Raw genomic sequence first — 144,179 nt, forward strand, 5'->3', positions numbered from 1 at the left:
ATCAACATTTTTTCAACAACATTTAAAGTAGTGGGTGCTGCAGCACTACTTGGCTCCTGGTCAGAAAAGACTATACTGAACATTTTTACTTTTATTTTGACTGCAGAGGTCAACAGAGGTCGACGTCTACTGGGACAGGTGACAAGCTTCAAAAGAAGATTAAAGACCTCTTCAAAATCTTCAGTGTAAAGCAAAGTGTTTTTGTTATCTTTATCATCATTACCACCAGGTTCCACTGCCAATGCCATGTCTAGAATCAAACATACCATGATGCAGTGTTACACAGCCATGTAGCAACTGATCAGCCAACTGTCCAATCACTCTTAGTTCTCTAATATGGCTTTATGTAGTAATTCTTATAAATATAAATTGCATACCCTTGAACTAAAGTGTGTTGGAGTAAAAATGTTGCTGTTACATACTGTACTTTAATAGTGTCAAAGCAACCAATTACCAAAACATGGATAAAAGTTTTGGGCTCTAAACTCTTTTTTGAATCTGTGGCATCTAATGATTTCAGATTCACATAAAATTTTAGAATTTTGCATAAACCAGTTATGTAATTTGAATCAAATTAATATATTTTTCCATTCATTATTTTATCATATTTAATTAATTTTCTCTACATCTTTATGTTGTGTCTTAAGGAGATTGAGAGGGAAATAATGAGGCTTGTAAAGCGCGAGCTGGAAAATTATAAGACGCTTCTGAGAAAGGAAAGCACACAATATTATAGAAAAGTCAAGCAAAGGAAATGGGATTTGAGACAGGGAATTCTTAATATGACACTTTCCTACTTAGAGGACATGAAACATGAGGACCTCGCTGACGCGCTACAAAGTAAGAGATCAATCACATAACAGAATATGATATTTTCTAATTATATATGCAATAATTAGTTTGGGAATAGTTTTTATTTTTGCCACTTTGCTTTCCATAATTGATCAAATATTACTCAGATGAAAATACAGACTAGATACTGTACAATATGTCTGTACCACCAGTCTAGACACGATCTACACAGATCTGTACATCACTGAAGGTGGAGCTGGACAGTACAACAAAGGACATGAAGCAAGACTCATTGAAAAAAGTCACATGCAGCAAGAAGTACAAATCAGATGCAATAACATGTTTAAACCTCCACCTGGACTAGACAAACCCATCAGAACTGTTCTGACTCAGGGAGTTGCAGGTATCGGAAAATCAATCTGTGTGCATAAGTTTATTTTGGACTGGGCTGAAGGTAAAGAATATCAGGACATCCAGTTCATCTTCACACTTCCCTTCCGAGAACTGAACTTAATAAAGGGATGTCAGAGTTTGATGGACATCATCAATCTTTTTTCCCAGAGACACAAGGACTGAGATTAACTGATCAGAATAAAGTCCTGTTCATCTTTGATGGTCTGGATAAATATCAGCTTCCTTTAGCATTCCAGAAAAATGAAATTCTTAATAAAGTCTCAATATCAGCCCCATTGGATGCTGTGATAACGAATCTCATCAAGGGAAATCTGCTGCCCTCTGCTCTGATCTGGATAACCACTAGACCAGCAGCTGCCAGTATGATCCCTGCTGAGTGTATTGAGCGAGTCATGAGGTGCGCAGCTTCAATGATGAGCAGAAAGAGGAATATTTCAGAAGGAGAATCAGAGATCAGAACCTGGCCAACAAAATAATTGATCACATCAGAGAATCAAGAAGCCGCTACATCATGTGCCACATCCCCGTCTTCTGTTGGATCTCAGCCACTGTATTTCAGAGAATTTTGGAAGGATCAGAGAATAAGGAGACGCCAAAGACACTAACAGAAATATACGCCTGCTTTCTGATCTTTCAGGCTGTACAAGGGAATGTGAAGTATGCTGGAAAGAATACCTTGGACGTAACGTGAAATAAAGAGGGCATTATGTCACTGGGAAAGTTGGCTTTTCAGCACTTGGAAGAAAACAACCTGATCTTCCACACAGAAGATCTAGAAGCCTGTGGAATTGACCCCAGTAAGACCCCAATGTACTCAGGACTGTGCACTCAGGAAACAGTTTCACAATTTCAACACACAATTTTCAGTTTTTTCCATCCGAGCATTCAAGAGGTCCTTGCTGCTGTATTTGCATACATTTGTTTCAAAAATGACACCAAGAATGTTTTAGACCATCAGTCCACATCACAGGAGAGCAAAAAAACAGAAGTCATTGATTTGCTCAAGACTGCAGTAGACCAGGCTTTGAAGAGTGACCATGGACACCTGGACCTTTTCCTTCGCTTCCTTCTGGGTCTCTCTCTGGAATCTAATGAGAAGCTCAGCCGAGGTCTGCTGACCCAGAAAGGAAGCAGGTCTGACTGCCAGAAGGACATAGTTGAATACATCAAGTCAAAGTTTAAGGAAAATCCATCTCCAGAGAGATCAGTCAATCTGTTCTATTGTCTGAATGAGTTAAATGATGATTCTCTAGTGAAAGGGATCCAGAGTTACATGAGCTCAGGACGTCTTTCTGAAACTGAACTCTCACCTACACAGTGGTCAGCTCTGGTCTTTGTACTGCTGACATCAGAAGAGAAGCTGGATTTGTTAGAGTTAATGAAGTTCATCAGATCAGATGAGTGTCTTATCAGACTGCTGCTGGTGTTCAAGGAAGCCACATCAGCTCTGTAAGCAAAACCTGTTTCTCATATTAGTGTATTAGTGACTAAATTCAATTATTTGAATACTTCTTTTCTATGTCAAAGTGGTGTAATACTCTAAAACTTGTACCAAAAAACAGAGGTAACATTAAGACTGCCTTTATTCTGGAAAATCTTTATCAACAAGTTTGGCATAATTTTATAGTAGTATTGTTAAAAGTGAAGTCATTTTGCTTTTAAACTGTATTACTATTTAGAAAAAAAACTTTTTTTCACAAATTTGCTATCCTCAAATACAAGGAGATTCACTGGAATGAGGCCCCGAATATTCTGTAATAACTCTATCTAGGACAAATCAATCTGAACCAAACAGAATGCAATGAGCTCCTCAGTATATGGAGCTTCGAACAAGCAGGGATGCCCCTATGTTGGAGTGATGAGATAGGCGCCAGCCAGCTGTCGTGGCATTTGACCTCTGTTTGCAGCTTCTGGGTGCAGACCCCCATACCCCTTCATGTGTCTGGCAGGCAGAAAAGGGAGATCACTTCCAGCATTGCATGTAATGCAGTCAATTACAGATACGTCAAGATACTGTATCTTGTGCATTTTTTAGGTTCAGATTGCTTCATCCTAATGGGAGTTACAACAGAATATTCGGGGCTTCTTTCAAGTGAACCTCCCTGTATCTGTATGGTGTATTCAACATGCAGAGATCTGTATTGATAATACAATAAGAAAACAAATAAAGGAGTAGTGCATTATATCATTAAAGAGACCTCTGAGGATGCTCATTGTGGGTGTAATTCTGTGAGGTTTTTTTTTGGCAGGTTTGTTGAGATTTTTTTCAAATTAAAGGATTTTTTTGAAAATCTATTATATTTGTGAAAATTACAGTTTAATTTGAAAAAAAAAAATACTTGAAAACTTGAGTTTAAGGTCAAATTTTAAAATAGGTGTCCATGATAATGCCTGTCAATTTCAGGTGGTGTAATCAGTTATACTGTTCATTTCCAGTCATTCCAATTTTCATTGTAAAAAACCCGTTAAAAAAGGAAATATCTTTCAAACCATTATACTTTCATTATGATTTATGATAATGTGTTTGAGTGCTACTCTTGTCATTGTATTTTTAAACAAAATGGCTGACATTAGATATCTATAATATGTTTTATTAAAGGACAAGTTTACTGCTTTTCACTCTGACCTTATTAAAATTGTTATTTGCATTATTTATAATTGTTATTTGCAGAACTTTACTTTGGCTTTAGTGTTGAGAAAAGTGCTGGTCAGTGCATCAGTTCTTAAAGCTATATTTTTAATCAAGATGATTCAGATGTTAATATAAGTTAGTACAAAATTTTTTGTGATATGATTTTTGGATTCATGATATTTAAAAAAATGTAGGATAAAAGGATTTTGAGATAATTAACAACTCTCTGATATATTTTACTTTTAGGCTGAGTGACTGTAACCTGACAGAGAGAAGCTGTTCAGCTCTGATTAAAGTCCTCAGCTCAGAATCCTCTATGCTGACTTTTCTGGATCTGAGCAGGAATCCTATACAGGACAGAGGAGTGGTGCTGCTCTCTGAAGGACTGAAGTGTCCAATGTGTAAACTGCAGAAACTGAGGTGAGTTCATCTCTAATTAGTAGACTGTATCAGTCAGAGTGTCAGAGTATCTCAGGAAAACCACCATGCCAACATTGGAGAGAAGAGCAGAGAAAATCTTTATATATTTACACTGCCTTGGGTTGACTGACCAGAAAGGTTCTGATTGAGTTCCAAGTGGGATCAACCAGGGTTGGAGCTAAAGATTCAACTCAGAAGATGGTGATTGGAAATCAGAAGACCTCAGTTTGCAACTCAAAGGGAAACTTGAGGCGCTGCGACTTATAGGGTTTAGGTGTGGGGAATATCTCAGTCCTCTTCACATGTCATCCTTAGTGCTGATTGGTTCTCCTTCCACATAGTTGTTTGGGGTAATATTCCCCACTCCCACAAGCCTGTCTTGTGATAACTGGACAAAAAGTTCATATCATGTCCATATTATACAACTCATATGTAATTCAATGTTGAGGTCAAATATTACATGTTTTGTATATTTTGCATACAATTCAGAGTAAAGAAGGAATTATACATAAGAATTTAGACCTTTTGACTTGGCATCTACCTTCTTCAATGTCTTTACTTTTTAAAAAAGAACAAGGAATGCTGTCGCTGTTTATAATAAAAATGTTTATAGTGCATTAAAACACAAAACACTGACAGTGCCATTATCCATATCTGTATTTATATCTGTTTCATTTTGAAAATCTCTGCACCTGTATCCATATTTGAACAGTTCTGAACCTGGATTTGAATCCATTCCCATGTGTTTCATTGAAAACATGAGTAGTCTACTTATAACAAAACAATAAGTCAGGGCAACACTATATTTTGAGTGGTCTTTTTGTAGATTTAATAAACACTCAAATGACTCTCAGTAACATATCAATGATGTAGCGGCAGTGAATATATTCAATAGATTATCAAGATACTTTAATTGCATAAATAATATTTGTTTATGATTGGCAGAATTCAGTTGTTTTTCATTTTACTTGGAGTACCCATATCTGTAGATGTTAATCTGAGAGGAACTGAACCATAACAGGTTTAATACAGAGCATCAACACCCTCAACAAGCTGGTATAGACACACTGACACCATCCTGTAGCTGAAGTGTAACTGGACTAAGTTTTGGTTAAAGATAAGGTTATGTTTAGGGCCAGTGTGAGGGACAGGATTAGGTTTTAGATTGAGGCTAAGATTAGGATTAGGATTAGATTTAGGATAGGTTAGAGTTAAGGTTAGGGGTAGGGGTAGCGCCAGGTACAGAGTTAGGTTATGGGTAGGGTTGAGTAAGGTATTGCTTAATGAAAGTACCATATTGAGTCTACTTCAAGTAACATAATAACACATCTACTCAATGCATGTAAAATATGAACAGTACATCTTCAAGCTCTTTACCTCAATGTATTCAGATGCTGCACTACTGATACTTCATTGCTACTTCACTGATATGTTGTTGATGTGTTACTGATAACCTGTTAAGAGTTTATTAATCATCTACAAAGGACCACTCAAAGTGTTACCAATATATTAAAAAAATAAATAAATAAATAAATAAATAGGGCCAGAATGTGGAGGGGTGGTATTGGTCCTTTAGGCCAGATTATTAAAATGTAACTTTGTATATTGTGTATTATATACTCTGTGTGTGTTTATCATACATTTTTGTTCTCACCATAGTCTTCCATTCTGCAGTATAACAGAGGAAGGATATACTGTTCTGGCTTCAGCTCTGAAATTAAACCCCTCATCACTCCTGATAGAGCTGGATCTCAGAGGGAACGATCCTGGAGATACAGGAGTGAAGAAGCTCACTGATTTGCTAGAGGATCCAAACTGTAAGTTGAGGACAATAAGGTAAACAGTTTCTACGTTATAGCTTCCCAGTCAACCTAGCAAAAAACAAGTGTATATGATGAACATGTGCCCTGCGATGGACTGGCGACCTGTCCAGGGTGTATCCTGCCTTCCGCCCAATGACAGCTGGGATAGGCTCCAGCACCCACCGCGACCCAGTAGGATAAGCAGTTTCGATGATGTATGTATGTATGTATGATGAACATGTAAATGTTGATCTTTTTCAACCATTGCTTTCCTTTAATAAATAACATTTGGATTTTTATTTAGTATGTGTAGTTTTGTTAAAGGTGTAAGTTATTTTCAAAGCAAAAATCATATGTGATGCACATTTATAAAGAATTCAGAGTAGCAGAGAAGTGTGAGGTATAATCAATGTAAAATTGTGAATAATATGATTCTCTTTCTTCAGACTGTTGAAAAGTTCTACTGCAGAGGAAGTCTGTGATTCTCTGACTAAAGCTCTAGGAAAGAACCCCTTACTGCTGAGAGAGCTGGATCTGAGTGGGAAAATACAAGGAGATTCAGAACTGAAGAAGATCTCTGATCTACTGGAGGATTCACACTGCAGACCTAACAAACTGAAGTGTGTAATGTAATTTATTATTGCACTTGTCATTGTTATTATTTTATTAGGTACATGATAACTAAAGAAACTTATGTCTGTCACCTACACAAGGTGACAAGATTGAGATGACTTTTAGATACATTTTTAAAGGATAATGAATAAAGAAATTGTAAAAGCATGCTTTACTCATGTCTTTTAACATCTACACAGGTTTTTTTTCCACAAAAAGTAAAGATCTCATTCATCTTTTCTCCACAATTCCTCACTGTCTGCAGGCTGAATAAGTGCAGTATGACAGAGGAAGGCTGTGCTGCTCTATCATCAGCTCTTTGTTCAAATCCTTCACACCTGATAGAGCTGGATCTGAGTGAGAATAAACTAGGAAACTCTGGCGTGAAGCAGATCTGTTATCTACTGGACAATCAGTGCTGTAAACTACAGAAACTGAAGTGAGACCTAGTTGTTCCGCTTAAAATTTCTAAAAACTAAAACTTAATATATGAACACATTTGTAAAATGTGATAATATAGTGACGGGATCACATATGCAATAAAAAAGAAAAAAAAGAAAGAAAATATGCCTTTTAAACCATAACTTTCTTCCATCATGCCTTTTTAAATGCAGTTAACATCTTTTCTTTCCAGTCTCTCATTCTGTAGTATAACAGAGGAAGGATATTTGGCTTCAGCTCTGAAATCAAACCCCTCATCACCCCTGATAGAGCTGGATCTCAGAGGGAATGATCCTGGAAATACAAGATTGAAGACGCTCACTGATATACAAAATGATCCACGCCGTAAACAGAAGGTAAATCTGTTCATTTACCCAAAAGTAGCATCTGAAATTTATTCTGTAATGTATTACATTACAATACATGAAAAGAAACATATTCAGAAAGTAAAGCATAAACATTGAAATTCGTCGTTCTAAATACACTTGTATTAACTGGTTACTGTAGAATACTGCATACTTATGCACAGTAAAGTTTAATTCAATCTCACAATATTAAAATTGTTTTCCTTTTTTCCTTTCAGTGTGGATGGCTGCTTTAAAAAGTCTTTATATAAGGAATATTGGATGACAAGTCAGAAACAGCAGCAAAGGATCTGGATGGACAGTCACCATGTCAAACAGAGTTGGTCTCTGCTGTTTGGCTGGAGTCCACTTAAATGTGATGTGCTAAATGGATGAGAAACAGCTGTTCCAACATCAGGAATGAATAGCATGGTCATGCCATTTACTTTTACCACAGTACCAGTCAAAAGTCTATGTATATGTGTTTTTAAATCAGGCTTTGATCCTTGTCAGTTTAAACTTACATTTTGGGCACCCCAGTCAAATTCCATGTCATGTTGATTTTAGTAGAACAAGTCAAAGAATTTCTATAAAGAACAAACTTCGGCACATTTTAATCACAATTATTGTTTATTTACCGAATTAAAACACACACCACACAAATGATCTTTATGGCACAATGAAAGTTATGGCACATTTTCTTTTATAGTGTTTATTTTGTTGAAATTTATGTTGATTAAGTTGAAAATTCACATGGGCTGTATTTCAATTTATCCCTAGTTTAAGCTTGTGATAGCTCTTCCAAACACTTAATATCCATACTCAAATGTTGGCTACACAACTTTTGGATCATTTATGTCTGCTAATGCACAGATATATCAAATCTGAAGGTCAAAGATGTTTTACAATAGATAAAGTATGAAAACAGAATAATAACTGGTAAATGCTTTCTGCTTCTTCATTGTGCTGCTTGTGAGTGATGCTCAGTCTGAATGAAGAAGCATTGTGGAGTCATTCTGTCTGTGTCACCCCTGGTTTAAAACAGCTATTATACTTAAAAACAAAAAAGCATTAGTAGAATATTTGAAAAATCTCCCAAATACAAACATGAACAAAAATAGATTCATTGCAAAAGTCTTTGATTAACTATCTACTTAGACTGTGATTGATACTGTGTATTTTGATATTTAAAAAAAAAGATCCATGGGATTTTTTTTAAAGAACCCAAACTTGAACTCGAAGTAGTGCACACAGCCTTGAAATGCCTGGCATGTATTTCCAGTGGTATTTGCCAGCTTTTCATTTTTATATGCTGAATTCTTCTAGAAAGCTTTGTAAGCAGCCTTTTTCAACTTATTACCACTCCTAGCATATTGTTTTTCCCTTAGCACCACTGTGGATTTGTAGTATCATATCAAGGTAGTGATACTGTATATTTACAATTTATTGCAACTCTAATTTAAAGGTGGACATTTCAGTCTTATAACATTCAAGTGTCATTCTCTTACTTCTATACTCTGAATATCCAGAGATATTTTCAGTAAAGACTTGAACAGAAAGGCTGTATATGTGTATTGTTGGAGGAGCCTGTTAGCCTAGGGTGACCACCTGTCTCACATTTCACAGGAAAGTCCTAAAGTTCAGAGATTTGCAATGCATCTCACACAGAACACTTTACTGTCTTTCAAAGATCATGGGGAGAAACTTAAAATAGCTGACTGTTTTACATTGTTTTAATGAAATTGCTTCTTTGTTTAGTCTGTTTTTACCTGTTTCATGTCTGATCTCTTACTTTCTGACATGGAGTTCTCCTAAACAAGAGAAACTAAAGAATACTCTCAAGAAATGAGAAGAATAGCCTTTTTAATAAACGGCATAAAGGTTGAGAATGTTAGAAAAAGTATTATTGCAGTAACAATCTTTGTGGTTGCATCCTGATGCAAAGCTGTGGACATGCTTGTGTACATTTTCTGCTGTCTAAATAAATTTTTGTGAAATCACCACACAATTTGTTAGTATAGAAAAGATGATGGTCTTCAAAGGGACTAAACGAATATCTATGTTTTAGTATAAAGCCAAGCTTAAACAGACAAACCCATTTTTGTTTGTGTTGTCTTTGTGTTTGTTAACCATACATAGTTAATTCCTAGTTGTTTTACACATGACATTTTCCCTTGTTTGTCTTGATATTAATAAATCTACTAAATTTCCTCAATCTTCTGTCTTAAGAATTGAAATTTAGATAATTACAGCTATTTATAAATCCAACAGTATGATAACATTATTAATTACAACATTACAACAGTTTCTCATTAGGCTGACTCTAAATGTAGGTATTGTGATATAAACTGAGTCTGTTCTACAGTTTCTCATTAGGCTGAATGAATAACCGACTCTAAATGTAGGTATTGTGATATAAACTGAGTCTGTTCTACAGTTTCTCATTAGGTTGAATGAATAACCGACTCTAAATATAGGTATTGTGATATAAACTGAGTCTGTTCTTCAGTTTCTCATTAGGCTGAATGAATAACCGACTCTAAATGTAGGTATTGTGATATAAACTGAGTCTGTTCTACAGAGTCATGTTCTTTGACTTCACTACTTCCTTCAACACCATCCAGCCCCTCCTGCTGAGGGACAAGCTGAATTTGGCACAGGTGGACACTGCCCTGGTATCCTGGATCACCGACTGACTGTCTACTCTGCGTTTTCCATGATCATATTTTAAGTTCTGCTTATCAACCTATTGTTCGTCATTTCCTCCTGCCTCAAAAATAAAAGTGGTTTGATCCCCTGGTGAACACCTTTACTGTGTAACTTCTCCGTTGTTGGCTGTAGAGGGCAGATAGCGGCTCTTCACCATTTCATTTTAACCAGGTCAGAAAACTAAATCAGGATTTCACAACCTAAAACAGCAGAGAGAGACAGAGAGAATGCAAAAAGAGGACGGGTAAGACTTGCAGCAAGTAAGATTTTTTAAACAGTTAATGTAATGTGTTTCTGCCATTACAACCCAGTGAACTTGGCCTCAGCCCAGCAGCCATCCTGTACAACACACTCTGTTAGTTCCAGGAGCAGCCAGTGTTACAACATGCGGTTACTGAGGGAGACAGAGCAGCGTCTCTTGTTTTTCAGGCAAGGTGAGCTCACCTAAGTAGATAGCTAAGAGGTAACTATCAAGCAACCATTTATTGAGCAGTTTCAGAGAAAAAGAGTAAATATTTTGAAATATATTTTTGGATGTTTTTCTCTTTTGAATTTCCCTCTAATTACAATGACTGTTTTAAACAGAGACAAAGTTTAACTATTAAATGCATACCAACCAACTTAGTAAAGAAGTACACCATAATAAATATATTATTTTTTGCCTTTCCTTTAAGTTCTTTAGGGGGCTGTTTTTGCTCCCTGTCTTTTCACTTTTTACATCTCCAATTTCACGTACGTCTCTGAGATGTGTTACGTACAAACGTTTTTGAAGGACACTGTTACTGTAGGGTGTATTAAGGAGTGGAGGGAAGAAGAGTACAGGGACCTGGTGAAAAGCTTTGTGAAGTGGTGTCAGCACAGCTGTTGTGGGCTGGGGCAGAAGTATTACAGCAAAGGACACCAATAAACTGAACAAGATCATTCGAAAGGCCAGCTCAGTCCTGGGGGCTGAATTGGAGACCCTGGAGAGGTGGTGGAAAGGAGGATGATGGCAAAGGTGTCAGTGATCATGAAGAACATCCACACTCACTCCAGCTTCACTGCAGGAAGGAACACTTTCACAGGTGGACCCAACTGTAGAGAGGAAAACCCATGAGAAAGGGTCTTAATTGAACTAATGAGGTGATTGAGTGGAATGGAGTGATTCTGCACATAGGGGTGAGGTGGCTCAGAGCCACGCTCAAACCGGCAATGTACTGATTGGCAGTCAGAGGGCAAAAGGTTTTTACTAAATGAAGAAATGGCAGTAAAGGGCAGACAAAGGGACACTGAAAACAGCTCAAACAAAGGCTGAGATAGAAAAGTGAAGTAAAAGATAATCAGAAAACAAAAGACTCTGAGTCTGAGATTCTGAGAGGAAGGTCAGCTTTACATTTCACCTGTTTGCTCTTTGTGGAACAAACACTTTTGTATGGCTTGGAGCCATTTCCATGCCTTCCTTTTGGATTTTAAGTAGTTTTGGGACCATTTATTCTTTTTTTCCAGCCCTCTTTTCTTTTCTTTTTCCTTTCCTTTTTGTCTAAATACTCACCTGGTACCGTACTGGTCACCCCTCTACAAAAGTGTGACAAAGCACTGCTGTTTGCCATGGCCTTAAGTAGAGGAGCCCACAGGCATGCCAGGTTGCTCCTAATCAGCCTGAGGGCTTCTGGGAATTGGAGCTCCCTGAACTTGTGGCACATCACCACAGTTGCCCTCTGCTGGCGGCACAGGCTGGACCCTTACAGAAATGTCAAGTTTATTGTAAACAACATCCAGGTATTGTTCATGTGCTTTATATCATGTGCTTTATATTTAATTATATCTGTGGTAAGAAAACTCTTTATCCTCCACTTCCACAAAACATGACCTGGTCACTGGGTAGAAACGATTGCATGATTTCTCTATTTTTGGAAGGACTCTGAAACGTGTTCAGAACCTGACGCTAGAATGATGCTGATGCCCTGTCCCACCACCCAAGAGCTGCTGAGGAGTGCTGCTACTGTGCCCGCCTTAAAGAGAAAGTGGAGAGGAGCACCGCTGCAGCTGCCACCACTGGCACCAGTCTTGATGTGGTGAGCCCCGAGGAGTTCCTTCAGGCCCGAGAGGAAGATGCCTAACCCTCCTGGGCATGTGGTTGGCTCCACGCGGGGTGAAAACTGGACTGGACAGATGTGATGACATATAGTCCCACCACTAAGGCACGTGTGCCAGCTTGGACAGCCTTCAGACACATGACAAACTACTGTACTGTGTGTGGGAGGAACTGGTGCACAGGAAGTATGTGTGACTGTTGCTAGTGCTGCAGTTTGAAGACGGTGCTGAGTGTGGCACACGGCTGGTGTGGGACACTTGTGTATTTATTCATTTGTTTTTTTGTTTGTATGTTATGTTTTTAGGGACACCAAGACTGAACAAATGCAGTCAAGTTGCCATTCGTTGCATGGTTGGTATATCTCGAAGAAAAAGAAGAGGATCTTCTCAGAATTTGGTGAAAAAACCTAAATTGCAATGACTTTGCGATGTTTTATGTTACGCTTTATTTGTTGTGTTTACCTTTCCTTAAAATGCATGACAAATACAATGATATTGAAACTGAAATCTTGGGCCTGAAATTTTCTCTATTAAGATGCCGAAGCACAAAAGAGGAGGTTTTACAAGGGAAGTGATGAAGATCACAGTCAACAAAAGTGCCAGTGTGTCTGTGTCTCTGATATATGCTCTCAGTCTGAGATACCCAAGACAACTGTGATATATCTGTACAGTTTTTCCTTCAGAGTAGCTCCGTGACCTGGATGGACCGAAAGATAGTCCATAAGTAGCACAAACTTTTTTCCTAAATGATGTGAGAAGTACAGATGTACTGTGAAATGTCAGGATTTTATAGTGAATGTCAAAATTCATCATAATTCTTCATAATTAAAAGTAACAATGTTCAGAGAGAAAGTTGCTGAGTTTATTTTGTACTTTGCAGGTGCCTTTATTTTTTCTACAAAAATTTGCTGTACATACAACTAAACAGTAATTAATAAAAATTAATTAATAAAAATTTTAAGGCAGCAATTTGCATGGACATTTTTAAATGCAACACAAACAAAGTTATACCATATTAGTTTATTAGGTGGGTCCTGCTTGATTTTTATAATATTCACTAAAATCAAATTAGTGGAAATTAAAGCATTTGTGTTAGAACAAAACAATTAAATTGATATTAGGCAGGTTCAAATTATTTTGGCTTTCTAATGTTAAAGATTTTCATATTGATAATATGCACTTTTATGTATGTAATAGTAAGTATTAATAGTATTAATAATTATCTAGTGAAGTTAGTCTAGTTAATTCTAGTTGATATAACTTTAAAAGAATGCAAGCAAATTGTTACCTTTATTTTTTTAAGTAGATATTATTATATTAATTTTTATTTATATTATTTTTTTTCTTTTTATTCTGTTTATTATTGCTGCTCATTTTGTTCTATATAAAACCTAATTTTGCTCTGTGCTGTTGTGAGGTTGACCACCAACACCATGGCCATCTGGGTGTTCCTCTTCAGGACGAAGAAGAAGTATCCAGCGTCCACCTAGCACTGGCTGGGCAGCATCCTGTGAACACTGATGAAGGACTAGAGGATGACCAACACAAACTGTGCAGCAGCAGATGAGCTATCATCTCTGACTTTACATCTACAAGGTGGACTGACAAGGTAGGAGTGTCTAATAGAGTGGACAGTGAGTAGACACAGTGTTTAAAAACTCCAGTCTTTTAGTAAGTGTAATGTTTGCATGTGTAGCACTGATATATATCAGTGATGCTTCTATGGTTGCTTGGACGCAAATGCCACATAAGGATTGGATGTTAATCTTTATGGCATTGTAGCCAAAATGCCTCAGGGCAGCAGTAAACAAAACACACAATGTTCAAATCACAAGAGCTACAAGTTTAATTTTTACATTATTCAAAGTTGTCTTAACATTTGAGCAGAGAAATTAAACCTAATAGAGCTTGTGAACTGGCACTTTGGCACATTTAGCATTCAAGCCCAAAGAAATGAATGTGCTGGAGTTCTTGGCAGAACAAAATGCTTAATTCAAAGAAAATAATTGCATTTGCAATATTGGTTAGAAATATTGTATCAGTTGTAGCAAAAGATCTGATTTTAGAAACAATTCTGATTTGCCTGCCATCTGAATGCAGCATCTGACTGTTACGTAAATAAAAAAGATTCACAATTCATGTTGGTGCCCATTCAGCTGATGTAGCGATCCATATTGTTCACTAGAAATTGTGAGTGCATTGTGGGAGATTCTGGAATCACTCTGGAATTCTGTTTTATGATTCAAACACCAAGAGAAATTTTGCAGATGTACTCAACAGAGCCCTAAAACACAAAGAGAGATCCATTTCAGTCACACCCATCATGTATATATGTGAAAGTAATTTTTTTACCTCTTTATCTTCCTCATCATGTGGGTTCATTTGACTTGTTTGAATGTTTTTTTACCTTATTTATCTAGTCACAGCAAAGATGGACATATTTAAAAAATTACCAGTTGTATATGCAGCATTATGTATCCAGTTCCTTAAACATTTCTTGGCAAGATCCACTGATGCACAGTAGGTGGCAGTGATGTCCATATAGTGCAGTGTCAGCCTTTCACTGGAACTGCACCATATTTGGGTTCAAATTGTATTATGCTTGTTCATAACCCTTGTATGAAGTGTCATGGCAGAGATCTACATACAGAAACATTCATTTCTCCATGCTGTGGAGGTGTGTTTTTAAGAGAAAGAGAAAAGGAAAAAGAAAAGGGAACAGAAAGGTAGTCTGTATTAGAACTGAATTATTTTATGTTTCACTCTAAAACCTGTGAAAGTGTCACATTCTGTGTTATATTAAAGCCAGGCTGAAGGGAAAGAGGTGATTCGCAAAGTGCAGCAGTTATTTATTAATGTCTCAGTTCGACAGGCAGCTTCATTAATTTCCCCATAAAGTCTCAGCTCTGGAGTGCTGGACTTTGGTCAGTTTGTTTAGCTGAGATGAGAAAGTGTGTGGCTACTTTAAATACATCTCAAATGGCAGTTTGTATAACGATGTAGATGATAAATGTTGTACTTCATGATTTTTTTGGTGATCATGGTATTCGTTCAGACATAACACATTAATCCTCAAACTGCTCCACTCAAAAAAAGTGAAATAGTAAAATACATTATGATATGTTTTATTTAGATCATAATATATATTGACAATACTGAACTTTTTTGGACTGGACTGGGAAAGTCTACTACTATAATGGAAGTCTACTGAGAAACAAAATCTATTTAATTTCCAATGTATTTCATTTTGTCAGAATTGCTTTGTTCTAATATGTATTGTTAATGATGGAGCATTTATTCACAATCTGACATGAGGGGTGCATATGGGAGGAAAATAATCATTGTCTAGCTTAGTTTTGTGTCTAATAGGAGGAAAAATGTTAAAATCTAAGATCATTATTTTCATATCTTGTATATCAGAGTATTTATTTTGTGTTGTGCTTTTATTCAGGGAAAATTGATCTTCAGTTAATTATATTGATTGGAAATGGTTCACTGTTAGCTACTGAAAGGTACTGGTTAGCAAAGTTGATGCCTGAATATAACAGCACTTCCAGCACTGTTTGGTGATGCCCATTGGATGCCCCACATATTACTGGGTTAAAGCTGAAAAAGGGACAGTGGCACCTCCTCCAAATTTGGCAAAAGTGCAGATCTGAGTGATTAATGACATAAGAACTAGGCCACTCTGTGTCTGTTGTAAAACACTTAAAATGAGCCTTACAGTTTATGAATCTGCTTCATTATTTTTACAGTGTTATATTAATTCATGTTGTATATTTTATTATACTCAAATTTACACAATGTCAGGTTCATTGTTTTTGTGGGGCATGTGTATCCTACTGTGGAAAGCATAAAGAAAGGACAAAGGAAAAATGGGGTAGGAATAGATGTAAGGAAAAGAAAGAAAGAAATAATTTCCCAACTTGAAAATTGGGAATATTTCCACAAATATTTCCACAAAGCACACTCCTGTGTGTATATGTAGCACAGACACATACACTTTTAAGTTAAGACAAGAAATATTTTTCTACAGTGTATGACTATAAATATGCAAGAAGACATCTCATTGCACTTGTCGATACAGGCCCGTCAATATCGCTGCTCTGACCAGTTGTAACGAGACAAAAAGGGGCAGACGCTCACGGGAAAAACCAAAAGATGAGGCTTTAATATCCAAGGGTTTGACAAGAATCGTGGTCAGTAAACAGGCGTGGGTCAGATCCAAAACAGCAAAAAGGTACAAAATGGCAACCATAACCAGAGGGCAAAGACAAAAGGGAAAGAACAGAAATCTGGAAAAACCAGAAATCCAGAAAAACAGTCTAAACACAAAAAAGGCATCACAAAAACACAGGAGAAATGCACAGTAGCTCTACAGAAGTAGCAATACCTCGCAATCTGGCTAAGCTAAAGCCCAGGCTTTTAAAATGAACTAAACAAGTCATGTGTCATGGAACACAGGTGAACAGAGCTAGTATTCAGGAGACTGTGAGCGCTGATTGGAGTGCGAGGGAAGGTCAGGGGTCACATGAGTCAGGTGATCTCTCAGAGGATTCTGGGAGATGGAGTCCGAGTGTCCCTCAGAGCCGGAGGGATGTGTGACACCAGTCATGCTCACACACGCACCTAGAGAGGCACATCAAGTTATTGGAAGGTGACTAATGTCCAGCTTAGATCAGTCACCAATAGCAAAACCGAGGCAGAGAGTTGGAAGTCCAACACACATGAGCAGCACCCTTGCCAGCGTCGACATGGCAGAAATCAGGGAAAGCAGAGGGCGGCTGAGAGAAGTGCTGTTGCTGTTTCTGGTAGTGCTAGACTTGATGTGGTGACCTCTGAGGAGTCCTGCCGTGCTCAGAAGGAGTCGCAGTGGCATGGCTGTGGCCTTAATTGAGGTGCTTATGCTGGCCAGGTGCCTCGCGCCCCAGGAACTTGGCTTGGGCAGTGCTGAATCACTGGGATGGCTGACCTTTGAGCAGTGGGCAGCTGCTGGTTACTCTCCTTCACAGAAGGGGCTCTAGAACCATGCTATACAAAACTACGCTGCATACTTAGCCTCCCCCTCCTTGAAAGGATGTTAAATGTTGTCGTTTATGTCTATGTTGTTGGTAATTAGTTAATGGTGTGCATGTGTGTTTATTGTGTTACTTTGTGTTGGGCTGTGGGTGTGTAGTTAGTATGGGGTTGTGTTCTTAACTATAAAGCAGAACCATATGGCTAGGAGTGACCTGCCTGCTATTCCAGTGGCTCTGTATGCGCCTTTTCTGCTGGTGTAAATAAAGATCACTTCTAATAGCAGAAACCATGACCTCTCCCATTTCTCCTTCTTCACTAAAATGCTACAATATTTTATTCATCTGGAAATGATGTACATATGATATATGACTTTGTGTTGTACAATTGTATGCAAAAGTGTGAAAATCAAATTATGTTTTGTTGATTTTCTAAGTGAAAACGAGTTAACACATCCTCTACAGAGAACACTGAAGTTTTGGGGGAGGAACATGCCTAAGAGCCCTCCTTCTTTGAATCCTACAGCCTATAAATGGGCTATAGGCACGCAGAGTGCTGATTAAATTCCAGGAAAATCTCAGCCAGCTACAACATTCTGCTATTCGTACTGTTGCTGTGATTTTGGTTAAGTGGCGATAATGTCTCAGAAAATAGGTTTGAAGTTTCAACAAACCGACCGCATGCTACAGCTGAACATTGTTGTGTGCTTTTGTGTCAAGCCTCCAGTAAGTGCTTAGTTTTCATACGTTTCCCCCTAATGCAGAAACCAGGCGAAAATGGATTGTCAGTATCCGGAGGGAGAACTTTACCGTTAGTCCAGACACCGGCGTTTATAGCCGGGAATTTGAAAAAGAGGATGTTCTTGAGCCTGTGTCCGAGACAGGGCAGCGACTGTAAAGAAGGGAGCTGTTCTGACGTTGTTTGAGTGGAACAATTTCTCAGGTCCACATTCAAGAGTGGGAGGGTTGGGAGAGGAGAATGCTAATGGCGGAGGCTGACACACGGGGCGAGGAGGCTGATACAACCCAGGCCATTGCACACCTCAGGCTGCATGTCGAGCACCTACGCCGAGTGAAAGAACTCAAGTTCTTTGACGCTGAGATTCCACTCTGGCTTTTTGGTAATATTAATCAGCTCTACACTGCTGCAGGTCTCCTGACAAACTAGGAAAATGGGCCCCTTGTAAAGGTTTGGGCAAAGAAGCCAGAATAGCACTTACACATTACACTGGTTCCCAGCCCTTGTCCTGGAGGACACCCTGTACTGCACATACTATTAGTGTTTCCCCTGCTTTCAACACACATCATCCAACTAATCAGCTGATTAACAAGCCCTTCATCACTTGAAGTTGGTGTGTTTGGAACAGGGACAATACTAAAATTTGTAGGGCAGGGTCCTGAAGGACCAGTGTTGGGAACCTGTGATGTATTGCATTTAGATTTAGTCAGCTGATGTTATCCAAAGTGACATTGTCTGCTGGGCTTTTCTGAACATGGAAGAAGTGTTAGCCTCCCACTGCCTCCAACCCCAAAAAAGCCTATCAGAGGATGTATATTGTCTGGAAGACAAAATGTAAATCTTGTAAATAGCAATTATCTATTTATACTTACATTAAATCTGTTTTATATTGTTCATTATTGAAAACTGATTTATTGTAATAAATTCAATTTAATTATTACTCTACATTCCTCTAACAATCACCATAGTTTACACAAGACAACAAAAACACTCCAATGCTAGTCATGTTTCTTTATTACACTGTTAATCATTTCCTATATAAAATTGTTACATAAATATTCAAATGATATTTGTACAACAATAATAATAAAACAATGTTTAAATTGTATATGGATACACCTTTGATATTATGAAAACTCAAGGGATGTTTAAAATTATGAAATGCAATGCCTAACAGCAACATTTCATTGATGTAACAGCTGTAATTTACTGAGCTCTAATAAATGAATGAAATGATAAAATATTTTAATTACTACTATTTACGATAAACAGTGAATGGAATTTGTCACTTTTTACAATTAATCAAGCTTACTTTCAAGTAAGTTCTATTTCAATCTATTTATCAAGGGAAGTACAGAGATAACAATAAAAAAAGGAAAGGTCAGTTTTTGGGGGAACAGAGGTGGGCTTCAGGTCAGAATAATGTGCAGTCTGGCCTTCTAGCTACAGGCAGAAGCTGCCCAGAACTCCAGCCCAAGTTCTCAGAGTTCTCCCCCTCCCTCAATCAGTCTTCCCTCATACTACCACAAAATTTCAAAACTATTTCAAATACAGTTTAACATATTGGAAAAAAATTAAATGTGCCATAACTTTTGCAGAGGCCAAACAGTATGTCTTATTGTTTCCTCCGATACGCAGAAGTTGGTAAATAAACAATAATTGTGTATTAAAATGTGCAGAAGTATGTTCTCAGTAGAGGTGTTTTTACAGTATAAGTATTATTATGCTTAATATTAGTATTTATTAGTATGCATTAGTATTAATAGTATTAGGATTTACACTTTGAAAATCAACAAATACATGGAATTTGACCAGCGGTGCGCAAACCTTTGCATATGACTGTATAAGTGTAGTGTGGAGACACTGAAGACTGGAATTTGACCTCTGTTAACATTTTAAAGTAAAAGATCTTCTTCAATCTTTTAAATAATTAATCTTCAACTCCTCATTGGAACACTGAACAAGAACAAACCAGGAGTTCAGGATCATTAGAGGCCAGACTGAACTCTGTGGGGAATTTCTTAGGCCTGAGATGTTGTTTACAGCACAGAAACAAGGGCAGGAAGTGAGCATTGAACAGGAAGTATCTGTAATGTGAGGCTCGAGGGGAAGACCGAAAGTCAAATGAGTGAAGAAAAGCGCAGATATTCACCGCTATTCCACGTCCTTTACAATCTTATCTGTTACAGGAACCTACAGACAGACAGCCAACATTATTCTGCACTGATTTCAGCATCTGCAGCTCATTTTATCAACATCTGAAGAACCTTCAGACACGATGTGTTCCACACAGAACCGGAAGTCATGCTGAGACACAAAAAGAAAAGGTAAGACTGGCAATTTATCCTCAGCTGTAATCAGAGTGTCTAAATATTACCAACAAAATGAGACTAAGTGGATCGTAGCCATAAAGTCATGATTTCATGCATTCAACTTACATAAACAAACCAAAAGTGATAAGGAAGTTCAATCCCAGTGCAGTGAAGTTTTTCGCGGGAAAAACGTGGCTTTCTCAACACTCTCTTTTTTCTAATTTAAAATGGCAGCTCTAATAGAGGCGATTTGTTTTATAATGAAATGTGCAATATTAAATAGTAATATTATAATGAGCTTCGGGCCCAAACCTTTTTTGTTAAATCCTATCATACACCATCATCTGAATCAATTCCATATAATCATGTAAAACCAAGTAGAGCATAAGATGATACCAACTGATAACCGATTTAGTCTTAATGAGGTGAAACTCTACCTTCATGTTTCTTTAAGGAGAAAAAAACTGCATTTCATCTAAAGAACAAAGTGAAAGTAAAATGTGAGAAATTGTCTCACAATATTGTCAAGATTTCTGTAATCAGTTCATCTAAACAATCATATGCATTTTAGAACTGGCCAGAAATTCTGTGAACACAAAAATTACTTTTTTGGTAAGTTTTATGCAGGTTTGACATCAAGCAGTGCAACACAGTTTGCTGAGTTCCTTCCTCAAGCACACCAGCTAAACCCACTAACTAGCTGATGAGTTGAATTAGTGTCCGGTCTCCAGCCCTGGCTTAGATAAACTAGATGCAACTGTAAACACTAGACTTCCTCGAGGAGAGCGCAGAAAATACTAAACGAGCATTCACACAGAACAATTACAATGTATTGTCTGTGTTTAATCTAATGTAGTTTTTCATAAATATATTGCTTTATAGATCATTTTCCCAGATGTTCAGTCTTTTGCACAGTAATGTATGGCTTTCAGAGCATAAAGGAGTAATATTTGCCATAGTTAGTAATTTTAAAGGGGACCTCCACCAATTTTTCCAAATTTTTGCATGACTCCATCATTGCAATGTAAACAGAGTCATTCAGAGTGGTTTGGTGTGAAATGGTACCAGGAACCAGGGGTCGCCATGACTACAACACAAATTTTACATTTTATTTACTATCCAAAACCACCAGTGAACCTACACGAGTCTTCTGAGTTTATATGGAATGTTGATGATGGAAAATAGTGGACAATCTGAAATAATAAGTTTTCTTTGGGGACTATTTTGCCTCACAGCACCCTGCATGTATCCCTCCACCATGAATGGAGTTTAAGTTCTCAAAACTATCATAAAACAGTGTCTCAGTCATCAGGCAGTGAATTCATAACCATTTCATGTAGTAACTTTCTGTGAGGGAGCTTTTAGAGGTGGACGTCTGGTTCCTATCACCACCACTGTGAACAGTTCTGACTCGGTAAGTTTATCTAGAACAGAGCATTTCACACCAAACCACTCTGTTTACATCTTAACCATTCATGTAGAGTTTTTGAAAAGTCGGTTAAGTTTCCCTTTAAGATATCATACTGTGATTGTTGACACTGGCAGCGATGAGCATTTTTGCAATGAAAACAAAAAATTCTAAGTCAGTATTTTGTCTTAGTTATTTGCATTGCAAGCTTAGTGACCAGAGAAGTAGGAGTTTGCTTTAACTGCAGTCACAGAAATATTTTTCCACAAGCATCTATTTTAATGATCGGAATTACAATGTAAAAAAAGTTTCACCAAAATGATTTTAATGAAAAACACAATAGCTTTTGTTAATGAAAGCTGAATGTAATTGTAATTAATCAAAAAATTCTCTATAAAACTGTTCTTACTGGCAAAACCTCTCATGTACAAAGTGGCAGTTATGTTCATTTTGTCATCTTCACTCAGACACTAAACTACACATGTAATGTGCTCTCATCTCTCTTTGGAAAAGAACAAACTATGAAGATGCATTTTATCATTCCAAGCAGTAAATATTTACATACAGTGTATCCGTATGATGTGAAATGAATGTTTCCAAGCTGTGAGTATCAATAATGGACGGTTAACCTTGTGAATCGTAGTCTGTTGTCTGAGTTTTGGCCTCTAGATGGGTCAGATTAGGAGACTGACCAGTTCCTTTAATCAGGGACCTTCACCCATATTCAGTTTGTGACAGATTTCAAATTGAGTGATTTGTTTAGATCTGGTTTGTCAGATCAAGACCTTGAATCATATTTCACTAGACACATCTGAGAGGGACGTATTGTATGAAGGCACTAACTCTCTTCTGTCTATTCAAGTAGATCATTTTGGCAAATTTAGAGACAGCTCATGAATATTTTGCTGCAAATAAGCTACGAGCTAATACCTAGCTCAGAGATATGTAATATATTTATGAACCTAATTGTATTGCAAAACGTACAATCATACATCAAATAAAAGGACTGATCCTCAGGATTTTGAAAATACACATTATTCTGTAAATGCAATAAACTTGAGCAGTAAATTTACTGCATATACTGATTTCTTCTTGCTTTTTATGAAAATTAGAGTGTGGTGGTGACAGGAACCAGACGTCCACCTCTAAAAGCTCCCTCACAGAAAGTTACTACATGAAATGGTTATGAATTCACTGCCTGATGTCTGAGATGTTGTTTTATGATAGTTTTGAAAAGATTTCAGTCTAAAACAGTGGTTTTGGACAGTAAATAAAATGTCTATGTTTGTGTTGTAGTCATGGTGACATCTAGTTCCTATCACCACCACTGTAAAGAAATCTGAACCATTTCACACCAAACGACTCTGAATCACTCTGTTTACATCTCAAATGCTGAATAATGCTGAGATTTTGAAAAATGGGTGGACTTCCTCTTGCTGCAGAGCCCTAATGTAACTTACTGTGATATATTCAAAAAATCCCTGACCACCAAAAAAAGTTAGCCATATAAAGGCCCACGAAACATATGTGCCCAGGAGCCAATAACTTGATGACCCAGGGCTGACTGTTACTGTAGTGATAATAGTAATAGTATTCGTAATGGAAATTTTTTTCAAAACCTGAAAATATTTCTGAGCTGACTTGGCTACATCGTTGGGAATAATCTGTACAAACAACATTAAAGCCAACCATGAAAGCCAACCAAAAAAAATGTTTTGAGTGCTAAGACTGGCGCTGTGAGCACCGTCACTGTATGATATGTATGACTAAAGTGTATGATAACAAAAATAAAATAAATTAATAGCCATTTACAAATACCCACTTACGATTCCTGCTCTTATGTCTACACCCTTACCCCAAATTAAATGCCAGTTATCAGATAAGGATGTAAATAAAAAAGAAAAATTGATCCCCCCCTTTAAAGGTCAGGTAATAAACCTTTAAGGGGGTTGGAAAGTTTATATAGTCAAGGGCATTATCAGGATCACATCAGTGTGATTTTATTTATGTTAATTTTTTTCCCACTACCCAGATTGATAACACGTCTACCCATAAGATAATGAAATTCGAAATGAATTGTTTTATGTGAGCACTGTTACTGTTACTATGGCTAATCACATTATAACACTCTCTGCCAAGCTCTGCCTTATTTTCTCAATCCTCCAAACACTGCTTAACAACCATTGCTATCTGCTATTGCCTCAAGCTCAGTTTGTTATCAGCACACCCAGGGCCTCCAGAACAACAGGTGCGAGCGTGCATTTGACCTATCACTTTTTAAAGTGCTGGGGCGACAACCCACCGCTTTCTGACTGAGTTCAGGATGCTTACATAAAAATAAAAATCTCTGCTTGATCTGAACTACACAGGGCACTGACCAGCATGAACAGACAGAAAGTCAAATTCAGCAGCAGAACCAATCAGAATCCCCATTCAGCTCAGGGGTGGGACATTTATCAAACAATAAAGCCTTCATGAGTTGTTGTTTACTGAGAGAAGCTGTAGCTCACTGCTCTGTTAAACACTTTTACTGCAATGCACAAACTAAATCACTGGGTCACAGTTTGTGTAACTACACTTCGTGGATTTACTACATGTCAGTTTTATTATCTCTTACTAAACTAAGATCACTTTCAGACCTACCTTGGTTGGTGCAGATCTATTGAATGTTTTCTTTAGTTTAGCTCGTTTTAGCGTGAACACTCCACCCATATTCAGGTCCTGACCTGTCTTAATTCAGGAGGGAATAAATTATACCAAGTAAGCTTTTCTCAGTGCTCATCAGCATTGTACCGTCTGCTTTAACATTTTACTCTTTAAAGATGTTCATATCATTCCTACAGCTCAAGGCTGACAAGCAATAAAATAATAGCAAAGACATGTTTGATTTTGGCACATGGACTGCAGAGTGTATTTAAGCATCAGCAACCTAATTTGTCACATTCAAATTGGTAAACCAATCATAAAAAGCTGATATCAATTAAGGTCTATTACTACTGCTGATTGTGATACACATAGACAACAACCATCTCTATTTCTTCTATTTTTATGTTGGCAAACATGTGAGTTACAGAGCGCTTGCTTCCCTGCAAAATTTGTGTGTACTTTAGGAAATGAGCTGGGTTTGAAAACATTGTGATGTTCTTCAGAGTGAAAACCTGTTATACCTGCATATATTTTTAGAGATTATATATTTAATATATTTAGAGATTAGCATGATGTTAAAGGTAGTTTTAGTCAGTGGCCTAACTTCATTTTGCCACTTTTTTTGGAAAGAATAAGTTTTACCCCACCACTTTTGAAGGTGTGATGCAACCCCTGAGCATGCCAGTGTTTGAATCTGAAGTTCCAGTTGTGGTTAAAAGATGTAGGTTAACTGAGTATGTGTAAAGGTGAGAGTACATCAATGTCTACTGTCATCATCAGTTTCCTGTGAATTTGGTACTTACAATGCTCTTTTACTACAATGACTATAATGACTGAAATGGGCTTTGTGAAATGTCAAAACAAACATCTCTCAGAGAAAAGACCAGAATAAAGATTTTATTTATTTGCCATGGCCGTATGCTTTATCTATGATGAGTGAGTTTAGGTTTTTAAGTTTTAATTAGGCCACATCTTTTTATTTGGGTCTGTGTGTTTGGAAGCTGTGTCTACCAAGTGGGCCTACACACTTTTTGACAGGCCTAGCCGATTATTGATTTCTGCCTAGGCCACCAAATCAGACTACAGTGTGTAATGGACCTCAGTTGTTTTGCTGATATTGATGGTTTTAACTGTACCACGCACCACTGGAGAAGCATTCCCCGACAGATTGGCCAGAGCACAGCTAGCTGATGTTAGGAAATATGAGCTCAATTTGAAGTTCATCACAAGTTCAGTACAAATTTCAGACTTTGACCAACTGTGGCTTTTAGTGGTTTGGTCCTGGGTTTAAGTTTAGTAAGACTGAAACTAGCTCCCCATTCACCAGCTTCTTTTTTGAATTTTCAGTGACCGCTGTATCATTTAAGGTGGAATGGAAAATTCAAAAAAGAACCTGGTGGATAAGAAGCTAAAATCAAAAATTTGTGCAGTAATGAAGAGATTCTGAATGGCAGTGCTGGAAGTTGAAAAAAAGCAGATTTAGAGTTTTGGGACGCTGGGTGTATCTAGACCCATAGGGCCCACGACCACATCTAGCTCCAGGGCCCCCAAGCAGGTTAAAGCGCTCCTGATCATATTTGTTAGATTTTATGTCTTGGTTTTTTGTGTGTTTCTATATACTGATACTGTCAACCAACTGTAAGGCATCCCTGTATTATTATGTTTTTAGTAGTATTTAGTGGTAGTCATAGTTGGTATATTATTAGCCTATTATTTTGAAAGTAGTGGGAGTACAACAGAAACAAAAATGTGGTCATTAAAAACATCTAATTGTATTACATTCATAGCAAATATACTACATGGTGGATGTTTTTTCATTAGGCTAATTATGAAATCTTGTTCAGTAATGAATGAAGCATTAAATTGGATTTAATTGCATTAGATTAGAAAAAAAAAAAAACATCTCACGCAAAAAGCAGAATAAAGAATGTGTGTATCTCTACTCTGCTGATTCTTCCGTTTCTGCTGGTGAGACGTGATTTGGTGTCAGCACAGACAGACCGCATGAACTCACATAATGGGGCTGGAGAGGAAAGCTTATGTGAGTCACGTGACGCGCGTGACTAAACCGAAAGTGAAACTGAGCTGGTTTAGAGGAGCTGCTCGGTTTGCCCGCAGCGCTTATTAACATTTACTCGGACAGGAACTCAGATACAGGATTAATATAATCCCTAAGAGGCTGTGATGTGACCGACTCCGGGTAGATACAGTGTACTTTAGTCCACACAGGAGCGCGAGCTGCTCTGACGCACAAGATCAAAGGAAAGGTAAGAATGATACGATATGTGAAGAGATACGAGAGGCGAGGAGTTCCACAGCTCGGGGGCCGTAGCACTAAAGGTCCTGCCACCCTAAAAAGACAGTCTAACCGGGGAGTGGGGGGTGGGGGGATAGCCCAGAGCCAGATGGCCCGAGTTTAGACGAATGCATGTACGGACAGTTCTATAAACTATGAGAGAGGAGCTGGTTAGCATTAGCTAGCATTCTAACATCTCCAAGCAAAAGTTAGCTGAGGAGCTACAGACACAAAGAGAGCCCACAATACAGCTGCACAATACATCAACATGTAAATTAAAATTGATAGAAAATAAATAGCCTATATTAAATTTAAAAAGGCTAATGTCTGAGAACGCTCCTTCAGGTCGTGAAGGAAAATTAACTGTTACTTACACATAGAAACCACCAAAATCATGAGTGTAATCTGTAGCGTCCAATAACACACTGATTAAAATAGAGTACAAAATACAGTAGAGAACTAGCCTAGCCCCAAAATAAAATCCTCCCCGTTGAACCTAAAGACTTTATGCTTTATGAGGTATAACCTACACACCAAGATAAGTCACCAAAATAAATTTGATTTGAATCAGGCCTTGCACCCCAGAGATAAGGAGAGAGTATATTTTTGGCAGGTGTTTAAATACTTATTATGTAAAATCCGCTGACATTTCAACCAAAGTTAATACTAACAATTACTGCAACTTTTAATCACAATAGCTTCTTTTTATGCAGTACAGTGAATGCATGTTCATTAGGCACTCTAGATTAGTCCTAGCTAGATATCACTTAGCTGATTAATGATAATTAGGGTAAGTTTAGTTTGTTCAATATGACAGTTTCTAAAATCTCATTAAAAAAGAAATGAAAATTGCTATTTAATTAAATGTGAAATGGTGAAATGTTCCACCAGGTGTTTTTCTTGACATTACACAACTTTACTAATCTTTTTCTTGCCCCTTCAAAAGTATATAAACTGCAGTTTGTATACTTTTAGCAGCCGTTAATTACTAATAGCCCACTAAACTGCAAAAACAACTACTACAACTACTACTACTAATAATAATAATATACTACTACTACTACTACTACTAATAATAATAATAATAAATAAAATATACAGTTGTGGTATCTGTAGAAATGCATAATGCTCAATTAAACCACTGAACCGTCTCATAATAATCTGGACCATTTCATGTTTTTCTGTTATTTTTCCACTAGATGGAGCTGAATGGCTGTATGTGGGCAGTTTGTGCTGATCACTGAGGACTGAAATAATGGCAAGGGAGTCTGGGAAAATCATAACCTCTGAAATGAGTATCCCGGAAGAGCACTGTGATATTAAAAGGTAATCATATACAACACTGAGACCCTTTATTCTGATTTATCTCCTCGCTGACACCTTTTCATTCTGTGTTTGTTATAACATATTACTCCAGCATAAGACTTATAGTAGGAGATAATTTAGTGTAGTCACATAATGGGTCTTGAACTGTCAATGAGAAAGACAGAACTAAAGAACTACATGCAGTAAATGCAGCGTTTAACGAAAAGTGCTGAAACAACTTTCTTATGGTTAGTCTGATGTTTACCTAGCAAGTGTGCTAGCTAGCATAATACCTAATAAGTTTTAGTAAGTTTTAAAAGAATGTAATCTGTAACATACTAAACATCAGTTATGAATAAATGTCAAATTCTAACATGTTCAGAAAGTATATTCCAATGAGAATCAAAGTATATACAAGGGGCAAACATACCTTTCTTTCTGATTTCAGTGGAAATGAGGAAAGGTCAAACTGCCCTGTGTCGAGCTGTGTGCCCTTGAGGAGTGACCACTTAGTTATAGAACCTCTCAACTTCAAAGGAGGATCAGCCCCTCAGGAAAGGTATTCTTTTAACTTGTTCTGGCTCTTTCTAAACTCTATCTCAGATGCATGCTTAGACATAGCACTTCTACTAGGAATGCCCTACTGAATGATTTTCTTAGGCTGTATAAATGTTCTGTGGATGTCTGTGCTGTGGATGCCCATAGTTGCTATAGAGAGTTGATAAACTGGTAAGGTGCAAAGTGTCAATATTTTTAATATTTTTTGGTTAACCCTTTAGAAATATTTCTCAAGATAAAATATCTTTAAAGCATCAATGCTCTTCAGTATTGTGAGCCTGAGAGGTACGTTTTCCCCTTGAAACTAGAGAAACAGCACTAAAACACAAGCCTGAGTTTGTTGTTGTGGGTCGTTTTCTTCCTACATAAACCTACAGCGTACATTTATAGAATATAGGTGTACCTTTTCCATGCATGTGGCACAATGGTCAATTAATTTTGTTTACAGATTAGTTTCAATTCACCGTCTTTATTTGTGACATGTTGTGATGTGTAGTCCACATTCTGCATTTGATTGGCTTTGGTTAGACAGCCACAACTGCTTGGATTCAGAGAAAGTTGAGGTGGGAGTGTCTTTGGGCAGCTTTGAGAGAGAGGAAAGAGACAAGCAAGAAACACAAAAACAAAAAAACACAAAAATAAAAATATAGCTAAGAGGATATTTTCTACAGATGAGGCTCTAGAACTGCTGTTCCAGCACGGAACAATGCACAGTGTGAGAATTATTTCATACATAAGCAATATTCCATTAAAATGCAGGACACCGCCCAGAGGAAGGGATATAACTTTAAAACAAAAAGAAGTAAATACTTAAAAAAAAGAACTTGTAATTTAGGTCAAAATGTTTTGTGCAATTCTTATGTTCAAACTTTCTTCTGATGTAATGGTTTACATTTTTTTTTTCAACAAAAACACAACAAAATTAAGTTATTTTTTGTGCTACTGTGGTTTTATGGTCTAATTCACAAATGTAGTGTGAAAAAATATTTACTGACAGACATTTTCATTGCTGAGGCTCTGCTGAATCTGGTGATATAGGACAATTTATGTCAAAAAAAAAATTGTGGGCTTTAAAGGGTTTTGTGTGCCTTTGAAAAATGGGGTACACTGTTTCCTTCTAAATCAGTCTCAGTATTGCATTCAAGTTCTCAACTATGTTCAGAGGCAGCTAATTAAATACTATTCAGTACTGTTCATGATTAGGCAGGAAGAGAAGGACTGAGGAAGATGAAGAGTGGGAGTGTTAAGGAAGATAATTAACAGCATTGCTGAGGAAGATGAGGAGCAGCACTGTCAAGGAAGATGGGGAGCAAGAGTGCTAAGGAAGATAAAGAGCAGCACTGTTGATGAAGATGAGAGGCTGCATTGCTTAGGAAGATGACGAGCTGCGCTGCTCAATAAGATGATGTTGTAGTTTAAAATTCACATCCACAGCGGCAACAGATTAAATATTTAAACAATTGAATGAGTTCAGAAAGTTGCGATGAGAATCAGTGTATTTTATTAAATAAAATTGCTACCACAGCTTTCTTTTTCATTTTAACAGAACTGAAGAAAGGTCACACTCCCCTGTGTCCAGCTATGCGTCTTTGAAGAGTGACCAGTCAATGATGGAACCGCTCAAATTCAAAGACGCATCAGTCCTTCAGGGAAGGTATTCTTTTTTCTTCTTCATGTTCACTCCATCCATATTAGATCCACATGTTAATGTCATTATTTTCAGTCTATATGTGTTTTTTATTTTGGCTTTATTTGTGAGTCTTTTATAATGAAGTGGAGACCCTGCAGTGAAGTCAAGTTGAATGGGTTCAAGGGATTTATGAGAGTAATACATGTCTCTTTTTTTAAATACAATTTACTAACATGTCTTTCTTTCTGATTTTCAGTGGAGGCACAGTAGGGCCAGACTCCCCTGTGTCCAGCTGTGCGTCTTTGAAGAGTGACCAATCAATGATGGAACCTCTCAAATTCAAAGTAGCATCAGTCCCTCAGGAAAGGTATTCCTTTATCTTCTTGTTCATTCTTATCAATAAATACACTGACATGCCAAAAGTCATGGGATAGCAGTATGTCAATTAATTTCAAAGTTTTGATACCTCTGAGACTCTGACGGAGAGTTCTGACAAATGATGTGGCCTGTATGTTTGCCCCAATCAAGCATTTATGGGATGTGGTGGAGAGGTCCTTTCACACCAGAGATCCTGCACCTACAAATACCTGCACCTACAAATAATGTCTGGTGGCTATCCAGACAGCATGGCTCAACATCCCTCCAGACTTCTTCTATTCAGTGGTGGAATCGATGCCACTTCAAGTTGCTGCACTTTGCAGAGCTAGAGGGCGTCCTACACGATACGAGTTCCTGTCCCATGACTTTTGGCATGTCAGTCGATGTATCTTTTTGTTGTCTGCATTAACAAACTGAGAAATGAAACTGTTAAGCAAAAAAGAGAAAAGGAAAAAATTCATAATAATATGTGCTGAGTGCTGAGGAAGACGAGAAACAAGAATGTTGTGGAAGATGAGGAGCGAGAATGTCAAGGATGACCCTTCAAAGGTCAGCTGGTCCCTGGAGACCTACCAGCTTGAGCCAAGTTCTTGCGCACATGCACAGTCCCATCTGAACATACAGCACGGGGCACTTGCTCCTTGGCAGCGAGCACTCCTAGTCCTCTTCTGGGGCCACGCCCCACTGTCATGACTCCTGTGGCATATTGTGGAGCTCCCCGCATAGCTGGGGTGGGGCCAGCAACAGCAGCACTCATCCCGGCCCTTCTGCTCTGACTGCCACCCACTGCATCAGCGATGTTGTCCCAAACAATGCTTGTGTGTGCTGGGGTTCCAAATCCACTACTGCTGTCTGAACTGAGCTGGATGATGGTCACCTTCCACCTGTTTGATGTGCCCCTCTCAGTGCAAGAACACACTGATTGCTGTAGAGATATTAGCAAGCTCATGGGGCGAGCATGATGAGCCGTCTGTACTCCGTGCCACACTTGGCCTGCCGTTCGTTGCTACCGCTGAACCTCCTCAGCCAACATCTAACTACCCACTGGCCCAGGCCCGTGGTGCTGCGAGAAGTGCTCTTTATTGAACACACAGGAAAGGCACATACATAATGCTGAACTTGAGGGGAAGGGCATGGTTAGCCACGCACTTTATCCTGACATGTGACCCCACCTCACAGATCCAACACTAAATAACACACATAAATCATACATGTAATCTCAACTACAAGAAAGATGAGGGGCAGGAGTGCTGAGGAAGATGAGGAGCAGGAGTGCTGAGGAAGATGAGGAGCAGGAGGGTGAAAGAAGATGGGAGGCAGCAGGCTTGGAAAAATTAAATATATAATGTATATGTAGCTTGTAAAATGATGTGGTGTGAAATTATATCCACACTGGCAACAGATTAAATATTTAAATTATTGAATGGGTTCAAAAAGTTGCAATGAGGATCGGTGGATTTTATTAAATAAAATTGCTACCACAGCTTTTTTTCTGATTTTAGCGAAACTGAGGAAAGGTCAAACTCCCCTGTGTCCAGCTGTGTGTCCTTGAAGAGTAATCAGTCAATGATGGAACCTCTCAAATTCAAAGTAGCATCAGTCCCTCAGGAAAGGTATTCCTTTATTTTCATGATCATCTTATGTCATCCATATTAGATTCTACATGCAGTAGAGTGTCTGTTACTGTACAAATAAAATTCAACTGAAACATAGTCTTAAAGCAGGTGTTGACAAAGGTCATATCTAATACAGCAAAACAAAGACAAATATGTTACTATATGTCATATATTAATGTGATTATTTTCAGTCTTTTTATTTTGGCTTTATTTGTTACCTTTTTATAATGGATTGGAGACCGTACAATGAAGTCAAGTGGAATGGGTTCAAGGGATTTATGTGAGTAATATAAGTCACTGTATTTTATTAAATACAATTTGCTAACATGTCTTTCTTTCTGATTTTCAGTGGAACAACAGTAGGACCAGATTCCTTTGTGTCCAGTAGTGTGTCTTTGAAGAGTGACCAATCAATGATGGAACCTCTCAAATTCAAAGTAGAATCAGTCTCTCAAGAAAGGTGTTCCTTTACATTCTTTTTGTTCATTCTTAGCAGTAAATATCTATCTTTTTATTGTCAGCAACAACAAACCAGTTAGTCTGTAATGCAATATGTTGTTTTCTATTTTCATTTTTTCTTTAGACATAATTCAGACTCCGCTCAGCAGTCAAAACATCCTCTGTTCCGTGTCAGCAAGACAGAAACACCCACAACAGAAAGGTATAAAGAGACATATTAATAACCAGTTTCTGTATCTCAGTGTCTGATTTAAGAAGAAAAGACTGTAGTGGAAGGTTTTGAATTTTGACTACATTTATGTATTTTGCCTGCAGTGATGATACGGGGTCAGAGTTTGCTGTGACAAGTGACAAGCTTCAAAAGAAGATTAAAAGACTGCCGAACATCTTTAAAGTAAGAGTTAAAGTATATTTAGTAATGCTTCCTATGAATAGCTATTCATAAGTCGCCCATATTCATAAACACTGCATGAGATCTAACCTAAGCATTTGCGAACGTTTGTTCCTGTCGACATCAAGTAACAAAAAAAAAAATAGCATTGTGCTCAACAGTGTGTAAAAAAAATTAAATGTTAGTTGTACTATATAGTTTACTAGTACAAAACCAATATGATTGCTAATATAGTAATATAATGTTACACTATAAATGAAAATGAAAGAGAATAACAGAAACAGAAGTTCCTTTGCATCAAGAAATAGAAAAGCAGCAAATGAAACAATAGGATAGGAAAGGTAGTTTTAACAGTCTGTGTACCTTAATAAAATACAAAAAAGGTTCTGAAAGGTGGATTAATCTAAGGCCATGAAGTCTAGGGATTTGCCTGCCAAAAATTTGTGATATTCAGGTATCTGTTGTTGAATGGATAATTGGTTAATCACACAGGGAAAAGAAAAACAAAAAAAACAATGCAACAAAAAACAGACTTGTATTTAGAGCTGTAGGCTTACCTTTTTGGTACCACTGGTGTTGCACACCAGACTAGGTCATGAATAATACATGTGCACTTGGATGGTTTGACAGAATGTGTCTGCCAGGCTAGCACTTATTTTTAATTTTCTCTAGTTGTTGTCTTTACCACACACACACACACACACACACACACACACACACACACCACACACACACACACACACACACACACACATATTCTGTCTCTGGTTCCTAAACAGCCTCTTTATCCCTGTTACATACTAGCTGGGCTATTTACTACAGTATCAGTTTTATTTCATAATACAACTAATTTGCTTGTCAGAGGAAGACACTACTAATACATTTATACATGTTAATGTTCATACTTAGGTGGGGTGTAAGCATTTCAGCTCTAGCAGAGAAAGAGTCTGAATGGTTTACCTGGCTTTTATAGTCCCAGGGCAAGTTGAGGCATGCCCATATAAACTCATATGGACCATACAAATTGGTCCATGTTAGAGGGGGGGAAATAAAAACTTTTACTACTTCTTTCTTTTTCTACTTTCTTTCTTTTTTTATTTTGATGTTTAATGTTTGTGACCTGTTTGATGCCTTTTGTTTATTGTTTACAAATGAAAGATATCTATTGAAGGGCTGTGGCTGTGATGTTTATTTCCCCCTTTTTTTTCTCTTAAATGGTTTATTCCTGTTCAGCTTAACCACAAGGGGGGAAGACTACAAGCGGCTTGTCTTTCATTGCTCACAGACAGAAAGGGTGACAATGTGAACCACCCAGTGAAAATATTGTTTTGGTGAAGAGTAGGATTTAAAAAAAAACTCCTCTAAAAGTTATGTGCACTCTGCAAATAGTTCAAAAGTCACAGTTCAAAAGTCTGCATTCCTGATGGATTCAAGGCATGGGTGACCTGTACATCTGTGAAGGTACCATTAATGTTGAACGATATGTAAATGTTTTGCCAACACATGCTACCATCCAGACGATTCTTGTACATCTTCTGTCCAAATCTTGCATAATCTAGAATATATGTAATCGATGAATATCGATTACATATATTCTAGATTATGCAAGATTTGGATAGAAGATGTACAAGATGTCAGTCTATATGTGCAAGTATAGAGTTGCTAGATTAAATTTACAGTAAGATGAGAGTGAGTCCGTTGAGGTGTGGATGTGGTGTGGATTGTCTGTGGAGATCATCATGATGATGACTCAGAGGACAGGCTCATAGACCAATACACCAGCACTACTGGCTGTTCAGCAGCCTGATGGCCCAGGGGAAGAAACTGTCTCGGAACCGGCTGTTTCTTGACTTTATGCTTCTGTACCTCCTCCTGCTCGGCAGCTGTGAGAACAGAAAGTGGCTTGGGTGGGTGGAATCCATTAGAATCCTTCTGGTTTTCCTCAGGCAGCAGCTGATGTATAAATCCAGGAGGTTTGGGAGCTGGACCCCTGTGATGTGCTTGGCTGTCCACACCACCCTCTGCAGAGCTTTCCGCATGATGGCAGTGCAATTCCCATACCAGGTGGTGATGGACCCTGTTAAAATGCTCTCCACAGTACATGTGTAAAATGTTTTGAGTATGCGGGAGTTCATCCCAAACCTCCTCAGCCGCCTGAGGTGGAAAAGGCATTGACCCTCTTTACAGTGGCCCCATTGATGGTGATAGGGGTGTGCACTTGGTTTTGTCAACATTAAGATAGAGTTTTTTCTCCTGGCACCAGTGTGTCAGAAAGCTGACCTCCTCTCTGTAGGCCTCCTCGTTGTCATTGGAGATCAGGCCCACAATCTTTGTGTCATCTGCAAATTTGATGATGACATTGGAGCTGTGTCTGTCTGAACAGTCATGAGTGTACAGAGAGTACAACAGAGGGCTGAGCACACAGCCCTGAGGAGCTCTGGTGTTAAGGATCAGTGAGGAGGAGATGATGTTGCCCATCCTTACCACCTGATGTCGGCCTGTCAGGACGTTGTAGAGCGAACTGTTCACACCCAGATCCCGAAGCTTAATGTCGAGCCTTGCACGATGGTGTTGAATGCTGAGCTGTAGTCCACAAACAGCATTCTCACATATTTGTTCTTTCTGTCCAGATGGGAGAGGGCAGTGTGTAGAGTCAGCGCTATTGTGTCATCAGTGGATCTGTTTTGTCTGTAAGCAAACTGCAGTGGGTCCAGAGTGGCAGGTAGTGAAGAGCAGATAAAGTCTCTAACCAGCTTCTCAAAGCAGTTGCTTATGATGGAGGTCAGAGCAACTGGGCGCCAGTCATTTAGAGTATTAACCCTGGCTGACTTTGGAACTGGCACAATGGTGGCCAGTTTGAAGCACGCGGGAACAACATCTGCCAGTAGTATGCTGGGCGTGGGGGGTGGTTTGCACGTCATCTCAGCCTGAACAAAACGCTGTCTCTACTGCCCCTTTTCTGGTGTATGTGACATTTAACCCTTAAAAAGAAATAAACAATTTGTTTGAGGAATTAAAAGCTAAGACACAGAAAATCCATAAAAACAGAAAAAGTACAAAAGCCAAGAAATACACCAATACCAGTCTTGCATAGTCCAATCCTTTCCTCGGTTCAGGAACAGAGGTCATATATCGAAGCACCCAATCAGCTTGTGCATAATATGTACCCTATCCATCTTCCTCTTATCACAGCATATACCCATGTAAATTTCTGAAGATATTGCTGAACCCATCTACTTAGATTCCATCTAGGCTGTTCTGTAATCACCCCTAAGTTTATCTGCTGGTACCCTAAGCTTCTGCCCAAGCAGGGGTGCAAATTCAGTCTGATAAGTGAGGAGACGTATGTCTTGAGGCAAGAGCTAACACATAGCAATTCAAACTAAGTTTGTACTGCCAGATATTCTCTCAAAGACTTGTTGCAAACGGCACATACTGGTAGAAGAATCCACAGAATGGACAAAAAATTAATCTATGTACACTAGCAGTAATGTGGTGACTTGGCCCATTAAACAATGCTGCATCAGTCTCTGAAAAGGGTCTGCGACATTCCAAAGCCTATTTGTTGGAATTTGAATAAACCTAGAAAATAATCCTGCATGTTTATCCCATACCAAGACACATCTGTACAGCACAAGTACAAACACTTGTTCTGAAACATACGAACTAGTAGAAAAATGCCCAGAATGAACATTAAGTAAGACTCCATTGTTGTTGGGGACAAAAGATATAATCTCTACACACTACCCAGATCTGTACAGCCAAAATCCTACTTGTGCAAGTGTTCACAAATATCTTTACACTGCTTCAGTCAGATCTGGATGAGAGATAAACTGGCTCCCCTCAAAGCTTGAGAAGGGGTTGCTTCAAACACTGACCTCGAAAATACCTTTCTGCCTATGGTTAAGCAGAGGTCATGTTGTCCAGGGATATTGGCTCTCTGCACTTTCTCTACTTTCCAGGTCCAACTACTAGACTCTTCATATAAACACTTTGCAGGCATGCACATTTCACAATCAAATTCGATTCTTTCATGCCCTACACTGTTAAAAAAGATGGTTCTTCAAGGGTTCTTTTGTTAAGAAAATGGTTCTGTATAGAAACACGAACACTCAAAGTGCCCTCTGCATCATGGAATTGTTCTTTGGATTGATGGAGAATGTGCTGTACATGGTTCTATATAGAACCTATTTGAAAAGGGTTCTATATAGGACCAGAAAGTTTACTGCTGTAGTTACGATGTCAAGCTTGTAACAAAGAAAGAAACTTTTTTGGTACTATAAAAGTGTGACCACAGCCACAGTGCTCCCTGTACCAGCAGTACTATGTCCAAGGAGGGCTTCTACCAGGCCACAATAGTCTGATAATTACATGGACAGTCATCTGTTTCTGAAAAAGACATCCCGACACTTGGAGATAAATTTTTTTCCCACAATTAGGGGGTTAGTAGTCCCTTATCTTTTGCAAAGACCACACCTTGGTTGGATATCCAGACTCTGCAAATTCAAAGTTTAGCCCAGCATATGCATCATGTGTGATTTCATTGCCATTCACAGCTTTTAAAGTTAATACAGAGGATTTTTCTTTTTTAACAAATGGTACTGCATCAGAGTGGACTTGGGAGCCAGGGGACTTTGGTTATCCAGTTCATTTTATATTTTCTGTTAAAACATCCACCAGAGGGCAACTTCCAACAGGAGTATGTGTGGTCAAGCGTGATCCAAAGCTAATGGCCTGGACCTCTGCAGCAGGTCAAGCTAATTTAAAGTCAGCCTAGCTTCAACAGTTACCCCGTTGGTCAGTTTGCTCACTTGGCCACTCATGACTGGTCCAAGAGCCATTTATGGTTAAATTATCCCACAGAAGGTTAAGCATGCAACATAAATTGACCATGGGATGTGGCTTGGAAAAAAGTGATCCACTGTCATGTGACAGAAAATCCAGGGTTAAATGTTAATTATTAACTAACTAAAGTTAAGTCAGCTTGCAAAGTAAGAAATCCTGCTTTATAAGACAAGCCTCTAGTGAGTGAAATAATGACACATTCAAGGAAGAGAAAATAAAATTAAAGAAACATAATTTTTATTTTCTTTTAATTCATTTTCTTTATCTTTCTTATTTTATCCTCAGGAGCTTGAGAACAAAATATTTGTGTTCATAAAGCATGAGTTGGAAATGTACAAGAAACATCTAACAAAAAGAAACACAAAATATTATGGAAATGTGAAGGATGACATGTGGAATTTAAGGCAAGGAGTTCTAAATATGACACAATACTTTTTGAAGAAAATGAAACACGAGGACCTCTCTAATGTTCTGCAAGGTAAGAGTTGACAACATATCATGTTTCCTAACTGTATATGTAGCTTTGCAAAGAATGTAAATGAAAGTGGTCTTTTTGATTCTTTTTTTTTACCACACAGTTATTATTATTATTTTTATTATTATTATTATTATTCCAGTAAGGTTACAGATACATTTATTTTACACATTCTCCATATCATCAGGCAGAGATGTATGTTTACCTTCTGATTTCCTTTGTTGTCTTTTTGTTTTAACTGTTTAATTAGATGAACTGATTGGAATTCAACAGTATGCACTCAAAGCTAAACTGAGCAAAAAATGTCATCATGTATGTGAAGGAATTGCAAAGCAAGGAGAGGCCACTGTTCTGAATAAGATCTACACAGAGCTGTACATCACTGAAGGTGGAGCTGGACAGGTCAACAAAGAACATGAAGTGAGACTCATTGAAAAAAACAGCGTAACAAGAGACACAAATCAAATGGAACAAGAAGTGCAAATCATATGCAAGGACATGTTTGATCCTCTAACTGAAGAAGACAAACACATCAGAACTGTTCTGACCCGGGGGGTTGCGGGTATTGGAAAATCAATTTGTGTGCAGAAGTTTATTTTGGACTGGGCTGAAGGTAAAGAATATCAGGACATCCAGTTCATATTTCCACTTCCCTTCCGAGAACTGAACCTGAAGAAAGGAAGTCAGAGTTTGATGGACATCATCTATTTCTTCTTCCCGGAAACACAAGGATTGAGATTATCAGATAAGTACAAGGTCATGTTCATCTTTGATGGTCTGGATGAATGTCAACTTCCTTTGAGATTCCACACAAATGAGACCCTGAACAACATCTCAGAAGAAGCCCCACTGGACGCTGTGATGACGAACCTCATCAAGGGAAATCTGCTTCCCTCTGCTCTGATCTGGATAACCACTAGACCAGCAGCTGCTGCTAAAATCCCTGCAGAGTATGTTCACCGAATGACAGAGTTACGTGGCTTCAATGACTTACAGAAGGAGCAGTACTTCAGAAAGAGAATCAGTGATCAGGACCTGGCAGAGAAAATAATTGGTCATATTAAACAGTCAAGAAGCCTGTTCATCATGTGCCACATCCCTGTCTTCTGTTGGATTTCTGCCAATGTACTTCAGAAAATTTTGCAAGAAGGAAGGAGTGAGGATACGCCAAAGACACTCACAGAAATGTACACCTGCTTTCTGATCTTTCAGACCATACAGGGGAACCTGAAATACACTGGAAAGCATGATTCAGATGTACCCTGGGACAAAGAAAGCATTATGTCAATGGGAAAGTTGGCTTTTCATCACCTGGAAGAGAGCAATCTGATCTTCTATACAGAAGATCTAGGCGCATGTGGAATTGACCCTAATAAGATTTTGGTGTACTCAGGACTGTGCACTCAGGAGACAGTCAGATTTCTTGGCACAGTTTTCAGCTTTGTACATCTGAGCATTCAAGAGTTCCTTGCTGCTGTATTTGCATATGTATCTCTCAGAAATGACAACAATAATGTTTTTGACCATCAGTCCACACCACAGGAGAGCAAAAAAACAGAACTCATTGATTTTGTCAAGACTGCAGTAGACAAGGCTTTGAAGAGTGACCATGGACACCTGGACCTTTTCCTTCGCTTCCTTCTGGGTCTCTCTCTGGAATCTAATGAGAAGCTCATTCGAGGTCTGTTGACAAAGACAGGAAGCAGGTCTGACTGCCAGAAGGACATAGTTGAGTACATCAAGTTAAAGTTTAAGGAAAATCCATCTCCAGAGAGATCAGTCAATCTCTTTTACTGTCTGAATGAGTTAAATGATGATTCTCTAGTGAAAGAGATCCAGAGTTACATGAGCTCAGGACGTCTCTCTGAAGCTGAACTCTCTCCTGCACAGTGGTCAGCTCTGGTCTTTGTGCTGCTGACATCCAAAGAGAAGCTGGATGAGTTTGACTTAAAGAAGTTCATCAGATCAGATGAGTGTCTTATCAGACTGCTGCCGGTAGTCAAGGAAGCCACATCAGCTCTGTAAGTAGTTTCTTCACACAGAACTGCATCTACACACAGCTTAATAAAACATTCAAAAACATCCAAAAAAAAAAAACTTATTACAAACAAATAGTTACTGTAGTCTCCATCAAATTCAGTGGTTTAGTTACCAAATTTGATGTTAGTTTCAGCCTTGAAAAATGGATGGGAACTTTTCACAAAACAAAAACAAAAAACATAGTCATGGCCAAAATTGTTGGCACCCCTGAAATTTTTCCAGAAAATGAAGTATTTTTCCCAGAAAATTATTGCAATTACACATATTTTGTTATACATGTTTATTCCCTTTGTGTGTATTAGAACAACACAAAAAGCAGAGAAAAAAAGCCAAAAATGCTATAATTTCATGCAAAACTCCAAAAATGGGCCGGACAAAATTGTTGGCACCCTCAACTTAATATTTGTTTGCACACCCTTTGGAAAAAATAACTGAAATCAGTCGCTTCCTATAACCATCAACAAGCTTCTTACACCTCTCAACTGGAATTTTGGACCACTCTTCTTTTGCAAACTGCTCCAGGTCTCTCATATTTGAAGGGTGCCTTCTCCCAACAGCAATTTTAAGATCTCTCCACAGGTGTTCAATGGGATTTAGTTCCGGACTCATTGCTGGCCTCTTAAGAACTCTCCAGCACATTGTTTCCATCCATTTCTGGGTGCTTTTTGAAGTAAGTTTGGGGTCATTGTCCTGCTGGAAGCCCCATGACCTAGGACGCAAACCCAGCTTTCTGACTCTGGGCCCTACATTGCGACCCAAAATCCTTTGGTAATCTTCAGATTTCATGATGCCTTGCACACAGTCAAGGCACCCAGTGCCAGAGGCAGCAAAACAACCCCAAAACATCTTTGAACCTCCACCATATTTGACTGTTGGTACTGTGTTCTTTTCTTTGTAGGCCTCATTCCATTTTCGGTAAACAGTAGAATGATGTGCTTTACCAAAAAGCTCTATCTTGGTCTTGGATGTTTTCCCAGAAGGATTTTGGCTTACTCACGTACATTTTGGCAAACTACAGTCTAGCTTTTTTATGTCTCTGTGTCAGCAGTGGGGTCCTCCTGGGTCTCCTGCCATAGCGTTTCATTTCATTCAAATGTCGATGGATAGTTCGCGCTGACATTGATGCACCCTGAGCCTGCAGGACAGCTTGAATATCTTTGGAACTTGATTGGGGCTGCTTATCCACCATCCGGACTATCCTGCGTTGCAACCTTACATCAATTTTTCTCTTCTGTCCATGTCCAGGGAGATTAGCTACAGTGCCATGGGTTGTAAACTTCATGATTATGTTGCGCGCCGTGGACAAAGGAACATCAAGATCTCTGGAGGTGGACTTGTAACCTTGAGATTGTTGATATTTTTCCACAATTTTGGTTCTCAAGTCCTCAGACAGTTCTCCTCTCCTCTTTCTGTTCTCCATGCTTAGTGTGGCACACAAAGACACACAATGCAAAGATTGAGTCAACTTCTCTCCTTTTTATCTGGTTTCAGGTGTGATTTTTATATTGCCCACACCTGTTACTTGCCACAGGTGAGTTTGAATGAGCATCACATGCTTGAAACAAAGTTATTTGCCCACTATTTTGAAAAGGTGCCAATAATTTTGTCTGGCCCATTTTTGGAGTTTTGTGTGAAATTATGTCAAATTTGCCTTTTTTTCTCTGTTTTTTTTGTGTTGTTCTAATACACACAAAGAAAATAAACATGTATATAACAAAACATATGTAATTGCAGTAATTTTCTAGGAGAAATAAATACAAAAAGTGAGTTTTATTTGGTGAGCTACTGCAAAAAGAGTAAAGAGTTGTGAAAAAGTAAATTATTAATAAGTGCCATAAAGTTAATTCCAGCTCCTGGTGACCAGATGGATGGTGTTCCTCTAGCATGTCCTGTCTTCTTTTGAGGTCTTCAGAATTTTTAATGGCTTTGTTATGATTCCTCTGATTGTCTCCATCCATCTTGTTGCTGGCCTTTCTTCTCTTCTTTTATCTACAACTGATATAAGCAGAATTGTCTTTTCCATTGAATTTATTATTTTCATAATATTTGCAAAATAAGAGCTTCAGTTTGGTAATCTGGGCTTTAAGTGAAAGGTGAGGCTTGATCAACTATCCCATTTTTGAGGTGCTGTCAATAGTCTTTGCCAACATCAAAGTTCAATGGTATCAATATTTTCTCTGCAAAGGTATCAATATTTTTCCTGTCCTGCTTTTGTATTGTCCAGCTTTCCCAATCAAAAAGGACCACAGAAAAAAAAATGTATTCTGGACAATGTTAATCATTCTTTGTAGAGGCACATGATTACATTTGAAGATGTGTTCTGTCACACACAAATCGGTGTTGTTTCTTGACTGCTGGATCCTTTATTGTTAATAATTGATCCAAGTAAACAAAGATTGTTTAGCACTTCTATATCTTCACCATCAATGGTACAGTTAGACATCTGTCCAATTGTCATAACTTGTTTTTTTTTTCTTTATATTGAGCTACCATCTTTTCACTCTGTTCTCTAACTATCCTTACAAAAGCCTACACATCTTCCTGATTTTCCAATGTTTGTGTAGCATCATCTGCATGTATTATATCATCTTCCTCTAGTCTTGCTTTTCTTATTATACACTCATCAAAGCATTTTATTAACAACACCTTCATGTTTCTACACTTATTGTCCATTTCATCTGCCCCACTTATCATATAGTTTCAGTTTGTAGTTCTACAGTTACAGACTGTAGTCCATCTGTTTCTCTGCATACTTTGTTGACCTGTCAGGTCAGGACAGAGCAGGTACTGTTTGGGTGGTGGATCATTCCCAGCACTGCAGTAACACTGACATGGTGGTGGTGTGTTAGTGTGTGTTGTGCCGGTCTGAGTGGATCAGACACAGCAGTGCTGCTGGAGTTTTTAAACACTGTGTCTACTCACTGTCCTCTCTATTAGACACTCCTACTTTGTAGGTCCACCTTGTACAAGTAAAATCAGAGACGATAGCTCATCTGTTGCTGCACAGTTTTGTTGGTCATCCTCTAGACCTTCATCAGTGGTCACAGGACGCTGCCCACAGGATGCTGTTGGCTGGATGTTTTGGTTAAGGGACTATTCTGAGACTCAATGTAGTGCTGAGAATGATCTACCACCCAAATAGTACCTGCTCTGTGAGGGTCCATGGGGGTCCTGACCACTGAAGAACAGGGTAAAAGGGGGCTAACAAAGTATGCAGAGAAACAGATGGACTACAGTTTGTAATTGTAGAACTACAAAGTGCTCCTAAATGGTAAGTGGGGTATAAATATTCAGGTTGGTGTATAAACATATTTGATTCAAAAGCAATTTTATCATTCTCTGTCATCTCAGCTTGAACCTGGCAGGTCATGTCATAGATTACTATTGAAAAATCTTGGAAAACATTCCACCAGGCGTTACACCACTTTTTTGAGTATAACTGCTCAAAGAATGTCTGAAAAGAGCTGAAATAGTATGAATACATCACTTAGAATGAGTATCACTGTGTTTTCTGACATCCATGTCAAATCAAAAACCAAAGTCAGTGGGCCCAATTATGTTTTGAATGACTTACACATAAGCTGATCAAATGGACAACAAGTGTAGATGCAAAGAGGAGTTCTTAATAAAATGCTTGGTTGGTGTATATTCAGCATACAGGTTGGACAAAAATGGTGATAGTGGGCAACCTTGTCTGACTATTTTGTCAGTAGAATCAGTCAGTTTGTCCATTTTCTGTCATGATTGTGGCTCCTTGATCAGTTTAGAGGTTGCTTATTAGAACATTGAGATGCTGTGGTATACAAGTACTGGCAATGTGATTAACACAGTTAATGACTTTGCTGTACTCAGAGAAACACTTGCTGACTGTATACGTCAGCAGCTTAACTTGTTCTGCTTTTCATGAGTCCTGCTGGCATGTCTGTCAGTTTGTGTTCAGTGTGAATCTCTAGTCTGCGTTGAATAGTCTTGAGTGTAATATAAAAAGGGAAATTAATTGTGTGATGGTTTGCACACTTACACTTGGGCTGAATATGACCTCTTTATACTAGTATATTAGCATAAGCATATTCTAAATGCATTAATCAAATGTATTTGAAAATATATGAACAACGGTCAGAAATATTTATAAGGCCTTTTAGAAGTCTCTTCAAAATAATGTTTTCTGTTACTGTTGAGGGGTAGATCTGTCCAGTGTTTGGCAATACTTTCAGGTTTTAGCTCTGTGAAATACATCAACATCACTGTGACCTTCACTTTTTGGAGGTTTTCTCCATCTCGCTCTGTAAATATCTTTCATGGTTTACCTTTCCTGATTGTTGTCATTATGCTCTGTCATGTCGTGACTACTTTTTAAATATTTTAACAATCTGAATCTGGAACTGGGGTATGATAATACATTGATTGTGATCAATTAAATGATTATAAGGTTTTAATTTATTTGTCAGTCCAATTAAATAATGTTTTTCTATTGGGCAAAGCCAAGGCAACAACTGATACAACTTCTTTTTTGAGAATTATATAAAGTCTTACTTTTTACTTTTAGGCTCAATGAGTGTAACCTGACAGAGAAAGGTTGTTCAGCTCTGTGTAAAGTTCTCAGCTCAGAATCCTCCAACTTGATCAAGCTGGACCTCAGTAGTAATATTCTACAGGACACAGGAGTGAAGCTGCTCTCTGCTGGACTAAAGAGTCCACAATGTAAAGTGGAGGAACTGAGGTAAGTTCATCTATTTGTCTTAATAGGGAGTCAACTTGTTTCCTTAATCTGTTTAAGCTTCTAGTTGTAGAGCTGTCAATGAGTTTCCTATAAACAAACAACAGTGATGATCATTTCAGTAAAGAGATTGGCAGAAAGATTGTATATAGTTAATATTTTATACAAAAACGTGTTATAGAGCACATAGATTTGTAATAAAAAGGTTATACTAGTATAGCCACAATAGAACATTTGTATTTTACACACTTTTATTGGGATTAGATAAATGTTGACTTATAAACATAAGCAAAAACATATCACTAATACTTGTGGAGATCACTAAAATATTTTTAAAAAGTGATATCAATTATAGGTATTGGAATTTTTACTATCAAATTAACATTTGCACATTTCATTTTGTGGCAAACATATTTGATTCAAAAGCAATTTTGTCATTTTCTGCTATCTCAGCTTGGACCTGGCACATCAAGTCATGGATTACTATTAAAAAATCTTGGAAAACATTCCACCAGGCTTTACACCACTTTATTGAGTATAACTGTTTACAGAATGCATAGAAAGAGCTAAAATAATATGAATACATCGCTCAGAACAATACTCTGATTTTTACATGATAGGTGCATGATGTTTTCTGACATCAATATCAAATCAAAAAAGCAATGTTGCAAAGTGAGTGGGCCCAGTTATGTTTTAAATGACACTAACACAACAGGGGCATAATTGCTATTTTCAGTAGGACTTGTGCTCTATCAAAATAAATACTAAATGTTTCTTCTATAGTAATTTGTTCAGCAGAAAAAAATAAGTTCAATAAGTTCTTGGTGGTCTGTAAATTGTTTATTTTTTCTTCTTTGCTTTTTCTTGTTAAATTTGATAAAAGGAAGCCATTCTTGCATGAGTTACGCATGAGATGTACTGGTGAATTTTAGACACATCAAACTGACACATGATGCTGATTTTACCCATGGTAGAAATTTGCTGGATTCATTTAATAATGATAAACTTATGTCCTTTCTTTAGACTTTCATTCTGCAGTGTAACAGAGGAAGGATATGTTGCTCTGGCCTCAGCTCTGAATTCAAACCCCTCATCACACCTGATAGATCTGGATCTAAAAGGGAATAATCCTGGAGATACAGGAGTGAAGAAGCTCACTGATCTACTCACTGATCCAAACTGTAAACTCAAGACATTGAGGTAGATAGATATATTTAGACATTTGGGGAATATGAGCTTGTAAATATCAAGCACACACTCACTGTTAATAGTGTACTCTACTGCCACTGTTATACATTACTTCAAACCGGAACCAGATTTAGAATGTTTAAATATAGTTTATGACACATATTGTTGCTCCTCCCTTTGCCACATTTTTTCTATTGACTCATAATTAGTATTTAGCCTTTTTGAAATGTGAGGCTTTTCTTCTTTTTACAGACTGTTGAGCAGTTCTACTGCAGAGGAAGTCTGTGATTCTCTGACTAAAGTTCTAGGAATAAACCCCTTACTGCTGAGAGAGCTGGACCTGAGTGGGAAAATACAAGGAGATTCAGAACTGAAGAAGATCTCTGAGCTACTGAAGGATTCACACTGCAGACCAAATAATCTCAAGTTTGTAGTTTAATGTAGTTTATTTATTTTAGTTTTTGTTGTAGTGTAATGACTAAATCCATTCGCAGATACTAAAATATATAAAGTTTAACCTAGTTTTGAAATGTTCTATTTTTAAAGAACATTGAATTTGAAAGACAGGGTATCTTATAAATTATGTTTTGTCCACCATCTCTCTATGTCTGCAGGCTGCAAAAGAACAGTATTACAGAGGAAGCCTGTGCTGCTCTATCATCATCTCTTTGTTCAAATCCTTCACACCTGATAGAGCTGGATCTGAGTGAAAATAAACTAGGAAACTCTGGAGTGGGGAAGATTTCTGATGTGTTGAAGAATCCTGACTGTAAACTACAGAAACTGGAGTGAGATGATTTAAAATAATATCATCAAACATCAAAATAGGCTGGGGTTTATTTTGATCTACACCATTATACTAGATTTTCTGACATATTTTATGTTCTTTTTTGTTTTCTTTGTTTTAATTGTTTTTCTTTTTGAGGGAAGCTTTCATATAAGAACATGTTTGGTAATATCTTTACAAATGCAGTTAATGTTGTGACAAGGAAGGCATATCTCTTTACTGAGGACTGACTAAATAGTAAAATATTGTGTATTATTCAGTTTCAGTCTTTAATTTTTAATGCCAAAAAACAAACTGTTTCTTCTATACATAGACTTTCATTCTGCAGTATAACAGAGGAAGGATATGGTGATCTGTCTTCAGCTCTGAAATCAAACCCCTCATCACACCTGATAGAGCTGGATCTCAGAGGGAACGATCCTGGAGATACAGGAGTGAAGATGCTCACTGATCTACTAGAGGATCCAGACTGTAAACTGAAGACACTGAGGTAGACATTTTAAGAAATATATTTTAAAATGCTCAAAGTTTTCTATAGCTAATAGTTTATTTGTTTGATTACTAAAAAGTATGCTTTTTGAGGAGATGTCTATTTTAAGTACCGCCATTTTGTCCAAAGTATATTTACAAACATAGAGCTTTATTTGCTGATTAAATACAACCCCATTTCCAAAAAAGTTGGGATGCTGTGCAGAGTGTCAATAAAAATAGAATGCAATGATATGCAAATCATGTAAACCATATTTTTAAAGGAAAATACTACAAAGAAGACATATTAAATGTTGAACCTGAGAAATGTTAGTGTTTTCTGAAAAATATATGGCCAATTCAGCTGTTTAACAGTTCAGGGGATCATTTGTCATATTTTTCATTTCATAATGCGCCAAATGTTATCAGTGGTGACAGGTCTGGACTGCAGGCAGGTCAGTTTAGCACTCGGACTCTTTTAATACAGAGCAATGCTGCAGAATGTGATTTGACATTGTCTTGCTGAAATAATCAAGGCCTTCCCTGAAAAAGACGTCATCTTGATGGCAGCATATGTTGCCAGAACATGTATATATTGTTCAGCATTAATGGTGCCTTCACAGATGTGCATGTCCCCCATGCCATGTGCACTAATGCACTCCTATACCATCATGAATACTGGCTTTAGAACTGTGCACTGATAACAAGCTAAGTGGTCTTTAGCCTGGAGGACACAGGGTCCATGATTTCCAAAAGAAACTTCAAATGTTGATTTGTTGGAGCACAGGACACTTCCCCTAGTCATGTTACTCGTCTGTTGTCAATCAACCACCAGGTGTTTTTTTTTAGTATTACACAACTTTACCAACCTTTTGTTGCCCAAATTTTTGGAACGTATTGTTGGCATCAAGTTCAAAATGGGTATATATTTTTCAAAAAACCTCGAGTGGCTTAGTGCTTTTATAAAATGGCAGCCAACATAAAATATATCAAAATACACAATGTTTTAGATAATTATTTAAATTATTAATAATAATCAACGTAAGTATTCCACCAAGAAATATGGTTCCTAGAGTAAGGTATCATTGCTAAGCAACCAATGATTGCTGAATGAGAGAGAGAATGTTCAGTCGCCAATCTCTGTATACTGCAGACATTTCATGATTTTTATTTTTATTTTTTTTTGTATAAAGGTGAACATGTGATAATGCAGCACTATTTAATGCAAAAGCTTTCAGTTAATAAGTACTTTTTCATCACCAAATTACCACTGCGAGTCTTCTGCCAGTCTGACGATGGCACTTTTCTCATGCTGGGGCTGAATCTCAAACGGCTCCCTGCTCCCTACATAGTGCACTACGTAGGAATTTAAATGCTGACTCAGCCCAACAGAGCAAAATATTGCTAAAAATTGTCATTTAGGATTCATCCTCATTCATGCTTGACAGGCAGTCACTATTTGGCAGCAGAAGCTGGAATTTCTAAACTCAATGTTACACAGCACACTATTTGTTTAGGGAGTATGGAGCCATTTGGGATTCAGTCTGGGTTTGACATGACTTCAAACTGAACAGAGTTTTGAAGTGTGTAATCCATTCAGGTGACATTCTATAGACTTTTATATTTCCATTTTTCAGTGAGTCATATCGTGAGTGCTTTAATTTAAGCCTGTGATATTAATGTTGGAGTTGTGTAGCATGCTTGCTATCTTTTAGCCTGTTAGCTAGCTGACCAGCCTAGTTCTAGTAAATGACATAAGTTTTCAGCAGCTCAATTAAACAAAAATGGGTTATTACTTCAAGGTACACTGGGTGCTCCATGTGATCAGCATTGGCATCAAAGATGAATCCATTAACAGCAGAGGGGAATTTCGTGTCATGGTGCAGTGAAAAAGATTTTAGGACTAGACCTATCCATTTTAAGTACCAATAAATTCTCTATAAGCTTACAGTAAATGTTCCTCAGCATTCCTTGCAGTTTTCACAATTTCGTATTACAGCAAAACTTAATTTAGGAATTTTATCTTACAGCATCTTCTCAAGTTAGAGTTCAACTTAACTTACTTGATCAAAATTGACAATCAACTATTATGTCTGTTACCTGACAACAAATTTTCCACACACAGCTGAAATGTGTAATCAGAATAATTACGTTAGTTAGCTAGACAGCTAGCCACCATTACTGATGTAACAAAGGTCATACAAAACTAAAGCACAATAAACTTGAAGTTAAGAATATTGTGATGGTGCTTTGTGCTGTTTATTAGAGCATCGCCACTTTCCAGTTTCAGGATCCCAAATGCTTTAGCCGAGTGCGCTAATGTTATTCCTTCTAATAAACGACACACGTTCAGCTCTGTCTCCTCATTATTCACCAGCATCACTGTAATTTTTTTCATTAACATTAACACACAAAGGTAATAAGAGGGGAAATTGTGTCTGCAGCATCTGGGGGATTTAAAACACTGTTAGAAATAAAAAAAAAAAACATAAGTTAAAGCACCATTTTACAATATAAATAAATGTAAAATGTATTGTCATTATGCTAGTAGTGAACCATGCTACCTGTCACAGGTATAGAAACAGATGGTTAAACATAAGCTAAGACACTACTGGGGTTTGCTGAAAGTTAAAATAGTATTTGGTAAATTTTGTCTAAGTTTCTGTAATAACATTTTCTTATCAGCCATTAGGACAAGATTTTGAACTGTTGTAAGAATTGTTATAAGAACTGTTATTCTGTAATAGCTTCTGTCCTAAATTCAGCCCTAACTGAGGTCGTCATGATGACTAAACAGATATGATTTCAGATTTAAGAGGCTTCTGTAAAACGGCCCTAGGTCCATAACTCAGCTTTACTCAGGACTTGGCAGAGACAGCAAACTAAAGCTAGCTCTTGCTTGTACTGCTAGCACTACCCTATAAAGCTTACTTCAGCAACATACATAAAATCTAGCTCTGGCAAAAATAGATGAGAATAGATGTTCCTGACTGACTGAGCATACAAATGGACAAAATAACCATATATTTAACAACATTGAAAATAGACAGATAAAATAGAATGATTTTGAAGTGTCTATAAAATTATCATTAATGTGATCTCTCTCCAGGTTGTTGAACAGTTCTGCTGCAGAGGAAGTCTGTGGTTCTCTGACTAAAGTTCTAGGAATAAACCCCTTACTGCTGAAAGAGCTGGATCTGAGTGGGAAAATACAAGGAGATTCAGAACTGAAGAAGATCTCTGAGCTGCTGGAAGATTTGCACTGCAGAACTCAGAAACTGAAGTTTGTAGTTTAATGAATTTGGATTTTGTCATCATTTTCTAAAATACATTTTAGTGTTTCATTTGCTGTTGGTTGCACAGCATTAATAAATTTTGCACTATTGTAAGCACATTTAATATACATACAGTATTCAAAAACGTGAAAAATAAATATAAAAATTATAAATAAATAAATATACAAAATATTTAATATAAAAAAAATCTCTTCAGCCCTCATGTCTAAAAATGTTTTTTCTCCACCATTCCTCTCTGTCTGCAGGCTGAATAAGTGCAGTATTACAGATGAAGGCTGTGCTGCTCTATCATCAGCTCTTTGTTCAAATCCTTCACATCTGCTAGAGCTGGATCTGAGTGAGAATAAACTGGGAAGCTCTGGAGTGAAGCAGATCTGTTCTCTACTGAACAATCAGTGCTGTAAACTGCAGAAACTGAGGTGAGTTACACAGAAAAATGTCCTAAAGACAGTTGTAATAAAGGGATCATATGTGTGAGAACAGTGGAGTAAGCAGAGTAGTTGCATCTCCACTTTTTTAGGGGGGAGTCATACAGTTTTGCTCCCCACTTTCTATTTGAATGAAAAATTGGCTTTAAGTATAAATATCTGTATGACCACGAGTTTAACAAACCCTATTCTTCATGCTGTTTTATAAACGTCCCCTAATACAAAATTCACTAGAGAGCTGTGAAAATTTAAATATGCTGAATATTTAAAGGAAACAAGAAGTAGATTAGGTGCAAGATTCAGTTACAGTGTGTAGTTTGACTGTATAACAGACAAAAATACAAATATAGGTAAACTTTAATGTATATCATTTTGCTTTCTGGGTTGATGGTTTGCCATAAACAGTTTCAGTGTCTTACAATAGAAATCAAATTGGCAATAGCCATTTATCACCTAACTAACATTCACTTACTAAGTTACTTTTCTAGATACTCTAGTTATCTACATAATTCAATGAAGTTGCTAGCAAGTGTTGAGTTTAAGCTAGGATTTTTTTGCATTGTTTAAAAGTTTAATATCAGAAAATAGCAGGTAAACAGTAAATAATAGATTAACTCAACTTATCACAGCAAGCTTTGACCTCATTTTATCCCATAACCCCCCAATCTTTTTTGTGCTCAAAAAAGACATAATCACACATGAAATGCAAATCCAAGTATGCTATTAAAGAAAATGTATATCTATTTTTATTCACTTTGTATTCATTTTCACAATTACCTTTTAGCCATTGTATATAGTTATTGTATTTTACTGTTGACTGGCAAAGAAAAAATTATGTTGACCTTTTTTGTTATTAGATATTTGAGATATTTGAGATTATTTCTTCTCTCCAATTTGAGGCTAAATTTTTTTTCCTCCAGTTTCTTCTGTCTGATTTGAGTGATACTAAATGTTGCATATGATGTCACATAATGTCTACCAAAGTACCAATCAAAGTAAGCAGTATATTTACAGCAGCTACAGCAGGAGCGGGAGCTTTGTTAACCCTTTAGACCCAAACGGAAGTCTAGAATATTCTCATGGACTCCTGAGTGTTTTCAGAGATGGAGGCTTATTTTTATCTGTTTGAATAAAACAATTATTTAATAATAATGCATATAATATTAGATCATAAGAAATATCATGTCATACCCAGGTAATGGTAGGTAAATGTTGACGCATCCCCAACAATTTCACAATGTCCATATAAAAGCCTTATGGAAGATAAGTTAGTGAAAGATATTTCAATTGTAAACAACGTTTAAACCGAAAGAAACAAGCACATATACATTAATTATAAAATGTAAATAGTATAGGTTTTAAAGTTAGTATTTAGTTTTTTTATATTTAATATAAAAAAAATCTCTTCAGCCCTCATGTCTAAAAATGTTTTTTCTCCACCATTCCTCTCTGTCTGCAGGCTGAATAAGTGCAGTATTACAGAGGAAGGCTCTGCTGCTCTGTCATCAGCTCTTTGTTTAAATCCTTCACACCTGATAGAGCTGGATCTGAGTGAGAATCCAGTATTAAATGATGGAGTGATGAAGATCTGTGAAATGCTGGAGAATCCTAAATTTGTGCTACAGAAGCTACAGTGAGATCATTTATATTCCTAAGCTCAGTATCAGCATAGGCTGAAAGTTCATACTGACATTCATTATTGTTTATCAGATTTTTTTTATATTTTTATATATTTGTATTTATGAAGGTTTAGCTTTTGAGCTTTATGTGTGAAAGGCACTGTAGTAGGAAAGCGAACCCATAATCATAGATTATTAAATATAAAATAATTTTATCAGCATTTTCATTGATGGAAATACAGTATGAAGTTCTGAACAGCTCAGATCTAAAGCAGAAATTGGCTCTCATGATTTTTGACATGGTTGGTCATGTGATGCAGAGGCCTACTTGTGTTAAGGACTTCCTAACTCTAAATTAATTTAAATTATTATTCAGTAGGACTTTCTTTGCTTCAATGTTTTGCTTCATAAGTACTTCCTTTTAGTCTTGTTTTGATGCTAAAGTGCACATTTTCTCTGCTGTCTAGTCTTTCATTTTGCAGTATAACAGAGGAAGGATATGCTGCTCTGGCATCAGCTTTGAAGTCAAACCCCTCATCACACCTGATAGAGCTGGATCTCAGAGGGAACAATCCTGGAAATACAGGAGTGAAGAAGCTCACTGATCTACTCGATGATCCAAACAGTAACCTGAAGAAACTGAGGTAGATATTTTAAGAAATGTAGATATTGTGAGCTTGTAAATTTCAGTCACATATTTAGTTCACAGAACATTTGTAGTACATTTACTGATGTAGAAATCTTTTGTAGAACAATCAGGATTTTTGTAGTAAAATCACTCTGAGAAAAATATTTCTAAAGTTCTGATTTAGTGCTTATTGAACCATTGGTTTATATGTTAAATGCATGGCTTAGAGCTTTAAAGTTAGTTTTGTTTCATATGTTCTCATGTTTAGATCTGAGCTGTTGTCAGGAGGTCTGTCTGTAATGAAGGACCGACTGCTTGGTTCTGGATATTTTCTATCCCATTTAGTGTTTATTGTTTTGGAAAAATAAGCTATTTTGAAAGTTCAGAATGCTATTTTAAAATTTTAATTTATTTTTCAACCATCATTTTTTTCTAAAGTACTATAGGTTAGCATTTACTTCCACTTTTGGAAAATAATAGGTAAATGAATCATTATTATTAATAATAATCATTATTAGAAAAATGTATCTGAGTTGCTTTATCTACAGGTTGTTGAACAGTTCTACTGCAGTGGAAGCCTGTGATTCTCTGACTAAAATTCTAGGAATAAACCCCTTACTGCTGAGAGACCTGGATCTGAGTGGGAAAATACAAGGAGATTCAGAAATAAAGAAGATCTCTGATCTACTGAAGGATTCACACTGCAGAACTCACAAACTTCTGTATGTTGCTAATTGTGTTTGAATTTCAATTTATTCTTTCAAAAAAAAAAAGTGAAATGATTATTATGCTTTGATATTTTTGGCATGTGGGTTACACTGTGCTAATTTAAAAATAACTTTCCTTTTGTTGATTTTTATCAGTGATGTTTCTTGACAATAACTTTTATCCACCATCGCTCTCTGTCTGCAGGCTGAATAAGAGCAGCATTACAGAGGAAGGCTGTGCTGCTCTATCATCATCTCTTTGTTCAAATCCTTCACACCTGATAGAGCTGGATCTAAATGAGAATAAACTAGGAAACTCTGGAGTGAAGAAGATCTGTGAAATGTTGGAGAATCCTAAATCTGTGCTACAGAAGCTACAGTGAGACCATTTATATTCCTAAGCTCAGTATCAGCATAGGCTGAAAGTTCATACTGACATTCATTACTGTTTATTAGATTTTTTTGATATTTTTATATATTTGTAGTTATGAAGCCTTAACTATTGAGCTTTATGTGTGAAAGACACTGTAGAAGGAAAATGAACAATCAGATTATTAAATATAAAATAAATATATCAGCACTTTCAGTGATAGAAATACAGTATGAAGTTCTGAACAGCTCAGGAGATCTAAAGCAGAAATTGGCTCTCATAATTTTTGACATGGTTGGGCATGTGATGCAGAGGCCTACTTGTGTTAAGGACTTCCTAACTCTAAATTAATTTAAATTAGTATTCAGTAGGACTTTCTTTGCTTCAGTGTTTTGCTTCATATGTACTTCCTTTTAGTCTTGTTTTGATGCTAAAGTGCACATTTTCTCTGCTGTCTAGTCTTTCATTTTGCAGTATAACAGAGGAAGGATATGCTGCTCTGGCATCAGCTTTGAAGTCAAACCCCTCATCACACCTGATAGAGTTGGATCTCAGAGGGAACAATCCTGGAAATACAGGAGTGAAGAAGCTCACTGATCTACTAAATGATCCAAACAGTAACCTGAAGAAACTGAGGTAGATATTTTAAGAAATGTAGATATTGTGAGCTTGTAAATTTCAATCACATATTTAGTTCACAGAACAATTGTACATTTACTGATGTAGAAATCTTTTGTAGAACAATCAGGATTTTTGTAGTAAAATCACTCTGAGAAAAATATTTCTAAAGTTCTGATTTAGTGCTTATTGAACCATTGGTTTATATGTTAAATGCATGGCTTAGAGCTTTAAAGTTAGTTTTGTTTCATATATTCTCATGTTCAGATCTGAGCTGTTTTCAGGAGGTCTATAAGTAAGTAAATGAATTATTATTATTAATAATAATCATTATTAGAAAAATGTATCTGTGTTGCTTAATCTTCAGGTTGTTGAACAGTTCTACTGCAGTGGAAGCCTGCGATTCTCTGACTAAAATTCTAGGAATAAACCCCTTACTGCTGAGAGATCTGGATCTAAGTGGGACAATACAGGGAGATTCAGAAATAAAGAAGATCTCTGATCTACTGAAGGATTCACACTGCAGAACTCACAAACTTCTGTATGTTGCTAATTGTGTTTGAATTTATTCTTTCAAAAAAAAAAAGAAAAGTGAAATGATTATTATGCTTTGATATTTTTGGCATGTGGGTTACACTGTGCTAATTTAAAAATAACTTTCCTTTTGTTGATTTTTACCAGTGAAGTTTCTTGACAATAACTTTTATCCACCATCCCTCTCTGTCTGCAGCCTGAAGAAGTGCAGTATTACAGAGGAGGGCTGTGCTGCTCTATTATCATCTCTTTGTTCAAATCCTTCACACCTGATAGAGCTGGATCTGAGTGAGAATAAACTAGGAGACTCTGGAGTGAAGAAGATCTGTTCTCTACTGAAGGATTCAAACTGCAAACTGACAAAATTAAAGTTAGTTTTAATGGAGTCTTAACAAGGATCAACCTGAAACCTTGAATTTACACTTTAATTTTTTCATTCTAATTCTCTCTTTTCCCTAGTCTTTCATTCTGCAATGTAACAGAAGGAGGATATACTGATCTGTCTTCAGCTCTGAAATCAAACCCCTCATCACACCTGATAGAGCTGGATCTCAGAGGGAACGATCCTGGAGATACAGGAGTGAAGAAGCTCACTGATCTACTGGAGAATCCAAATTGTAAACTGAAGACAGTGAGGTAGATATTTTAGGATATTTTGCACTTTTAGCCAAAACTGACATCGAAATTAAGGACCCTCCATTTAACCATTTATCCTCGTTCCATGTAGCTAACTTTAAACTGGGCTAAAATTTGCATACACTGCTGTAAATGAATGGGTAAAAGAATATTTCTTCAAACGCATCAGTTTGAAATATAATGAATGTATGTGTTTTTCTCTCTCTCTGTAGATTGCTGAACAGTTCTACTGCAGAGGAAGTCTGTGATTCTCTGACTAAAGTTCTAGGAATGAACCCCTTACTGCTGAGAGAGCTGCATCTGAGTGGGAAAATACAAGGAGATTCGGAACTGAAGAAGATCTCTGATCTATTGGAGGATTCACACTGCAGGATTATGAAGATTTTGTATGTAGTTCCCTGCATTTGGATTTCTATGTATTGTTTTCAAAAGCAGATATGAAAAATTAGCATTATGCTTATTGCTTATTACATGGTATTTTGTCACATTTGGGTTACATAATATTATGTTTTGCCCTGCTGTTCAGAATTTTAATTTGAACATTCATTTTGTTAACATTTGCATAGGGGCATCACTAGATGTTCATGGATAGGGGGTTCTGGGAGCAATGTCCCCCAAGAGAATTTTGTTTAATGGACCCAAAATGTATGTCATGAACTTTGAGAATAGGATCAGCTGGAAAGTGTTTTAAAAAATGGCTATTTGATCAAATTGGCACACAGTAGATCTGCCTCTTTGTAGTTGTATTAAGCACAGAGTCAATGTGGCTTAAACTCTCATCCACTTACAGCAAGCACAGATCAAGTAAAATTGCTGAAGTCAGTGAATGCTATCTCCTCTCTTTTAGATAAACTGCAAGGTCCTAAATATATTATTCAAATAACCAGAACGTATATCAGTTTAGCCTTAGTTGGTTCAATCAGACAGAATGTGATTTTGCTCTGTAGGCTTGTTTAATAAGCTATGTGACAGAATTGTCATAGTGACAAATATTTTCTCAGTTAAATTCACTTAAACATAATATTAATTTTAATTGAAAGCTTGTACAACTTTCCCTCATTTTCTTCTTTTACCATTAGATCTGCTCCTTCAGTCCTGTCAGTCTCATTCAGCTTCTTTCTCTCTTTCTTGTCCTGTATTTAGTAACACATTAATATCATTAAACTCAGATGTGCAAGAACTCAAGGAAATAATGAGGGATCAATCCATTTTTTTGTTTGTTTTAACTAGTAAAAATCTTATCAAAACTCATCTCACTGGCCTTTGACAGAGCTGCTGCCTCTTACTTTCTATCTACAGGTTGAGGGATATAAAACTGTATTATGATCAACACTACATGACCTTTTCTTATGAAGCTGTCAGCTAAGTCAGCTTCATGTTCCGTTCCACCTTAAAAGGGGCAGCAGTTACATTCTGCCACCTCAGAACAGGGCAATTCAAGCAGGAACATGACAAATAGGAAGCCAAATAAATAATCTTAAAATATCTAAAAACAAAGAATATGAACAGCTGTCAATAACGTAATTTCTATCCCTCTAGCTTGTTCAAACTCTCGCACTCACAATGAAGGGAGGTTACATGAGTTGGTATGTCATCTAGCTAATGTTAGTGTTAGCCTAACCTTTTTTTGCCTCACATAAACTTTAACATAAAAGTTAACTAACCCAGCTAGCTAGCAAGCAACTGAGTAAAAAACCCAAAAGCCAGCTATACTGACCACAAATCCATATTGTAGGTGGATGTATACTTACTGTTTCACTCTGTGTTTGATAGGTTTTGATTAAGGCCTCATGTTTATTTTAATGAGCTTTTAGCCAAAATTCTGTCATCAGCTTCAGTTACCGATTATTTTGCAGTGCAAAACTAGATCTAATATGACTGGCTTGCAAGTTATGAGGTCTGATATGATTGGCTTACAGAAATGTTGTTGTTGTTGTTGTTGTTGTTGTTATTTTTTTTTTTAATATATGCCCATTGTGAATTTAATGCCAACATTCTTCAAAAAAGCTGGGAGAGAGACAACAAAAGACTGGTAAAGTTGTGTAATGCTAAAAAAATCACCTGGTTATTAATTGGCAACAGGTCAGTAATATGATTGGGTATAAAAAGAATATCTCAGAGAGGCAGATTCTTTCAGAAGTAAAAGATGAGGAGGGGTTCACTACTCTGAAAGATCGCAGGGGCAAGTACTGTAACAATTAAAGAATAAAATTTTTCAACATAAAATAGCAAAGAACTTGGGGATTTCATCATCTACACAATGCAAGAGACAAGGCTGAAAACCAATATTGGATTCCTGTGATCTTCAGGCCTACAGGCGGCACCGCATTACAGACAGACATGATTCTTTAGTGTAAATCACTGCATGAGCTCAGGAACACTTCTGAAAATCACTGTCTGTGATTGTCACTGCATCCACAAATGCAATTTAAAACTCTACCATGCAAAGAAGAAGCCAAATATAAACAGAATCCAGAAACACTGAGACCTTCTCTGGACCCAAGCTCATTTAAGGTGGACTGAGTCAAAGTGAAAATTTGTCCTGTGTTCCAATGAATCAAACTTTGAAATTGTTTTTGGAAATCATGGACACTGCATCCTCAGGGCTAAAGACCACCTGGCTTGTTATCAGCACACAGTTCAAAAGCAAGCATTTGTGATGGCGTGGGGGTGCATTAGTGCACATGCCATGGGTGACTTCCACATTTTTGAAGGCACATTAATGCTGAACAATATACACAGATATACACAGACATATATTTTTTCAAAAAACAATAGAATTTTTCAGTTTCAACATTTGAGAGGTTGTCTTTATACTGTTGTCAATTAAATACAGGGTTTACACGATTTGTGCATCATTGCATTTTGTTTTTAATTTACATAACCATTTTTTAAAAAGAGTTGTAATTTTCTCTTTTGTTTGCAATACATTTGCAGATAAAGATGTTTCACAATTTATTTTAAAACTAACTTTCATTCCAGTAATTTGCATGAGATAAAGTTTCTTGAAATGAACTTTTTTCCACCATTCCTCTCTGTTTTCAGGCTGAATAAGAGCAGTATTACAGAAGAAAGCTGTGCTGCTCTATCATCAGCTCTTTGTTCAAATCCTTCACACCTGATAGAGCTGGATGTGAGTGAGAATAAACTAGGAAACTCTGGAGTGAAACAGATCTGTTCTCTACTGAACAGTCAGCACTGTAATCTAAAGAAACTGAAGTGAGTTCTTGTTGTTCCACTTAAAAAATACATTAAGGTATTTGTAATGATGGCGTTAAAAAAATTCAAACAAAGCATGAATTTTACATTATACAGTTTAAAAGCACAAATTTCATTGTCATGTTTTAGTAATGCCTATGTTTTCTCTCCAGTCTGTCATTCTGCAGTATAACAGAGGGAGGATATGCAGCTTTGGCCTCAGTTCTGAAATCAAACCCTTCATCACACCTGATAGAGCTGGACCTCAGAGGGAACAATCCTGGAGATAAAGGAGTGAGGGAGCTCACAGACGTATTTGTGAATTCAAGGAAAACACTGAAGTGAGATATAATAAAACAATTACCAGTTGAGTATTTGAAATATTTAATAAATGGTAAAGTATACTGGGACATTAACCCAATTGGGAACTATGCTAGTTGGAAACTATATGGCAAAAAAAAAAATGCATTTTAATTACACTAACATTCTGGTGCAGCAGATTCCTAGTGTTTCCCATTATGCAGTTTATTATGTGTTTTCTTCTCTTTTCAGGTTGTTGAAAAGCAGTGATGCAGTGAAAGCCTATACATTCCTTAATGAGATTCTGGGTAAAAACCCCTTACTGCAGAGAGAGTTAGATCTGAGCAGGACTGATCTAAGATGCATCAAAGTACAGCAGCTCTGTGCTCTACTGGAGGATCCACACTACAGACTGGAGAAACTTATGTAAGCAGTTCATTAATGAAATACATTTAGACTGATTTTCCAGCTGCACACTAGCCTTAGACTGCAATCAAGGCCCGATTAGTAATTTAGGTCAGGGTTAGGATTAGGATTAGTTTTTGGGTTAAGGTTAGGGTCAGCATTAGGGCCAGGGTGAGGATTAGGTTTTGCTTAAAGGAAGTAACATTAAATTTATTTCATGTAACATATCAAAAATACATCTACTTAATAAGTGATGTATCAACAGAACATCAAGATATTTACCCTAATATTCAGATGCTTCACTACTGCTACTTCACTGATATATTCTCAATGTGTTTCTAATACTCCGTAAAGAGTTTATTAATCATCTACAAAAGACCACTCAAAATAGTGTTACCAAATAGACTCTTACATATAGAGATTATTACCACATGCACACAGAAAGATGAAGAAAAAGTTTTTACATATGACTACTTCTGACTTTCTTTCTCTCTCTCTCTGCAGGCTGTATAAATCAGGCAGTATTACAGAGCGAGACTGTGCTGCTCTGATTTCTGCTCTGATTCTAAACCCGTCACACCTGAGACAGCTGAACCTGAATGAGAATAAACTAAATGAGTCAGGAGTGCTGAAGCTTTGCAAGCTACTTGTGGATCCTCACTGTAAACTGGGGAAATTGATGTAAGTTATACTTCTTAATAGGGTTATTTACGTGTGTTTAAGAGAAGTAGGTATTAAACACACCAGCTAAATGTTTTATGGGACTGAAAGTACTTTAGCAGGAAAGTTCATTTGTATTCCCATTAATTTATTATCCATGATCTCTGTAAGTACTGTAGGTACTTTTGTCTAACTTACATAACTCTGTATGTTGTGTGTAATCAATGCATCATTAAAACTCTGTTAAAGCTTCATTAAGCTTTTTATAATGACTTAATAATAATTGTATGTATAGAGCAGTTTTTGTACTGGTGGCAGCTCAAAGTGCTTTACAGACAGGTGATAAAATTTAACAGTAAAAAAATTAACATTTGAGATTCATATCTTACTGTTACAGTTGCTGTTTTGTAACAACAACATAAAGGGAAAATGAAATAAAAGTTTACAGAATTTAATGAAGCAGTGACAGTTAAAAACAGGTGAATACTAAAAGACAAATAAAATTTAATCAAAAGCTAAATTAAAGACGTTTTCAAATGTGTATTAAAAATGTATGATGAGTTTGACTAATCAAAAGTGAACTGAGCTCCACAGTTTAGAAGCAGAATAACTGAAAGAGTTATTGTGTTTTCTGTGTTTTATTGAAGGTGTTTGTAGGTCAGTATCTGCAGATCTAAGATCATAAACAGACACATATTCAGGAGCTTGATGATTTTAGATGATTTAGATTTTGATCTGCATCAACAAGTTTTTCTGTATTGCTCTGAGCTTTTATTTAACAACATTTCTCAAATGATAAAAAGATACTTTAGTGTTTACATTTTTGTGTTTACTCAGCTCAGAGTCTAAGATTACACCCAGGTTTTATACTGCAGGTTTGGTATATAAAGCTAAAGAACCAAATTTCTCATAAAGCAAATTTCTCTGAGTTTTTTGTTGTTTTAGTTGTAAAAAGTGACATCCACTGAGAAATATCTGACACACGGCTGTCAACAGAGTCTTGATCATTAGAGGGAAAGGAAACGTGTAATTGTGTGTCATCAACATAGCTATGAAAATTCATATTTTGTTTTCTAATGACATCACCTAAAGGTAACATGTAGAGAGAGAAAAGTAAAGGCCCTAAAACTGAACCTTGTGGAACTCCACAAGAAATATTGCATTTTTTAATGAATGATTTTTCTCAGTGAAACCAAGAACCATCTATTCACTAAATGTGATTTAAACAATCCAAAATAGTACCTACAAGGCCTACCCAGTATTCAATACGGTACATTAGAATCTTGTGATCAATGGTATCAAAAACTGTCTGAGATCCAATAAGACAGGCTCCCAAGTGGCACAACCATCTTAGCATTGGCCGTATCATCAGGAGATCGCGAGTTCAATCCCTGGTGATGGATGGCCGTCTGTAGCCAGGAGTCCAAGAGACCACAATTGGCCTCGCTCTCTCTGGGTGGGTAGGATGGCCCCCCTTCTCCCCCCTTTCCTCTGAGCACGTTCGGCCGTCCAATGATGTTGCGTGAGAATTGGAAACGACTAAATTGACAAGAAAATTGGGTAAAAATCCAAAAAAAAAGCCAATAAGACCAGAACAGAAGGATTTTGTGCATTAGTGTTAAGCCTGGGGTCACGAACCAATGCTGTCTCAGTACTTGATTGAAACCTGATTGAAATTTCTTAAATGATTTCTGTGATATCAGATATGGATTATTTGTTTTAAAAAGAAATTCTAAAACTTTATATAAAAAAGAAGGTTTGAAATTGATCTAAAAATTATTTACCATGGAGGGATACATGCTACTTTTTTAGTAGAGGCTGCAACAAGGCAGTTTTAAAAGCATCTGGATAAGCACCTTTTGACACAGAACAGTTGACAGTAGTTAAATATTTTAAATGAAATCAAAAACCATGATTAAAAAAAAGAAATGAAAATTTTACCATAGCATGTTAAGTAGGTTTTTTTTTTCATTTATGATTAAACTGGCAGAAATAGAAATAGGAAAGAATAAAAAAAAGGTGAGGCATTTTTTTCATTTTGTTTGTTTCTAGGCTCATAAATTTGTCATTACAAAATAGCTCGAAGAGGCAGCCATATATGCCAAAAGGTTTTTTGTTTTTTTGTGTTTTTGTTTTTTGGACACTTTAGGCTACTCGCATACCTCAGATGTGTCAACATTAGATACATATGTACATATATGTTTAAGATCTGGCAAAATTCAACTAATTGGAATAAACCTATATTTGAGGGGATTTTTTGGTCAATGGTTGTGCAAATAAATTCTGAGCCTATTCTACTGGGTGGTAATTGGATTGTGCAGTAACATCTGTAATAAATGTGTACATTGTTGTAGTGGGGTTGTGTACTCTACTAATGTGAACTCGATTGTCACTACCACTATGAAAAGTTTATATGTATGTCAGTTTGAAATTAAAATAACTTGCATTAATTGAAGTATAGTTTCACATCAATTTAAAGTTTACAAATCATTTGTTAAACCTATTTCTACATAGATCAAATACATACCTGTGAATATTTTATAAATAATTGACAGTTTTCACCTCTAAGTAAGCAAAAATTTAGAATATTCTCTGATATGCTGTTTTTTGTATAATTACTTCATTCTACTTCCAGACTCACTGACTGTAACATTAAAGGGGATGGATATGCTGATCTGGCTTCAGCTCTGAAATCAAACCCCTCATCACACCTGATAGAGCTGGATCTCAGAGGTAACAATCCTGGAGATACAGGAGTGAAGAAGCTCACTGATCTAGTAGAGGTTCCAAACTGTAAACTGAAGACACTGAGGTAAACATTTTAGAGTACAACAGCCAGCAGATCAGTTGTTGTTTGGCAATAATAGATGCAATATATTTTCCTAAGTTCCCAAGCTTACACAATTTGATTCCCTGAAGGTTGTTGAAAAGTTCTACTGCAGAGGAAGTCTCTGATTCCCTGACTAAAGCTCTAGGAATAAACCCCTTACTGCTGAGAGAGCTGGATCTGAGTGGGAAAATACAAGGAGATTCAGAAATGAAGAAGATCTCTGATCTACTGAAAGATTCACACTGCAGAACAAAGACACTGAAGTAAGTTAATTTCATTGTAGATGTTGGTATTATTTGATGTGAATAATTTTTATTTCTGTGTTATATGGTGTCATGTCTGATAAATTCAATTTTACATAGTTTACATACAATTATTATATGTTTTTGTAAAATAATTTAGCATCATAGTTTGATCTAGAAAAGAAGTTTGTATGATAAACATTATTTTAAAGCTTATTTAACGTATTGGAAAATAACAGTGCAGAGAAGTGATTTTCTTATCTTACAAGGTCATGTAAATTATTAAAGATGCTTTTTGTTCTTTCTACAGGCTGAATAAGAGCAGTATTACAGAGAAAGGCTGTGCTGCTCTATCATCAGCTCTTTGTTCAAATCCTTCACACCTGATAGAGCTGGATCTGAGTGACAATAAACTAGGAAACTCTGGAGTGAAGGAGATCTGCTCTCTACTGAAGAATCAGTGCTGTAAACTGCAGAAACTGGGGTGAGTACTAGTTATTACACATTAAAAAAGAAAGAAACATAAACAATGAAACATTTACAGATCAATAATACACAATTAAAAAAAAAACAAGCCTTTGTCATGTCTTTATAATACTACTATCATATGTTTTCTCTCTAGGCTTTCATTCTGCAGTGTAACAAACAAAGGATATGCTGATCTGTCTTCAGCTCTGAAATCAAACCCCTCATCATACCTGATAGAGCTGGATCTCAGAGGTAATGATCCTGGAGATACAGGAGTGAAGATGCTCACTGATCTACGAGAGGATCCAAACTATAAACTGAAGACACTGAGGTAGATATTTTTGGATATTTTGCACTTTTGACTGAAACCAATATTCTTCACTGTAGATCACTTTAAACTGGGCTTGTTTTTACCTAAACGGTAGAAGAATGTTTCTTTAAAATTATCACTTTAGAATGTAATTAATATGAGTATGTGTTTTTTTCTATCTGCAGGTTTTTGAGCAGTCTCGCAGCAGAGGAAGTTTGTGATTCTCTGACTAATGCTCTAGGAATAAACCCGTTACTGCTGAGAGAGCTGGATCTGAGTGGGAAAAAACAAGGAGATTCAGAAATGAAGAAGATCTCTGATCTACTCAAGGATTCACACTGCAGAACACATACACTAAAGTGTGTAGTTCATTGCACTTAGATTTCCATTGTTTTCAAAACCAGTTATAAAAATTGTACTTAGTATTGTGCATTGGCATTTTGTGAAATGGGGGTTGGCTAATATCACCATGTTTTGACCTGTTATAGTGAATTTTAACTCATGTCCTCTTTTTTGTAAAACATTTGCAGATGACACTGTGCACTCTTTTACTCCAGAAATTTGTTTGAAATTCTTGAAATTAACTTTTCTCCACCATTCATTTCTGCATACAGGCTGAGAAAGTGCAATATTACAGAGGATGGCTGTGCTGCTCTATCATCGGTTCTTTGTTCAAGTCCTTCACACCTGATAGAGCTGGATCTGAGTGAGAATAAACTAGGAAACTCTGGAGTGAAGCAGATCTGTTCTCTACTGAACAAAGAGCACTGTAAACTGCAGAGACTGATGTTAGTTCTAGTTCTTTTATATTAAAAACAGTAAATACATGAAGGCATTTCTAATGATGGGATGAAAAGCATGAATTCTAAATAATAATATATTTAAAAGCAGAAACCTTTATCATGACACTTTAATAATGAATATTTTCTCTCTCCAGACTTTCATTCTGCAGTGTAACAGAGAAAGGATATGCTGCTCTGGCTTCAGCTCTGAAATTAAACCCCTCATCACACCTGATAGAGCTGGATCTCAGAGGGAATGATTTTGGACAGATAGGACTGAAGGAGCTCACTGATTTATTAGAGGATTCAAACTGTAAACTGAAGACACTGAGGTAAGTAATTCTGAGTGAAGCTGCTCACAGGTGTATTTGTGGATTTAAGGAAAATACTGAGGTGAGGTATAATAAAGCAATTGTCACTTGTCCATTTTAAGTATTTAACAATTCACAAAGTGTACCTGGTAATTAACTAAATTGGGAATTATACCAGCTGGAAACTATATGGAGAAAAAAAAACTATAATGAAGAAGGTCAGCTTGCTATGACAGATACAGCTTGTAATTCTATATTGATTACACTGACACTCCGGTGTAGCAGATTCTTAATATTTCTCATTATATAGTTATTAATGTGGCTGTGTTTTTCTTTTCTCTACAGACTGCTGAACAATGATGATGCAGAGGAAGCCTGGAAAGTTCTTAATAAGATTCTGGGTAAAAACCCCTTATTGCAGAGAGAGTTAGACCTGAGCAAGACTGGACTAAGACACATGAAATTGCAGCAGCTGTGTGCTCTCCTGCAGGATCCACACTACAGACTGGAGAAACTTATGTAAGCTGGCACATTCATTAATACACTTAGACTGATTTTCTAATTGCTCACTGGCCTTGGACTGAATTGCTTAACCACTTAAAAAAATCTAAAAGATATTTTAAAAAAAAACAACACTGAAAAAGTACAAAAAATGTAAGTATTTTATTCAGAAGTGTAAATTTAGGGGTTAGGGTTTGGGGCAGACACCCCCCAGTAGAAAGTATCCTATAAATGATGATTTTGTATATATGTATATTATACATATGTTATATAATATTATATATGTATATAATATATAATACAATATATTATTACTATACCTATTAATTTTTTTAGTTTATGTAGATCATAACATGATGCTTGTAAATATCTAAGGTCTGAATATATATATATATATATATTATATATATATATATATATATATATGAGTGGATGCCATAACAGTTGGAAAGTGAAGCCACAGTATCGCTAATGCCGTCCAGTGACTGAAATTTTCTTTATTATATATGAATTCTATAGGAGTTATTTGATGATATTTGAAGGGGTGTGGTTAATGAGGTGATTGACAGGTAATATACTTCTTAAACCTGATAGAGGCATTAGTGGAAATTACTGGCAATATCGTAGCACTGGTAATCAGGTAAATAATAGCTACTTTACTGTACTATCACTTTATTTCACCACAATATGTTACACATACAACAAATTGGTCTTGGTGAGTGCACAGATGTATGAAATGTAATATACCAATCAGCACACAGACTATAAACAAATATTTATTTAAATAAAATAAAAATACAATAAATAGTACAAAGAAAAAGAGAGTAGATAATAAAGAACCACTGTGAGATGAGCTGAAGTGATGTGTGAATATTTGTACATGCAAGTCTGAGGAGACATAATGTAACAACTATTATATACAGAATATTACAAAATTATATAAACATTAGTAAGTTTTAAATATGTACAGTTGTGCAAATAAGCAATATCATATAGAAGAGTTGTGCTGTAAGACAGTAAAGGAGGTTTCATGGTTTAGTTAAAGTGTGAGTGTCACTGTGGTTAATGAGCTACAGCTCTGGGGAAAAAATGCTGTTTGCATGTCTGGCTGTGCTGTTTTGATGGCTCGGAATCTTGTACCAGAGGGGAGGGGCTAGGAGACACAGAGTTTGGCTGGTTCTTGTGACGTGAAGGAATCAAACCAGATGGTTATGGATGATGTGAGGATGGACTTGCTTTATAGAATTGGATCAGACTCTGCAACTATTTGAATGTCTTTAGCTTTCTCTAGAAGAACATTCTGTGCTGAGGAATGATAGTGGAGGAAATGAAACATGGCAACAGAACAAATTTCCAATGATTTGTTGAAGATGTTTGTGAAAATTGCTGCTAGGTGGTCACAGCAGTGCTTTAGGGTGGATAGAGAGAATAAATCTGAACCCAGAGCTCACATCTTTTGTCTTAGTAGAACTCATTCAGGTCTTTGGTTAGCTGGTGATCATTCAGGAGAAGGTTAAGGGGAGTTTTTTTCACCTTGGAGTTGGTGTTCTCTTGGATGACTTTCCAAACTGAAGTTGACTCACTGGCAGCAATGTTGTCTGCAAAAGATCTCAGTGCTGAGAAACTAATGCTTCAATTTTTGTTGCAAAAATATGAATGAAATAAATGTAAACTGGGTAAATGAGGAAAAAAGTCATAAGAAATATAAAGGAAAACTCTCTTTCTCTCTTTGTTCTCACTCTCTGTCTTTTCTTTCTTTCTCTCTCTCTCTCTCTCTCTCTTTCTCTCTCTCTCTCTCTCTCTGCAGGCTGAGTAACTGCAGTATTACAGATGAAGGCTGTGCTGCTCTGGCTTCAGCTTTCAGAACAAATCCATCACACCTAAGAGAGCTGGATCTGAGTGGGAATAAAGTAGGAAACTCTGGAGTGAAGCACCTCTCCCAATTATTAAAGCATTCCAAGTGTACTCTGGAAAAACTGCAGTAAGTGAAGTCTTTCCTCCTCTATGCCCTTCATCTTTTTGATTTCTGACCACAGGACAGCCGTTGACCAGATATTATTTAGGTATGATTCTCAGCACAGCAGAGATACTGTTGTGACGCGGCAACAGAATTCAGACGCTCGCGGATGAAAAAATGCAAACAATATTTTATTATCAGGTGACACAAGCGGGGTTGAAAAACAAGCGTGTGTCTTGATCAAAAGGCAGCAAAAGATCACCGAAGTGATCATAACACGGGGCAGACAAAACCAAGGGGAAAGTCAAAATCGTCGTCAAAATGGCAGGCAGAAAGGTCAAAAACACAAATCCAATACAGAATCAGCAAAGGTACAAGGGGAGTAGGCAAAAATCAAGGTCGATATAACAAACGTGGGTCGAAAACAATCACTCAAACAGATCAGAAAAAACGCTCAGTAAGTTCCGGAGAATCAATACCTCGCAAAGTATCCTAACTAAAGCCCGGGCTGATATACTATTCTAAGAGAGTCATGTGATTCAAAACACAGGTGTTCTGAGTCAATATTCAGGTGATTGGGAACGCTGACAGGTGCGTGAACTATTGTCATGGGTCATGTGATCACCCAAGGGATTATGGGCGATGGAGTTCGCTCTGGACTCCGAGTCCGAGAGAAGTTGCTCATCCACGTGATCTCCCAGGTCCTTCTGGGAAACGTAGTCCGAATCCGTTCGAGGCGTGACAACTGTAGTGAAATGGTAGAGTGTGGTTCTGGTTCTGGAGTATCTGATAAGTGTATCTGGCATGTGTACAGATCCTGACATGTCACCATTATATGAAGCTTTTGACATGACCATTTCAGTCAGCCTGACCTAAACCTCTTTGACAACCTGTGTGCTGAGCTGAGGATAAATCCTATTAATTGTAACACATGGTTTTGTTTAAAATCGTGAGAGCTTTTATTTTCAGTGCTCAGTGCAGATAATTTTTGAAAGTATGTAGCTAAGCTTATTTTTTACTTACGTTACTTTGTTTATATGATAGAATAATTGCATAGTTCTATATATATATTTTTTAATAAATGAACAAAGTTAAGCTGCTGTCCCTGAGCAAATTAATATTTAAAAGTATGAACAATACTTTAATGTACATGCTAATCAAAATAGCACAAGACAGTGTGAAATGACATTACAGAGCACAAAAAAGTCACAAAAAGCACCGGAGTACACACAAAACAAAGGACATAACACAGACACACCATATATACCATAGGTATGATCTTGTTTCTCCTGCGTGGTACTGTGAAGCAGCACTACAAAACACTCACCCAGTAGCCTTTGAGCTTTACCCATCATGCCAAGTTTCATTGGGGGAGACACTAACTAGTGTAGAGAGAACTTCACTGCCAGTTCTCATAAATAATACTCCAGTAGCTCTGATGATGTGTGGGTTTAATCTTTAATGTAATATCTGAATAATAATGATAGGGTTCAATCTCAAGATGAAGAAAAATGTTCAGAACATTGTATGGAGTTGCAATTTCTTATTATATTGTTGTAATTTTAGTTTAGTAATTGAACATATGTTTTCTCTCTAGTCTTTCATTCTGCAGTATAACAGAGGAAGGATATGCTGCTCTGGCTTCAGCTCTGAAATCAAACCGCTCATCACACCTGATAGAACTGGATCTCAGAGGGAATGATTTTGGACAGATAGGACTGAAGGAGCTCACTGATTTAATAGAGGATTCAAACTGTAAACTGAAGACACTGAGGTGAGTTATTCTATTTAAAGTTATTTTAACATCATTAACCTCTGCGCACATGAGTTCTGTTTTAGTAAATTTACATGTTTATGTTACATGGACACTTTGATATTATTTTGTCTGAACATTACAAAGAAAGACTAAAGTTATGAATGTTATTATTCTTTTACCTTAAGGTTGTTGAACAGTTCTGCTGCAGAGGAAGCGTGTGTTTCTCTGACTGAAGTTCTAGGAATAAACCCCTTACTGCTGACAGAGCTGGATCTGAGTGGAAAAATACAAGGAGATTCAAAACTGAAGAAGATCTCTGTTCTACTGGAGGATTCACACTGCAGAACTCTGATACTGAAGTCAGGCATTTTTGAGAAATTTGGTCAACATACAGTTTATAAAGTTAGCTCTATGTGCTAGTGTTATTTTACTGGAGAAGTATGTATTTCATGTCACATAATGACAGAGTAATACTATGCCGTATGAAAATGTACAATTTCATTGCTCTATTTTTTATGAAACAATTTTATTATGGTCTAATCTAGGGATGCGTATGTTCTCTCTATTTTCAGGCTGAATAAGAGCAGTATTACAGAGGAAGGCTGTGCTGCTCTGTCATCAGCTCTTTGTTCAAATCCTTCACACCTGTTAGAGCTGGATCTGAGTGAGAATAAACTAGGAAACTCTGGAGTGAAGCAGATCTGTTCTCTACTGAACAATCAGGACTGTAAACTGCAGAAACTGAAGTTAGTTCCAGTTCTTTCACAAAACAGCTCAAAGACATTTGTAATGATGGGACTAAAGTTAAAGTAATAAAAGTGTGACTTTTAAATGATAGTCTATTTATAATCACAAACTTTCAGTATGAAGTTTTGATAATGAATATGGTCTCTTTCCAGTCTTTCCTTCTGCAGTATAACAGAGGAAGGATATGCTGCTCTGGCTTCCACTCTGAAATCAAACCCCTCATCATCCCTGACAGAGCTGGATCTCAGAGGGAATGATCCTGGTGATACAGGAGTGAAGGAGCTCACAGAGATATTTGTGAATTCAAAGAAAACACTGAGGTGAGACATAATTTAAAAAATGCCACTTGGGCAATTGAAATATTTAATTGATGATGTAGTGAATAATTAACCAAACTGGGAACTGTATTAATCAGAAACTACATGGCAACAACTATAATGAAGAAGGTCAGCTTGCTATAATAGATACAGCTTGCAACTGCACATTGATTACACTGACACTCTGGTGCAGCAGAATCTTATTTTTTGTCATTATACACTTCTTAATGTGGCTGTTTTCTTCTTTCTACAGACTGCTGAACAGTGATGATGCAGAGGAAGCCTGGAAATGTCTTAATAAGATTCTGGATAAAAACCCCTTACTGCAGAGAGAGTTAGATCTGAGCAAGAAAGAATTAAACAACATTAAAGTGAAACAGCTGTGTGCTCTACTGCAGGATCCACACTACAGACTGGAGAAACTTAGGTAAGCAATTAATCAAATACATTTTAGCTGATTTTGTAGTTGGCCCTGAATTACACGACAGTATCTGTTCACCTGTAGAAATTCTACTGAGTTTACAATCAAGTACAGTTAGTATTTTAAATTTTACATATTTGTTAATGGCATTAAAGAGTGTTGGGATCAATCTAATTCTACTTTTGATCTCTGCAGCTGTAATGATCTTAAGCATGTTTAACTTCAGCTCTTAAACAGAGTTCTAATAGATATTACATTAAAAAAAAATTAAAAACAATAAAATAAACCCTGCAGGCCTAGTTTAATCTTCAGTAATGTAAATACTCCAAACTAATTGGCTAATTAAATGAGCAAAAATAGAAAGAGTACCTTTTTTTCATAGGTATTTTTAATGAGGCGAATGGGAAAACTGCTCACAGGTGTTAATGGTGATGCAGCTGGTGCACGTTGTCTCTCTGGGATGTTGTCCCTCAGAACCAGAGGAACTCTGAGCCACTCTGCAACTCAGAGCGCTATCTGGATTAAAAGTAGGAAATGTCTCTGTTACAAATGAGGTGGAAAGATATAACCTTTGAGCAGTGGTCCTTGTTTCTCCAATAAATATTTTGTCGCATGTGAGCTGCATAATAATATTACATTTTGCCCTACTATAGCAAATTGAAATTTAGATACTTGTTCATCTTTAGAGTTCTATGGTCAATCTGTAGAACAGCAAGCTAGCATATATGCAGCTTACTTAGCAAAGCTAGCACAGCAGACAGACTTTCATTTGGTATTCTCTCAGTATAAGCAACAGTTCCAGTGATGATTGTTAACAATCTGTGCTTTGACTTTATATTAATTTAGGCTTTGTTTACCATATGGGGAAACTTTTAGCTCAAATACAAATCTTCACTGAATTCTTCTTTTCCAGTCTCTCTAGCTCCTCCCACTCCCTTGTTCACGTCTCCTGTGGGGTCACCCCTAGAATGCATTTTAGACTTCATAATACAAGTGACCCCGATCACATATATATTTTAACTATTTGCACAAGATTTAGCATATTACGAACTTTATTGAATTGACTGTTCTAAATAATTTTAAGAAATTAGAACTTTCTTATTGTACTATATGGGAGGGAGCCATTTGATATACAGCCTGGATTTCTATAGCAGTCTCTGCATATATTTTACAATGACTTCAAACAAGCCTCAACCAAGTTTGGACTGTAATTATCTGTTTAATTAAAAGGTGTTTGTCAGCACACCTTAAAAAAATTTAACTAATCTTCACTCTAGTATCGGTATGAGATAATGTTTATTGAAACAAATATGCTTTATTTTTCCAAAATAGTTTTGCTCAGCTTAATAGAATAATATAATGGCCTTGGAAGTTCTAATTTGATTTATTTATTTCTTTATAGAAATTCAGGGATGTCCTTTCTATAAGAGATGGATTCAAGTAATTTTGTATAATAAATGTCAGTATATCATTTGTCTTTTGTCCACCATTCATCTGCAGGCTGAATAAGAGCAGTATTACAGAGGAAGGCTGTGCTGCTATATCATTAGCTCTTTGTTCAAATCCTTCACACCTGTTAGAGCTGGATCTGAGTGAGAATAAACTAGGAAACTCTGGAGTGAAGCAGATCTGTTCTCTACTGAACAATCAGGACTGTAAACTGCAGAAACTGAAGTGAGTTCCAGTTCTTTCACAAAACAGCTCAAAGACATTTGTAATGATGGGACTAAAGTTAAAGTTAAAGTAAAAAAAAGTTTGACTTAAATGATACAGTCTATTTAAAAGCACAAACTTTCAGTATGATGTTTTGATAATGAATATGGTCTCTTTCCAGTCTTTCATGCTGCAGTATCACAGAAGAAGGATATGCTGCTCTGACTTCTGCTCTGAAATCAAACCCCTCATCACCCCTGACAGAGCTGGATCTCAGAGGGAATGATCCTGGAGATACAGGAGTGAAGGAGCTCACAGAGATATTTGTGAATTCAAAGAAAACACTGAGGTGAGACATAATTAAAAAAATGCCACTTGGGCAGTTGAAATATTTAATTGATGATGTAGTGAATAATTAACCAAACTGGGAACTGTATTAATCAGAAACTACATGGCAACAACTATAATGAAGAAGGTCAGCTTGCTATAATACATACAGCTTGCAACTGCACATTGATTACACTGACACTCTGGTGCAGCAGAATCTTATTTTTTGTCATTATACACTTATTAATGTGGCTGTTTTCTTCTTTCAACAGACTGCTGAACAGTGATGACGCAGAGGAAGCCTGGAAATGTCTTAAGATTCTGGATAAAAACCCTTTACTGCAGAGAGAGTTAGATCTGAGCAAGAAAGAATTAAACAACATTAAAGTGAAACAGCTGTGTGCTCTACTGCAGGATCCACACTGCAGACTGGAGAAACTTAGGTAAGCGTTTAACTAAATACATTTAGACTGATTTTGTAGTTGGCCCTGAATTACACGACAGTGTCTGTTCACCTGTAGAAATTCTACTGAGTTTACAATCAAATACAGTTAGTATTTTAAATTTTACATATTTGTTAATGGCTTTAAAGAGTGTTGTGATCGATCTAATTATACTGTTGATCTCTGCAGCTGTAATGATCTTAGGCATGTTTAACTTCAGCTCGTAAACAGTGTTCTAATAGAGTTCCACATAAGACATTATAGGTAGTTACATTTACCCAAGTATATGTACTTCAGTAATATATTGATGTTTCTTTACTCTTCTGAGTGTTTTTCAAATCATATTACTTTTACCTTTACCAAAGTGAGTAAAGGAATCTTTTTACTCTGTTACATTTTAGTCATTCATATTTAGATTGTACTTCCATTTTTGTGTATGTTCGGTTTGTTTTGATGGTGGCAATATTTGTACTGCTTTGTGATTGGCTACATCTCTGACTTCGGAGCAATCCCAAACAGAGAAAAACAGACTTGCAGACTCTTCAGTTCCTGTGCTGATAAATGCTGGATGTAGTAGAAGTTTCACTGCAGTACTCAGTACTTAAGTAGATTTTCATCCTGCTTCTTTTGTATTTCTACTCAAGTTGTTTTGGGGAAGGTACTTTTACTTGTGTAATTATTTTATGCAAGTATCAACACTTCTACAGCTTCAATAGCTGCAGCCTTAGATAGCAGTATTTGTTAGCTAACATCTCTGATGAACATCAGGCTGTTTTCATACCTAGTTAGTTCTCTAAAGCTGCAGCACATTTTTTGTGATGTTGTATCTCTTTCATTTGGTTCGGATGGTGGACTGCAAGGACTAAAGTGGACTAAATTACACTTGTGGATGTTTGTTCATTGATCAAGTTTTGCAGGGATTCAAGCGCTCTGTTACTCTCACATTCACCACCATGAACACAGAAAAACAGGAAATAGAGACACTTATCGTCTGTGTGTGTATACCAGTTTCAATTAACCGATCAGGTCACTGATGCTTGGCTAAAAAGACACTCCACAGTCCATGCATCAAAATCTAACTTATTATTATTATTATTATTATTATTATTATTATTATTTTATTTCTTGTCTCTTGTTATTTACAGCAGCTCGCAGTGCAGGAAAGATATGAGCTTTTGTAAAGAGTGAAATGTTGAAGCAGCAGATTCTGTAGACAGTACAGCAAATATATGCAGTGGAAAAATGCGCTCTAGTGTTGAATTCCCTCGAGAATCAGCGCGGTTCAATTGTGTCTACTACAGTAGAAGTTGGACAGGTCTGCACCATCCACGGCAGGTCTGAAAGCACCTGCCAGCTGAAATGGAGATTCTGATTGGCTGTGCCGCTCATTTTTGTCTGTCCTTGCTGGTCAGCGCTTCATGCTGTCAGCGGAGGTTTTTATCTGTGCAAACTGAACTCAAAAACAGGCGGGGCGTCGCCACAGTACTGTGAAAAGTGGTGGGGCAAATGTCCGCTTGCCACCATGGTTCCACCAGCCTCGCTCAGCCCACGCTGAAAGATGGACTGTAGTATCAGCAGTGGATGAGTGAGGGTCCTTTTTAGCTGCTGTGCTACCTGCATATTATTGGTTCTAAAATCAGGACCGAGTGAAAAGTGCAGAAAGAGGTGAATTACTCTAAAAAGTAACTCTCTTTTTTTTTTTCAAATGACAGTTTTGCTTTATCAGAGATTGGTAAAATTACAGGAAAAGTATAATTTTGTAAATTCATGCTCACATAGTTATTTTACTCGTAATAGAATTTTTGTTTGAATTAGAATTATTGAATAGAGATCTGCATTCCCACAATCTTGTTTTGCAAGGCTAATTTTCAGTGTCAACCACAGGAGTAGGTAGTTAACCAGCCTAGTATGGACTGTATGTAGCTGCTGTCAGGAAAATCCAGAAGTAATCCACTTATGTGACGTATAATCCACATATAAAATGTTCACCAATGCTCTTTCTGTTTTGATTGCTCTTTACTTCCTAGATGGCATGTACAATGGTCTGCACTAAGTGACCAGTGAAGAAGGGTCTTTTCATGTCCTCAGTCACTTATATACCCAATGTAATACATGAAAAAAACTTCATGCACATAGATAAAATATAATTGATAATGAGTATCCGTTAGAAGTTAATGGCCAACAAGTTGTGGACTAAAAATGGTTGCAGAGTGGCTCTGACTTGCTGCTCACTCTATATTACTTACACACATTAATGTTCACTTATTTTGTGTTAAAATAGCTCTTGTTGTCTGAGAGAACAGCATAATTCTGTGTAAATCACCAAATATTATGTCCCTCCCTCCCTCCCTCCCTCCCTCTCTCTCTCTCTCTCTCTTTCTTTCTTTCTTTCTTTCTCTCTCTCTCTTCAGGTTATATGAATCAGGCAGTGTTAAAGGTGACGACTGTGCCGATCTGGTTTCTGCCCTGATCGTAAACCCCTCACACCTGAGAGAGCTGGATCTGAATGAGAATAAACTGAACAAGTCAGGAGTGGAGAAGCTCTGCATTCTACTGAAGAATCCTTGCTGTAAACTGGAGAAACTGAAGTGAGTAATACTTCATTAAAAGGTTAATTACATGTGTTTAAGAGCAGTAGGTCTATAAAGTTGTTAAAGGTGTTCTGGGACTAACAGCTGTTAACCAGGACAGTACATTTGCATTCTTAGTAATTCATTACTCATAATGTCTGAAAAAAAAAAATATTGAAGCGAATGTATTACTATTTGACATTATGTTAAGAGTATCGGAAGAAATTAAAGTTAAGTTTGATTTTGTTCTGTTATAGTTACTGTTTGGTAACAGCAAGATAAGTGAAAAGTTAAGATTATTACATTTAAAATATAAAGCAATGATGGATCAAATTAAAAATGATAAATACACAAAGAGAGATAATTTAAATTAAAAGCACATGTTTTCAAATGTTCACATTCATGTGAGCTATCCAGCAGTCCAGTCGTTCACCACTGTTATCGCATCTGGCCTGGAGTCAACAATGAAGCATGTAGAGCATGCTGAACATTTTGCTTCCTCTCCTGTAGGTGGGCAGAAGTCCTGAGATGACAATTCTGGCTTCTGTCCTTTTCTTAAGAATGTCCAGAAGTATGCTAGACGTATTTAATATATCATTTAGGGCTTTAAAATCTCTCTAAAAGACCCAGGCAGTCAGTGCAGTGTGTAAACATGGGTGATATGAACTCTCTGTGTTGGTGTAATGATGATCTGTGCTGCTGCGTTGTGTAGAGAATAGATTGTTTTCCCTGGTAAGAAGATCATTACAGTGATCAAGTCTGCTTTAACAAATGCATGAACAATTTCTCTGCATTGCTCTGAGATAGAAAACTTTTTTTTCTTTCTTCTTTTATTTTTATATTCTGAAAACATTTTAATCTGGTCTTGGTCTTGACTCAGACTGTCCTCCAGTAGTCTTGACTACAACACTAGCATTTAGATCAGAGGCCAGGTCATTACAAGAGGGAGTCTGTTCTGTATTTGATACACTATTATAAGTTTTTAAAACTCAACTGTTTTTGAATCAACGTAAATGAAATCTTATTCAGGAGTTGGAGGATGCCTCTGCTTTCCCCAGCAGCTTTGGTGTTCTCAGGCCCACTCTGATGTGGGTGTGATGTTGAGGAGCCTTGAAGTTAGCCGAGTTAGCCGTGGGCATAGTGACAGGGCTAAGACTCCCCTCAATGGAGTCAATGTCATCATCAGACCTAGTAGACCTGAAACAGCCACATATGAGGTATCCTGGGCTGCTTCCTGACATGTCTTCCAGCTGAGACAGTTCTCAGGTCTGTCATCAAACTTTTCAGACCTTCTGACAAAGGGATCGAGGCTTTCCCCAACTGAGTTAACATCAAAATGGGACTTGGTGGACAAGAAACTGATGCATATAAGGTGTCTTGGGCTGCTACCAGATGTGTCTTCTGCTTGTGAAGCTCCAATCAAACTTACACCACCAAAGGCACAATATCCAACAAAAGGCACAGTCAATCATTCCAGGTTTTTTATAACAAAAATCAACAAAAATGACCGAATACAAACCAAACAATTTTGTGCAAGGCATTGTCAAATGTTGAAGTAAAACTGCTCCAATTTAAACATTTCAGCAAGATATTTACAGACAAGACATTCAGAGTCAATTGTTAAATTTCAGCAACACTTTAGCCTCAAAGTTCTCATCAGTGACTCTGGCTCTGTTTGGGGTGAGAATCAGGCCTGAATAATCGCTCCACTGCTGCAGAGCTGTTGTGGCTCCACAGCAGAACTAGATTTTTAGGTAAAATAACATAAAATAATCCTTCTTTACTGTAAAACCATTATTACACACAGTTCTAACACAGTTTTCACAATGAATGGTCTTAAATGCTGGAGTTAATGTAGAACTGCTAATTCACCAACCTGTAACGCTGAAGACTGCTGGACACACAGCAACACAGATAACGAAAAGGCAAAGACAGAGATTTAAGATGAACATTGATCATTTGGAGATGAATTGACTTATTTGCATTGATAAGCACTCAGCTGTTTTTTCACATTTTGCGCAGATTGCCTGAGGCCTGTAGTGAAAATGATCACTATAGCTACACAAAAATTTGTAGGCGTACCACTATGAGCTAAATTTTGTAAAACTGTAGCGGCTACAGCTATTAGCTACAAAAATTGGTAGTTAGCTACAAAAAGTAGTACGTAACTTAGCTACTCCCCCATGCCTGCTGTAAGGTGTGTGTCTGAATCGAGTGTCTAGACTCTGGAGTGCGAGTTTGAGTCGAGTCTCAAGTCTCTGTGGTGTGAGGCTGAGTCCAGTCTCAAATCTCTGGAGTGTAAGTCTGAGTCCAGTCAGAAGTCTTTAGGGTTTAAGTAAGAATAGTCTCATGTCTCTGTAGTGCAAGTTTGAGTTGAATCTCTGTAGGTGTGATTTTAAATTGAGTCTCTAAAGTGTGAATCTGGGTCAAGTTTCTGAGATGTGAGTCTGAGTTGAATATTGAGTCTCTGAGGTGTGAGTCAATGGTGTGAATCTGAGTCTCTGGGGTGTGAGTCTGAGTTGAGTCTTTGGGGTTTGAGTCCAAGTCCAGAGTCAGGTGTTTAATAGAGAATTTTGCTTTGGTCTTCTTTTGAGTTGAAGATGTTGCAGCTTACAAAAGTACAGCTTGCTAAACACCTGTCAGACCTTTCATTATGAAAAATCTTCAGTCTGAAAAAGTCCCAAAAAGTGTCCTGAAAGTGTCCAACTCACTTTCATAGAAACTTTTGAAAACGTCTCCAGTTTGCCAAACAGCATTTTTTTTATTGCTATATACATTTTATTTTTATGGCATTCCTCTTCATGTGACCAAATTATGTCTTAACCAATGGATGGTTCACAAACACTGACTGCTTTTATCCTGTGAGTTTGCTGAGCTGACTCTGATTCTAGTATTTACCTCCCATTGGCTGTGAGACAAATTTCTGCTATGGTTTTCCTAAAGGTAGACTTCCAGCTGAGGTAGTTCTCTTTCATCAATCTTTTCCAGTCCTTCTATTGCCAGTTGCCTCTTTGCAGGGAACCTTGTAGGCCCAGTGGCTGTCATATTATTGGTGGTCATGGATTGTTTCCTTGTTGTTGAAGTGGTTCATGAAAGCAATAACAAAATTACATTCTTTCAAAACTTTCTCTTTTCATTGCTGCTTCAGCACGCACAAATGCTGGGCAGTCAAACTGATAAAACTTGGCATTGGTTCGGTGTGAATTCTGCTAAAGAGTCAAGGATTACTGCAAATGAATTGTGTGTGTGTGTGTGTGTGTGTGTGCGTGTATATATATATATATATATATACACACACACACACACACACACAATGAACTTTGATATATATGAAATGAACATTGATATATATTGAATGGAAGTCACTGTTGAAGGGTTGTGGATGGCTAACAAAAACAGTATCAATAAATGGGCATTAACAAACTCCAGGTGGAGCTTAAAGGAAGGGAATTCTGATAAAGTGACCAGTATATATACACAGTGATGCCTTGGACAGAGTGACCTGAGAGTGGCTGATATTGAAGTTCCACCCATCTGTGTCTTTACATCATATATGTACATCATTTGACATGGTGCAGAAGAAGAGTCAGATGAGGCCATAACTTCTGTTTGAAAAATGCTCTTTTATTGAGAGCGAGGGAAAACAGTGCCACTTCAAAAGCAACTGAAAATTGAGGTTGGTCACTCCTAGCCCTACTCTTTCTTCTGATGGTCACCAAACACAAACACACTCTCACTAACTCTGACCTGGACACAAAATAACACGGTAAACACATACACACACTGTAACTGAAGAACAACAACATAGCAGCATTAAATAACAACGTAAACAGTCTGTTCAGCAGGTGAGGGAGGGCCAAGACTACAAATCATCTCAAATGTCCCTCTCTTTCTAAACAGAGAAAGTTTATAAAAGCATTTTATAGTTTATAAAATGCTTTTATAAACTATACAATGCATTTTATAAACTATAAAATTAATTTCATCTCAATGTTCGATCCATATACATCAATGTTCATTCAATATATATCAATGTTCATTCCATATATATCAATGTTCATTCCATATATATTAATATTCATTAAATATATATCAATATTCATGAAATATTTCCTGGCTTGCCGCAATTCCATATATTCAGAGTTTCATTCCATATATACAGATTTTTCAGTCTATATATATGTATGTGTGTGTGTGTGTGTGTGTGTGTGTGTGTGTATATATATAAATAATTTCCTAAACGGCATGCCATATGGAATGAACCACAAGAATACGGAATGAAACTCTGAATATACGGAATGAACATTGAGAATATGGAATGCAATTTGAGAATATGACAAAGTCTGACTATATGGAACGAAACTTGAGAATATAGAATGAAATGGGACATCATCGAAGCACTTGTGCCATCTTGTTTTTTGGATGTATTATCCTGTACAGATGCAGGCAGTGCGTCACTATGACGGAGTCAGCACGAAATCTAGTAGCAGTAATCCTGAATAGTGAGGAGGTAATTAACACCCTGGCGAACGGATGTACGGCCCAAATAATACTAGAAAGAAACACCTCACAGGAGCAGCCCACAAGCAGCCTAGAGCGATGTCACCTTCCCGGGTTGGAAAAGGGGTTGTAGGGATGGGGTGTAGTGTTGGAGCTCCACTTTAAACGCAGTCGCAGTCCGGGGTGGATGTCGAGGGCTATCCCCGCTACAAGTGATCGTGTCCCAGGGGGGTGCACCTAACAGCACTCAACTACATTTGTTATATATAGGCTAGCTAGTCCTACCCCACGCCATAGCCTTGTGGACTTTCAAGGGAACGGGCGAAGATTTTAGGTGGGGATTGTTGTGGGAGCTCCTGTGAGGTGGAAGGCAGGTTTCTGTCTCCGTTAACGTTTGCCTGATTAATGATAACTGCCTGGCCTGTTAAGGTCACTGCATTCTTCCACAGTGAAACAGTGAATGAAGTTCATTGGTAAAACAGTATTAAATACGGTTACCGGTATTATTTTGGTTCGTACATCCATTCACCAGGGTGTTAATTATCCTCTCACTATTCAGGATTACTGCCACTAGATCTTGTGCTGACTCAGTCATAGCGACGCACTGCCTGCGTCCATACGGAATCTCGCACAACCAAAACACAAGATGGCGCTAGTGCATTAATGACGTCAGATTTCATTCCATATTCTCAAGTTTTATTCCACATATTCAGGGTTTTCAGTCATTATGTATAAATTTATATACAAATTATATATAAATAATATCTATAAAAGGTAAGTGTTTGTTTTAAAGAGAGAGTCCTTGTGTCAGTGTTTATATATGTTCATATATATTCAGCACTGAAGAAATAAGGAATCCATCTCTTTCTCTGCAGGATTAAAAAGTGCAGTATAGAAGAGAAAGGCTGTGCTGATCTGGCTTCAGCTTTAACCTCAAACCCCTCACACCTGAGAGAGCTGGATCTGTACATGAACAAACTAGGAAAGTCAGGAGTGAAAGAGCTCTGCAACCTACTGAAGAATCCTCACTGTAAACTGGAGAAACTAAAGTGAGTAAAACTGTCCACAATAAGGGGATTAATGACTTGTCTTTTAGAGAATTGGGTCTAAATCTAAGAATCAGCTATAGGTGTTATGGGATAGACATTTCTTTAGCAGACTAGAACATATTCTACATAATGCACCACAGATTTAATAACATTAGGATATTAGGTAATACATGTATACATTATACATATTTTTATAAAATCAATTATCAAATATCCAAAGATTAATAAATAATTCAGCCAGTGAACATGTTAAAACTATCATAGGATTTACTATTTTTTAATCCCTCCCACCGTGGGCTAAGATCAACCAGAATTCCATAGTATTTAGTACATATTATTATTTAATTGTTGATATTTTTGAATACTGCTTGTATAAATATTCAGTGATTTATGGTATTTATTTACACATGGTATTTTTCCTTTGTTAGTTGTGTGTAATTTACTCTTCCTTCTCTCTCTCTCGATCTACAGACTAGTTCAGAGTTTACCAGAGAAATCCTGTGCAGATCTGGTTTCAGCTCTTTGTGAAAATCCATCATATATCAGAGAGCTGAACCTGAACAAGAATAAACTAGAGGAGTCAGGAGTGAAAGAGCTCTGCAATCTACTGAAGAATCCTCACTGTAAACTGGAGAAACTGAAGTGAGTCATTAGACCAGAACATTCATAATATGTATAATTTAGCACAGATTCAGTACTAGCAAAATATGTTTTAAGGAATGTATACTTGATATTTTCAGAATCAGAATACTTTATTGATCCCAAGGGAAATTGCAGTTGTTACAGTTGCAACCATTAATGTGAAAGAATAAACACTAATAATTTAAAACAAGAGAGAAATTTGCAATATGTGCACCTTTAAATTCTTACAAATACAGTAAAATGACAGTGGCTGTGATAATAAATAAATATGAAACATACTGTATAAAGCAGTTCAAATTATTGCACCTCTGAGTTATTGTACACATAACTAAGACAATTACTTACCAAGATTGGTGAGGATGGACAGAAGGATCTTGAGGTTGACCGTGTCAAAGGCTGTAAAAGCTCATGAAGAATCAGGACTAATGATAGTTTCTGTAAAGGGTGCCGGTTTAAACCTAGACTATTTGAAATTCTGGAGCTGATTCCAAATGAGAAAAACAGACAACTGACTATAGACTGAATGTTTGAGAATTCTTCAGAGGAAAGAAAGGAGTGATACTGGTTGGTAACTGAGTCATAAACATACCTATGATGAAGTGTTTGCCACAGATGTACACGTATTGACCAGCCGTGTGCCACAGTTTACCACTGTCATCCTCTCTGCCTGCTCTCATCTGTGAAGTGCATGAGGAGATGATGTAGAGGAGGTGATGTAAGAAGAGATGTGGACATGATGACAGGGAGAGAGAGAGAAAGAAAGTGTAGATGTGAAAAGTGGAGTGTGGTTAAAAGGTTAAGAGTCTTGTGCAGCCCCTGGCTGTCTGTTGTGGAGAATGGCAGAAGGTAAAATGCTAATGCTGAGATTAAAGTCTGTCTTCTGGACTGCAGACCAGCAATTCCAGAGCCCACTTACCTCCATTTTCTGAAATTATGATAAACATGGGGTAGATGACATTAATGGGATTGAGATTCCTGATGGTGTCTTGTTGAGTTCTGTGGAATACTAGAGAAAAGCATTGAAGAAACATGATGGAAATGATAAAATGCAATTGTAACGTGTCGCCAGAAATCAGACGCTCGCAGTTTGAAAACACAAGGAAGGTTTTACTAGTAGAATCAGGAAAGTGGCTCCATAATCAATATTAATGATTGATCAGAATACACAGTCTGAGTGCTTTCTTTAACTGAGGCAGGGTTATTGTTTATTAATGACTTGTCTTTTAGAGAATTGGGTCTAAATCTAAGAATCAGCTATAGGTGTTATGGGATAGACATTTCTTTAGCAGACTAGAACATATTCTACATAATGCACCACAGATTTAATAACATTAGGATGTTAGGTAATACATGTATACATTATACATATTTTTATAAAATCAATTATCAAATATCCAAAGATTAATAAATAATTCAGCCAGTGAACATGTTAAAACTATCATAGGATTTACTATTTTTTAATCCCTCCCACCGTGGGCTAAGATCAACCAGAATTCCATAGTATTTAGTACATATTATTATTTAATTGTTGATATTTTTGAATACTGCTTGTATAAATATTCAGTGATTTATGGTATTTATTTACACATGGTATTTTTCCTTTGTTAGTTGTGTGTAATTTACTCTTCCTTCTCTCTCTCTCGATCTACAGACTAGTTCAGAGTTTACCAGAGAAATCCTGGGCAGATCTGGTTTCAGCTCTTTGTGAAAATCCATCATATATCAGAGAGCTGAACCTGAACTGGAATAAACTAGAGGAGTCAGGAGTGAAAGAGCTCTGCAATCTACTGAAGAATCCTCACTGTAAACTGGAGAAACTGAAGTGAGTCATTAGACCAGAACATTCATAATATGTATAATTTAGCACAGATTCAGTACTAGCAAAATATGTTTTAAGGAATGTATACTTGATATTTTCAGAATCAGAATACTTTATTGATCCCAAGGGAAATTGCAGTTGTTACAGTTGCAACCATTAATGTGAAAGAATAAACACTAATAATTTAAAACAAGAGAGAAATTTGCAATATGTGCACCTTTAAATTCTTACAAATACAGTAAAATGACAGTGGCTGTGATAATAAATAAATATGAAACATACTGTATAAAGCAGTTCAAATTATTGCACCTCTGAGTTATTGTACACATAACTAAGACAATTACTTACCAAGATTGGTGAGGATGGACAGAAGGATCTTGAGGTTGACCGTGTCAAAGGCTGTAAAAGCTCATGAAGAATCAGGACTAATGATAGTTTCTGTAAAGGGTGCCGGTTTAAACCTAGACTATTTGAAATTCTGGAGCTGATTCCAAATGAGAAAAACAGACAACTGACTATAGACTGAATGTTTGAGAATTCTTCAGAGGAAAGAAAGGAGTGATACTGGTTGGTAACTGAGTCATAAACATACCTATGATGAAGTGTTTGCCACAGATGTACACGTATTGACCAGCCGTGTGCCACAGTTTACCACTGTCATCCTCTCTGCCTGCTCTCATCTGTGAAGTGCATGAGGAGATGATGTAGAGGAGGTGATGTAAGAAGAGATGTGGACATGATGACAGGGAGAGAGAGAGAAAGAAAGTGTAGATGTGAAAAGTGGAGTGTGGTTAAAAGGTTAAGAGTCTTGTGCAGCCCCTGGCTGTCTGTTGTGGAGAATGGCAGAAGGTAAAATGCTAATGCTGAGATTAAAGTCTGTCTTCTGGACTGCAGACCAGCAATTCCAGAGCCCACTTACCTCCATTTTCTGAAATTATGATAAACATGGGGTAGATGACATTAATGGGATTGAGATTCCTGATGGTGTCTTGTTGAGTTCTGTGGAATACTAGAGAAAAGCATTGAAGAAACATGATGGAAATGATAAAATGCAATTGTAACGTGTCGCCAGAAATCAGACGCTCGCAGTTTGAAAACACAAGGAAGGTTTTACTAGTAGAATCAGGAAAGTGCAACAGAGTCAGAGGACAGGCATGGGTCAGTTCCAATAAGCACAGGAAAGCAACAATGGCGACCACAACAGACAAGGACAAATCCGAACGAAGTCTACAAAACAAGCGATACGTCAAAAATATGAATCCAAGAAGTCAGGCAAAAGTAAAAAAGACAGAGTCAAAGAAAAACAAGCAGAAGGTCAATTACATGATAATGTCAAGAGGAATAAACGCTCAGTAGTTTCAGAGTGAAAAGCAATACCTAACACTGTCTAAAGCCCATAGTCATATGACACAGATACAGCTGAAACATATTAGTATTCGGGTGAACGTGAACGCTGATAGGAGCATGAGGACCAGTCAGGAGTCATGTGACTTTGCTGGGAAGTCTGGGTATTGGAGTCTGAGTCCGATTCCGGGTGCGAGAGAAGTATCTCTGCAACGTTATCCCCCAGTGGATTCTGGGAGATGTAGTTCTTGTCCATCTGAGGATTGGCTGAATGCATGACAGCAATAAAGTAAAGATGAGATACAAATGTAGAATAAATGATGTTTAGAGTTTGAAAAGTCCAGCCTCCAAATTAATGGTAAATGGAAAAGACAAGATTGCGGTGTACACCTAACTGCTACAGCTTCTTATACAGGTCTTATACAGATCACAGTGGTTTTACTTTTCATATTGACTATAGAGTCATCTAAGGGCTCCATAATCAATATTAATGATTGATCAGAATACACAGTCTGAGTGCTTTCCTTAACTGAGGCAGGGTTATTGTCGATTCCTCAGATCACTTGCAGGTCATTCATGTGGAGATGTCAGAACATAGTAATTGTAACATGACAAAATCAATGCAGTTTATGATGGAGTTTATTACGTTTTCATTAATGGTTTTAGCAAATTTTTACCATTTATTTTCTCTGCTATTCTGTGTTAAATTAAAATGTTACATTTTTAATTTCAAAGGTCGGTTATTGTTATTTTCAGATGTACTGTTTAGAATTCTGGCTTTATTTTTTGTCTAACTGTTATTAATTGTTTCTTCTTTTTATTTTAATTATTATTGAAAAGTGTCTAAACTTGGTTCTTGAACCTGTTTTACTGTCTGCAGCATTAAGAGTTGCAGTATAGATGATAAAGGCTGTGCTGCTCTGACTTCAGCTGTGAGTTCACATCGCTTACAACTGAAACATCTGGATCTACGCAGGAATAAACTAGTCAACTCAGTGATGCAGCTTTCTGAGATAATGAAGGAATCAGAGATCAGGATACGGTAAGAGAATGTACCAAGGAAACAAAATGTGGCCTGTGCAAGAGTTATGGCAAATATATTTAATATTTTTTTATTTTATATTTTGTTTTCATTTTTCTTATAATAGCAAATAGAAATTGAAGAAAAACGTCACATTTAAGTATATGCTCTGTAGATGGACATTTTAACTTATTTTCACAGATCAACAAAAAATGTGTTTACACTTCTGAATTTGATATATTCAATTAGCTGCGGTGTATTGATAGATGTTCTGTGACCGTAATTACAAAGTTCTCTACTATTTTGGTTGTGGCCAGTTCCACCCCTTAGCTAAGTCTCCCCCATCACACCATGCTACCAAGCTGGGAGGGAGCTTCCTGTAACGCTCCACCACATCTTTACAAACTGCCACTATAACACAGTGTCATTGGAGGAGAATGCTAACTGCCAATTCTGTTATATTAGCTATTTAGCCACACAATTGTGCTCTCTAAGATTACTGGCCATGGATGGCTTTGGCATCATCGGATCTCCCAATGATAGAACCAACATTAATATTGGAGCCTCCATATTAATATGGCTTTGATTTTAGAAGTGTACTGTATGTTTAAAATAAGGTACACTAATAAAGTACACTCATTTTTTAAAAAGTACACTAATTTTTTTGAAATTTCTACTGTGTTCGTACACTCATTGGCCATTTTGTCAGAAACACCTATCATACAATCAGACAGATTGTAGCCCATCTGTTACTGCATAGTTTATCAGCCCTTCTTCCTCTATTCATTAATAGAAAGAGCCTAAAGCAGGACCACCACTGAGTGGTGGTGCATGTCTGGTATGAATGTTTCAGACACAGCGATGTGACTAGTTATTAAATACATCAGTGTCACTGGTGGGCTGAAAGTGGACTGTCCACCCAAAAAATATCCAGACAATAAATAACACAAACAGCACAGAGAGAGACAAACAACACAAACAGTACAGAGAGAAAGATAAACAACACAAAAAGCACAGAGAGAGAGAGAGAGAGAGAGAGAGAGATAAACAACACAAACAGTGCAGAGAGAGAGATAAACAACACAAATAATGCAGAGAGAGAGAGATAAACAAGACAAACAGCACAGACAGAGATAAACAACACAAACGGCATAGAGAGAGAGAGAGAGATAAACAACACAAACAGCACAGAGAGAGATAAACAACACAAACAGCACAGAGAGAAAGATAAACAACAAAAACAGCAGAGAGAGAGAGAGAGAGAGATAAACAACACAATCAGCACAGAGAGAGATAAACAACACAAACAGTACAGAGAGAGAGATAAACAACAAAAACAGCAGAGAGAGAGATTAACAACACAAACAGCACTCAGAAAGATAAACAAGATAAACAGCACAGACAGAGATAAACAACACAAACGGCATAGAGAGAGAGAGAGAGATAAACAACACAAACAGCACAGAGAGAGATAAACAACACAAACAGCACAGAGAGAAAGATAAACAACAAAAACAGCAGAGAGAGAGAGAGAGAGAGATAAACAACACAATCAGCACAGAGAGAGATAAACAACACAAACAGCACAGAGAGAGAGATAAACAACAAAAACAGCACAGAGAGAGATAAACAACACAAACAGTAAAAAGAGAGAGTTAAACAACAAAAACAACACAGAGACAGGTAAACAAGACAAACAGTACAGACAGAGAGAGATTAACAACACAAACAGCCCAGAGAGAGAGAAAAAAATACAAACAGCACAGAGATAAACAACATAAACAGCACAGAGATAAACAACACAAACAGTGCAGAAAGAGATAAACAACACAAACAGTGCAGAGAGAGAGAGATAAACAACACAAACTGCACTGAGATATGTAAACAATACAAACAGCACAGAGAGAGATAAACAACACAAACAGCACCGAGAGAGAGATAAACAAGACAAACAGCACAGACAGAGATAAACAACACAATTGGCATAGAGAGAGAGAGATAAACAACACAAACAGTGCAGAGAGAGAGAGAGAAAGATAAACAACACAAACAGCACAGAGACAGGTAAAGAAGACAAACAGTACAGACAGAGAGAGATAAACACAAACAGCCCAGAGAGAGATAAACAACACAAACAGGAAAGAGAGAGAAACAAACAAAAACAGCAGAGAGAGAGAAAGAAACAAGACAAACAGCACTGAGAAATGTAAACATTACAAACAGCACAGAGATAAACAACACAAACAGTGCAGAAAGAGATAAACAACACAAAAAGCACAGGGAGAGAGAGATAAACAACACAAACAGCACAGGGAGATAAACAACACAAACAGCACAGAGAGAGATAAACAACAAAAACAACACAGAGAGAGATAAACAACACAAACAACACAGAGAGAGATAAACAATACAAAGAGCGAAGAGAAAGATAAACAACAAAACCAGCACAGAGAGAGATAACCAACACAAAAAATAAAGAGGGAGATAACACAAAGAGGAAAGAGAGAGAGATAAACAACAAAAACAGCAGAGAATTTTTGAATTTTAAAAGCCCTTTTATTGAGACAATCAAAAACCTACGAAGACACCAAGGTTATTGCTCAAAATTTTTCGTGTGTTAGAAAAAAATGAAAAAAATAAAAATTAACTGCAACATAAAATTAAAACAACACCCACAATCAAAACATCAACCGTAGATTGCCAACATCATCGACTGTGCATAGGACTTCATTAATGCCCCAAATGCTCACGAACTCTGGCAACTTCCCCACCAAATTATAGTAAGCATGCTCCATTCTCAGCTGTGCAGCCACCAACCCCAGGAACACAGCCACCACGTCCACCGCTCCCTGACCCAGCATCTGGTTCTTTCTTGTCTTCCAGATTGCTAGCTTTGCTGTACCAGATAAAAAGTTTAGTAAAACTAGGACATTTTTCCTCCTTACTGTGTATTTGGGCCCAAAAATAAAAAGCTGAAAGGAGAAAGCCTCACCCAACGACGAGAACCATTCGGTCAACAAGGAGAACAAATCACCCAACCGAGCGCACTGCACAAACAAGTGAAAGAGAGACTCAATTTGTGGGCAAAAGAGGCAACCCTCCCCAATATTTGGATCGAGATGCACCCGATGTCTGTTTGTAGCTATGGCTCCATGTACAATCCTCCACTGGAGGTCAGCTGTCCGTTTATCAATCGGACGCTTATACAGAACCCGCCAGCAGCCTTTCGGGGAGGAGTCAGTGCCAAACAACTCAGACCACCTTGTCGATAAAACTCCATCCAGAAAGCGTGCCTGGGACACCTTCACACATACCAAGTACAGTGTCTTCTTTCCAACCAAAGAGAAGGTGCCTAGTACTGGAGTGGTGAAGGAAAGGAGACACCTCTCGTCCTCAGTCCACTCCACAGCAGGGCTAACAGTCAGTTCAGGAAAATCATACTGACATCCTTCCCTCCACTGGGCGATGACAGATGGGTCATTCAGGAAGCTCAGGTAGTCAGCTGGCAGTGACCTCTGCACCTCTGCCATCACCTGATTCAGCAGACGACCGGACCTGATCCCCGTCCTCTCACTCACAGCCGCTGTTCCAGTACTCATAAGGTGGCCCAGCTTCGTGTATCCTGCAGCCACCAAACGAGAGCGCAATACTGCTGAAGATGAAAGAGCTGATGGTAAAAAGGGGTTAAAGAACAATGGCTCCTCAAACAACCACATACCAACAGGCGTATCAGTAGTCCTTGAGGCAGAAAACACCTTCCATGCTTCCAGCATCGATCTATAAAAAGGTGTAAGTCCTGCCAACACAGCCTCTGGCGTTGTCATAAGGAACAGGTGTTTATCAAACCCCATTCCCCCAGCTCGTCTCAAAAGGACAGTGGCAGTATTCTTCCAAGCAATTGCTCCATGGAACAGTAGTCGTTGGGCAGCTTGCAGACGAAAGGCCATGATCCTGGACCTGATATCCACCAGACCTTGTCCTCCCTCTTGTACTGGCAGGTATAGGACAGCTGATCGAACCCAGTGTTGTCCTGACCAGAAAAAAGTCACCAACATCCTCTGCACCTCCTGTACCAGTCCTGCAGGTGGCTGTAAAACACTGAATCTGTGCCACAGGGTGGAGGCGACCAAGTTATTTGCCACCAACACCCTCCCCCTGTAGGACAACCGGGGTAGCAACCATTTCCATTGAGACAATTTGGTGCACACTCTCTCCACTATACCCTCCCAGTTCTTCTTCTGAAAGTCATCTGTCCCCAGGAAGACACCCAAAATTTTCAACCCCTCTCTGCCCCACTTCAAAGTCCCAGGCAGACGTGGTAGCCTTTCCATCTGTTCCTGGCCTACCCAAAGAGCCTCACTCTTTTCCCAGTTAACTTTGGCAGAAGAAGCCTTTTCATACAAGTTGAGGGACTCAACTAAAACCTGAACATCTTGACTGTTTTTGATAAAAACCGTTACATCATCAGCATAGGCAGATAGTGCTGCCCCTGGACCCCTAAATCCCTGTGCAGCTTGAAAGCCAGCTAATCTCCTCCTCAGACAGATGAGCAGCGGTTCAATAGCTAGACTGTATAGCTGACCTGATAAAGGACAGCCTTGCCTAATTCCTCTTGTGACTGGGATTGGTCTGCTCAACCCACCCCCCACCTTAACCAAACATGCAGCACCAGAATACAGTAAACGCACCAAACTTAAAAAACCATCCCCAACGCCAAAAGCCTTAAGCACATTAAAAAGGTACTGGTGATCAACACGATCAAAGGCTTTCTCTTGATCAAGAGAAACCAGCCCAACACTCTTATCAGAACCCTTACAGCAATCCAATACATCTCGCACAAGGAACAGGTTGTCCATTATCGATCTATCAGGAATGCAGTAAGACTGGTCCCTATGCACTACCAAAGACAAGTAATTTTTGAGCCTATTGGCTAAACATTTGGAAAGGATTTTATAATCAGTGGTTAAAAGAGCAACTGGTCTCCAATTCTTTAAAAGAGAGAGGTCCCCCTTTTTTGGCAACAAAGACAACACAGCACGCTGACATGAACCAGGTAAAACCCCTTCCCTGATGCATTCACAGATTACTTCATAAAAATCTCCCCCAATACAGTCCCAGAAATGCTTATAAAAGTCAGAGGGCAGGCCATCAATGCCTGGAGACCGTCCTGTGTTGAGCTGTCCAACCGCAGCAGTGAGGTCTTGCAGAGTCAGATGAGAGTCTAGCTCATCTCTGGATTCAGAGTCCAGTTGTGGGAGTCCTTGAAGAAGCTGCGCAACACAGTCAGAGTCACAGAGTTCTGCAGTGTAAAGAGCAGAATAAAAATCCACTGCATGTTTACGCATGTCTGTGACATCAGTAGACACTCGTCCATCCGGAAGGCGAAGACAGACCATCTGCTTGTGCTGTGCTACTGAACGTTCCAGATTGAAGAAGAAGGCACTTGGAGCGTCCATGTCTGCGAGTGTAGTAAAACGGGATCTCACCAAGGCCCCCTTCACCCTCTCATTCAAGTAGACATTGAGCTCCTTCCTCTTCTGCTGCAACTTTCCCAACATAACAGGGTCATGAGTAGCAGTCAGTCCAAGCTCCAGAGAGCGTATCTCCCTCTCGAGAGCCTGGACAGTCAGTCTTGCTCTTGTACTTGAATTGGCTGTATACTGTTGACAAAACATTCTTATCTGTGCCTTGCCCATTTCCCACCACTGTCTCAAATTTTCAAAATCAACTTTTTTGGTCTTCCACTGTTCCCAAAAGCACATGAACCTTGCACAAAAAACTGCATCATGCAACAGCTTCACATTAAAATGCCAATATGAAGGTGCACTAGAAATGCGTGACAAGCTCACCATGATAGAAACCAAGTGGTGATCAGAAAACCCCACAGGAGAAATGACAGCCTCAGTGATTCTACTGCCAAGATGTGTAGACACATAAATTCGGTCTAGCCGAGCAGCACTAATTCTATTATCAGAGACCTTAACCCATGTATACTGTCTAGCTACAGGATTCTTAACTCTCCACATGTCCAACAACCTAAACTGTTTCAGGAGCTTAGACAAGCACACAGAAGACTGTATGTGAGGTTCTTCAGAAGTACGGTCTATGGTAAAATCCACCGTACAGTTCCAGTCCCCCCCAATGACAGTAAATCCATCATTAGCACACTGACTTAAAGTAGTGTGCAAAGTGTTAAAAAATACAACACGGTCATGCCCCACATTGGGGGCATAGACGTTCACAAAGGAGAACTGAATGCCTTTAATTTCAACCCTGACCACTACAAGACGACCTTTCACGACCTCTTCTGTGTGCAAAATCTTAACCCCTGATGAAGGACAGAAAAGAATCGCCACCCCAGCACTCAAATTGGTGCCATGACTCAACACATGCTGTCCCTCCCACCACATAGCCCACTCAACTTCATTATCCACATCACTGTGTGTCTCCTGAAGGAAAGTAACATGCAGTCTTTTCTGCTGTATAGTATCAGATACTAAAGCACGTTTCAGTCTATCTCTACCCCCATTTATGTTAAAAGAACCTACTCTTAAAACTTCCATAAATAGACCTAAGAGAAGAGCCAAGAGAAAGAACAAAACATAGGAGGTAAAGACACCACGTGACGCATGATCAATTTATCACAGATGACTGGAGGACTTTTTCTTCACCAGTTTACCATACTTACGTATGTGTGTAACATGTTTCTTTAGCCGAAAGCGCTTTTTCTCATTCAAAAGGTCAAGACCCACAGTCTTCTGGAGCAGTGAAACCGACCTGACAAACTTCTCCATATCAGGAAAAAAATCTTTCACATTAACCTGTTTTCCGTAGGTCTCATCTAAAAAACTGTTAACTTCATCCAAAGTATAAACTGACTGATCCACCTGTGAAGCTCCCTGAGAACTGACTTCTAAACCACTACAGGGCCACTCTTGGGAAGCCCCAAGTTCACCAGGGTTCTCCTGCAAACAAGCACCCCCTTCATCAGAAAAGGATTCATCCAGCCTCAATTCAACATCATTCAAACCAGCAGCACTGGTCTCAGCTGTCCTCTCATTCAGATCACTCATTTCTATGTTGCCTTTCAACTGTATGACACACTCGTACTGGGCACTGCATTGTCCACACTCTGGTTCTCTTGCTCAGACACTGCAGGCAGCTCTATCAAAGCTTCAGCATGGCCCACCTGAGAAGGCCCGACGGCCTCCCCCTGACCAACATTTGCACTCACAGCAGCACCTACCTCAGACCTAACATTAACATTTCCCTCTTCTTGCCTCCTGTGCGGACATGCAAACTGTTTATGACCAATATCACCACATTCAAAGCAGCGCAGACTGCCTGAACTAGCATAGACCATATAGGCCCGCCCGTCATGTTTTACACGGAAGGAAACATCAAGTGTGTGATCAGGAGAGTCTAAAAACATGTAAACCTGCCTCCTAAAAGACGTAACATGCTTAAGTGAAGGATTTTTACAGCCAAGCGAAACCATCTTAAATGAGCTAGCAATCTTACCAAATCGTAAAAGCTCACGTTCCAGCACCTCATTCTGTATAAACGGCGGTACATTTGAAACAGTGATCTTTGTGGAGGGAGCCAACAGTGGCGTGACCTGCACAAACATTTCATTTATAACTATGCCACTTTCAATTAGCCGGCTAACAAGGTGGGTTTCTCTAAGAAAGACCACCACTGCTTTATTCATACGAGATGCAGACATAATGTGTTCAGTACCAACCTGCTCTCCTACAGCAAGGAGAACATCTTCCACCATTACACTATCTTCAGGCACACACCTGAAGCCATGGCGGAGGGACAAAGATGGTGTCTCTTCAAGAGACACCATCCCTGCCACAACTCACACACCACAACGACAAACCAGCACAAAGTACTCACCAAATCATGCGATTTAGAAGAAGAAAAAAGTGAAAAAGTAGCAGTCACTCTCACCAAGAGTCTCACCCCACACCACTCTCAGTCAAACTCCCAGCATGCAACAGGAGAGAGAGAGAGAGAGAAACAACACAAACAGCACTGAGAAATGGAAACAATACAAACAGCACAGAGAGATAAACAAAACAAACAGTACAGACAGAAAGATAAACAACAAAAACAGCAGAGAGAGAGATAAACAACATAAACAGCACAGAGAGATAAACAACACAAACAGCACAGAGAGATAGACAACACAAAGAGCACAGGGAGAAAGGTAAACAACACAAACAGCACAGAGAGAGATAAACAACACAAACAACACAGAGAGAGATAAACAAAACAAACAGCACAGAGACAGATAAACAATACAAACAGCGAAGAGAAAGATAAACAACAAAACCAGCACAGAGAGAGATAACCAACACAAAAAATAAAGAGGGAGATAACACAAACAGGAAAGAGAGAGAGATAAACAACAAAAACAGCAGAGAGAAAGAGAGAGAAACAACACAAACTGCACTAAGAAATGTAAACAATACAAACAGCACAGAGAGAGAGATAAAAAAAAGCACAGAGAGAGATTAACAACACAAACAGCATTGAGAAAGATAAACAACACAAGCAGTGCAGACAGAGATAAACACAAACAGTGCAGAGAGAGAGAGATAAACAACACATAAAGCACAGAGAAAGAGAGAGAAACAACACAAACTGCACTAAGAAATGTAAACAATACAAACAGCACAGAGAGAGAGATAAAAAAAAGCACAGAGAGAGATTAACAACACAAATAGCATTGAGAAAGATAAACAAGATAAACAGCACAGAGAGAGAGATAAACAACACAAACAGTAAAAAGAGAGAGTTAAACAACAAAAACAACACAGAGACAGGTAAACAAGACAAACAGTACAGACAGAGAGGGATAACACCAACGGCAAAGAGAGAGAGAGATAAGCAACAAAGAGAGAGAGAGAGATAAACAAGACAAATGGTGCAGAGAGAGAGAGACGAACAAGAAAAACAGCCCAGAGACATAACAACACAAACAGTACAGAGAGAGATAAACAACACAAACAGCGAAGAGAAAGATAAACACAAACAGGACAGAGAGAGATAAACAACACAAAAAGCACAGAGAGAGATAAACAACACAAACAGCACAGAGAGAGAGATAAACAACACAAACAGCACAGAGAGAGAGATAAACAACACAAACAGCACAGAGAGAGATAAACAACACAAACAGCATAGAGAAAGATAAACAAGACAAACAGCACAGAGAGGGATAAACAACACAAACAGCACAGAGAGAGAGATAAACACAAACAGCACAGAGAGAGATAAACAACACAAACAGCACAGAGAGAGATAAACACAAACAGCACAAAGAGAGATAAACAAAACAAACAGCACAGAGAGAGATAACCAACACAAAAAGTAAAGAGGGAGATAAACAACACAAACAGTGCAGAGAGAGATAAACAACAAAAACAGTGCAGAGAGAGAGAGATAAACAACACAAAAAGCACAGAGAGAGAGAGAGAGAAACAACACAAACTGCACTGAGAAATGTAAACAACACAAACAGCACAGAGAGAGAGATAAACAACACAAACAGCACAGAGAGATAAATAACACAAACAGCCCAGAGAGAGAGAGATAAACAAGACAAACAGCCCAGACAAAGATTAACAACACAAACAGCCCAGAGAGTGAGAGATAAACACAAATAATGCAGAGAGAGAGAGACGAACAAGAAAAACAGCCCAGAGACATAACAACACAAACAGTACAGAGAGAGATAAACAACACAAACAGCGAAGAGAAAGATAAACACAAACAGGACAGAGAGAGATAAACAACACAAAAAGGAAAGCGGGAGATAAACAACACAAACAGGAAAGAGAGAGAGAAAGAAACAACACAAACAGCAGATAGAGAAAGATAAACAACACAAACAGCACAGAGAGAGATAAACCAAGCAAACAGCACAGAGAGATGAACAAGACCAATGGCACAGAGAGAGGGATAAATAACACAAACAGGACAGAGAGAGATGAACATCACAAACGGCACAGAGAGAGATAAACAACAAAAACAGCAGAGAGAGATAAACAACACAAACAAGACAGAGAGAGATAAACAACACAAACAGGACAGACAGAGATGAACATCACAAACAGCACAGAGAGGGATAAACAACACCGATGGAACAGAGTGAGATAAACAACACAAACGGCAAAGAGAGAGAGATAAACAAGATGGCACAGACAGAGAGATGAACAACAAAAATGGCACATAGAGACATAAACAACACAAACAACACAGATAGAGAGATAAACAACACAAATAGCACAGAGAGAGAGATAAACAAGACAAACAGCACAGAGAGAGATAAATAAGACAAACAGCCCAGACAAACAACACAAACAGCACAGAGAGAGATAAACAACACAAACAACACAGAGATAAACAACACAAACAACACAGATAGAGAGATAAACAACACAAATAGCACAGAGAGAGAGATAAACAAGACAAACAGCACAGAGAGAGATAAACAACACAAACAGCCCAGACAAACAACACAAACAGCACAGAGAGAGATAAACAACACAAACAACACAGAGATGAACAACACAAACTGCACAGAGATATACAATACAAACAGCACAGAGAGAGAGAGATAAACAACACAAACTGCACAGAGAGATATACAATACAAACAGCACAGAGAGAGAGATAAACAACACAAACAGCACAGAGAGAGAGAGAGATAAAAACCAAAAACAGTGCAGAGAGAGATTAACAACACAAACAGCACTGAGAAATGTAAACAATACAAACAGCACAGAGATAAACAACACAAACAGTACAGAGAGAGAGATAAACAACAAAAACAGCACAGAGAGAGATAAACAACAAAAACAGCACAGAGAGAGATAAACAACACAAACAGAACAGAGAGAGATAAACAATACAAAGAGCGAAGAGAAAGATAAACAACAAAACCAGCACAGAGAGAGATAACCAACACAAAAAGTAAAGAGGGAGATAACACAAACAGGAAAGAGAGAGAGATAAACAACAAAAACAGCAGAGAGAAAGATAAACACAAACAGTGCAGAGAGAGATAAATACAAACAGTGCAGAGAGAGAGAGATAAACAACACAAAAAGCACAGAGAGAGAGATAAACAAGACAAACAGCACAGAGAGAGATAAACAAGACAAACAGCCCAGACAAATAACACAAACAGCACAGAGAGAGATAAACAACACAAACAACACAGAGAGATAAACAACACAAATAGCACAGAGAGAGAGATAAACAAGACAAACAGCACAGAGAGAGATAAACAAGACAAACAGCCCAGACAAACAACACAAACAGCACAGAGAGAGATAAACAACACAAACAGTGCAGAGAGAGATAAACAACACAAACAGCACAGAGAGAGATAAACAACACAAACAGCACAGAGAGAGATAAACAACACAAACAGCCCAGAGAGAGAGAGAGATAAACAACACAAACAGCACAGAGATAAACAACACAAACTGCACAGAGAGAGATATACAATACAAACAGCACAGAGAGAGAGAAACACAAACAGCACAAAGAGAGATAAACAAAACAAACAGCACAGAGAGAGATAACCAACACAAAAAGTAAAGAGGGAGATAAACAACAAAAACAGCAGAGAGAGAGATAAACAACACAAACAGTGCAGAGAGAGATAAACAACACAAACAATGGAGAGAGAGAGAGATAAACAACACAAAAAGCACAGAGAGAGAGAGAGAAACAACACAAACTGCACTGACAAATGTAAACAACACAAACAGCACAGAGAGAGAGATAAACAACACAAACAGCACAGAGAGATAAACAACACAAACAGCCCAGAGAGAGAGATAAACAAGACAAACAGCCCAGACAAAGATTAACAACACAAACAGCCCAGAGAGTGAGAGATAAACACAAATAATGCAGAGAGAGAGAGACGAACAAGAAAAACAACCCAGAGACATAACAACACAAACAGTACAGAGAGAGATAAACAACACAAACAGCGAAGAGAAAGATGAACACAAACAGCACAGAGAGAGATAAACAACACAAACAGCGAAGAGAAAGATGAACACAAACAGCACAGAGAGAGATAAACAACACAAAAAGTAAAGAGGGAGATAAACAACACAAACAGGAAAGAGAGAGAGAAAGAAACAACACAAACAGCAGATAGAGAGAGATAAAGCAAACAGCACAGAGAGATGAACAAGACCAATGGCACAGAGAGAGGGATAAACAACACAAACAGCACAGAGAAAAAGATAAACAATACAAACAGCACAGAGAAAGAAAAACAACAAAAACAGAAGAGAGAGAGATAAAAAACACAAACAGGACAGAGAGAGATGAACATCACAAACAGGACAGACAGAGATGAACATCACAAACAGCACAGAGAGGGATAAACAACACCGATGGAACAGAGTGAGAAAAACAACACAAACGGCAAAGAGAGAGAGATAAACAAGATGGCACAGACAGAGAGATGAACAACAAAAATGGCACAGAGAGAGATAAACAACACAAACGGCATTGAGAAATGTAAACAATACAAACAACACAGAGAGAGATAAACAACACAAACAGCACAGAGAGAGATAAACAACACAAACAACACAGATAGAGAGATAAACAACACAAATAGCACAGAGAGAGAGATAAACAAGACAAACAGCACAGAGAGAGATAAACAAGACAAACAGCCCAGACAAACAACACAAACAGCACAGAGAGAGATAAACAACACAAACAACACAGAGAGATAAACAACACAAATAGCACAGAGAGAGAGATAAACAAGACAAACAGCACAGAGAGAGATAAACAAGACAAACAGCCTATACAAACAACACAAACAGCACAGAGAGAGATAAACAACACAAACAACACCGAGATAAACAACACAAACAACACAGATAGAGAGAAAAACAACAGAAATAGCACAGAGAGAGAGATAAACAAGACAAACAGCACAGAGAGAGATAAACAAGACAAACAGCCCAGACAAACAACACAAACAGCACAGAGAGAGATAAACAACACAAACAACACAGATAGAGAGATAAACAACACAAATAGCACAGACAGAGAGATAAACAAGACAAACAGCACAGAGAGAGATAAACAAGACAAACAGCCCAGACAAACAACACAAACAGCACAGAGAGAGATAAACAACACAAACAACACAGAGATGAACAACACAAACTGCACAAAGATATACAATACAAACAGCACAGAGAGAGAGAGATAAACAACACAAACTGCACAGAGAGATATACAATACAAACAGCACAGAGAGAGAGATAAACAACACAAACTGCACAGAGAGAGAGAGAGAGATAAAAACCAAAAACAATGCAGAGAGAGATTAACAACACAAACAGCACTGAGAAATGTAAACAATACAAACAGCACAGAGATAAACAACACAAACAGTACAGAGAGAGAGATAAACAACACAAACAGCACAGAGAGAGATAAACAACACAAACAGCACAGAGAGAGATAAACAACACAAACAGCACAGAGAAATGAACAACACAAACAGCACAGAGAGAGATAAACAAAACAATCAGCACAGAGACAGATAAACAATACAAAGAGCGAAGAGAAAGATAAACAACAAAACCAGCACAGAGAGAGATAACCAACACAAAAAGTAAAGAGGGAGATAACACAAACAGGAAAGAGAGAGAGATAAACAACAAAAACAGCAGAGAGAAAGATAAACACAAACAGTGCAGAGAGAGATAAACACAAACAGTGCAGAGAGAGAGAGATAAACAACACAAAAAGCACAGAGAGAGAGAGATAAACAACACAAACTGCACTGAGAAATGTTAACATTAAAAACAGCACAGAGAGAGAGAGATAAAAAAAAAGCACAGAGAGAGAGATAAACAACACAAACAGGAAAGAGAGAGAGATAAACATCAAAAATGACAGAGAGATAAACAACACAAACAGCACAGAAAGATAGATAAACATCAAAAATGACAGAGAGATAAACAACACAAACAGCACAGAGAGATAAACAACACAAACAGTAAAAAGAGAGAGTTAAACAACAAAAACAACACAGAGACAGGTAAACAAGACAAACAGTACAGACAGAGAGAGATAACACAAACAGCCCAGAGAGAGAGAGAAACAAGACAAACAGCACAGACAGAGATAAACACCAACGGCAAAGAGAGAGAGAGATAAACAACACAGAGAGAGATAAACAAGACAAATGGTGCAGAGAGAGAGAGACGAACAAGAAAAACAGCCCAGAGACATAACAACACAAACAGTACAGAGAGAGATAAACAACACAAACAGCGAAGAGAAAGATAAACACAAACAGGACAAAGAGAGATAAACAACACAAAAAGTAAAGAGGGAGATAAACAACACAAACAGGAAAGAGAGAGAGATAAACACCAAAAACAGCACAGAGAGATAAACACAAACAGCACAGAGAGAGAGATAAACAACACAAACAGCACTGAGAAAGATAAGCAACACAAATGGCATAGAGAGAGGGATAAACAACACAAACAGCACAGAGAAAGATAAACAACAAAAACAGAAGAGAGAGAGATAAAAAACACAAACAGCACTGAGAAAGGTAAATAAGACAAACAGGACAGAGAGAGATGAACAATACAAACAGCACAGAAAAAGATAAACAACAAAAACAGCAGAGAGAGAGAGATAAAAAACATAAACAGCACTGAGCAAGGTAAACAAGACAAACAGGACAGACAGAGATGAACATCACAAACAGCACAGAGAGGGATAAACAACACCGATGTAACAGAGTGAGATAAACAACACAAACGGCAAAGAGAGAGAGATAAACAAGATGGCACAGACAGAGAGATGAACAACAAAAATGGCACAGAGAGACATAAACAAGACAAACGGCACTGAGAAATGTAAACAATACAAACAACACATAGAGATAAACAACACAAAGGCACAGAGAGAGATAAACAACACAAACAACACAGATAGAGAGAAAAACAACACAAATAGAATATAGAGAGAGATAAACAAGACAAACAGCCCAGAGAGAGAGAGATAAACAAGACAAACAGCCCAGAGAGAGAGAGATAAACAAGACAAACAGCCCAGAGAGAGAGAGATAAGCAACACAAACAGCACAGAGATAAACAACACAAACAGCACAGAGAGAGATAAACAACACAAACAGCACAGAGATAGATAAACAACACAAACAGCACAGAGAGAGATAAACAACACAAACAGCACAGAGAGAAAGATAAACAACAAAAACAGCACAAAGAGAGATAAACAACACAAACAGCACAGAGAGACATAAACAACACAAACAGCCCAGAGAGAGAGAGATAAACAACACAAACAGCACAGAGAGAGAAAGATAAACAACACAAACTGCACAGAGAGAGATAAACAACACAAACAGCACAGAGAGAGAGATAAACAACACAAACAGCACAGAGAGAGATAAACAACACAAACAACACAGAGAGAGAGATAAACAACACAAACAGCACAGAGAGAGATAAACAACACAAACAGCACAGAGAGAAAGATAAACAACAAAAACAGCACAAAGAGAGATAAACAATACAAACAGCACAGAGAGAAACAATACAAAGAGCGAAGAGAAAGATGAACACAAACAGCACAGAGAGAGATAAACAACACAAAAAGTAAAGAGGGAGATAAACAACACAAACAGGAAAGAGAGAGAGATAAACAACAAACAGTGCAGAGAGAGATAAACAACACAAACAATGGAGAGAGAGAGAGAGAGATAAACAACACAAACTGCACTGAGAAATGTAAACAATACAAACAGCACAGAGAGATAAACAACACAAACAGTAAAAAGAGAGAGTTAAACAACAAAAACAACACAGACAGGTAAACAAGACAAACAGCCCAGACAGAGAGAGATAAACAAGAAAAACAGCACAGACAGAGATAAACAACACAAACGGCATAGAGAGAGAGATATAAACAACACAGTCAGCGCAGAGAGAGAGATAAACAAGACAAATAGTGCAGAGAGAGAGAGACGAACAAGAAAAACAGCCCAGAGACATAACAACACAAACAGTACAGAGAGAGATAAACAACACAAACAGCGAAGAGAAAGATGAACACAAACAGCAAAGAGAGAGATAAACAACACAAAAGTAAAGAGGGAGATAAACAACACAAACAGGAAAGAGAGAGAGAAAGAAACAACACAACCAGCAGATAGAGAGAGATAAACAACACAAACAGCACAGAGAGAGATAAACAAAAGAAACAACACAGAGAGATGAACAAGACAAACTGCACAGAGAGAAGGGATAAACACAAACAGCACAGAGAAAGATAAACAACAAAAACAGGACAGAGAGAGATAAACAATACAAACAGCACAGAGAGAGAGATAAACAAGACAAACAGCACAGAGAGAGATAAACAAGACAAGCAGCCCAGACAAACAACACAAACAGCACAGAGAGAGATAAACAACACAAACAACACAGAGATAAACAACACAAACAACACAGATAGAGAGATAAACAAGACAAATAGCACCGAGAGAGAGATAAACAAGACAAACAGCACAGAGAGAGATAAACAAGACAAACAGCCCAGACAAACAACACAAACAGCACAGAGAGAGATAAACAACACAAACAACACAGAGATGAACAACACAAACTGCACAGAGATATACAATACAAACAGCACAGAGAGAGAGAGATAAACAACACAAACTGCACAGAGAGATATACAATACAAACAGCACAGAGAGAGAGATAAACAACACAAACTGCACAGAGAGAGAGAGAGAGATAAAAACCAAAAACAGTGCAGAGAGAGATTAACAACACAAACAGCCCTGAGAAATGTAAACAATACAAACAGCACAGAGATAAACAACACAAACAGTACAGAGAGAGAGATAAACAACAAAAACAGCACAGAGAGAGATAAACAACAAAAACAGCACAGAGAGAGATAAACAACAAAAACAGCACAGAGAGAGATAAACAACACAAACAGCACAGAGAGAGATAAACAACACAAACAGCACAGAGAGAGATAAACAAAACAATCAGCACAGAGACAGATAAACAATACAAAGAGCGAAGAGAAAGATAAACAACAAAACCAGCACAGAGAGAGATAACCAACACAAAAAGTAAAGAGGGAGATAACACAACAGGAAAGAGAGAGAGATAAACAACAAAAATAGCAGAGAGAAAGATAAACACAAACAGCACAGAGAGAGATAAACAACACAAAAAGCACAGAGAGAGAGATAAACAAGACAAACAGCACAGAGAGAGATAAACAAGACAAACAGCCCAGACAAACAACACAAACAGCACAGAGAGAGATAAACAACACAAACAGTGCAGAGAGAGATAAACAACACAAACTGCACTGAGAAATGTAAACAATACAAACAGCACAGACGGAGATAAACAACACAAACAGCACAGAACGAGAAATAAAGAACACAAACAACACAGAGAGAGATGAACAACACAAACAGCACTGAGAAAGTTAAACAAAAACAACACAGAGACAGGTAAACAACACAAACAGCACAGAGAGAGATAAACAACACAAAAAGTAAAGAGGGAGATAAACAACACAAACAGGAAAGAGAGAGAGATAAACAACAAACAGTGCAGAGAGAGATAAACAACACAAACAATGGAGAGAGAGAGAGAGAGAGATAAACAACACAAACTGCACTGAGAAATGTAAACAATACAAACAGCACAGAGAGATAAACAACACAAACAGTAAAAAGAGAGAGTTAAACAACAAAAACAACACAGACAGGTAAACAAGACAAACAGTACAGACAGAGAGAGATAAACAAGAAAAACAGCACAGACAGAGATAAACAACACAAACGGCATAGAGAGAGAGATATAAACAACACAGTCAGCGCAGAGAGAGAGATAAACAAGACAAATAGTGCAGAGAGAGAGAGACGAACAAGAAAAACAGCCCAGAGACATAACAACACAAACAGTACAGAGAGAGATAAACAACACAAACAGCGAAGAGAAAGATGAACACAAACAGCAAAGAGAGAGATAAACAACACAAAAGTAAAGAGGGAGATAAACAACACAAACAGGAAAGAGAGAGAGAAAGAAACAACACAACCAGCAGATAGAGAGAGATAAACAACACAAACAGCACAGAGAGAGATAAACAAAAGAAACAACACAGAGAGATGAACAAGACAAACTGCACAGAGAGAAGGGATAAACACAAACAGCACAGAGAAAGATAAACAACAAAAACAGGACAGAGAGAGATAAACAATACAAACAGCACAGAGAGAGAGATAAACAAGACAAACAGCACAGAGAGAGATAAACAAGACAAGCAGCCCAGACAAACAACACAAACAGCACAGAGAGAGATAAACAACACAAACAACACAGAGATAAACAACACAAACAACACAGATAGAGAGATAAACAAGACAAATAGCACAGAGAGAGAGATAAACAAGACAAACAGCACAGAGAGAGATAAACAAGACAAACAGCCCAGACAAACAACACAAACAGCACAGAGAGAGATAAACAACACAAACAACACAGAGATGAACAACACAAACTGCACAGAGATATACAATACAAACAGCACAGAGAGAGAGAGATAAACAACACAAACTGCACAGAGAGATATACAATACAAACAGCACAGAGAGAGAGATAAACAACACAAACTGCACAGAGAGAGAGAGAGAAAAAAACCAAAAACAGTGCAGAGAGAGATTAACAACACAAACAGCCCTGAGAAATGTAAACAATACAAACAGCACAGAGATAAACAACACAAACAGTACAGAGAGAGAGATAAACAACAAAAACAGCACAGAGAGAGATAAACAACAAAAACAGCACAGAGAGAGATAAACAACACAAACAGCACAGAGAGAGATAAACAACACAAACAGCACAGAGAGAGATAAACAAAACAATCAGCACAGAGACAGATAAACAATACAAAGAGCGAAGAGAAAGATAAACAACAAAACCAGCACAGAGAGAGATAACCAACACAAAAAGTAAAGAGGGAGATAACACAAACAGGAAAGAGAGAGAGATAAACAACAAAAATAGCAGAGAGAAAGATAAACACAAACAGCACAGAGAGAGATAAACAACACAAAAAGCACAGAGAGAGAGATAAACAAGACAAACAGCACAGAGAGAGATAAACAAGACAAACAGCCCAGACAAACAACACAAACAGCACAGAGAGAGATAAACAACACAAACAACACAGAGAGATAAACAACACAAATAGCACAGAGAGAGAGATAAACAAGACAAACAGCACAGAGAGAGATAAACAAGACAAACAGCCCAGACAAACAACACAAACAGCACAGAGAGAGATAAACAACACAAACAGTGCAGAGAGAGATAAACAACACAAACTGCACTGAGAAATGTAAACAATACAAACAGCACAGACGGAGATAAACAACACAAACAGCACATAACGAGAAATAAAGAACACAAACAACACAGAGAGAGATGAACAACACAAACAGCACTGAGAAAGTTAAACAAAAACAACACAGAGACAGGTAAACAACACAAACAGCACAGAGAGAGAGATAAACAACACAAACTGCACAGAAAGAGATAAACAATACAAACTCTCTCTGTGCAGTTTGTATTGTACATCTCTTTCTGTGCAGATATACAATACAAACAGCACAGAGAGAGATATACAATACAAACAGTACAGAGAGAGATAAACAACACAAACAGCACTGAGAAATGTAAACAATACAAACAGCACAGAGAGAGATAAACAACACAAAGGCACAGAGAGAGATAAACAACACAAACAACACAGATAGAGAGATATAAACACAAATAGAATATAGAGAGAGATAAACAACACAAACAGCACAGAGAGAGAGAGATAAACAACACAAACAGCACAGAGAGAGATAAACAACACAAACAGCACAGAGAGAGATAAACAAGACAAACAGCCCAGAGAGAGAGAGATAAACAAGACAAACAGCCCAGAGAGATAGAGAGATAAACAACACAAACAGCACAGAGATAAACAACACAAACAGCACAGAGAGAGATAAACAACACAAACAGCACAGAGAGAGATAAACAACACAAACAGCACAGAGAGAGATAAACAACACAAACAGCCCAGAGAGAGAGAGAGAGATAAACAACACAAACAGCACAGAGATAAACAACACAAACTGCACAGAGAGAGATATACAATACAAACAGCACAGAGAGAGAGAAACACAAACAGCACAAAGAGAGATAAACAAAACAAACAGCACAGAGAGAGATAACCAACACAAAAAGTAAAGAGGGAGATAAACAACAAAAACAGCAGAGAGAGAGATAAACAACACAAACAGTGCAGAGAGAGATAAACAACACAAACAATGGAGAGAGAGAGAGATAAACAACACAAAAAGCACAGAGAGAGAGAGAGAAACAACACAAACTGCACTGAGAAATGTAAACAACACCAACAGCACAGAGAGAGAGATAAACAACACAAACAGCACAGAGAGATAAACAACACAAACAGCCCAGAGAGAGAGATAAACAAGACAAACAGCCCAGACAAAGATTAACAACACAAACAGCCCAGAGAGTGAGAGATAAACACAAATAATGCAGAGAGAGAGAGACGAACAAGAAAAATAACCCAGAGACATAACAACACAAACAGTACAGAGTGAGATAAACAACACAAACAGCGAAGAGAAAGATGAACACAAACAGCACAGAGAGAGATAAACAACACAAACAGCGAAGAGAAAGATGAACACAAACAGCACAGAGAGAGATAAACAACACAAAAAGTAAAGAGGGAGATAAACAACACAAACAGGAAAGAGAGAGAGAAAGAAACAACACAAAGAGCAGATAGAGAGAGATAAACAACACAAACAGCACAGAGAGAGATAAACAAAAGAAACAGCACAGAGAGATGAACAAGACCAATTGCACAGAGAGAGGGATAAACAACACAAACAGCACAGAGAAAAAGATAAACAATACAAACAGCACAGAGAAAGAAAAACAACAAAAACAGAAGAGAGAGAGATAAAAAACACAAACAGGACAGAGAGAGATGAACATCACAAACGGCACAGAGAGAGATAAACAACAAAAACAGCAGAGAGAGATAAACAACACAAACAGGACAGAGAGAGATAAACAACACAAACAGCACAGACAGAGATGAACATCACAAACAGCACAGAGAGGGATGAACAACACCGATGGAACAGAGTGAGATAAACAACACAAACGGCAAAGAGAGAGAGATAAACAAGATGGCACAGACAGAGAGATGAACAACAAAAATGGCACAGAGAGACATAAACAAGACAAACGGCATTGAGAAATGTAAACAATACAAACAACACCGAGAGAGATAAACAACACAAACAGCACAGAGAGAGATAAACAACACAAACAACACAGATAGAGAGATAAACAACACAAATAGCACAGAGAGAGAGATAAACAAGACAAACAGCACAGAGAGAGATAAACAAGACAAACAGCCCAGACAAACAACACAAACAGCACAGAGAGAGATAAACAACACAAACAACACAGAGAGATAAACAACACAAATAGCACAGAGAGAGAGATAAACAAGACAAACAGCACAGAGAGAGATAAACAAGACAAACAGCCCAGACAAACAACACAAACAGCACAGAGAGAGATAAACAACACAAACAACACAGAGATAAACAACACAAACAACACAGATAGAGAGATAAACAACACAAATAGCACAGAGAGAGAGATAAACAAGACAAACAGCACAGAGAGAGATAAACAAGACAAACAGCACAGACAAACAACACAAACAGCACAGAGAGAGATAAACAACACAAACAACACAGATAGAGAGATAAACAACACAAATAGCACAGACAGAGAGATAAACAAGACAAACAGCACAGAGAGAGATAAACAAGACAAACAGCCCAGACAAACAACACAAACAGCACAGAGAGAGAGATAAACAACACAAACAACACAGAGATGAACAACACAAACTGCACAAAGATATACAATACAAACAGCACAGAGAGAGAGAGATAAACAACACAAACTGCACAGAGAGATATACAATACAAACAGCACAGAGAGAGAGATAAACAACACAAACTGCACAGAGAGAGAGAGAGAGATAAAAACCAAAAACAATGCAGAGAGAGATTAACAACACAAACAGCACTGAGAAATGTAAACAATACAAACAGCACAGAGATAAACAACACAAACAGTACAGAGAGAGAGATAAACAACAAAAACAGCACAGAGAGAGATAAACAACACAAACAGCACAGAGAGAGATAAACAACACAAACAGCACAGAGAGAGATAAACAACACAAACAGCACAGAGAAATGAACAACACAAACAGCACAGAGAGAGATAAACAAAACAATCAGCACAGAGACAGATAAACAATACAAAGAGCGAAGAGAAAGATAAACAACAAAACCAGCACAGAGAGAGATAACCAACACAAAAAGTAAAGAGGGAGATAACACAAACAGGAAAGAGAGAGAGATAAACAACAAAAACAGCAGAGAGAAAGATAAACACAAACAGTGCAGAGAGAGATAAACACAAACAGTGCAGAGAGAGAGAGATAAACAACACAAAAAGCACAGAGAGAGAGAGATAAACAACACAAACTGCACTGAGAAATGTAAACAATAAAAACAGCACAGAGAGAGAGATAAAAAAAAGCACAGAGAGAGAGATAAACAACACAAACAGCACAGAAAGATAGATAAACATCAAAAATGACAGAGAGATAAACAACACAAACAGCACAGAGAGATAAACAACACAAACAGTAAAAAGAGAGAGTTAAACAACAAAAACAACACAGAGACAGGTAAACAAGACAAACAGTACAGACAGAGAGAGATAACACAAACAGCCCAGAGAGAGAGAGAAACAAGCCAAACAGCACTGACAGAGATAAACACCAACGGCAAAGAGAGAGAGAGATAAACAACACAGAGAGAGATAAACAAGACAAATGGTGCAGAGAGAGAGAGACGAACAAGAAAAACAGCCCAGAGACATAACAACACAAACAGTACAGAGAGAGATAAACAACACAAACAGCGAAGAGAAAGATAAACACAAACAGGACAGAGAGAGATAAACAACACAAAAAGTAAAGAGGGAGATAAACAACACAAACAGGAAAGAGAGAGAGATAAACACCAAAAACAGCACAGAGAGATAAACACAAACAGCACAGAGAGAGAGATAAACAACACAAACAGCACTGAGAAAGATAAGCAACAAAAATGGCATAGAGAGAGGGATAAACAACACAAACAGCACAGAGAAAGATAAACAACAAAAACAGAAGAGAGAGAGATAAAAAACACAAACAGCACTGAGAAAGGTAAATAAGACAAACAGGACAGAGAGAGATGAACAATACAAACAGCACAGAAAAAGATAAACAACAAAAACAGCAGAGAGAGAGAGATAAAAAACATAAACAGCACTGAGACAGGTAAACAAGACAAACAGGACAGACAGAGATGAACATCACAAACAGCACAGAGAGGGATAAACAACACCGATGTAACAGAGTGAGATAAACAACACAAACGGCAAAGAGAGAGAGATAAACAAGATGGCACAGACAGAGAGATGAACAATAAAAATGGCACAGAGAGAGATAAACAAGACAAACGGCACTGAGAAATGTAAACAATACAAACAACACATAGAGATAAACAACACAAAGGCACAGAGAGAGATAAACAACACAAACAACACAGATAGAGAGAAAAACAACAAAAATAGAATATAGAGAGAGATAAACAAGACAAACAGCCCAGAGAGAGAGAGATGAACAAGACAAACAGCCCAGAGAGAGAGAGATAAACAACACAAACAGCACAGACATAAACAACACAAACAGCACAGAGAGAGATAAACAACACAAACAGCACAGAGAGAGATAAACAACACAAACAGCACAAAGAGAAAGATAAACAACAAAAACAGCACAAAGAGAGATAAACAAAACAAACAGCACAGAGAGAGATAAACAACACAAACTGCACAGAGAGAGATAAACAACACAAACTGCACAGAGAGAAAGATAAACAACACAAACTGCACAGAGAGAGATAAACAACAAAAACAGCACAGAGAGAGAGATAAACAACACAAACAGCACAGAGAGAGATAAACAACACAAACAACACAGAGAGAGAGATAAACAACACAAACAGCACAGAGAGAGATAAACAACACAAACAGCACAGAGAGAAAGATAAACAACAAAAACAGCACAAAGAGAGATAAACAATACAAACAGCACAGAGAGAGAAACAATACAAAGAGCGAAGAGAAAGATGAACACAAACAGCACAGAGAGAGATAAACAACACAAAAAGTAAAGAGGGAGATAAACAACACAAACAGGAAAGAGAGAGAGATAAACAACAAACAGTGCAGAGAGAGATAAACAACACAAACAATGGAGAGAGAGCGAGAGAGATAAACAACACAAACTGCACTGAGAAATGTAAACAATACAAACAGCACAGAGAGAGAGATAAACAACACAAACAGCACAGAGAGATAAACAACACAAACAGTAAAAAGAGAGAGTTAAACAACAAAAACAACACAGACAGGTAAACAAGACAAACAGTACAGACAGAGAGAGATAAACAAGAAAAACAGCACAGACAGAGATAAACAACACAAACGGCATAGAGAGAGAGATATAAACAACACAATCAGCGCAGAGAGAGAGATAAACAAGACAAATAGTGCAGAGAGAGAGAGACGAACAAGAAAAACAGCCCAGAGACATAACAACACAAACAGTACAGAGAGAGATAAACAACACAAACAGCGAAGAGAAAGATGAACACAAACAGCAAAGAGAGAGATAAACAACACAAAAGTAAAGAGGGAGATAAACAACACAAACAGGAAAGAGAGAGAGAAAGAAACAACACAACCAGCAGATAGAGAGAGATAAACAACACAAACAGCACAGAGAGAGATAAACAAAAGAAACAACACAGAGAGATGAACAAGACCAATGGCACAGAGAGAGGGATAAACACAAACAGCACAGAGAAAGATAAACAACAAAAACAGGACAGAGAGAGATAAACAATACAAACAGCACAGAAAAAGATAAACAACAAAAACAGCAGAGAGAGAGATAAACAACACAAACAGCACAAAGAGAGAGAGAGATAAACAACACAAACAGGACAGACAGACATGAACATCACAAACAGCACAGAGAGGGATAAACAACACTGATGGAACAGAGTGAGATAAAGAACACAAATGGCAAAGAGAGAGAGATAAACAAGATGGCACAGACAGAGAGATGAACAACAAAAATGGCACAGAGAGACATAAACAAGACAAACGGCATGAGAAATGTAAACAGTACAAACACAGAGAGATAAACAACACAAAGGCACAGAGAGAGATAAACAACACAAACAACACAGATAGAGAGATAATCAACACAAATAGCACAGAGAGAGAGATAAACAAGACAAACAGCACAGAGAGAGATAAACAAGACAAACAGCACAGAGAGAGATAAACACAAACAGTGCAGAGAGAGAGATAAACAACACAAAAAGCACAGAGAGAGATAAACAACACAAACAGTGCAGAGAGAGAGATAAACAACACAAAAAGCACAGAGAGGGATAAACAACACAAATAACACAGAGAGATGAACAACACAAACAGTAAAAAGAGAGAGTTAAACAACAAAAACAGCACAGAGACAGGTAAACAAGACAAACAGTACAGACAGTGAGAGATAAACAAGACAAACAGCACCCAAAGAGATAAATAACACAAACAGCACAGAGAGAGAGATAAACAACACAAACAGCACACAGAGATAAATAACACAACCAGCACAGAGAGAGAGAGATAAACAAGACAAACAGCCCAGAGAGAGAGAGATAAACAAGACAAACAGCCCAGACAAAGATAAACAACACAAACAGCACTGAGAAATGTAACAATACAAACAGCATAAAGAGAGATACACAACACAAACAGCACAGAGAGAGATAAACAACACAAACAGTGCAGAGAGAGAGAGATAAACAACACAAACTGCACAGAGAGAAAGATAAACAACACAAACTGCACAGAGAGAGATAAACAACACAAACAGCACAGAGAGAGAGATAAACAACACAAACAGCACAGAGAGAGAGATAAACAACACAAACAGCACAGAGAGAGATAAACAACACAAACAACACAGAGAGAGAGATAAACAACACAAACAGCACAGAGAGAGATAAACAACACAAACAGCACAGAGAGAAAGATAAACAACAAAAACAGCACAAAGAGAGATAAACAATACAAACAGCACAGAGAGAGAAACAATACAAAGAGCGAAGAGAAAGATGAACACAAACAGCACAGAGAGAGATAAACAACACAAAAAGTAAAGAGGGAGATAAACAACACAAACAGGAAAGAGAGAGAGAAAGAAACAACACAACCAGCAGATAGAGAGAGATAAACAACACAAACAGCACAGAGAGACATAAACAAAAGAAACAACACAGAGAGATGAACAAGACCAATGGCACAGAGAGAGGGATAAACACAAACAGCACAGAGAAAGATAAACAACAAAAACAGGACAGAGAGAGATAAACAATACAAACAGCACAGAAAAAGATAAACAACAAAAACAGCAGAGAGAGAGATAAACAACACAAACAGCACAAAGAGAGAGAGAGATAAACAACACAAACAGGACAGACAGACATGAACATCACAAACAGCACAGAGAGGGATAAACAACACTGATGGAACAGAGTGAGATAAAGAACACAAATGGCAAAGAGAGAGAGATAAACAAGATGGCACAGACAGAGAGATGAACAACAAAAATGGCACAGAGAGACATAAACAAGACAAACGGCATTGAGAAATGTAAACAGTACAAACACAGAGAGATAAACAACACAAAGGCACAGAGAGAGATAAACAACACAAACAACACAGATAGAGAGATAATCAACACAAATAGCACAGAGAGAGAGATAAACAAGACAAACAGCACAGAGAGAGATAAACAAGACAAACAGCACAGAGAGAGATAAACACAAACAGTGCAGAGAGAGAGATAAACAACACAAAAAGCACAGAGAGAGATAAACACACAAACAGTGCAGAGAGAGAGATAAACAACACAAAAAGCACAGAGAGGGATAAACAACACAAATAACACAGAGAGATGAACAACACAAACAGTAAAAAGAGAGAGTTAAACAACAAAAACAGCACAGAGACAGGTAAACAAGACAAACAGTACAGACAGTGAGAGATAAACAACACAAACAGCACCCAAAGAGATAAATAACACAAACAGCACAGAGAGAGAGATAAACAACACAAACAGCACACAGAGATAATAACACAACCAGCACAGAGAGAGAGAGATAAACAAGACAAACAGCCCAGAGAGAGAGAGATAAACAAGACAAACAGCCCAGACAAAGATAAACAACACAAACAGCACTGAGAAATGTAAACAATACAAACAGCATAAAGAGAGATACACAACACAAACAGCACAGAGAGAGATAAACAACACAAACAGTGCAGAGAGAGAGATAAACAACACAAACTGCACAGAGAGAAAGATAAACAACACAAACTGCACAGAGAGAGATAAACAACACAAACAGCACAGAGAGAGAGATAAACAACACAAACAGCACAGAGAGAGAGATAAACAACACAAACAGCACAGAGAGAGATAAACAACACAAACAACACAGAGAGAGAGATAAACAACACAAACAGCACAGAGAGAGATAAACAACACAAACAGCACAGAGAGAAAGATAAACAACAAAAACAGCACAAAGAGAGATAAACAATACAAACAGCACAGAGAGAGAAACAATACAAAGAGCGAAGAGAAAGATGAACACAAACAGCACAGAGAGAGATAAACAACACAAAAGTAAAGAGGGAGATAAACAACACAAACAGGAAAGAGAGAGAGATAAACAACAAACAGTGCAGAGAGAGATAAACAACACAAACAATGGAGAGAGAGCGAGAGAGATAAACAACACAAACTGCACTGAGAAATGTAAACAATACAAACAGCACAGAGAGAGAGATAAACAACACAAACAGCACAGAGAGATAAACAACACAAACAGTAAAAGAGAGAGTTAAACAACAAAAACAACACAGACAGGTAAACAAGACAAACAGTACAGACAGAGAGAGATAAACAAGAAAAACAGCACAGACAGAGATAAACAACACAAACGGCATAGAGAGAGAGATATAAACAACACAATCAGCGCAGAGAGAGAGATAAACAAGACAAATAGTGCAGAGAGAGAGAGACGAACAAGAAAAACAGCCCAGAGACATAACAACACAAACAGTACAGAGAGAGATAAACAACACAAACAGCGAAGAGAAAGATGAACACAAACAGCAAAGAGAGAGATAAACAACACAAAAGTAAAGAGGGAGATAAACAACACAAACAGGAAAGAGAGAGAGAAAGAAACAACACAACCAGCAGATAGAGAGAGATAAACAACACAAACAGCACAGAGAGAGATAAACAAAAGAAACAACACAGAGAGATGAACAAGACCAATGGCACAGAGAGAGGGATAAACACAAACAGCACAGAGAAAGATAAACAACAAAACAGACAGAGAGAGATAAACAATACAAACAGCACAGAAAAAGATAAACAACAAAAACAGCAGAGAGAGAGATAAACAACACAAACAGCACAAAGAGAGAGAGAGATAAACAACACAAACAGGACAGACAGACATGAACATCACAAACAGCACAGAGAGGGATAAACAACACTGATGAACAGAGTGAGATAAACACACAAATGGCAAAGAGAGAGAGATAAACAAGACGCACAGACAGAGAGATGAACAACACAAAATGGCACAGAGAGACATAAACAAGACAAACGGCATTGAGAAATGTAAACAGTACAAACACAGAGAGATAAACACACAGCACAGAGAGAGATAAAACAGACAAACAGCCAGAGAGAGAGATAAACAAACAAACAGCACAGAGAGAGAGATAACAAGACAAACAGCCATGAGAGAGAGATAAACAGACAAACAGCCAGAAAAGATAAACAACCAAACAGCAGTGCACAGCAGAGAGATACAAACAAACACGAGAAAACAACACAAACAGTGCAGAGAGAGATAAACAACAAACGCACTGAGAAATGTAAACAATACAAACAGCACAGACAGAGATAAACACACAACAGCACAGAACGAGAAATAAAGAACACAAACAACACAGAGAGAGATGAACAACACAAACAGCACTGAGAAATTTAAACAAAAACAACACAGAGACAGGTAAACAACACAAACAGCACAGAGAGAGAGATAAACAACACAAACTGCACAGAAAGAGATATACAATACAAACTCTCTCTGTGCAGTTTGTATTGTACATCTCTTTCTGTGCAGATATACAATACAACAGCACAGAGAGAGATACACATACAACAGCACAGAGAGAGATAAACAACACAAACTGCACAGAGAGAGATATACAATACAAACAGTACAGAGAGAGATAAACAACACAAATAGCACTGAGAAATGTAAACAATACAAACAGCACAGAGAGAGATAAACAACACAAAGGCACAGAGAGAGATAAACAACACAAACAACACAGATAGAGAGATAAACAACACAAATAGAATATAGAGAGAGATAAACAACACAAACAGCACACAGAGATAAATAACACAACCAGCACAGAGAGAGATAAACAACACAAACAGCACAGAGAGAGATAAACAACACAAACAGCACAGAGAGAGATAAACAAGACAAACAGCCCAGAGAGAGAGAGATAAACAACACAAACAGCACAGAGATAAACAACACAAACAGCACAGAGAGAGATAAACAACACAAACAGCACAGAGAGAGATAAACAACACAAACAGCACAGAGAGAGATAAACAACACAAACAGCCCAGAGAGAGAGATAAACAAAACAAACAGCACAGAGAGAGATAAACAACACAAACAGCCCAGAGAGAGAGAGATAAACAACACAAACTGCACAGAGAGAGATAAACAACACAAACAGCACAGAGAGAGAGATAAACAACACAAACAGCACAGAGAGAGATAAACAACACAAACAGCACAGAGAGAGATAAACAACACAAACAGCACAGAGAGAAAGATAAACAACAAAAACAGCACAAAGAGAGATAAACAAAACAAACAGCACAGAGAGAGATAAACAACACAAACAGCCCAGAGAGAGAGAGATAAACAACACAAACTGCACAGAGAGAAAGATAAACAACACAAACTGCACAGAGAGAGATAAACAACACAAACAGCACAGAGAGAGAGATAAACAACACAAACAGCACAGAGAGAGATAAACAACACAAACAGCACAGAGAGAGATAAACAACACAAACAGCACAGAGAGAAAGATAAACAACACAAACAGCACAGAGAGAAAGATAAACAACAAAAACAGCACAAAGAGAGATAAACAATACAAACAGCACAGAGAGAGAAACAATACAAAGAGCGAAGAGAAAGATGAACACAAACAGCACAGAGAGAGATAAACAACACAAAAACTAAAGAGGGAGATAAACAACACAAACAGGAAAGAGAGAGAGATAAACAACAAACAGTGCAGAGAGAGATAAACAACACAAACAATGGAGAGAGAGAGAGAGAGATAAACAACACAAACTGCACTGAGAAATGTAAACAATACAAACAGCACAGAGAGAGAGATTAACAACACAAACAGCACAGAGAGATGAACAACACAAACAGTAAAAAGAGAGAGTTAAACAACAAAAACAGCACAGAGACAGGTAAACAAGACAAACAGTACAGACAGAGAGAGATAAACAAGAAAAACAGCACCCAAAGAGATAAATAACACAAACAGCACAGAGAGAGAGATAAACAACACAAACAGCACAGAGAGATGAACAACACAAACAGTAAAAAGAGAGAGTTAAACAACAAAAACAGCACAGAGACAGGTAAACAAGACAAACAGTACAGACAGTGAGAGATAAACAACACAAACAGCACCCAAAGAGATAAATAACACAAACAGCACAGAGAGAGAGATAAACAACACAAACAGCACACAGAGATAAATAACACAACCAGCACAGAGAGAGAGAGATAAACAAGACAAACAGCCCAGAGAGAGAGAGATAAACAATACAAACAGCACAGAGAGAGAGATAAACAAGACAAACAGCCCAGAGAGAGAGAGATAAACAAGACAAACAGCCCAGACAAAGATAAACAACACAAACAGCACTGAGAAATGTAAACAATACAAACAGCATAAAGAGAGATACACAACACAAACAGCACAGAGAGAGATAAACAACACAAACAGTGCAGAGAGAGATAAACAACACAAACTGCACTGAGAAATGTAAACAATACAAACAGCACAGACAGAGATAAACAACACAAACAGCACAGAACGAGAAATAAAGAACACAAACAACACAGAGAGAGATGAACAACACAAACAGCACTGAGAAATTTAAACAAAAACAACACAGAGACAGGTAAACAACACAAACAGCACAGAGAGAGAGATAAACAACACAAACTGCACAGAAAGAGATATACAATACAAACTCTCTCTGTGCAGTTTGTATTGTACATCTCTTTCTGTGCAGATATACAATACAAACAGCACAGAGAGAGATATACAATACAAACAGCACAGAGAGAGAGATAAACAACACAAACTGCACAGAGAGAGATATACAATACAAACAGTACAGAGAGAGATAAACAACACAAACAGCACTGAGATATGTAAACAATACAAACAGCACAGAGAGATAAACAACACAAACAGTACAGAGAGAGATAAACAACATAAATAGCACAGAGATAAACAACACAAACAGCAGAGAGAGAGAGAGAGATAAAAAACAAAAACAGTGCAGTGAGATAAACAACACAAACAGCACAGACAGAGATAAATGACACAAACAGCACAGAGAGAGAGATACAACAAAAACAGCACAGAGAGAGATAAACAACACAAGCAGCACTGAGTTTGAGATAAACAATACGAACAGCACTGAGATAAATAGCAGAAACAGTAAAAAAAAAGGTAAACAACAAAAACAGCAGAGAGACAGGTAAACAAGACAAACAGCACAGAGAGAGCGATAAACAACACAAACAGCACAGAGTGAGATAAACAACACAAACAGCACAGAGTGAGATAAACAACACAAACTGCACAGAGAGAGATAAACAACACAAACATCACAGATCATCGTACTATTTTTCTCATATACATATGGTGTACATAAGGCAATTCATTTCCTTAGTGTCAAATCCTCATACTGATGTATTGCACTGACCAAAGACAGAACGCTGTTGCATCTTTTGCAACAGATAAACATGCAAATACATAAATAATGATAAACACTATTATAATAAGTAATATTTTATTCTAACTGTTCACTTACAGATTGGATGATCTGAAGGGTTGGTTCTCTTGGGTCTCTTCATTGTGGAAAGAAGCGGAAACAGAAGAATCATCAGAAGATGAGGAAGCACATCTCATGACTGCAGAGGTTCACACTGAAGTGGATCAGGATGAACAAATAACAGAGTAGCGTTCAGAAGATCAGAGTAAAATTGATCATGATGACCAGAAAACGGAGCAGAGCTCAGACGGTCCAAGTAAAACGGATCAGAACGATCAGAAACCGGAGCAGAGCTCAGACGGTCCGAGTAAAACGGATCGGAACGACCAAAAAACGGGGCAGAGCTCAGACGGTCCGAGTAAAAGGGATCGGAACGACCAAAAAACGGGGCAGAGCTCAGACGGTCCGAGTAAAACGGATCGGAACGACCAAAAAACGGGGAAGAGCTCAGGCGGTCCGAGTAAAACGGATCGGAACGACCAAAAAACGGAGCAGAGCTCAGACGGTCCAAGTAAAACGGATCGGAACGACCAAAAAAAGGAGCAGAGCTCAGACGGTCCGAGTAAAACGGATCGGAACGACCAAAAAAAGGAGCAGAGCTCAGACGGTCCGAGTAAAACGGATCGGAACGACCAAGAAACGGGGCAGAGCTCAGACGGTCCGAGTAAAAGGGATCGGAACGACCAAAAAAAGGAGCAGAGCTCAGATGGTCCGAGTAAAAGGGATCGGAACGACCAAAAAACGGGGCAGATCTCAGACGGTCCGAGTAAAAGGGATCGGAACGGCCAGAAACCGGAGCAGAGCTCTGACGGTCCAATTAAAACGGATCGGAACGACCAAAAAACGGAGCAGAGCTCAGACGGTCCGATTAAAACGGATCGGAATGACCAAAAAACGGAGCAGAGCTCAGATGATCCGAGTAAAAGGGATCAGGATGACCAGAAAACGGAGCAGAGCTCAGACGGTCTGAGTAACACAGATTGAGTTCAGACAGTCAGGATAAAGAGGATCCCTTTTTTTCAGACTGTATTTTAACTCTGAAATCAGATGACCATCACTGTGACCATGATACCCGACATATGGGCATTAAAAGGTCTATCCCAAAGAAAGGAAACTGTTCTATCAGCCCTTTAGTGCAGTGGTGAATAGTTAAGAAGGATAAGATTTTGAGTTCATTCAAATTCAGAGTTTTAATTATATAGAGCAACCACAATTGTTTCAGAACAACTTCACAGTTAGGATAAAATAAATAAGATTAAACAGAGGCACCCTGATCAGGCAGAGCAGAGACCTGTAAGATACACTAAAGACAATCATTAAAGTGTATCAAGCATTATCAGAAAATACTCAGAAATGGATGTGATGGACTAGCAAATACATCAAATGCATTCACTGACCATGTGAGAACAAATTAGACCAATATCTCTCTCACTGATACATGTATAATCACCTATGCAATGTCAGAGAGATTACGCAAAGCTTGTCTAATCACTCACTGAGCAAAAGTTAGAGATGATTTACAGAGAGATGATTTTTGAAACTCCTGTGCTGTTGGAGATATAGAGTGAATTCAGCCAAAGCTATTGCTCTTTTAGTGACTGGAGCCAATGAAATAACTATTATGAATACTTAGCACAGTGTTACTCATTCATTCATGGCTGAAGCCACGTCAAACTTACCATTTTCCAATTGGATTGAAGCCAAATTTGTAAATCTTGGATTCTGGACATGTGACTCAGATTGACCAGTCAGATCAGATTTAATGTGTTTTCTCATCATTAGGGCTGAAATCTGATCACTCAGTCCAAAAATCTGACTCCCTAAAATGCTCCACACCGGACTGGCACTGCTTACTAATTACCCAAACCTGATCCTTATTCATCTGTTGTTCATTATTTAGTAAGTCTTGTATATAGTTTATTCTCTCTGCTTTTTCAAGGTGTTTGTGAAAACTTCCTAGTGCATCTCAGGAATTCTAAAACAAGTGTTTTGTTTCTGTGATAACTTTTGTACATAATTCTTTGTTACTTTTGTGTTTGTTGTCTGCATTTTAATGTGTGAATTTGCCTCTGATTACCTCTGACTAGCAGAGCTTTTCTGCTTGTGTTGACTGTGTTTAATGGAAAACCCAAGGTAAAGCTGCTGCCTCTTACTCCCCTAAGTTACACATTCTCATTGTGTATTTAAATAAAACTGTTGTTTTTGCAATATTACTGCTGTTCTGTACTAATTAATACAAACCACAAATAACATAGAAGGTTGAAGTTATTCATAAATCTATGTATTTCTTATCATGTCTCCTGAGCAACCTCACAAGACATTAATAAGATGCACATTCCTGAACGCTTACATAGAAAACTACAGACAGTATTACAGTATGTATGTGTACACGTTATGTTAGCAACTAATTCAATAATTAAACAATTAAAAAAATATTAAGAAAAAAAAACAATTTAAAAAAGGAAATACTTCTAACAAAGAGGAGAAGTGTTCAATCAATATCCAGTCAATATTCCCATTAACTATTCATATACAGATGGCTTTTAAAATACAGAGAAAAACGGGCTGTATTGAGGCCCCATTGTGCCAACTTCTGACTGGGGCATTCACTTTAAATACAGAGCTACACTTGTTCCCTTACAGCACAAGCAGTGTACAACAGAATGTGGTACTGTAGTCCTGTTAAACAATTAGGTTCACTTATAAGCAAAACAATAAAGTTTGGCTGTGTAATTGTTACTGCTAAACCAAAGCCAAACACAAAGAAATTTGTCCCAGCGCTGTTGGTTGCTGGTAACAATCTCTCTGCAAACACACTACAGCAGCATGTTTCTGCCTGTTTGGAGCTTCCTCAGTTCAACTATGTTCAGCAGTGTTTTCTTCAGTAATAAAGTCTGGTGTTGTATAAGCACATTGCCAGCTCTGAAAAACACACCAATGTTCATTTTTCTCTCCTCCCCTGTCAGTCCCATCCCTTTTTTTTTCTGGGTTTTTCTTTTATACTGCACTGAGCTGGAATTTTTGGTCAAATATTGCTTTTAAGATATAGCACTAACAGTTTAATCCAAACCGTGTCCCTGAAATTGGTGAATTAATCTAGCGTTTCGATCCCTCTTCACTTCTTCTGTGGGCTGCTCCTGCAATCGGAAAGTGATTGACAGGCAGGGAGGACCACCTTCTTATAGAGCCGCCTCCTGGTTGGTTGGTAAAACCAGTTGAATTTTTAGTTTCTGAGACCAGGACAGTCACAGAGATATTTTTTCACAGAGCATGCATTTTAATGATCACTATGAGAATTTTGCTAAAATGATCTAAATAAAGAAGACATCAGGTTTGATTAATGAAAGAACTGATTGTAATTGTAATTAATCATAAAATACTATATGAAACTGTTCTTACTGGCAAAACCTCTCGTGTACAGAAAGTGGCAGTCATGTCAATTTTGTCATCTTCATTCAGACACTGAAATGAAGGTGCACTTTATCATTCCATACTTACATACAGTATTTCTGTATTATGTAAAATGAACACATGCTCTTCTTCCTAAACTGTGAATATCAATAATGGAAGGTTAATCTTATGAGTATTTGACTGATTGATTGATTGATATTTATTGCCACACAACATGTTGGTTATAATTGTATCTGGTGCAACAAGATATAATTCAACTCTGTTGTATATGTATGCTGTGGTATAGGAAAATCTGTAATGACTGTAAAGATGTAACTACTCAAACGAGCTTAGTAACCTTGTCACAGTAGGAAATAACTATGAAGTGGGCTGTCTTCATTTTATGGATCTATAGCTCCTCCCAGAAGGGAATAGCTGGATGAGAAGAATCTGTGATTGTTCTCTTTGCTCGGTTAAGTGTGCACTGAAAGTAAACAGAATCAGCTGAAGGAAGAAATGATCTTTGCAGCTTTATTGACAATGCCTTGCAATTTATTTGTGTCTGGATGTCTGTATTTCTATACCAAACTGTAAGAGAAGATGTGAGAACACTATCGAAAGTGGACGAATAAAATTAACCAGAAGATCTCTTCTTACTTAGTTTTTTTTTAATTGTCTCAGAAAGAACAAACTTGAGAGTTTTTGATAATACGATCAGAATTAAGGCTCCACTTCAAAGAATCGCTAATATAAGTTCACAAAACATTGAAAGATTGTACAACAGAATGACTGTCCCAAAACCTGCACTGGAGTTTAACATCCTTTTCTTCCTCTAATCTACAATCATCTCCACTGTTGTTGATATTTGGCTTTGTCTGTTGTTTGTGTTTTGACCACTGGAGGGGTCAGATGGGGAGCTGCACCTGTTTTCAGTTTGTGAGAGATTTTAAACTGAGTGTTGTTTAGAGTCTGCTAAATCTAATGAAGACCTTGGATCATGTTTCCTTAGACACATATAGCAGGGAGGTAGCATATGAAAACTCCAACTCTCTTCTGTCTAATTAACTAGATTCATGCAAAATCGGAGCTAATAAATATTTTGCTATAAATAGGCCATGAGTTCATATCTACAGCTCAAATATATGGAATATATTATGGACTTAATTTCATGTGTACAAATCATGCATCAAATAAAAAGGCTGATTATTAGGATTATGAAAGTATACATTCATCTGTAGAATGAGGTTTTGGCATTGAGCAGTAAAACTACACGGACTTCTTCTTACATTGTATCCTAATTTGCAGGTGCTTTTACAAAAAAAATACTAAGATTTTATATTTCTTTCTAGCACTACTGAATAATAAGCCTTAAGATTTGGGAACGTAAACTGGGGTGGAAAATCAGAAAAATACCTTTGGCGGAATAATATCTTTGGCGGTGTGGCTGCAGGATTTCAATCTAACCAAGCAGGAGCACCTCCAACAGTTTAATCCCTGAAATGGATTAAATAAGTAGAATCATGTGTTCTTCTACTTAATTGGAATGAAAACGTGACTTTTTGTGAATAAGACTGGCGATTACTGATATAGACAGAGTGTTTTATCTTTTTCCCAACAAGTTTTAGTGTGTAGCCACTCTGATAAACAGAAGCTCCTTTAATCCTCTCAGAAGAGAACAAATGAGGGAAATAACAATGATTTTGAACTTATTAAATGTCTTTTCATTGTACTTATAAAATACTTAATGTCCGTATTGTGTATCTTTGTATTAAGGTATCAGAGCTCACTCTTAGACAACAAAGCGCTTGAGAGAGTGTAAGTCTCTCTGGATTAGAGTGTAAATGTAAATCTGAATTAGAACAGAATTATTTTACTCATCATACTTTTCACCTTAAAGTCTGTGAAAATGATACATTCCATGTTACTGAGGGGAAAGGGGTGATTTAGAAAGTGCAGCAGTTATTCATTAATGTTTCAGCTGGACAGGCAGGTTCATTCATTTTCCCATAAACTCTCAGCTCAGGAGAGTTGGACTTTGGTCAGTTTGTTTAGCTGAGGTGATAAAGTGACACCTCAGATGGAAGTTTTGGTAAAGATTTAAAGTGCTGTTGTATTTCATGATATTTGTAATGAGGATTTGGTCAGATATAACACAGACCTGATGCATAAATCCTGCTGCTGCTCCAAGCAAAAATGCTAAAAATTAAAATAAACATTATATTAAAATACATCATATTAAGATTATGGAACATACAGACCCAATTATCACAATATGTTCCATTTTCATTTGGGGCTACTTACCAAGCAAGCAAGCAAAGTTTATTTATATAGCGCTTTTTACAACAGGTGTTGTCACAAAGCAGCTTTACAAAGAAATCAGCATTACAGAAAGAAATCTGGGTCCAAGCCCCCATGAGCGTCGCCAGTGGCGACAGTGGCAAGGAAAAACTCCCAGGGAGAAACAGGAAGAAACCTTGAGAGGAACCAGGACTCAGAAGGGGAACCCATCCTCCTCTGGTCGACACCGGATAGTAAACAAAAACTGGGAAAACAGGTGGAGCAATGATTAATTTGATTAGTTTAGTTCATGCAGCAGCAGTGGCAGCAGCATCAGCATCAGTGGGGTCAGGCTGTGAGGGTGAAGTTTGCACAGCGCTGTCCAGCATGAAGCTCAATGGTGGTCAAGCCGGTCCAGAGGGCTGGTGAGCAGTGGCACCCGATCAAGGCAGAAGAGGCAGCAGCATCAGACGCACAGGATGGGCAGCTGTTCAACTCGGTAAAGAAAAGAAAGAAAGGAAAAACACACAGAGAGTCAGTTCTGTAATGTGTGACTGATCACAGATTACAGTGTTAACAGAGCAGCAGAGACTCCGGCAGGTCTAGATCTGACAAGGAAAACTAATTACCAAAGGCTTGACTATACAATTAAGTTTTTAGCCTAGACTTAAACACTGAGGCTGTGTCTGAGTCCCGAACATTAACAGGAAGATTATTCCAAAGCTGGGGGGCTTTGTATGAGAAAGCTCTCCCCCCTGATGTAACTTTATTAATTCTAGGTACTAATAGTGAGCAGCACCTTGTGATCTAAGTAGGCGTGATGGTTCATAATGGGAGAGAAGTTCACTCAGGTACTGAGGGGTGAGTCCGTTTAGAGCTTTATAGGTCAGTAAGAGAATTTTATAATCAATGTGAATTTAACTGGTAACCAGTGTAAGGTTGATAAAACTGGGCTGATATGGTCGAACTTTCTGGTTCTAGTAAGAACTCTGGCTGCAATGTTCTGGACCAACTGAAGCTTGTTAAGGCTTTTGCTGGGACATCCAGACAGCAGGACATTACAGTAGTCTAGCCTTGAAGTAATAAATGCATGAACTAACTTTTCTGCATCCTGTAGAGAAAATGCATTTCTCAATTTAGCAATATTGCGGAGATGCAGGAAGGCTGTTCTAGTAATATTAGTTATATGTGCGTCGAAGGACAGATCAGGGTCTATAATGACACCAAGGCTTTTTACAGATGAGCTTGATGCAACTGAGAAATTGTTAAGTTTAAGTGTTAAATTAGACAGTTTGTTTCTAGCTGCTTTTGGACCAAGAAGTAGAACCTCTGTTTCATCCGAGTTAAGTAGGAGAAAGTTACTTGACATCCAGTCTTTTATGTCTTTTATAGTCCTCAATCTTGCCAAGTTTAATTTTATCATCCGGTTCGCTTGCTAAATATAACTGAGTGTCATCGGCATAACAGTGGAAATTGATGCTGTGTTTACTGATAATGGTGCCCAGTGGGAGCATATATAATGTGAATGATACAGGTCCTAAAACAGAGCCTTGTGGAACACCATACTTTACTTTTGCTAGGACAGATGATTCACCGTTTATATTAACAAACTGATAGCGATCAGTGAGGTAGGACCTGAACCAGGAAAGAGCTGTTCCTGTTACTCCTACAAGGTTATCTAGTCTGTCTAGTAATATAGAGTGGTCTATTGTGTCAAATGCCGCACTAAGATCGAGGAGGACCAGCAAAGACACATTTCCTTGTTCAGAGAATAATAAAAGATCGTTTACAGTTTTTACTAGTGCTGTCTTTGTACTATGATGTGGCCTAAAACCAGATTGAAATATTTTTAAGAATTTGATTCCTATGCAAATAGGAGCTTAATTGTTCTGCTACAACTTTTTCCAGGATCTTAGATATAAAGGGGAGATTTGAGATGGGTCTATAATTTGATAGTTCGCAGGGATCAAGGCTAGCTTTCTTAATTAGTGGTCTAATTACTGCTAGTTTAAGAGTTTTTGGAATGTATCCAAGGCTAAGAGAGGAGTTTATTATTGACAGAATAGGCTTGGTTATTTCTGGCAAAATTTCTTTGAGTAAACCTGTAGGAATCAGATCTAACATACAAGTAGATGATTTTGCGGAAGAAACGATTTTAACTAGTTCATTTTCTTGAAGTAAGGTAAATGATTCCAGCCTCTCTGCAGGGATTATAATATTCTCAAGACTAAGGCATTATGGGGAAGCAGGTTTGTAGAGTTTAATTGTGTATAGTATCTGGGGTTCACTAACTGTTTTGTTCTCTGTTAGTTTAGAGATTGTGCTGAAAAGTAATCTAGGATTATTCTTATTGTTTTCTATGAGAGAGGAGAGATAGGCTGAGCGTGCTGTAGCAAGTGCTCTTCTATAGTCTATAAGGCTCTCCTTCCAGGCAGGCTGGAACTCTTCTAGTTTAGTCAGGCGCCATTTTCGCTCTCGTTGTCTGACAATCTGTTTTAAAGCCCGAGTGTGATCATTATACCAAGGGGTGAGTTTTTTTCTGCCTTACTATTTTACTTTTTAATGGAGCCACACTATCTAGAGTAGATCGAAAGTTTTCCTCTAAGAGCTTGGTCATAATATCTAACTCGGTAGGATTAGATGGACAGCTGACAGAAGCTGATAATTGAAGTTTTCTGATAAAGCTACCAGCTGTGGAGGGAGTTATTGTCTGCTTAACACAATAACATGGTGATGAACGCACATTACCACTAAAGTGAATTTCGTATGAGATTAAGTAATGGTCAGAGACTGCTGTGCTCTGGGGGAGAATGGCCAAGTTATCTATGTCTACACCAAAGGTCAGTATTAAGTCTAGAGTGTGGTTGTGGTAGTGTGTGGGCCCCTTCATGATTTGGGTGAAACCTATGGAGTCTATGATAGATATAAATGCCTTACTTAGTGCATCTTGAGGATTGTCAAAGTGGATATTAAAATCTCCGACAACTATTAATTTATTTGAAAGCATTATTAGACTTGATAGAAACTCAGAGAATTCCTGTAAGAACTGAGAATACGGCCCTGGCGGCCTGTAGACTGTAATTAGTGTAAAGGAATTTTTATTTGTTCCTTGATCACTTATATTAAGAAAAAGAACTTCAAAAGAAGATAATGTATAGCCTACTTTCTGGCTCACGCCTAAAGCTTTAGTATGGATGGTTGCTATACCTCCACCTCAGCTGCTTAAACGAGGGCTATGCGCATAGCTGTAGCCTGGGGGTGTGGCTTTGTTTAGGCTGAAGTATTCATCGGGTCTAATCCACGTTTCTGTGAGGCAAAGAGCATCAAAACCCTAATCGGTAATAATTTCATTTACAACGACGGCTTTAGGAGTGAGGGATCTTATGTTAAGCAGTCCTAGTTTTAGATCAAAGGTGTTGTCACTGCAAACTGGTATAACTGGTCTGATATTAATCAAGTTATTAGAGCAAACTTTTCGGGGCTTTTTCATGCTTTGTTTTATTCAGGGAACAGACACAGTCTCTATTGGGAGAAACCTATGTGGCGTCTCAAGGCAGTTTGTGGTATGAGCATTTGTATTTATAGAATAAGCATTTGTATTAGCACTTGCCTTATTTACAGCATAAATGCTGGCAATCCCTTATTTTCAGCAGTAACTAGCATTATTAGCTGTAGCATTTCTATTTTTGGCGCTACTTATGTGGCCTTCACTCTGAAGTCAGCGGATGGCCCTCTCAATGTTGCTTGAGAGAACAACAGATCCCAGAGGCCATCCCTCTGGTAGAGCACTGGCTGTTCCCAAAACGAGGACCAGTTGTCCACATAGCCCAAGCCATTGAGGGTGCACCAGCCGCGGAGCCAGGACTGGTAACACTTTATTTTGATGGTCCCCCTTTAGATGTTCAACACACTATCAGAAAGCTGCTAACGGTGCATCTGTTGACTAGCAATAAGATACTGTCTGTAGAGTGTTAACTTACCATAAACTAAAACATCAGCATACCATTGGTTTCCATTATGCAAACACTCTCTTTGACTCTTGATTATGGCCTGCAGATGAACATTAATAGACATTCAACAGACCCTCAGTAAACTATAATCAAGTCATATTGTAGATGATCTATTTATCACTCCCAGAATATCATCAAGCAATCAGTATTATTTCTATAGACGTGCTACTGACCATCAACAGATTATCAGTAGACTGTATGTAGAAACTCTCTATTTGTCAGTATTATTTCTTTAGATGTGCTACTGACCATCAACAGATTATCAGTAGACTGTATGTAGAAACTCTCTATTTGTCAGTATTATTTCTTTAGATGTGCTACTGACCATCAACAGATTATCAGTAGACTGTATGTAGAAACTCTCTATTTGTCAGTATTATTTCTATAGATGTGCTACTGACCATCAACAGATTATCAGTAGACTGTATGTAGAAACTCTCTATTTGTCAGTATTATTTCTATAGATGTGCTATTAACCCTCAACAGATTATCAGTAGACTGTATGTAGAAATTCAAACAGTCTTTTAAGCCATTAGCCAGACTCCAGGTGCTTATTAGAAGAAAGTCAGTAGAATAATTATTATTTTAATTCTATGTTTATGAATCATTGTGTACAAAAAATCATTTTATACAAAGAATCAGTTTTTTATGTTAGCAGTTTACAAGGTGGAAACAACTTTATCGTTGTGCAGAGTACAAAAACAAAACCAATGAAATACAGTGCTATAATACATGCTGATTGTACTTCGGAAAAAGGTTAATTGTTAAAGTTTCAATGCAAATCTGTTTTATTTATTTTGAAAGCTTGACACTGGGGCCTTATAAGCCCACTAACTCATTTCTATGGCATTTATCATTACATTTTGAGTGAACTGATAGGGAATTACAGAGACTGTACACTGGGATTACAGTTTTTGCTGCTTAATTCTCTAGTTGTGCATACTGAATATACACTATATGGACAAAAGTATTGGGACACCTACACATCACACCTACAGGTGCCTTTATGAATCCCGTTCTAAATCCATAGGCATTAATATGGAGTTGGTCCCCCTTTGCAGCTCTAACAGCTTCCACTCTTCTGGGAAGCTTCTACAGGATGTTGGAGTGAGTCTGTGGGAATTTTTTCCCTTTCATCCAGAAGAGCATTTGTGACGTCCCGGTGCAGTGCTTGTGCTGATGTTGATGCCATTGGAGGTTTGAACTCTACAGTTATTGAGTCAGCAGAGCTTTGGTGACTTTTATGCACTATGCCCCTCAACACTCAGCGACCCGCCCTGTAACGTTACGTGGTCTGACACTTAGCTGAGTTGCTGTGGTTCCTAAATGCTTCCACTTTTCAATAATACCACTCACAGTTGATCGTGGAATATCTAGCAGGGAAGAAATTTCGCAAAGTGACTTGTGGCAATGGTGGCGTCCTATTACAGCACCACACTCGAATTCAGTGAGCTCTTTAGAACAACCCATTCTTTCACAAATGTTTGTAAAGGCAGACTGCATGGCTAGGCGCTTGATTTTATACACCTGTGGCAATGAGACTGAATGAAACACCTGAATTTATTGATAAGAGGTCCCAATACTTTTGTCCATATAGTGTATGTACCTCAGTAATAGAGCATTTGGGTGTACTTATCTCCCATTGCACATCCTGTTACTTGCAGTTTCTTTGTGTATTGTCGATCTTATGTTTATATATAGTCTATCTTCTTCTATGTTTATTTTATTGGATTTAATTTTATGTTGACACCTGCACCAAGAGAAATTTTGTACACCTGGTACTTGGTGAAAAAAGATTCTGTTTCTGATTGTGATCAAGCATTATAAAAACAAATAAGAAAATACATAAATAACACAATAAATGTGATTAGTGACTTAGTCAACTAGTCAAGGAACATCCTTAGCCAAAATTTTTATAATTTATTTTATTATTGGTTTTAGAGTTTAAAATGTTTGTGGTTAATCTTTCCTAAAAGAGTGTTTCTGATGTTCATAAGCTTATCAAATATTAAGATCAATAATTTTTCAGAAATAAAACGCTGAGTGGTTTATTAGGAACACAAGTGGACTTAAATGGCATGAGGGGCCCATATAAGGCTTGTCATCTTTTCTGTTCTTTAGTTATTTATTTTCTTTTAATAAAACAAATAAAACTAACTTATTTTAAAATAGAGATTAATCTTTCGTTTAATTAAGGTAGATCATGAAACTCTGAAAATCCCTATGAAAATGTTTACTTAGATTTAGGTGATTATTAGTGATTTTCCCTTAATAATCTCTTTTGTGAAGTGCACATAGAAGTGCACATACACTCTAAATGCAAAATACTTCCTGCTGTTAATGACTAACCTTTGCTTCCTTGACTAGGCCTTCTTTTCCAGAATTTACTCAGAATTTAGTTTAAGTTTAAGAAAACAGTAAGAGCAGGACTTACTTTGCATTTGTGGTGAAACTTGCTCTCATCAACATTGACTCCACCAATTTTCTGGCCTCTCTTTCTCGTGTACTGCTTCATACTTTTCACACATATTTCCCTCAGTGTGCCTGACATCCTAGACAGGGTAGTACTGCTGTGTGAAATACCATCTTGAAGCATATCAATCTGTCTCATCTGGAGACCCTGGGAAAATCTAAATCACAAAAATAACAACAATGAATAATATAATAGCGTACATCATATGATTATTATTCCACAGCATTGAATACTGAAAATTCTAATTTGACTGGCCATTGAGCAGTCATTACAGTTACAAATACACTATATGGCCATCAGTGAGCCTAGATGCTTCCATTTCACAACTTGTCAGGGGCAGATCTAGGAGAACAGAAATTTCACAAATTGACTTATGGCAGTTGTGTCATCCTATAACAGTGCCATGTTTAAAGTCACTGAGCTCATCAGTACGACCCATTCTGCCAGTGTTTGTGACAGTTAGTAATGGGTGTGGTTGAAACACCTAAATTCCATAATTTAGAAGGGTGTCCACATACCTGTGGCCATACAGTGCATCATCCAAAATAAATGTACGAATTATTTTAAAAAAAGTTATTTGACAAATAGCCACGGAACAAACAGGATAATGTACAGCAAAGAAGCCCCTTTTGGGTCATTAAAATGTGAAATGACTGTACTAGTGCTTACATATTGAGTCGAAAACACTATTAATAGTCAAATCTATTCCTATATTCCTATGTTCTATATTGACATAGTTGTTCCTTTCCTGGGCACATAACCGAAAATATAAAGATGAAAGTAAATAAAGTTGGTAAATGAGTGTACCTGTGAATGTATTTCATCCAACTGAACAGGCTTGTATGGGAACAGGAAAAAATGGATCCAGACCTGACGCTTCGTCTCCTTCTGCATCCCTTTTTGCACTGCCTTGGAAGTAAACATTTTCTCATTAAAATTCTCATTATATGTTTCAAAAATAACAGCAATATGAACATTAACAAGGTAGCCTAAAATCACACTCAAGTGTTCTATTTTCAAGAAATTCCCAATAAAGTTGAAAGTGTTATGGATGGCAACTCTAACTTATCTTTTGCCAATATTTGATTTAATTACAGTGCTTGCAACTCATCTCAAGCTTTCCAAATCTAATGCTATAAACTATTTATTTTATAAATGCTAAGTAATGTTATAGTTTTTTTTTCTCTAATTTGTTGTTTTAAAATGTAAATATTTCATACTGCAAACTACAAACTCAATTCCAAAGAATTTGGGACAGTAGGTAAAATCCAAGTCCATGTTTATTTCAACATGACAACACCAAGAAACAGTTTGCATCTGTTATAAAAATATGGCTGTGTAATCACAGAGTGCAGGTGCTAGACTGACCTGCCTGAAGTCCAGAACTGCCTCCCATTGAAAATGTGTGTCTTATTAAGCTTAAAATATGACAGTGAAGGCCCTGTATGGCTGAAGCTGAGACTTGTATAACTGAAGAGTGTATCCACTTTCAACACTGGATCAGTTTGTGTCTTAAGTCCCCACACGATTAAGTGTTGTTAAAGGGAAAGGTGATGTAACAGAGAGGTAAACATGCTTCTGTCCCAACTTTTTGGAATGTGCTGCACGCAGATTTGTAATAAGTGGATATTTATTTTGTATAATTGCTGCTATCTGTTTTTATTAGCACTTCACATACTGTCCCAGTGTTTTTGGAATTGGGTTTTTACTTTTATCTATGAAGCCTTTGCTTTAAACCTTTCCTCCGCAGTCAGCTTTTGCTGTGCTTTTCACAGAATTGTATTTCCCTCAGGAAATCTAGTTGCAAAATATAATTTCATTTTATCTGATTTCACTGCTTCCATATGTGTATTAGCCATACACTGTAGGAAAGAATGCAATGAAGTTCATACACACTATTTTAGAACTTTATCAACTGTTCAGTGACTGCAAGTGTGCTTGCTGACTTCATACACATATTGTATTAAAGTATCCTGTAAAAATGTATTGAGTGTTTGAACTTTAACAGTAATTAATCTGGTTGCCTTGAAATGTTGAGTTAACAAAATGAGTCTTAATAATAATGATCACAACATTAATCTGTGTTTTACTGTCAAACTATAGTAATCAACTTTATTAATCATTCGTTGAATTACTTACCAGATGTAGCCGTCTTTACACTGGAAGTTCACCATTTTCATAAACTTTCTACAGCTTCTGCATTTCATCTTCGACTTTAACAGTCCCTTCATTTGTAACCACTTAATAAGGTTGAAACTTGCCTTTTTTGTTTCTTTGACGTACACTCTCTTAATCAGCTGGCTGACCAAATTTGCCATTATTATTTACAGTATAAAAGCTTAAAAGGTGTCTTCCCACCGACACCGAAAGAACCGCCACTATTTGAGTTGTTTTTACCCAATAGTTGGTCACAACGTCGCGCTCATCAGGCGCCAAGTGTTCTGGGAGGGAAAAAAAACGTTGAGTCGGATCATCGGGCATCGTTAACTTTGGAGAGTTTCAGTTCGAAGACTGATATACTGTAAGGTGAGGTGTTAAAAGTCTCTCACTGTAAATATTTTACATTTTAATGTCGAGTTGTCAGTGTATTGTAATGATTACTGCTTGGCCGTTAGCTTACAGAAGAGGGTAAAAGTGACTTTAACAAACTGAGCATGTCTCGCTAGTTATAGGGGAAGCTAGTTAGCTAACTAGCTAACTGACCAGCTAAATAACATTCACTTAGCTAGCTAATGTTTCTTGCTTACCTGGACTATTAACATTTTGGGTAGGTACTTAGAAGGGCAGATAACCTTTAGATAGTGTGATATATGGATTATAGATTAAGATGACATTGACCCCAGTGTTTTCCACACATAGGCTATACTTTGGTGGTTTTGATGGTGGTGGCGGTGGTATATGGACCCCTGCCAAATGTATATTTCGACAGTTAAAAATAGTGAGCATTTTTATTGACGTTAATTCGTTTAGAAAAAGCAAAATTTGCTTCGAATTTGACCGCTACATAAACGCAGCTGGGGGGGCTTGGGGGTTGGCAAGCGAGTACAGGAGGCAGTGGCACAGTGAACAGAGACGGCGGTTAGCTAGCTACTACACGTTGCTAGCAAAGTTGCCCTGGCCGAATTTGCTTTCTCTTTGTTTGAACGCTTGATTAGCTGCGGTTATGCTAATGGTTTAGCTAATGTTTACTGAACAGATAGCTACGTATTGAGAAATAATTTAAAAAGAAGCTGTGCAAGGAGGAGGAGAGACTCAAGGCTCAGGTACCTCGATGTGGGCAAACTCACAGTGAAGCGCTTTGCCATCATAAAGTTAGCTTTAACCTTACTGACATACAGTCGAAGAGCTGTCTGTGTCTAAGAGAAGAGTATTTTAGTCACTTCGGCGCCCGAAATTTGAGTAAAAGACGCAATTCGAGTCTAGTTCATGTCTTCGCTTTGGACACGTGTTTTAACCCGCCTTTGCCAGTGATTATGATATTATGACGCTCACAAAACACTTAAAGTTGACTTTTATTCTCCTACAAGAGTGCCCCACCCCCCACTCAGCACCAAAGTATATTTCAAGTTTATGGGAAAAACTAGACACTGATTATGATAGCTAGCTAATGCCATTCTTTCTGTTTGATTATTTGTAGGAAGGTAAATGTCGAACTACAACACCCGTAAAAGACCTTGGGATCTGCGTGCAGAGGACAAAGACCATGGTCATGGTAATGGTCTTGATTTAGGACATCTATATTTTGTTTTAGACTGTAGAAATAAACCAGTTTGTTACCTTAAAAGATAGTTTTCTTAATGTGTAATTAAGAAGTCATCTTTATTTACCCTAGTCACCGCATTAATAAAATTGTATTGTTTACCATACTTAAATGAGCTTTAATATTACAGATACGGCAGATAAGATAAGGCCTATGAAGCAGGACATTTAGTTTGGAAGAACAAGGCAGAGCTTCTGCAGAGCAGAGTGGAGGAGCTGGAGGCCACTAATGCTGAACTTCAACAACAACTGGTGGAGCTTACTGCACAAGGTATGTATTTCACTGAGGTAATTTTACTGCAGTTAAGCCAGCTGCCTTCCATCAAAATACTGAGTGCATTTACATGCATTCGATAATCCGATCATAATCGGATTTCTGCAGTTATCTGATTATTCAAATAGCCATCTAAACAGCACACTCTGATTTCTTAGATTGGAGTAAGGTCTACTAATCTGATTAAGAAATCCGATAAAGAGAGCTGGATTTTAGCTCCGTAATCAGATTTCTCAGTACATGTGAACTCTTACTCTGATTTCTTTTCGATTTCTTAGTCTGCGCATGTGTGACAACAGACTGCAGTACTGGAAATAAGCGAGCAGTGTCACAGCGAGACGCAGCAAAACACTTCTGGAGCGACGCTGAAACCAACTACATGCTTGATAAAATGAAGGATTTAACTGTTCTTCATTTTCTAGATGATTTATGTTCATATTATAAGGTTAATTGACTTATTGTTTAAAAAAAAAATGCAGCATCAAGTTTTGAGTTTTACATTAGGTTTATGTCACGTCTTCTGTGAGTTTATTGGCCTTTTGCAAAACAGAAATACAGTTATTGTCTGACTTATGTAGACCCAGAGTTTTTCCATTATCTGATTACTCAAGTGCATGTAAACACGTTGATCGGATTACTGACAAAATTGATTTTCTGCAGTTATCGGATTATTAAGTGCATGTAAACCCACTCTTTGTTAAACACCCCTAAAAACTCACCTCTCTTCATCAGAATTGCATATTCTGAAGTTATTTCCAAGAAGAAAATCTCCTAATGCCTTAAAAGATGCTTAAATGTAACTGTACACCTTTACTGTCATTCAGTATGTGCAGATCTGAGAAAATGCAAATAGTTTGCCTTCAGGGATTTCAGCCAGAAAGTGACTTTCTTCACATTCCATGTGCACTTGAATTAGCCAATCTTATCTTGCTATCTCTGTATTAGCAGCTTATGATGACGACCAAAGTCATGATTTGTCTTTTGTCTGAATTATTCCAAGGAATTTAGCCAATTAATTCCACAAGCTCAGCTATCTGACAAACGTTTTGAACAACGTTTGCCTTACTTCTTTGCAAAGCCTGAAGGGCCGTATAAAATGTCTCGTCATTATTTGACATGAATCATCATGTACCTTGAAAGGCTAACATTGTCTAACATTATTTAGCACATTGCAGATTTGTTACGAGGCTCAGCTTCTTATTCATCAGGTTCATGTTCGAATTTCCCTCTTCCACCTTAAATGGTGCAGCATTGGAGAACGAGAAAACATAAACAAGAAGCTGGCAAATAAGAAGCTGACTTCTACATCTTAGATTTGTTGTACACAGTCAGCAGATAAAACACAAGAAAAATAAACTTACCGGGTGTCTTGTACTCGCTGTGTCCCCAGGATAAATGGATGGAACAGTGTCTGGCTTCAAAATTAGTTTAGTGGCCCATTTTCCTCTGATTTTCCACATCCTTTTATACATATGAAGGCTTTGCATTTTCTATTGAAACCTAATTTTTTACTACTATTACTACTATTTACTATTGCAAATTTGCATCCGAAAAGTCTCTGCCATCATTTAGGAAAAAAACAAAACTTAGCTTGAAAAATATGACACGCAGCGACACCTGACTGACTGTATAAGTAGCTAATATTGGAAATCCCCTCCTTTCAAATGGATGGGATTGGTTCCTTAGGTATGTGGCATATGAAACCCTGGCTGTCTGAATTCATGTTTTTGAGACTACCATTGGTGCACTGCAGTTTCAGAGTGGAAATACACAGCCACAGCGTTGACTACTTATTTCACTTATGATGTGTCTTCTAGCATATAAAAGACGCCGTATAGACCTGCTACCAAGTTTAAAAACTTGATTTTCACTGGATAGGGTCTTTAAACTAGTATATGTAAAATTATTGTATACAACTATTTGACCTTTTAACAGTAGAGTAACATCTTGCTAAAACCTGAGAAAAAAGAGCCATTTGCATAAGTAAATTTCAACGCACTATCAAATGGTCATTTCCAGTAAGCAGTGCACAAAAGTCCATACTATGCATAAACCAAATGTGTAATTTTAGTGTTTATTTTATTTTAATTAATTGACAGCCAGAATCTTCACACTGTTCAATCTACACACAAGTTAAATTCAACATAATAAAAAGGTGATTTCCTGTAAGTAGTCCATACTGCCAAAAGATATCAGTTCAGAGTTCTTTCATTTTATGCACAAACTAGGGATGCAATGATACACAAAAGTGACATATACTGAGCTGATCTGTTGGGACTGTGCATTTGAAATAGCCTATTTTTATAATGTATTGAATTTGACTGTTAACTAATTTTGGTTGACAAACCTGGTGAATTTGGCTGCTAATTACCTAAACTAGTGTATTATCAATTCAATTTTAGGTCTATATATAGTGTTGTTACCCAGTCAGATCTGTAGGTTGGCTTGTTGGTCGAAATTATCATTTTATAGTGTGTTATAGTGAAAAACGCTAGATAAAATATGTTCTGGGTCTACTGCTTTGTAATGTGTTTTGTAATGTAAAAAATTGGCTCAAAATTTATATATAAATATATATCCTTATCCTTCTGGGTCTCAGGGATTTATATATATTTATTTATTTATACATAAGTTGGTCTTCTGGACTCCTTTTTTGCAGATTACAATTTTTTGTTTGTTGATTTTCATGCATGACTCAGTTAGAACAGTGTGTAGATTTTAATTGTCAATTACTGCAAAAACCCTAGGGTAAAATCACTCTATACAGTCATATGAATACCCCCTGTGCCGGTCAAAAGACGTTGTGTTGTTTTTTGTGAAAATAAGTTAACACGTCCTCTACACAGAACACACTTAAATATAACATTTTTCTGCCAATTTCAGTGCAAAATTTATGTTTGTGTGCTGAGTACATATGGAAAAAACATACAATACTGTGCCATAACTATTGCACAGGCCACATTTAATTTCATTTTTACCCAATATGTTAAATTCAGCAAATAAACAGTAAATGAACATTAAAATGTGCAGAGTGTCTTCTGTGTAGAGGATGTGTAAACTTATTTTCACTTAGAAATTTACTCTGGGCAGCCCAACTTGTATGACGGTAGAACAGCAGAGCAATATATCCACTTGTGATGTTTGCTATATCTTTATTCATGACCCGGTGAGAAAGTGTTTGAACATGTGACCACGGATTGATTCCATGTAGGGACATCTTCTACAATGTGAACATTAATTGTTGTTATATTACCGCGATATCACCACACTTGCTTATATACTATGTAAACTGAGGAGGATGGCCGAATTAAGCTAGCTGCTTTCACAAATAACACCTTATCTACTGTTAACATGTTGGCTAACGTGAGCCAGCTCATTGGGCTGCACGCATAACAGCGATTTCCTGTAGTATTCATTTTTAAAAGGTAAACAGTATATGTAACAGTATCAGCTCACTGTGTGATACAGTATATGTATCACACAGTGAGCCTCTTTTGGGAATGTAGCTATCTGATTCTGCAGCCCTCCTTCTATTCACATAGAGTAATAGCAGGTGCAGTGATGACAGAGCGATATGTCCACATCTAATGCTCACTTTGTAGAAGATATCCCTACATTGCCTCAACTGGAATCTGTATGGTGGGCCTCCCTGCTCCCTTCGTTATAATGAAAGTCTTTCAGCCACCACTCTCAGTCAACACTTTCATATCGAGTCATGTATAAAGACATAGTAAGAGTCAAAAGTAGATATGTTGCTGTTCTTCACCGTATCTGCTAACATAAGAAAAGCTATGAACTCATCAGCTGCCATGTGTAACTAAGGCCTTTTCCACTTAGCATGCTGTTGGCCCTGCTCTGACTGGATGAGTGACAGGTGCAAGTCTATGAAAATGAAATGCAGTTGAACGCCCAAAAGGCTAGCAAAGTTTGGCTCAACATAAGGTAGCAACAAGTTGTGCTGTCCTAAGTTGCATAAAATGAACATTGCTGTTGTGTTTAAGTGATTGTGTTTTAAAATTGTATTTGTGCTAATGTTTGCATTTCTTTACCCTAATCCAGGTCCAAGTCACTCTGAGATACAGTAGGAATCACAGAATGATGTACGTTCTTCTGCTGACTCCAGCCCTGCTACAGATGAGGATTCATCAAGTGATGAAGAATCCTCTTCCTCATCCAGTGAGGAAGATTTTCATCACAAAACCAAGAAAGGGAAGAAGAAGGATAAAATGGAAAAGAAGAACAAGTACGAAAGAAAAACACAAGAACAAGAGAAGAAAGGAAGATGAGAGAATAAAGCGAGGTATGAATGCCTTTTTCATCCCGTCAGAGGCGGGACTAGTTTCCTTTAATTTGCATGCTTTCTGTTCTAATTACAGTGCTACACAATTGGGTATGAAAAATGTAGAGTATTAATCATGACCTTATTCTGCAGTGGTGAATTGCATGTACATGGCTAATAAATAAATAAAATCAATTTATGGGAGTTTGGGAACCCCTCTTTTTAGATAAGAACATTTGTCAGACTTCAGTCTTCATCTGCTAGGTCAAGTGAAAAACATAAAAAATAACTGTTTTTTTGCCTTGTAGTAACAACATGTAAAAATTTACAAGAGTTAAATTTCTTACTCACAACTTAGATCATATTAATATTAGAACAATCTAAAAAAAGTGCTTTCAGATTTAGACAGTATAGGTTGCAAAAATATCAAACTTTAACATTTTGAAGTTATCCTTAAACAGATAGAAACAAATAACTTAAACAGCACCGAATGATGTGTAATAGTCAGTGGTGTTTGTAAGAAAACGGAGCACAATTTTTATACAAAACATTTACATAGTATGAGTCACTGACAGTGTTAAAAACGCACATGTCAGGAGCGGGGCTTGCTTTTCAGTGAACGGGTGCATACGAGAAAGCTCACCAAACAGTGTCAATGTTTTGCGTAGATATCACCTTCAAATACAAAAGCGCTTTTTTCCAGCTAGAAAGCAAGCTCAAATGCCGATTCAGATAATTGGAAAAATGCTGAATATCGGCTCCGATCATCGGTCGGCCGAATAATCAGTCGATCCCTAATATTCACCATCCAATATGAGGGTTATTTCAGATGAGTCCCATAAATTAAAAATCAGTCTGAGTATATAATACTATGCATGTAATAATATATTGTGAATTTACCCGGCATATTGAAGTACTGTTGGCCAAATCATCAGATCAAGCAAATTTGATCTTAAGAATTCAATTATTATACACACTAAAAGGTTTGTTTTGAAAAATAAGCTAAAAAAAGGCAAAACGTATCAGTCCAGAAGTAACATAATGCACGCAGAAAAGAGTGTTCTACTCCAGTACTGGCAGAGTAGCTTAGTCTTAATTTAATTGGGCAGCTGTATTATCTATGAAACAAAAGTGTGTATTGTGCAACTTAAAATCATATATCCGTGTTTTTTTTTCAACCAATAGGTTCAAATAAAATTGATATTTAATATTTTTTCCATGCTGTGGTTAAAAGGGTATTAAAAAAGCACTGAATTTGCTTTTAAACAAGATAAAAATAATTTTAATTGGGCAGTTTTATCAGTTTGTTTGAGGCAGAAATAAAAGAAACCAGAAACAGATTTGTTGTCCTTACAAAAACAAAAATTTAAAACTGATTTTTTTTTTAATTTGCTAAACACTATTTTTTTTTCCACCCCCTGGGGTTTTACACCTTAAATTGTGCTTGTGGTTTCCCAGTGGCCTGAGTGCCAGGTGCAACGTAACTGCTGGCACCCTTTAAAGTGAAAGGGGAAAATTTGAACAAGAGCTGCTTCAGCTTAATGTGATTTAGGCTATCAAAATATCCTACCTACAGTTTGATGTAGAGCTGTAACTCTAAATTTGTGCTACGGTAGGACATTTCAACTAGCACAGATCATCAGAAGTGATGTAGCACAGTTCATCAGAACAGTTAGCCTGTGTTGCTACATATCGTGATAGGTAATACATGTTAGCTACTGTACTAAACAAACTTGACTAATGCTCAATCTTGTGACCAGTTTTAAGTTTACCAGTTAAGCTTTGCCCCTTGCTGCGGCCCAACCTCTATTATTGATTTAAAATTAGTCTATAACACCTTTAGAGGACGGCAGTGAGTGATGTTTGTTTATTTTATGTTTGTTAATAACACCTTTAGAGGACGGCAGTGAGTGATGTTTGTTTATTTTATGTTTGCTAATAACACCTTTAGAGGACGGCAGTGAGTGATGTTTGTTTATTTTATGTTTACTAACAACGCCTTTAGAGGGAGGCGGTGACTGTTTATTTTAACTTGAGCTGCTTTAGTTGTTACATACAATGAACACACATCGACAATAAAATTGTTAATCACAATTATTTACATGGTAATTAATCATCAGCTGAAATATTGTGACAGGCCCATGGACTGGATATGTTTCATGTTTTTTATGTGATGAAATTAGTAATCATAAAATGAATGCTAATCGTTGTTTAGAACAGTTTTTTCTTGTATAATTATTTCCAAGTAGGACTGCATGATTAATCCTTCCAGTGTTGATAAATGCATTTACTTCTTCTTTTATTACACTAGAACCACCAATTAATGTGTCTTGTTGCAGTCATAATCATGATCGTGAAATCAAATGAATATGGAGAATGATTGCGATCAGCTTAAATAATTGCAATAATTTCAAATAACTGCAATTAGGCAATTACCTAATAGTTGTGGCAGGCCTGATTTTTAGTTCATGCTGAAGGCCGATGAAAACTTTTCAAGAGCTTAGAAAACTACACCCTAATATTATTTTATTTCAGACCCAGATTTTTATTTTATTTTTATTTGAGGTCCATAATTACATTATAAGGAGGGGTGGCTCAAACATTTCATGGTTCTCATAAAAACCTTTTTATTTTTGAAAATAAAAACACCTACCTATTAACCTTTTTTCTTACTGTTTCTGCTAGCAAACAGTAGTCCAGGATGTGGTGAGAAGGTACAGAAGACCACTGAAGGTCGACAAAAGCAGTGTCAGCAATGACCAGACCAGCTTGTCAGAAGAAGGAGTTTCTCAGGCATGCTGTGGCTCAACTTGCCCCAATTGCAGAATTTTATTTTGCAGACAGGGCCCAATTTGACACCCTCACCTTTACATCAGGAAAGTTGAGTTTGCCCAAATGTGTAAAGAGAGGATAACAGGGAACATTCAAACTGAGTGAATGACTGAAATGAAAAGAAAAGGCTTACTCTTGCCTTTTCTGGTGAATAAGTAAAAGGCACTGACTTGTTTCAATGCTGTGTTGCAGTTTCAGTGTTTAAAATGTTACTTACCTGCTGATCGGCAAGTAGCTTGTTGTAAGTTGTAGAACATGTCAATTTAGGTAGAAGGTGGCTAAATTTATGTGAGTTCAGTGAAAATTATTATGTTGGCATACAATGAGCAAACTGTATAAAGAAGACTGTCCCCATGAAGTGCATTAAACACTGAGCTTCACTCAAGTGTTTGGAATGTTTTCCTGTTTAATGTGCATTAAATGTTTGAGTTAAAACTCATCTTGATTTTGTGTTGTCTTAAATTGTGTTGTGGTTGTCAGTCTACAGAGCAGCTGCTGCAACCCAGCTGAACGTCTAGCTATTTAAAACATGCATGCAGTCAACAGTGTTTTTGATTGTGTTTAGAACTTTACTAGTAAAACAGAAATGCTGTAGATTATCTGTTTAATTAACTAGTGTTTCACTTTATTTGGATGGTCCAAAGTCACATCTACAAATGCTTACTTGAGAGGAATGATATACTTCTACTGACTTTCTTCTAATAAGCACCTGGAGTCTGGCTAATGGCTTAAAAGACAGTTTTAATTTCTACATACAGTCTACTGATAATCTGTTGATGGTCAGTAGCACATCTAAAGAAATAATACTGACAAATAGAGTTTCTACATACAGTCTACTGATAATCTGTTGATGGTCAGTAGCACATCTATAGAAATAATACTGACAAACAGAGTTTCTACATACAGTCTACTGATAATCTGTTGATGGTCAGTAGCACGTCTATAGAAATAATACTGACAAATAGAGAGTTTCTACATACAGTCTACTGATAATCTGTTGATGGTCAGTAGCACGTCTATAGAAATAATACTGACAAATAGAGTTTCTACATACAGTCTACTGATAATCTGTTGATGGTCAGTAGCACGTCTATAGAAATAATACTGACAAATAGAGTTTCTACATACAGTCTACTGATAATCTGTTGATGGTCAGTAGCACGTCTATAGAAATAATACTGACAAACAGAGTTTCTACATACAGTCTACTGATAATCTGTTGATGGTCAGTAGCACGTCTATAGAAATAATACTGACAAATAGAGTTTCTACATACAGTCTACTGATAATCTGTTGATGGTCAGTAGCACATCTATAGAAATAATACTGACAAATAGAG

The 144,179-nt window shown here is 37.5% G+C and overlaps 1 protein-coding gene across 7 annotated transcripts; it reads left to right on the forward strand.

The window, feature by feature from the left end:
* The first annotated feature begins 20,086 nt into the window (after positions 1–20,086).
* On the forward strand, positions 20,087–120,182 carry LOC118803910. 7 transcript variants are annotated; one of them, XM_036564444.1, is made up of 54 exons: positions 20,087–20,320; positions 27,855–27,981; positions 28,409–28,519; positions 30,065–30,172; positions 30,405–30,515; positions 32,029–32,139; positions 32,492–32,602; positions 32,726–32,803; positions 32,917–32,995; positions 38,123–38,315; positions 38,563–40,333; positions 44,899–45,072; positions 46,093–46,269; positions 46,510–46,683; positions 46,872–47,045; positions 47,358–47,534; positions 50,622–50,795; positions 51,054–51,227; positions 52,696–52,869; positions 53,323–53,499; positions 54,032–54,205; positions 54,396–54,569; positions 55,020–55,196; positions 55,546–55,719; positions 55,909–56,082; positions 56,172–56,348; positions 56,561–56,734; positions 59,394–59,567; positions 59,720–59,887; positions 60,099–60,272; positions 60,756–60,932; positions 63,547–63,723; positions 63,831–64,004; positions 64,294–64,467; positions 64,606–64,782; positions 64,947–65,120; positions 65,376–65,549; positions 65,699–65,875; positions 66,200–66,373; positions 68,163–68,336; positions 69,910–70,086; positions 70,254–70,427; positions 70,641–70,814; positions 70,968–71,135; positions 71,386–71,559; positions 73,054–73,227; positions 73,388–73,555; positions 73,806–73,976; positions 76,388–76,564; positions 81,922–82,095; positions 82,567–82,737; positions 84,389–84,559; positions 86,781–86,942; positions 119,588–120,182. In XM_036564444.1, exons 2-54 carry the CDS (start codon positions 27,911–27,913, stop codon positions 119,733–119,735), a joined length of 10,194 nt encoding a protein of 3,397 aa, XP_036420337.1. In that variant the 5' UTR covers positions 20,087–20,320; positions 27,855–27,910; the 3' UTR covers positions 119,736–120,182. The 7 variants fall into 7 exon arrangements, with proteins under 7 accessions (XP_036420337.1, XP_036420339.1, XP_036420340.1 ...); XM_036564445.1 differs by lacking the exon at positions 20,087–20,320 and adding an exon at positions 26,434–26,626; XM_036564446.1 differs by lacking the exon at positions 84,389–84,559.
* The last annotated feature ends 23,997 nt before the right edge of the window (positions 120,183–144,179 follow it).

This window comes from Colossoma macropomum, unplaced genomic scaffold (genome assembly GCF_904425465.1).
Source record: "Colossoma macropomum unplaced genomic scaffold, Colossoma_macropomum, whole genome shotgun sequence".
Taxonomy (NCBI): Eukaryota; Metazoa; Chordata; class Actinopteri; order Characiformes; family Serrasalmidae; genus Colossoma; species Colossoma macropomum.

What these genes read in the sequence shown, in the direction of transcription:
- LOC118803910 (XM_036564444.1), top strand. Translation starts at nt 27,911, where the DNA reads ATGGCAAGGGAGTCTGGGAAAATCATAACCTCTGAAATGAGTATCCCG. An exon ending in TGTAAACTGAAGACACTGAG is followed by an intron (nt 63,724 to 63,830) that starts GTAAACATTTTA and finishes GATTCCCTGAAG; the next exon opens with GTTGTTGAAAAGTTCTACTG. An exon ending in TGCAGAACAAAGACACTGAA is followed by an intron (nt 64,005 to 64,293) that starts GTAAGTTAATTT and finishes TTCTTTCTACAG; the next exon opens with GCTGAATAAGAGCAGTATTA.